General features: G+C 43.6%; 1 protein-coding gene across 1 annotated transcript; it reads right to left on the bottom strand.

Moving 5' to 3' along the window:
• Positions 1–43,481: 43,481 nt before the first annotated feature.
• On the bottom strand, positions 43,482–135,826 carry SFMBT2 (Scm like with four mbt domains 2). The gene is made up of 20 exons (XM_053978525.1): positions 135,721–135,826; positions 130,959–131,053; positions 128,023–128,263; positions 103,765–103,853; positions 100,384–100,630; positions 95,408–95,505; positions 83,746–83,847; positions 82,944–83,091; positions 78,280–78,362; positions 75,092–75,218; positions 70,830–70,943; positions 69,509–69,551; positions 68,829–68,899; positions 67,026–67,165; positions 62,575–62,684; positions 55,501–55,676; positions 53,896–54,068; positions 51,916–52,164; positions 51,635–51,763; positions 43,482–49,636 (listed from the first exon to the last, which is right to left on the bottom strand). Exons 1-20 carry the CDS (start codon positions 135,824–135,826, stop codon positions 49,496–49,498), a joined length of 2,682 nt encoding a protein of 893 aa, XP_053834500.1. The 3' UTR covers positions 43,482–49,495.
• Positions 135,827–144,179: the final 8,353 nt, after the last annotated feature.

The following is a 144,179-nucleotide window of genomic DNA, read 5'->3' as shown; positions in this document are numbered from 1 at the left end:
TTTGATCCTGCCCTCTGTCATTTTGAAGCCATTCCCTGTGTCCTGTCCCTCCATCCCTTGTCCCCAGTCCCTCTCCAGCTCTCCTGGAGCCCCTTCAGGCACTGGAAGCAGCTCTAGATTCTCCCTGGGGCCTTCCCTTCTCCAGGCTGGACACCCCCAGCTCTCTCACTCTGACTTCACAGTACAGATGCTCCACCTCTGAGCATCTCCATGACCCCCACCTGGACTCACCCCAACAGGGCCACAGATCCAGATTTGATCTGACAAATGCCAAGTAAAAAGAGAAGATTATTTCCCCATGAACCTCTGTCTCTATTTAAGCCACTATGAACCAGTATCCCAGTCACACTTTGGGCTGCTGAGGGGATCACCTACCCCAGCTTCTTTTCAGATTGTCATAGGTTTTTTTCAGCAGGGTTTCTAGGGCTGAACATGTGAGTACACAGCTCCTGGATTATTTTTTGTCCAGCATAATAAAAATATGACCCACCCTGTAAACACTTAAACCATCTGGAGAGAGCACAGCTTCCACCTAATGTCCCAGCTCAGGCTGCACCTCCTTGGCCACAGGAGGGGTGGGTTCCTCAAAAAGCCTCGGGCTGCTGGAGTTTGCTGGGCTGGAGACTGCCTTACCTGAATCTGTCACTGCTGCTTTTGTTCCCACCCTGTTTCTGTGATCACAGCACTGCACGGAGTAGCTGCTCTCTCCTCAGCAGACTTCCTGACAGGTGATTACTGTACAATAAAGATTTAGGATAAAACAAATGTTGAGTTGCTGGTGACACCCTCCTTTTCTCCCTCCAGCATTTCAAGTCTGGGTTCATTATCACCTCTTTAATTGGGTAATTATAATAGAGCTGACAATCACTCGGTGCCATCCAACAGCATTTTTGATCTCACCTTTTTTTTTTTAATGTGTATATATAGTTATATATTAAGAGAAGAACCATTAAACTTCTTATCCTTTGTCACACCCTTTCCAGGAACACCAGGGAGCCCAAAACCCCTGGATGTGTGCAGAGCTAGGAATGACCCAGTCCTCAGCCAGTTCTGAACCCAAGCAGCACCATGGCCACTTAGGCACAGATCATCAAAGAAAGACAGACAAGGGGGCTCAAGTTGAAGAATATTTAACAAAACAAGTGAAGGATGCTCAGCCTATCACCAAGACCAGCCCAGGATCAGCTCCAGCTCCTTCCAGCTTGGCTGTGTTTAAAGGGATGTGGTGGATCACTTCACCAGCCTCACCATGGGAGAAGGAAAAGCAGCAAGAAGCTCTTGCTAACAGACTCTTAGTCCCAGGAGTGAGTAATATTAATAGACTGCCTGCAATCTATTAGGAAAAGGAATTAATTAGTATCTTTAGATGAGTTTGTTGTGTGTTTGTTTAATTATGCACACAGGGAAAAAAAAATACCATCTGCCCTTCTGAAAAAGAATAAAAATGCAATCACACAGGAGCAGATGCCCAGAGAAGGCAAGTGGAACTGCAGCACACACAAAGCTGATGGCAACAGAATCCTTAAGCATCGCTCCATTTCCTGTAAGCACATTTTAAATGGCCAAAACTTTCTTCTGAGTCCCCAGAGAGATAATTTTATTGAAGAGAACTTTTCTATAATGCAGGAAAACCTATCAATGCTGGAAAATTATCTGTTTTGGTATTAGTGCAATCCATTTGGGATAAGCTCTGCAACCCTCATAATCACAGAACCATTGAGGCTGGAAGAGGACATCTATTCCAGCTGCCCTGTTCAGAGCATAGTCAGCTACCACAGGTTTGCCCCACACCAGGTCCAGTAGTTCTTTGAGTATCTCCAAAGATGGATATTCAACCTCTCTGGATAGCCTGTTTCAGTGTTTAATCACCCTGACAATAAAAAAAAAAACCAACAAACATTTCTTATGTTCAAACAACTTCATGTTTTCCAGTTTGTGCCCCTTGTCTCTTGTCCAGTCACTGGGCAGCTCTGAGGAAAACTGAGCTCCAACCTCTTCATTCCCCTCCTCCCATGTTTATACACACTGATGAGATCCCCCTGAGATTTCTCTCCTCCAGGCTTCTCTTTTTTTTTGACAGATGCTGCAAACTCTTAATCACCTGCATGTCTTAATCATCTGCCAGGCCCTTCAGTGGCTCTGTGGCTGTTTCCCCCCACATGCAGGACTCCACATTCACTTCTGTTGAATTTCACAGCTTGGCCCCTGGCCATTTTTCCAGCCTATCAAGATACTTTAGAAAGCAACACAACCAGTTTATGCATCAATCACTCCTTGAAGTTTTGCATCACCTTCAAACTTGCTGAAAGAGGTCCCTGTCCTATAAACCAGGTCATTGATAAGGATGTAACTTTGTTGGTTTCAGTACTGGGCTCTGCTGCTCACCCCTTGTGCCTGATCTCCAGCTGATCTTCACTCCACTGAGTCCAGCATTTCACTTAGTTTTCAATCCAACTCACTGTCCACTTGTCTAACCTGTATTTCACCAGCTTGAAAATTAAGATGTTGTGGCAAACAGTGTCAAAAGCCTTGTTAAATATGGAAATAATCCCTGCTCTTCTCTCACCCATTGACTAATTATTTCCTTATAGAAAGCTTTGATCAGAGAGAATTTCACCTTCATTAATCCATGCTGACTTCTCTCAAGTGCTTTATTGTCCTTATATATTTGGAAATGGCTTCTAGAAGGACTTGAAATCAGGATATTTTCTCCCAGCCCTTACAGACCTCTCTGGAGAACACAAAGTATTGAAAATTCCTGTGTCAAAAGAAAACTGAGCTCATGCTTTTCCCCAAACCACTGGTGCTTCAGCTGTTTTTTTCCCAGGGTGGCTCAGATCTCTGTCCCTCCATGGGCACCTTTATGGTTCATAGACAAAGTCTCAAACAGTTGTGTTCAACCTGAGAAGATGTAGGAATGGTGACACTCCAACACTGGAATTGTTTAAGGCCAGGTTGGATGGGGCTTGGAGCAACCTGGTTTAGTGGAAGGTGTCCCTGCCCATGGAAGGGACTAGAATTAAATAATCTTTAGAGTCCCTTGCAATCTCAATCATTTCATGATTCTGTGGCACTTGTCTTGTTTGAGTCTACAGTAGAAAGTCTACAGCAGAAAACCACTGGGTGCTGAGATCCCCATTTAATTTCACTGCTGTTTTAAATGGATTTTAGAATTATGATACACACCACAGAAATGGCTGCTATATATGTTTAATGTGCATAATTTATAAAGAGAAAATTCCTTCAGGCGATATGGAGACATACAGGGGCATGTATCAATATGTATGGGTTTAACAAAAAAAAAAGAGCTGGAAGGTCTGGACTCAAATAATCCATGCTCCAAAAATGTCTATTTTAAACAATGAAACAACAGTGGCAGCATTTGTCTTTGTTTTAGGATCATGCTGAGTGGCTTAACTGTGCCAGATGGTTTGTTCATGTCTTACGAGTGAAAAGAAATGTCTGTGAGCTCACCCAAACTTGAATTTCCCTCGCTGAGACACTTCTGACATGAAAATAATGAAGATGCTGAGATGAAAGTAACTTATAGGACGTTTATTCGATTTCATGCTAGATGTACAAAGAATAAACCAGACAGGGTGTCATGGGAGATAGCAGCAAGGAAGAGATGGAAAAGAAGGAATATATGGAATACATACAGCTGCTGCAGGAACATACAGGGTGGGAGCAGAGTTATTTACCTCTGCATCATGTGCCCAGAAGGGAAGGGTGCCCAGGAACAGTCCCTCAGGGTCACACTTGCTGCTTTATCCCCTGCTCTGTGCTGCAAGGCTCAGCTCAGTGCCAGTCCTCTGCAGTTATTGGAGAAAGGGGTATTTTATTTCAGCCTAAGCTTTCTTATGAAGAGCTAAGTGAAACTGAAAAATGTCCCTTCATGGCAAATCCCCTAAATATTTCTGGTCTGTGTTCTCCCCCACACCAGGACAAAAGAAATGTGTGTTTTTATTTTTTACAGAATGGACGAGGGAGCGACAAAGAAATTCAATTTGGAAAGGTCAAAACACAACAGATGTCAAATGCTCTTTTTGACATTTTCAGCTGAAGAGAAATGTTTCAACATGCCTGAAATCAAAACCTTTCCATTTGGGTTGCTGAAAGGTTTTGTTTTGAGTCATGTCAACATTCAACTTTGTTTTCTCACAGCAGCACGTGGTCTTGTGGTAACTGTAGTTAAAACAGAAACAGTCACATTTCCTTCACTCTCCTAGAGCAGGCTTCCTGCTCATAATAATTACATGCTAATTACTAGTTAATGTAATGTCCATGACAAACCACATTGCTTGGTTGGTGGGAAGTCAGCACAGTTCCTTAGTGGAAGCACAATCCTCTGAGGAGATTATTTTATTGGTGAAAATGGGACTAAAACTACCAGACTCATCAGGCTGTACAGCATCAGGAAAATTCAGTTTAATACTTTGCTAAGGTGTTTTCAAAAGAAGCACATTATGAGCAGCCCCAAAGGAAAATACAAGTATTTAACAAAACTCTCAAAATGTTTCCTTAAAAATGTATGTATATATAGAAAATTTTTTAGACTGGAAAGGTCTTGTTCATCTGTCATTAGAAATGCTGGGCCCCATCCTGGAGAGCCACAGCCCTCCCAACTGAAATGTAGAATAAAACTTAGTGTCTGCAGGAGAAAGAGTGTTTTAAGAGTGACAGAACACAAAAAAATAAAAAGAAAAAATATAAATTTTTAACTTTGCCGCATAATGGAATATATTATTTAACAGCCCTCCAACATATAATATAATAATAATAAAAAAATAATAAAAATATAATATTACCAAAAAACTCTAAACCATAAAGCACCACAGCTGATTCCAGTCTGAATGACAATGATTATAATGTACATTTGTGAGGGGTCAGTCATCCTCAAAAAATCCCAGGTGCTTCCTGAGCCACAAATACCTGATCCTTCACCAGGTATTGGGGTGAGAGGTAACAGCCAATCTGCATCAGCAAAGATGCTCACTGGATTTTTGGGGGATGATTTTATTTGCAAGTACAATTACTGCTCTAGCAGCAGGGACACAGATCAGGGATGAAATCCTTTAGTCAGGATCCAGGAATCCTGACTAGGGTCTAGAGTTAGCTCCATCTTTGACACTGACCTACTCCTGAGAACACTTGGCCCCATAACAGGACTCAGATGGCCAAAAAATGCCCCTTGATTTCCAAACAGCACTTGTAGATAGTGGAATGATCCAGAACCCCATGTCCCACCTTCTCCTAGGGACATTAATTCCCTGCTTTAAGGTCTTCTGGGTGGAAGATGATGAATGGATAATAGGAAATACAATTACCATCAGGATTTTAGGTCCCAATTTGGAAGCAATGGGAAAAACACAGTTCTGGCCACACTTCTGGCCCCAGCATGAGAGAAATGCTCCTTTCCTTTCCTTTCCTTTCCTTTCCTTTCCTTTCCTTTCCTTTCCTTTCCTTTCCTTTCCTTTCCTTTCCTTTCCTTTCCTTTCCTTTCCCTTTCCCTTTCCCTTTCCCTTTCCCTTTCCCTTTCCCTTTCCCTTTCCCTTTCCCTTTCCCTTTCCCTTTCCCTTTCCCTTTCCCTTTCCCTTTCCCTTTCCCTTTCCCTTTCCCTTTCCCTTTCCCTTTCCCTTTCCCTTTCCCTTCATGAGTTAGTGTGAGGTACACATAAAATAAATAAACAGGAATGTAAAATCACATCCAGAACACAGCTGCTGTTCAAGGAGAAAACAGACATCACTTTGTTTGTGTTGGTGCTCTCCAAAGGACAGATGAATATTTAGGTGAAGCATAGAAAAAGAAGCAGAAAAGGGAAAGAAATGTGTAAGAGTTGGGGAAAACACAAAGCATTAGACACACATAGAGTTTATTTATGGATTTATTCACAGAATATGTAGAATAAAGGGCTACAAGTAGCAACAGAAGATAACTGAGTGAGTGGATGTGACGATGCAATATCACACATCCTGGAAGGTTCACCTTATAATTTATAGTAAAATCCTTACAATGAGTAATTTTCTGCATTATGATCCTATAAATTACTCTTTTCTTGGAAAGAAAAGAACTGGAGTGAGGCAGACAAGAGAAGAAGCCCACTGAAAAGACAAATACAAATAAATTCCCTTTTCTTAGCAGCTTTTCTTTTTTTTTTTTGACAAGCAGAGGAATAAGGTGCTGCACAAATATCTGCAATTACATGACTATTACAGTGCATGTTCTGAGTGAGCCATGGAGTCTCACAAGACTCACTAATGCACTTGGTTGTCCAGATCCTGTCATGGAGAGGAAACTCCTTTTGGATGTCTTGACCCTTGGGTATTAGGGTTTGCTCTTCAAAATATGTTGCCAATGGTGTAAAATAAGGGAATTTTCACTAAACTACAGTAACTATGGTGATTTGCACCAAATTTGGGACAGGTTTATCAAAGCCACTTTTTCTCATCATACTGCCTATGGGCTGGAGTAATTCAGTGGCATATTTTCTTTTTAGGTTTTTGTATAAGGTGATTATAGTGTGGCCTCAAATTCCCATATTCACTCAACACATTATTATAATGTAACTAGCATTAACTTTGCTTTCAGATGGACTAAATGGGCTAATACACAAAACCCCCAGTATTTAATGCAGGCAAATACAACTTTTCCTCCTGTTCTTTCATTCTGTGGAGTTTTTCATGCCTTCAAGTATTTACTTACAAGAATAATATTGCCATTCTAGCAGGAATTACCTGCCCCTAATTTGTCAGTCAAGGTCTTTCCAGGTTAGCTATGATTTTCTAGAATCATAGACTAGTTTGGGTTGGAAGGGGCCTTAAAAATCCTCTCATTCCCACCCCTGCCATGGCAGGGACACCTTCCACTATCCCAGGTTGCTCCAAGCCCTGTCCAGCCTGGCCTTGGACACTTCCAGGGATCCAGGGGCAGCCACAGCTTCTCTGTGCCAGGGCCTCACCTCCCTCACAGGGAAGATTTTCTTTTGAATATCCAATATAAACCTACTCCCATGTCTCCATTTTGATACTCAGACAACTATTAATTATTGATTTGGAGCGCCTTGTCTTTCAGACAGCCTGAATTGTTCGTGTGCACTGAAAAACTGCTTAGAGCATAAGGTTGGAAATCTATATCTAGGGGAGGAAAGAGGAATTATCTTATGTATTACAGAAGCCTTTCTACTGGCTACATTCCTCTAATTTTCTAATAGACAAATTCCAGACAAAAACTCACGTGTCCCCAGACTGTTGTCTCCTCAGGATTTCTAGCACTGGTACTTCTTCCCAAACATGGAGATCCATGAAAAAAAAATCATACCAGTTTTTTGGTGGAATCAGGAGGCCTTCTTGAATATTGAGCTAAATCAAGGTATTGCTGAAGCCAGGAGAAGATTTTTTTCAAGGAGTTCAGGAAAGGCTTCTAGATGTGACAAATTTTTCTAAGCAATTTTGTGCAGCAGCTGGAACTGTCACCTTGTCATGCAGAAGAGTTGCAAGGACAAACCTGTTCAGAACAGCACAAGCATCTGCTGGAATGGTTTATGAGTGCACAGCCTTGAGCAGAGGTGAAGAAAAGTGATTTTATCCTTTCAGAGCTTTGGCTGTAACAATTTCAAGTGGACTGTTGCTTTTCTGAAACAAAAAAAAAAAAAACAAAAAACAATTCCCTTCCACTGCTTTTTAAGATGATTCAGTCTTTCTTCATTGTATTTCTCCTGTTAGGTATGAAAAGAGGTAAACTTCCAGCTCTTGTGCTCAGAGTTTTGTTATGTTTTCTTGTTATACAGAAATTAATCTTCTCTTGATGTTTTTGCTTGCTTTCAAAAACTTATTAAAAATAACAAGGAACAAATTGGGTGAAAAAATGAACAGCAGATAAATCATCCTTTTCTTTGTCAGTCTGAAAAGACTGAACCAAACTAACATTTTTAATTGAACTCTTTCACGCTTTTGGACTGCATGGACAGAGAACTTTGTCTTGACTGCAGCTTGAGGACATCTCCTTGCAAGGTATGCACTTTTAACATCTTAAAGACTGGTCCTCTGGAAGGAAAGCATAATGAGTGTTTGGAAAGTTCATGGACCTCCTAAAGAGAATGCAACTGCAGCTAACTGCAGCTTTACTGACACCAGAGACAAAACCTCAAATGGAAAATAATTCTACTGTTTTGCACATGTGGTGATAATGCCTTGAACTAAATATGATATTAATGGGGTTCATCAAACTCTAGGCAAGATTATGTAACCAAGTTATCACCATGACAAAACAAAACATATCTCCAAAGACATAATTAGACTGTTCACAGATTTGGCCAACAAACTATAAAAAGCAGAGTCAGTAAAAATTCTTGAAGGGAATATAGCTTGAATGAGATCATATGCCAGGGAAAGCAGCCACACCTTCCCTTTGCCTCCAGGAAGTCCTTTCTCCTTTCTAGAAAATTCTAGAGTAGATTTCCAACATGGGGGATTTTTTTCCTGGATATTTTAAGCACTGAAGCAGCTCCCATCAGAATTTCTATCATGTTTTTGTGAATACTCCTCAGGATAATTTCCCAGACTCTCTGCATACTTGTGCAGCTGAGGTCCAGCATTTTCCAAGTGCATCAAGTTATGTGGCCACTATCAGAGTAATGGAATGGGCTGAACAGTTTCAAAACTGTGAAAGGAAACCTCTGCACATGTTCAGTAATGAGCTAGAAGTTACTTAACTTCTTAAAGCTAAGTAGTAATTTAAATAATTTAAAATAATAATTAACTAATTAAGCCCCAAAGCTGTGAGGAGTATTTGACTTGGATTGCAGGGAAAGGCATAATTTGCCCAACAGTCAATTGGCTGTTCCATTATGTTCCTAATTCCAGCTGTTCCCTTTGCATAACTTCCTTTACATAACTTGCCTTTGTGATTATAGATGAAATTACTGAGATTTTTGTATAACTTAGAACTCCCCTCAAAATTTAATGTATGTAAACATACCTTTAGAGGAAGGCAATAAAACAACTGAAAAAATAAACCTATCAGTCACACCATCATAGGCTTCAATACCTCTTCTTGCAGAGCCCATTTGTACTAAGGAGGCAAAATCATGTAACAGAAACATGAAAATCCTAATCCAAAATAATTGTAATGGACTTCAAATGAGATTCAAAGGCTTTTTGTGGCACTTAATTCTCACATTCCTAGGAAAAGTTCAAGCCTGAAGTAATGCAAAACTTCAAAGAAAATAAATAGAAAATTTTGTGTGTTTTGCACTTGATTTTTAAGAAGATTAATTTATACCCCCATCTGACACTAGCCACCAGCTTCATCAATGAAGAATGTCTTCCTAATACCTGATCTAAATCTACCTTTCTTCACCTACAAGCCATTAATTAATGGTTTCAGCCATGTTTGGGCCCTCTTCCCCCCCAGCACCTGCCTGAGTAGGAGTAATCTGAAGTTAACCCCTGGTTCATTAAGAACCAAGCCAGACTCATCAGTGAAAGATCCATCTCAGAAAAGAAGCTTCACATCTCCAGTCCTGCCCACACTCTGAGTTGTCCACATCATATCAAAATCATGGCAGCAGCACTGCTCATCACAGATCCCGTGGGTTTTTCTCTGCTTCTTTTCCTCAGAAGAAGGCAAGTGTCATGATATGAGAGCACACAAGGAGAACAGAGTAATTTGGGAAGCGTTTGCTTTTTTGAGGCTTTACGACAACGTTCGCAAAACCGCTTCCAACGAGCTCCTGCTCTGCAAGCCTTGTACCCCGCTCCGTGAGCTGGCAGCGTGATGGAGAGCTCCCATTACCAGGTCCAGCATGGGGAGTGGATTGCTTTTCTCCACCCGGGCCCAGGAGCAGCTATTCCTTGGGATATATTGGCGGGAATGCTGACAACTGCAACACTGTCATCCTCCAATGGGGAAGAACGCCGCGCGCGCTGGGGCAAACGAACGGATGGGGCGAGTGTGCGTATTCAAACAATAAAATCTGTGTGAATAAATCATCTCTTATTGCTCCATACATCTTCTCCGGGGCTGCTTCCTGTTTCCTAACCAGTAGAGCCTCCCCGGTAATGCTGATTTTCTCTCTGCTGTTCCAGATGTGTTGATGTCATTCATACAGCTGGGGCTGAGACAAAATAATGCTGACTGTTCCCCCCTCCCCATGACACACCTCCGTCTCCTCCCTCTGTTTATTTCTTGAGATACTTTTTCAAACTAAGAATAGGACTATGGAAAGGAGTGAAGGAGAGAAATGGGAACTGGACAAAATGGCATCTCAGCTGTTCCCAGCCAATGGAATTTTTCAGCAGTTGTCATAATTTTTGTTCTGGCGTGATGCTTCACGGTGTGGAAGCTGTTTCTCTTCATCCATTTGGTCCATGTTGTCTTCCACCATGGAGGAGGTTGCCAGGTTTGGTGTCACATTTTGTGTTTAATAGAACTGGAAACATCAGGAAAATATTCTGTCCCCACCATCCACAGTTCATGGTTTCATGCGCTGCATGCTTACTGCATTATTCATAGCAACAGTAATAATAATAATAATAATAATAATAATAATAATAATAATAATAATAATACCTTTTATAGTTCTCCTTGCACTGTTCAAAGAGGCTTTCTGATCCTAATTTAATATATGACAAACCTGAGGTGGTAAACCACAATTTCTTGGTTGTACCATGGAAAAGCTACATTCCATACCTTTGCAGACTGGTCCAATTTATAATCCACCAATTCCTATTGTGTCTTCTGGGGAAACAGCTGTAACTGGATGGTTTTGGTAGTGCCTTTTGGATATAAACATCCATTCTCTAGGAAAGCTGGTAAAGCTTAGGCCATGGTGTTGATCTATACTGGCTTAGGATATAAAGGACAAGTTAAAAAGGACCAAAAATATGACTTTTCCTCTCCCTGGGACATAGTGTCCCATACATACAGGACAGTATATTGTGGTAAGGCGTGTGCACGTCCTGCTTTGGAGAGCATCTATGCACTGCTCTTTGTACTGGCTGATCCTGTTCTAATCCATGAATTTGATCATTGCCCTCGTTAAACCGGCAAAGTGTGTTGTTTGGAAAATTTCCCATTTAAAATTGTCTCCTTTCAGGTTTTTCAGATTGATTAAGTCTTGCTTGCTGTCGGTTACTCTATCTCACACTCCCCTGACAGCGTGAAACAGGATAATCATGTCCTGACATGCCTTACAGCCATAATAAGTCTTTCTCTACTTCCAATTTTTTTTCATATTATTTACCTGAATATTAAGGATCTTTGCCTGGGAGCTGACAGATGAAGAACCTTATCTGTGTCCCATTTGCTAAGGTGCTTAAATTTGCTGCTTCAAGTATTTAAAGCTACTTAAATAAATTCACCACAGTTTGTGATGAATGCAATGTAATCAGCAGAAGTTAATAGGAAACTTGAATTTAGTGTCCCCCTTTGTCCAGGTAGCAGGGAATGGACTGAATGGTCCCCAGAAACTCCTTTACTTGGAGTGCAGGGTGTAGTCAGAGGTTGCTTCAGGCTTCTCTAAGATTTGGACATGTAAAGTCAGATTATCTCAGACAGAAGCAGCTGTGGTTTGGGGAATCTTGCAGGTTAAAACTCAGCACAAGCCACAGACTCTGAAGATGCCTTTATTGATCTGGAAATCTGTTTTTGAAGCTTGGGCCAACCTCTGTGTTTGAACATTGGGAGGGCAGGTAAGAGGGGCTGTGGACTCCAAGGCTTCTTAGGAAAGAGCTCCCTATGACTTTGTTCCCAAACTAACACGGATCCCACTTTGCCTCCCCAGCTGGAGAAATATCTTCTTGGAAGTTCAGCCATGCCAAAGTGGGATACTGGTGGGGACAAAGGGACATATTTTATTGGGGAGCACTGGAGAATGGATTGGGAGGTGGATATTGAGGCAGGTGGGGATGAAGAATCAAGGAGCAGGGCTCAGCCAAGGCTGGAGCCCACAAATGTGATGATTAACAAAGAATTTAGGACATAAACTGATTACAGTGGTGAGAAATAAATGCTTATTTCCCAGTCTCATACAGGAAGGAGCCAAGTGTAAAAAAGTTCCTTTAGGTCTTGCCTGCCAGTTTCTGTTTCAACAAGTAATCCAGAGCTGTCCCTTCTCCAGTTCCCCATTCCTTTTCTTCTCTTTGGACAAATGACCTTTGTTTCCAGCCCTGTAAAAGCCACCAGTGTCTAAATTCCTTGCCTTTGGGCAACAAACACCCAAGTTTGGCCTCCCAAGTGCTGTGGCATCTCACTGCAAAGCTGGAATGAGCTCCTGAGGTTGTTCCTCCAGGTGTCTGCCAGAGCTGAGGCCCCTGGGGAAGAAGACACAGACAAAACTTCAGAGCTTGTTGCTTATGTACTGCAGGTAGAATGGATACAGCCCAGTGGATTTCACAGATTTCAGGAAGTGCAGGAACACTGAAGAATGCAGGGCTAGAGAGATCTCTCTGGAATTCCCCTGGAAGGCAACTTGCCTGAAGACAAATTCTTTTTTCTTTTTCAGCCACCGAGATCAGACAGATGCTTCTCTGCCTCTTTATCATGCCAGCCTGGTTTTACAACCTTCTATCTTAACTAAATATGGTCCTGTCCCTGGTAAGAGCCTTGCAGACTCTGGATTCATTGTATTACAATGATCAACAATAGCAACCAGTTTTGAAAAAAAATATTTTAAAAAGAATATTTAGTGAGTTTGTTGAGATCTATCATTCAGGACCAGCAACACACCTGAACATTGCATCAAAAGTGAAAAAGCAGCAAACTGTTTTCTTTTCAACTACCTGCACATCATCTAAGCAGTATTGCAGCATGCAAGAATCATGGGGAAGAAAAAACCCCATGCATGGCACAGATAATTAACAGGGTAGAGAAGGAAGCAAAAGGAATAAGGGGATAGAAGGAATAGTGGGGGGAAATAATGCCTTGGGTCTTAGCTTTTGTATTTTTCAGATTCTGTGCTGCTTTAGTGTGTAGGTCTGGGTTCATATTATGGGATGGTAAGCTCTCTTCACAGAGCAGGGAGACAAAACAATTCCTGCTCCAGCTGGGCACCAAGGACAAATGATCCAAATCTCAGCCCCAAGAGCACAAACAGCGTGGGCTGGAGAGAGAAAAACAAGCAGGATGGGAGTGCATGGGCTAAAGCTGGAATGGGACAATGAACTGCAAGGTGCAAATGGAGCAGAGCTGATCCCAGTGAGAGCCCCCGGGAGCGCTCGTGCATTTTGGGACCATTTTGGTTCCTCTTGGGTGCAGCCCTGGCTGGGCTCTGGTGCTGCCCAAGGTGAATCCATGGAGGAGATCCTTTGAATAAATCCCTGCTTTATTCTTTAGCTCTGTCCGGCCTCTGTTCTAGCTCAGCCTTCACAGGGCATCAAGAGAATGGGGAGAACAGGAGGTTTGTACAAGTCCTTTTGGTGCTTGAGTTTCTTCAGGCCTGTTCACTGTTACACAAGGGGCTCTTACCCATCTCCCTCTACCCCTCCTGGATGTCTCACCTGTCTGTCCCACCTTTGTTTTGGCACAACCAAACACCTGCCCCACCTCAGCTGCCCCGTTTCATGCATGGCCTCCAGCTTCTCATGAAGGTGAGCTTCTCTTGGAGTGCTGGGCTGTGAATGAGCATTTCTGGGACAGGAGCATGTGTTTGCTCCAGCTGCCTCTGCTGCAGGAGCAGGGCCTGTGCTGGGCAGGAGACAGCAAACACCTGGGAGGAGCTGGTGGTAGAGATATGAGTAGTTGTTATAAAGTTGTTTATAAAATGAATATATTAATTGAATATATTAGTTACATCCATCATATTGTATGTTGTTTATTGTATAAATATATTAGTTTTGAAGGTAAGGAGTTCAAGGTATTAAAGTTTTTGTTGAAGTATTAAAGTTAGTGTTAAAAGTTTTTTAGTATAGAGTCTTAAGCTTTTGTGTAAGAACAGTAGGAGTAGTAGAAATAGTTTTTTGGTATAGAGTTTGATGTTTTGAATAGTAGTAAGAACTACAGGTTTTTTTCTTTTTTTTATTTTCTTTTGTTATTCTTTTTTCTTTTTCTTTCTGTTATGATAGTTATTGTTTCTTATACTTCATTATAAAGGATTTTATTTATAAAACATTTAATTAGTTAAAAGTACAATTTTAAAACACTTTTAAACTAATTTAAACTTAATTTTAATATATAAAGATAGTTTTAGTTTTTACTTTAAAAGCAATGTATATAATATTATTTATTTACATAAATATCTGTTTATTTGTTTGTTTGTTTGTTTATTATCTGGCTTTTTGCTCAGGAGTCAAATATCCAAGGCAATCAATGGTGAGAAATTATAGGGCCCTAGTGATACCCATTGCTCTGCATTTGTACCTCACCATGACAGGTCAGTGTTTTGTCCTTCCCTTGGCAACCCAGCACTGGCTCTGCTCTCACAGAGTATTTCTAGGCACAGACTCACCTGAAAGTCATAGAGATCACAGATGTCTGAGGCTCCTGGGGCTGGTTCTGACACTAAAGGTATTGTCATTGCTTAAATAGGTTTGTTACTCCTCTTACTCACAACTTCTTTAAAATTTTTATTACCTACACTGTCATTTTTGCTGCTTCACGGGGATATTCCAGCTCTCTGGAGACAGACCTTGGTTAAACAGCTCAGAAAGCCTCAGTAGCATCAATTACTCAATCAGGCTGCAAACATTAATTGTTTCAGTTCTTTAGCTCCTTTCAGACCACATGGGCCATACCTGTCAGGAGCCTCATCTGCCCAAGTGACTCTGTACAGTGAGATATTTGATAGGCAATAATTTCACAGTTACTCAGAACTCATACTGTCACTGTCCAAAGACAAATTTCTCCCATCTCATCATAAAAACAATTCAGTTTAAATCTGACTGGATGGGTTTAGAGTAGATGGATTAGGTCCTGCAGTGAAACTGGACAGGAAGACAACCCAGTTACCAGATTAACTGCCTTTCTCTTCTAAATAGAACCAAATACACCCATACAAAGTAGGAGAGGCATTATTAGAAATCTTCTATTTTTTATGGATAGGAATGAATTTTTATGGAGCTGATAATGCAGATAGAACACACAATTGGTCTAGTCAAAATGAAAGATGAATACAAATTGCAAATCAGCTCCTGAGCTATAAAAATTGGTGTAACCTTCTCAGCAAAAACTGATTGTTTAGGAGGCTCAAATAGAGTCACAGTGATGTTTCTTCCAGCCTTATTAAGCATCACAGTTGTCATATTAAACCAATGATGTATGAGTATTTGCTTATTGTAATGAGTTCTGGAGACAGTAGCTGGAGCAGCGATACAAAAAACCTCAGGCTGAAGGTTTTGGATATCTTTTTCTCACTCCCTGAGGGAAATATTTCTCTCCTTTATTTCACTAACATCAAAGACTGCCTCAAACCCTGATACAGGCAGAACTCCTCCTGAAGCTAAATCTCTGGGATCTAATGCCCCTTCCCCCTCAATGGACTGTAAATATAACTCCAGATGTATCTGATGTTCTTCTGTATTTTCACTTCCCTGGGAGCAATGGGAAATTAATATTCCTTTGTATATGGTAGGCTAGAGGATCCCAGATTGCTATCCAAGCTTTAGCAAAACTCTCCTGGGAAATAAATTTGGAGGTGTTAGCAGCCATGCTGTTTGGAGGTCAGATTCTTTCAGCAGGGTGAGCTTTGGAGGAATTTAGAGCAAAGTGAAATGGGGCACTCCAGACTCACCTAAGGGACATTCAAAGGGAGAAAAAAAAAGACATGTGCTGTTGAAGAAAGATTGGAGAAGCCATTAGTGAGGAGAGGCAGTCAGGTGATGTGTGATTATCTGATATTCGTGTGTTTTGTCAGCGCTGGAGCAATTCCACTGGCAGGGTAGCTGCACACTAAGGAGATGCTTGATGTCCTCATGGTCAGATTCGTGGCTGTGGCAGGAGCCATCAATTTCTATATTCCAGTAGCTCTGTTAAAAGGAATCAGGATGGGAGGCACACTGAGCATCCCCCCTGCCCAGTGCTTGAACTAATGGTGGGAGAATCAAAAAGCCTGTTAATTTCTTTATGAAATTTAGGTCCATCATTTCTGGTTCTGCCACCCACAGGCACATGTAAAAAAACTCTCCTTCTTAAGAGCTTTGCTAAATCTTCCCCTTAAGTCTTTCTCCTCTGGCTAAAGAACTCCAGCTCTTTCTCTTGTTCTTGCAGACCATGCATGCACACCACACTGATGATCTCCACTGCCCCTGGGAACACTCCCATTGGCCCAACTATTTTCCTTGAAGGCTGATATCAAAACCAGACATGGGATTTCACTGGGGACAGACAGGAGAATGACTTCCATTGTCTTGCAGGCTATTGCCCAGCTGATAGAGGCAAGCTGTTGGAAAGAGCATGAGCACATATGTGCTCGACTTGTTCACCCTATATTGTGTAAATATTGGCTTGCTCTGCTCTGGAAAGGAAGTTGAAGTCAAACTGAATTATCAGCATTTCCTTGTTTCTCCCTTTTTTCTTTTTAGCAACCAGGCACTTTTTGTTCTTCCCTAATCTTCTGGATTCACATCATTACAGGAGTTATTTAAGTCCTATCTCATGCTCAAGATAAATCCCCTTTGCCTCAAAATGCATTCCACCTGCACAGGCAAAGACAAGGGGAGCTAATTCAAGTTGTAGACTCAAACATAATCTGGCCTTCCTTTTCCAGTGCTTGTCTTGGCAGCTAAAACCACTTTTACAGAGCTGTCATATGTCATTATTAGAAGAGTTGCAGCCAAGAGCTGAATTAAAGCTTTGCAAAGCTGGTACATTTATTCTGTATATTTTGCAGATGGGGTCTTTGTCCTCAGGGAGATAAGTGATTGCCAGGATTATATAGGCTTCATCTATACAGTGTTTGGGATTTGCCCAAGGAACAGGCCATGGTCCCCAGGCCATGTGGTGGAAGCTGCTTTATGTCTGCACTCTTCAGGTATCAGCAGTCTTTGGAGCTCAAGGTGTGTCATTGCAGGAGAGTTTCAGAGCTCTTCCTGCTGTTTTTCATGCCTGGAGAACATGCAGCTGCTCCCAACCCACTGAGAGAAACTTGAGGATTGCTGGAATAATCTCAGAAGACAAAAATGGCCCGAGGATGCAACATCTTGTGCAACTTGAGTGCATGCTGTATGTAAAATATGGATTTCAGCATTAGATATTTTCTAGTCTGTGTCATTCATTTCCAACCAGGAAAGGAATAATTTCACACTGGAGTCAAAATTGGGTTGAGCTAACACACACACAGTTACAGTTGTCATGCTAAATGAGGCAGTGTTCATGCTGCATTAAATAGGATAACAAACTTCCTTTGAGTGGAGAAGGGAGAGTGGGACACTCTTCCCTTCTCAAATACTTCCAGATCCACCAGGCATTTCAGAGCTATCTGGAGTAGTTGAACTTGTCACGGTGTAACAGCTGCTGCCAGATAAACACCAACACAGGCACTGCCAGGGTGTCAGGGGGCTGTTAATGGACATCAGGACCTGCCCTCTGAAGTCTTAATTAGTACTAATGGGGGTGGTCCTGAGCCAGGCCAGGAGCTGGACTCGATGATCCCTGTGGGTCCCTTCCAGCTCAGGATATTCTGTGACTCTGTGACCTGCAGGCTGAGGGAGGGGATTCTGCCCCTCTGCCCCACTCAGGTGAGACCTCACCTGCAGAGCTGCCTCCAGCCTTAGGGCCCTACAGCAGAAGGACCTGGAGCTGCTGGAGAAGATCCAGAGGAGTCCATGGATATGCTCCAAAGGCTGGAGCCCCTCTGCTCTGGAGCCAGGCGGGGAGAGCTGGGGTTCTCCAGCCTGGAGAAGAGAACACTCCAGGGAGAAGTTGGAGCAGTTTCCAGTACCTAAAAGGGCTCCAGGAGAGCTGGAGAGGGACTTGGGACAAAGGAATGTAATTATGGAATGAGTGGGAATGGCTTTAAACTGACAGAGGGCAGAGTTAGATAAGATATTGGGAAGAAATTCTTCCCTGTGAGGGTGGTGAGGCCCTGGCACAGGCTGCCCAGAGAAGCTGTGGCTGCCCCTGGATCCCTGGAAGTGTCCAAGGCCAGGCTGGATGGGGATCAGAGCAACCTGGGATAGTGGAAGGTGTCCATGGCAGGGTTTGGAACAAGATGATCTTTAAGATCCCTTCCAACCCAAACCACTCTGGATTCTATGATTTTGTGCACGTACGCCTTGCCCTGACAGCCCCCATACACTTAAACACACCTGGAGAAAAATGGGATTTGTTTTGTTTATGATCCATTTCAGCTTTGCTCAGTGAAGGCTTTTCAGGTCTCATAACAGACTTCATGAGCAGTCACTATGTACTCCTGGGTGAAAATGGGCAGCACATGGCAGAACCCTTCATTGTGTGTTTTACAAAGCTGGGTTTGTGGGATTTTACTGCTGCAGTGATTTTTCACAGAATAAGAAAGATATGATCCTGTTTGCCTACTTGTTGACCATCTAAAAATGCAGTATATCTTCCATGCAACAGGCCATAAACCAGGTTAAAGATAACATGAGCTTGCATTTGAGTTTCAGACCCCTCACCTGAGATTATCTCAGAGGGAATTTCCATGACCCATAGCACCAACAAGACTCGAAACATGAAAACCTCAGTCAGCTTCCTGAAATAAAATTTAGGCTTAAGAAATTATGTGATTTAAAAGCTATGAAACGCAAGGTTTTATTTCTGTATATTTGCAGCCAGGTGCTCTAGGTTCCTACTTTTCAGCTTTTTCCTGTAATGAGAAGGAACACAAGGAAGATGGAGAGAAGCAACTCTCTTATCATTTCCACACTTGGAGATTTGCCAAAAAAAAAAAAAAAAATCCCTCACCATATTCTGTGGTACTGCAATATACCCCTGGGACTTCCCAAGATCATGTCAGACAGGCAGAGCAGAGAGCTTTTGCTGTCACCCTCCCTGGCAAATATTGATTTTAAAAGTGAGCTGAACCTTTGTGAAGGCCCAGATACGTGCAGGTTGGATTATTTGGACAATTAACAGAGTTGCTACATTAAAACTGAGTCACCACCTGCTCCCCTAGAGTCACCAGAGGACAGGGGGCCCTCTGAAGAGCACAGTGTAACTCCCTGAAATCCAAATCAAGCCCAAGGGGCTGTATTTCTCTCTGGTGATTTCACAGTAGAGGTTCCAAGCCCTTCTTCGAGTGCCAGACCTTGTAGATATTTTACACTGGAGATGAAGACCCTGAGGAGCAAATTCCCATCTATTGACTGCGGGCTGGAGCAGCTGTGTGTTACTTTTCCTGGCCCTGGTTGGCTTCCGAGCGCCCGGCTTGGGCACTTCTCATCAGGGTCGGTGCTCGCCGCTACTCCCGGGTGCTTCTGTTGCTGCACCCCAGGGTGGGCTGGCCGCGCGTTGCCGTCGGTGTGTGGGAAGAAAGGAAAAGGCAGGGAATTCATCCAAATCCATCCGTGTGGCAGCTGGATGCTTTATTGGCTGCGAGAGCCATGATGGAGAAGTTGCAGCCCACTCCCAGCGTCGCGTGGATGAATATGCCCCCGGGATTGGGGGGAGCGGAATGATATAGGGGTGGGACAGGGAGAGCAGGAATCTTCTCACCCAATGAATAGAGATGCCGTGGCGGTGACGTGGCCACAGCGACCAACGGGAACACGACGGGGGCGGACACGGGGCTTCGGGACAGTGGGACCGCAGGAATGGGGTGACGGGCGCGGAACTCTCAGGACGGGATGGGGGAGTGGTCACAGGAGTGACAGGGGGAAACTCCAATGGCAGGCAGCCTGGAGCTAACCACGGTGGCACGGGGAGAACGTGGGGGACACACGAGGGTACACAGAACCGGCAAACTTAACAAAGATCAGAACCCCTAATCTGAACCCAAACCCAGGATGCAACAATTCCCCGCTTTAAAAAATATAAAAAAGACAGTTGCTTTGGGTTGGTCTCTTCTCCCAGCTTCTTCTGCTGCTGTGACTGCAGTGACTGCTTTGCAGATGGAGAGGGTCTGGAGATGATGCTGGAGCTGGTAACCATGGTTGGGGGGGAAAACCCGGGGGATGCACGAGGGTACACAGAACCAGCAAATTTAACAAAGATCAGAACCCCTAATCTGAATCCAAATCCAGGATGCAACAGGCTGGCTTTCCTTAGTTGTCTTTTTGGGTTCCCTGGGATGGCTAAAAGGTGGCCAGCTTCTCCCTGACAGGGAGCCCCGGATATTTAGCTGTGCCTCTGTGCATTGTGCAGGATTATATGGGATGGATCCCAAGCTGATTGCTTCCAAAAGGATGCTCACTCTGACAACTTCCCAGAGAGGCTTTATATGGGAAAAGTTACACATTTTTGGATGCTCTTCAATGACAAAGCTTCTTTCCAGACTCTATAGAGCCAGGAAGCCTGGAGCCAAGGAGAGGTTTCCAGACTGGATTGTGAATGTTTAAGATGATTTTGACTTTGACTGAGAGGTGTAGATGAGTTATGACAAAGGGATGCTCATGTGTCAGTGGTGAGAGGAGAGATCCATCAGCAGTAGCTGTCTTGGAAGTCATCTAGGAGACAAAGTGAGGGTGCATAAGGACAGAAGGCTTTCCTTGGTTGGGGTGAAAGAGGCCAGATTATAGCTAAAATTGGGAAAATCACTTTTTTCCTACTTGTGTTTGGAGGAGATAAACCAGCAGGGCTTTCCTCTTTGTATGATGACAGAAGAGAGAAGGGAAGGGAAGGGAAGGGAAGGGAAGGGAAGGGAAGGGAAGGGAAGGGAAGGGAAGGGAAGGGAAGGGAAGGGAAGGGAAGGGAAGGGAAGGGAAGGGAAGGGAAGGGAAGGGAAGGGAAGGGAAGGGAAGGGAAGGGAAGGGAAGGGAAGGGAAGGGAAGGGAAGGGAAGGGAAGGGAAGGGAAGGGAAGGGAAGGGAAGGGAAGGGAAGGGAAGGGAAGGGAAGGGAAGGGAAGGGAAGGGAAGGGAAGGGAAGGGAAGGGAAGGGAAGGGAAGGGAAGGGAAGGGAAGGGAAGGGAAGGGAAGGGAAGGGAAGGGAAGGGAAGGGAAGGGAAGGGAAGGGAAGGGAAGGGAAGGGAAGGGAAGGGAAGGGAAGGGAAGAGAAGAGAAGAGAAGAGAAGAGAAGAGAAGAGAAGAGAAGAGAAGAGAAGAGAAGAGAAGAGAAGAGAAGAGAAGAGAAGAGAAGAGAAGAGAAGAGAAGAGAAGAGAAGAGAGAGAAGAGAAGAGTTCTATTGATAGACATGGTAAAAATCTTGATACCTTTGACCCCTAAGAGTCTGGCTTTGAAAGAGATGGAATCTCTTCAGTGTTGGTGAGATGTTTCCCGTGCAATGCCTGGGAACTGTTACTTCAGTGGCAGCTGAAGTGCTCCTGCAATAATTTGGGTTTATTTTTCAGGTTGTATCTGCAAACCTTTTGTTGTTGTGCAAACCTTGTGGTAAGAATCAGATTTCTCTATTGACTTTGATACTGGCTGTTGGGTTGATATTTATATATTGGCTTGGGTGTGTAAGAACAGGCTTATCTTCAGCAGTGCCATTTGTTTTGGTTTTTTAGTGGAAGATGTTCTTTGCCAAGATGAGAAAAAAATCAGTTAGGTGGACATGAGAAGTTTTCTAGACTGGAAAAGTAAATATTTTGACACGCACGCTCACTTTTGAGAAATACACATCTCTAGCTGGAGCAGCTGTGGCAGCCTCTTTGGATGGCACCCCCTCCCAGTTTTCAGCCTGTTCAATTACTCTCAGACTTTAGAGTGTAGAGATTAAATCAGGAGTTTGGCAGATGTGGCTCAGTAAAGCAAAACCACTGCAACCAGCCCCATTGCTCCTCCTCCGGGGCACACAGGGGATGGAAAGTAGAGGAAAGCCATCTGACTCTGCAGCCCAGGCAAGGGGGAATTAAACTGTTTCACTTTTAGACTGCCAAAATATTCATTTTTTCCCCCCATCTATTTCCCAGAAGCACAAAGCATGGTAGATGAGAGAAAAGCACTTTTATAGCTAGTTTAATCCAAGCATGACACCTGGAAACTTCTGTGAACAGCTGATGTTACACCACGATTCCTACTGAAGGTTGATTCTGAAATCTTTTGCTTTCCATTTTCGTGTCCCGTCAACAACAGCACAATTTGCTTTTTTATCATTTCCAAGGCTCTGCAGTGCGAGGGTACATTCATCCATGAGATCAGCACAGTCCAGCAAGATTATAGAGTCTGTCCAATCTCTTTTGCCGCAACTTGCATTTGAGGAGAGGCAGGTGGAGGTTGTGTTTTGATTTACCAACTCTTGGATGCAGCAATTGATTTAATAGTTTAATAATTAATCAGGGAGCGAAGACTGAAGGCATTTTAAAGGGCTGGTGGGAAATCAATGGCAAGGAGAGCATGTTGCTGCTCAGAAATCAGGACTGGGCTGGGAAAAGTAATCCTGTGAATGTTTAGAGAGGCTGGAAATACTCAGTCTCACTCATAAAAGGGCTTTTTACCTTTGCAAGCAGAAGTGGCTGAAAAAACCTCTGGCTCTGTGAGGTGAAAAGGGGAGGACATTTGGCTCTGCAGTGCCCTGCTGCTGGTGATGGAGGCATGGCAAGGCTGATCCTCTCCCATGATTTTCTTTCCCTCCTTTCTGTGCTTGGTACCCTGAGAGACCGTTCTTTCCCAGGCATCCCATAAAGCAGGTTTTGTTAGAAGAGAAAGAAGACATTCTGTAGCTTCAGGAAAAGGACTCTGCACTGCCTTTTTGGGTAGAAATCACAATCAAATATCTCTAAACTAAACTTTTGCTGCCTAATCCATTGTGATTTGGGGAAGAGATTATTAATGAATTTAATTTTAAAAAACCCCAATGCCAAATAAGAAACACAAAGGAAATGGTTTTATAATGTGCTCTGATTTTTCTTCTGCCCAGAGAAAATGTGTTTATCTGACTCATCTGAGCAACTTCAGCTGCCTCTTGGCAACTGAACTTGACTACAGTCAAATAATTTTATTTCTTTATTTTGCAGGTTTGCTTCCAGTTGCACTTTTTGGGGTTAAACACCAGCCAATGAATAGAACATGAGAAGCAGTTCCCTGGATTCATTGTCATTTGAATAAGACACCCAGCAGTCCTTACACTAAAAAAATGCACCAAACTGTTAATTGATTTTTAAAGGAGAATTATGGTGCTTTTAACAAGCCACTTATCTTGCTAAGCATTGCTGGGGTAGTGTATCTTCCCCCGAAATGGCTGTTCCACAATGTGAGTCCCTAATTGCTTATAAAGCACACTGTTTATTGAGTATTAGCTCTGGCATAGTTGTTTATTACAGGAGTGCATTGCTTAATGCTTGTAAAAAGCCATCCAACTTAAACATGCCCTGCCTTGTCTCTTACCCTCCGATGAACACACGCTCTCCATCCCTAAGTTTGCAGTGGGAAGGGAGGGAAAAGTATTAGCAGAGCTGTGGAGAGCTGGAGGAGGTTGCCTGGTAACTGTGAGGAAAGGATCTGACTCGGGAGCGTATCGACTATTTATTATCTCCTGCGCTCTGCCTACAATTAACGGGTCAGTGACCCGGGGAAACATTTCAGATGAAGTCAAACCATCAGCTGGACAAATGTGCCTCGAGTGCTGCTGTGTGCTGGACCCCTGCAGGAAGGATGAATCAGCGGCACACTGGTCCTGCAGCCTCCTGGTCCAGGGCCACGTGCTGTGTTATCATCGTGAGACATGAAGCCTTCAGCTCGTGTGATCTACAGGCAGCAGGGATGCATTTGCCTTCCTATTCCCTGGGGATTTGTCACTCCTTTTCCTGGGATGGGTGGTATTTTCAGCTGTAGGGAGGAAAATGCCAGCAGAGAGAGAACACAAGGGCAAAGATATACAGGCATCATTTAGTTATAGCTCATTTTTCAGACCAGGAATGACTTCTCCGATTTGCTGCTCCTGTGATGAGTGAGGAGGTGGATTTATCATCCCCTAGTATCCCCTGTAAAACTGAAGCAGGCAGGTAGGAGGATGGCCGAGTTTGACACTCAGCTTCTGATTTCTTCTTCCCCATAAAGTTAGAAAACCTCTTTTCCTGTCAACAGAACTGCCTGAGCTGTAGGAGTAGCTGAAGTGTTTTCTGGGTTTGACTGAGATTGGTGAGCAGTGGGGTGGGATTTGCTGAGTGAACAACTCTAGTAATCATGTTTTATTGCCCTCTTCTGTTGGTTTTCTTGATCTCAGGATTCAACTTGCACTGGTTTTGTGGTGTTTTTGTCAGTGTCCATGTCCCAAGACTCTTCACAAAGGAATGTAACAAGGTGGGGGTTGGCTTCTTCTCACTTCTCACAGCTAGAGACAGAACAAGGGGAAATGTCCTCAAGTTGTTCCAGGGGAAGTTCAAGTTGGATATTAGATAAAATTTCTTCACTGGGAAAATGGTTAAGCATTGGAACAGACTCCACAGGAAAATGGTGAAATCACCATCCGTGGGAGTGTTCAGAAAACAAATGTATGTGGCACTTTGTGGTATGGTTTAGTGGGCCTGGAGGAATTTGTTCAAAAGCTGGACTTGATCTTGGAGGACTTTTCAAGCTTTAATGGTTCTGTGATTCCCAGAGATCAATCCCTGGTTGTATCTCCAGACAAAGAGGGTCTTGGGGGACTTGGCACTGGAGTATAATTTTGCATCTTAGCGTCTGTGTGCTTCTTGCAAATACAATTTCTCCATTCCTCTGTCCAGTGAAGCCATTACACCATTGTGTTGGGAAAAGGAGACTTATATGAGACTGGTGTGTCAGATTCAGGTTTAAAGGCATCCAAGTGAGGTTTGCATAGAGTTTTCTGCTTTTTGAGATCTAGTCAGATCTTTGTTGATGAGCTGGATGAATTCTTAATGTTTCATCTGTCTTGTCAACCTATTCTAATGCAAGATTTCCCCCGACTTAATCTCTCAGACACTTTATTTCGTTAGCAGCAGAACACAGTATCGTGTTCCTTTGCAGTATTCTCAAGGGCTTTATGAATCCTCCAAAAGACCTTTAAAATTAGAAATTATCAGCCATCTTTGTACCACCAAAGCTGTGTAACAGTCAATTTCTCAACTGTTTGAAATCAAATACTGTTGCCCCACTTAACGCCATGATTTGGATAAGTTGATTTCTAAGGGAGCTCAGGAAGCTGCAGCAACTTTCTTTTAAGTGAAAGTCGCTTTGAAGGAGACCATTTGGGATTTCAAATGGCCTTAAATGGAAAAATCCAAATCCACAGTAAAACTAAACAGGAAGGTCTCTGGAGATGATGTGCTTCAGTGAGCTTCACTCACTAAGCTTATTAAGAAAAATGTCAGCAAATACAACACTGAAAAATCCACAGTGCATTTCTGCTACCATCAGAAATGTTACAGTCTGAGACTACACTGCTCTATATTTGTATTGACTGGTTAATTAAATTACACAGTGTTAGTTTAACTCACTGGGAAAAGATTTTCCTTTGGTACAAATATCTGAGTTAAATGCTGTGACTGCACCACAGAAAAGACAAGATTACACAATTTATAAATATAGAGAGATACCTAGATAGCTATTTTATTTCAGGTATATATATTTTTTACAGTTATCACTGCTCCAGATCAACAAGCTGTGCTAAACCACATCTCATGTTGCAGACAGATACCAATTCTTGATGTTGGAGTATTGTCAACATCAAGTTGACATCAAGTTATTAAAGTGAAAAAAACCAAGTATTTGACTGTGTACTCTCAAGACCCCACATTTGTAAATATTCTAGTATTTATTCACAACTTTTTAACATTTTAAAAATTAATTAAATTGTTGATCTGGAAAGGATTGCAGGTTAGGTTGACTATGAAATCAGCCTGGAGTGGTCACACCTGTCTTGATCAAGATGCTTCCAGTACCTACAACCAAACTACTTGTCCAGACTAGTTTTACAGATAGTGGGGCACTGCACTTTCAGGAAGATCATTCATCTCATTGTAAAATAATTGTCTACAATCAGTCACATGGATTCTGAAAATGAATATTTGTGTCCATCGGCCCTGCTGGGAGCTGGGGGTTAACAGCTCAAACGTTGTGCTGCGCCTTGCATAGGTGGAATTAATCTAACACACATGGGTTGCATATATGATCAGCTGAATTCTAACCTGTGCCATCTGCAGCCACTGGAAAACAAAGGGCTCTTCACAGAAAATCAAGTCACCATCTGCTGATGCAACCACAGCTTGTTGCCTTGGAGGTTTAGGCCTGGTAGAAGAAAAGTAGCAGAAGAAAGTTGGTGAGTTATCTTTGTCCTTGTCTCCTTTGCACACTCTGGCCCTTAAGCAACTGATTCCTACACCAGTTCTGACAGAATCACCAAAGACTTTTGAAGCAGAACTCTGAAAACTTCAAGAATCTGGGTGGCTGAAAACACACAGAATAATTTATCCTTATTGCTTCTTCCATCCACACCTCGTCTCCAGCTCTTCTCTATTGATGCTGTGTTGCTTGGGCCCTGGTGTCGTGCTTCCTTCTGAAGACATAAATGGCTCCTGACTAAAATCTTCAACAAGATCATCAGACAGGTAGGGAAGGACCTTTTATATCAGTTTGGTTGCATTCCAAATTGATTGAATTGATCTATCACCTCCACTTGTGTAAAGGTGAAGTGAGTAAAAGAGGTTGAGAAATACAATTTGTGGGTTATCTATCTGATTAGGCTTGTATAACTTGGATAACATTAGTGCAATTACTCTGATCTGCACAATCACAGTTGGATGAGCTGATAATTACCAGCAAAAAAAAAAAAAATAATTACATGGATTTATTTGAGCTGTGGTCATAATAAACACTACCATGTGATGAGATATTAAAGAAAATCCCATAAGCTCAGCAAGATGAGTTGGGATGGGCTGCAGGTGCCTGCAGATGAAATAGGTTGGAATTCTCTTCTTCCTAGATGTCACTTGGCAGAGTACCTGTGGCTCTACTGAGGAGCTCTTACAGCCACTCTAAATATCATGAGCCCATGAAGTTTTGGTAAGCAGAGGAATATCTTTGAGTGGCATGGCAGTAGAGGTTGGGTTATGATATATTTGCCTATGTCCTACCCTGGGTGATCTTTAAGGACCCTTCCAACCCAAACCATCCTGTGCAACCTATGATTCTACTTTTACCAGAAGAGCATGGGATTTAAACCACAGATTTGGGGTTTTGTCTTACTATTCCTCCTTGAAAATGGCCACCTCCAGGCATCCCTGAAATCCTGTCTGGATTCATTTTCACTGAGGGAACAATAATGGAGGTTTCTTCATCTGAACTGGTCACCTATCCTCTTTTCTGAGTGGAGGCAAGGAGATTTTGTGCACACCTCATTTCCTCCTAAACTGACCATCCAAAACAGTTCATGCCTGAGGAGTATTTGATTCCTTCCATGATCTGTAAGAGCAGGGACCGTTTCATCTCTACATTCATGTTCTATTTCAGTGCATGGCAGCACTGCAGTACAATCCTTTTGGTAAAATCCTTTCAGTAGAATCCTTTTCTAGCACAATCAGGTGAACAGAGCAGATTTACCAGCTCCAAACAACCTTTTCACAAACCAATCCCTCCCTTCTGCAAGGCCTTGCTCACACACTCCTTCAAAATTCTCCTTCTTTTGCTTCCTAAGGAGTTGCTGAAGTAACTTGTTTAGCGAGTCTGCTGTCAAAATCATGCTTTGATCTGCCTGTGCTTTCCTCCACAGTGTTTGCATGGATGTAATCAATTTGTAAGAAGGTAATCATGCTGCTTTGCTTCTTTTCCTAAGCCTGCAGTAGATAAATGCATTAACACTGCGATAACAATCTTGGAGCCACTTCTAAGCCAGTATTAACTTTCCCACTGACCTGTCAGCTGTATTATTCATCGTTTTCAAAGGAGGATATTGAAGCACAAATTACCATTACTTTGCCTAAATCTGGACACACATCACTGAGAAAACCATGAGATGGGTATGGGAAGTTGGTCACAGGATGAGAAGGAATGGTGGGATGAACACCAAGGAAGAAATCCTCACACACAGGGACAGAAAACAACCAACCCAATAAACCCAACCCCAAGCGCACCCAACAGAGTTCCATTTTTAAATGACCTCAGAAGTGGTAAAAAGGAAAAACTGGTAGAGCCATCCTGAACCCAGCTTACCCCATCTGAAATGTTGTCCCTCTGCATTCATTCAGTTGTAAAGCCAGAAAAAAAAAATAACCTTTCTATTTACAAAGAGTAGCTTTTGTAAACACACTTTTCTAGTGATGGCTATTTTATTGTCTGACTGATGCACTGTGGGGAGCACAATTCTAAGTTTTCCTGTAGGCTACATTTTTTATTTTACAGCCAGATGTCACAATAAAATTGTATAAGAAGAAACGATACAAATAAGATGCCAAATTGAGAAAAAATAATCAGCTCAGGGAGGAGAAAAACACATTTCAGTCTTCAAAACATCAGCAGAAACTCTTATAGTTCCATTATAAAAATAGATTACATTCTTAATGTAAAGGTCTGATATGCTCTGTAATATTATATTGTCCTGCACAGAGTTGTTTTGTGAAAAAGCTCTATTATAAATATTCTCTTGCTAAATCTTTTCCACTGTACCTTATAAATACATAAAATCTATTTGCAACTCAGTTTTGGTTACCATTTTGATGCATTTTGAGGAAAAGCACCGTAAGGGTTGATCATTCTCCATCATATTTGAGGGGTGACTTTTATGTGTTTACCACATATTTTGATAAAGGGGGCCCCAGAGGCAGCTGAATTACTGAAATTCTACTGAAGTCAGAGCATTAAGAAGGTGCAGTGTTTTAGGCTTAGTATGTGATATTTATATCGCTTAAGATATTTAAATCACTTAAGGTGGGTTTTTTTGTAATCCAGCTGTGAGGGGGAAGACCAGGATTCAATTTCCTTGACCTGCAGGAATTTGTAATCACATTCATAATTTTTAATGGAAAGCCTGAGGTGTAACACAAGGAGGAGTGTTGCTCTCTCTTCTTGGAGACATACAATGCATCTTGAAATCTGTTCAAGGGAAGCAAAAATAAAAATCATGTAGGTTGCTAAGTTGAGGATTTCTTTTCTGGAGCCCTAGGCCACCATGAAAAGCAGGTTTGATGCTTTTTTGTGCAATATTTATATACCTGATTGTAGAAAAACCTGTGAGAGGGAACTACTGGAGGAGGGAGAGTCCCTTGTGCTCAGGAGTCCCTGCCCCCTAGGTCACACCTCCAGCCCCTCTCCAGTGCATGTTTGAACATATTGTACAAAGCAGAAAGAATCAGACCACAGAATTATAGAATTGTTTGGGTTGGAAGGGACCTTTAAGGCACGATTCAGAACATCACCAATCATTTATGGTGCTGGGTTAATGGTTGGATTCAATGTCCTCAGAGGTCTTTTCCAAACCTAATGACTCTATGATTTACATGCTCCCAGGCAGAGAGAGGTAGTGAGCAACACCTGAGACTCTGGAGTCTCCAAAACCTGAGCTGTTCCCTTCCCTAGGTGATAAAAATCACCTTAGTCTACTCTCCTGTTGTCACAAATTATCAAAATATAAATGAACTACTTTGAATGAAACCTTTCTGAAAAATTCATAGGAATGTTGAGTTAGGTGCCCCCCCAACCCTCTTTTTATTTTTTTTTTAATTAATACGAAAAAGAAGTTTATTATTTCTATCTTCAGTCAAGTTGAACTGGATGTTTGCATTATCTTTAATTTTGAGGGTGGACAAGATTTCAGCCTCCAGACAGTTTTTCATTTTGCACAGCCAACAGGATCAGGCACATGGTGTGAGTTTATAAACCAAAGCAGTGCCACGGCGAGTTCTGCATGAAAACCTGTTCTGAGAGAGCAAGAACACATTCCACTCAATAAAAGAATAATAAAGTGTCAGGTAGAAAATAAATATTGAAACGCATTTCCCACCAGGGAAATCTCTTTGCAGTAACTAATTTAGATGGAGAATAAAACAAAAAGGCCCCATATCTCAACCTTGGCAATAACCTGTCACCAAGCACCACTCACCTCTTGTCTCTGCTCAGACCTGACGCCTGCATGGGAAGAAGAGGTGATAACTGCTTTGCTGTCTCCCTTTATAAATCAAATCAAATCATATAAATCATGAATGAGAGGAGTTCTTGCAAAATAATAACAGTGCATTAGGGTCCCTTGGACATTCTTGAGCAGCAAGGACAAGGTTTTTCCTCTCAGTGCTGTCAGCAATTATGTGAGATGCCACAGGTGAAGGGATTGCTTTGGAATTCCATCAAGAAATTAAACTGCTTCCATGGTGAAGGCAAAGCCTTTCGTTTGCTGGTGGTGATTTTCTTGTTTAAACTTCTCTGGAGATTAAAACTGAGGCTGGGTGAACTTGTTAACCTGCTGGGTTCCCGTGGTGGCGTGGGCTGGAGACCATGACAAGATGAGTGATGTTTGACTTCCCTGGAAGCAGCAGCAATGAAGTGACGGCCAGGACCCACACAGACTGTCCCTGCCTGCTGTCTTCTGTGTCCTTGCCCATCTTGGCTTCACCTTGTGCTCCCTTTCAGGGACCAAGTCCCCACAGTGTCCCTGCCTCTTCCCTGCACCACCCCTCTCGTGGACCAGACCCCTCTTTGTGGGTCTCCTGGCACGTCTGTAGGGTTACACATATCCTGGGGGTGCATTCCCCACCTGGGATTGAAACCATTCCCTGGAAAACCAGATGTTGCCCCTCTGTGATCACAGGGAAGGTCATAGGTCTCTTTTTTTTGTCTCCATTCCCCTGGAAGGAAAAATGGGGTGAGCAGCACAGTCCCTTCACAGCAAATGGAAGGAAAACACTAACAGAAAAAAGAAAAAGTACAAGGAAGAAAAAGCCACCAAGGATCGCTGTTCCTGCCTGCAAAAAGCCCATGTCTGATTGTCCCCACTCTGGAACATTACTCCTGACTACCTGGAGTAAAGACCTTGTCACAATCCTTCCCTGATGTCACCTGCCAATGTGCAGAATCCAGAAGATTAGAGCGACCCTTTCCTAAAGTCTGGAAAGGGAATTTCCCTTTAAACACCAATATCTACCCTCCCAGATGCTTTGTACCCTCTGGATAGGCTCTTCCTCCATCAGGTCTCTTGGATAACCTCTCCCAGCCCCTTCAGTGCCTGTTTCTCTTTGCTGTGCTCCACAACTCAGTCCAAGCACAAGGCTGTTGCTCTCACAGAGACCTCTAGGATTTGGTTGTGCCCTCCTGGGATGCCTGATATGACCCCCATGGGGCTGATGGAGGACAGAAAGGAGAGGTTCATTTTTGGGGCAGCACTGGTAGTGATTGGCACATGCTTGCACACTTGAATATTGTTTTTCTGTATTTTCCTTAAAATATTAATAGAGATGCTCATATACCCATAAATATTAATATATTCCTACCTTAATAAAAATATCAATATGCTTATAAAATAGCTTCTTGCTGATGATGCATGCCTGAGTTTCTACAAAGAGCAAAGTTCATCCATCCAACATGAGATAACATATATTTATTTCTACAGTCTGAAAAACAACCTCAAATAATTAGGGTGCTCTGGAAATGAAGGAAAACAATTTTACTGCACAGGTAACATCAGTCCAGAAATGTCCATGACTGCAGGTGGAAACACCTACACAGGAAGCTGTTACAGATATGCTCTTGGCTACCATGGGAAATAGGGAATTGTAAAAGTAGCATTATTGATCTCACTGATTTTAAACATCTGAACCAGTGCAGGACAAATCATTCTATTGGAAATGTTACACCTCTCCAGTAAAAAGTCCAAATATCTCCATCAAGAAAGAAATGTCCTGTCCATTCCTGAATTCCCAGTGGCAATGCATAGCAAGAACTTCTCTCACCACCCTCACCTACACCTGGAGTGAGAGATTTCTTCATCTCATGTTCATTTTGCTCTGGCATCTCATCAATATTTCCTTATAAGTCCCAGGGATAAGGACACTTGTCTTCCTGCTACACCTGGAAGCATGATGTAATTCTATGTGAATGATGCATTAAAATAAACAACTGTGTGTTCCTGTGTCTAAGGGTCTCAAGCCCAGAAAATAAATTGCCCATCTCACTTTACAGCTTTACCATTGGCACCTTGAAGAAGTGGCTCATTAACAAGTGAAGGAGGATGCAGAAGGGGGGGAAATCCAATTTCTAGCTTGCAGTATTTTGCTAAAAACGTTGATAACAATTTCTACTATTAGTCTCTGTCAGAAATGCCAGAGTCATTACTGAGCTGGTGTGGCCAGAGGGCACCCTGCATCACAGCTCACTGTGGAGTCTGAATAAACATTACCAAGCACTGAAAACCGTCTGTGCTTGGAAGTTTTCAAGTCATTAGAGGAGCACTCCTCTCTGTTGGTAGCAGGCAGTTAAGCTGAAAGGAAATCTCACCTTCTGCTTTCCATTTCTGAGCTAAATCAGTGTAGTTTTGTTGTTGTTGTCCCAGCCTGCCTCTGTGCAGGTGGGGCTGACTGAGACACACCTAGGTGTCTGATCCAGGCAGCAAATTCCATCCACACAGGGTCCCCTCTGAGCTCATCTACTTTGGGGTGGGACTTTAACAAGCTTTCTCCATCAGGAGGTCAGGACTTGGATGTGAAGACAGAAGAGTGCTTGGCTGGCATGCACTGAGCTGTCAATCCGCATCAAAAGTCTTGCCGCCCCAAAGCACAGTAATTGTTAGTTGTGAGTGGCTGCCTGTGCCTCCATCAGGACCACGTACCTGAGAGGAGCAGGAAAACATCTTTGAACATCTTTGAAAGTTCCCAGTATTTCAGACAAATCATAGAATATCCTGAGTTGGAAGGGACCCACAAGGATCATCAAGCCCAACTCCTGGCCCTGCACAGGCACCCCAACAATCCCACCATGTGCCTTTTTCTTCCTTTTGTGTGGTTTAAAATCCTAGAGCTCACATTGCCCAGGGATTTCCATAGGAGCTGGGTACTGAAGGGGCATTGTGAATATGGGTTTATATGTTCCTGAGCACAAAAGTACCCATCAGCTGCAGCATCCAAGAGGCTTGAGATCTACTGTCTTTACTGCTGACTCTCCTCTGTGTAAGTGAAGCAATGATTCACCTTTTGGACATACTGCAAGGATTAGTTAATGTTTGGGGAAGCATTTTAATGATATGAAGTGTGGTAAAAATGCTAAGTATTATTATTGTTCCACTTTGTCTTCCACTTAAATATAAAGAGGGATTGTACAGCTACTTCCCAAGTGTCTCCCAAGGGTGTTTCTAAAGCAATTATGTTGGCTGACACTTTCAAGCCTCAGAAAATGGAAACGATTCAGAGGCTGACCAATCAGCCCCTTTACCAGCAGATGAATCTAACGACTTCAAAGCTATTCATTAAGCAGTCCTATGAATTGATTACATAAATTAGCATGCTGCTGACAAGGCAGGGAAGGGAGGAGAAGACGGCAGAGGAGGCCGACATAACACATCCCTCATTTGGCAAAGACAGTGGTTATTAGGAGCCCAGAGCTAATGAAAGAGACAGATCCATTAGGCACGTGTCGCTGGAGGGGATTGATTGCTCCCCCTGAAAAAGGGCTGCTCCTCTTGCTACTGGAGGATTATATTTGTTCTGGCTTGTTGATCCAGGGACAACCATCACATTTAGCAAAAAAAAAAACCTGTAGTTTGTAAAGAGAGGGAAGGGAGATGATAAACTTGCATCAAAACCATTATTGAAATCTTCTAAGCCCAAGCACTGCAAGGCAGCTTGGTTTAGTTGTCAAAAGGGAAGACGTGTGAGGAGGATTTCCTGTCTGAAGCACCTGCATTTGGGAGAATTACAGTCAGAACTGCTGGAAACAGGAAGTTTTTCAGTGGAAACTGAATGACAAAATCTGACTGGTGCAGAACCCTGCCTTCAAAGAAAACCACTCGTCCAGGTCTAGCACAATGCAAAGTCCACTGTATGGTGCCCTAAGTTCAGTAAGTCTGGACCTAAGGTGGGTCAACCATGAACTGTCAACATCATCTCTCCAGGCAAAGCAAGCATCACTTCAGAGAGCGACTGCCTCCCATGAAAACTGTGGAGGGATTGAATAAAACAAACTGATTTCCTCGGTTTATCCAATTTCTACATTCAGGACTCTCTGGACAGTCCTGCCAGTATCTCCCTGTTCAGTTTAGCCCAGAACATGCCTGTGTAACTCTAACTATAGGCATATCCTTGTATTGGTTTTTTTTTGGTTTTTTTTTTTTTTTGTTTTTTTTTTTTTTTTTTTTTGTGAGAAGTAGGTTTTTTCATCCATTGGAGCTGCTTCTGGCTCTGCTTTAGGGGAAGATGAGTTGAGTCATGATTTGAGTAATCTCTAATTAGAAGGGCACAAGTGTGTTGTTCAGCCCTTCAGACCCTCAAGTATATGCTTAAATTAAGCACACGTTGAAGAGCTCTTCTGAATCAGGAGCCTGAGCGAGCTCAGGCTGAATTTTCTGAAATGTATCTGAAAATTGCTGTAATCCATTATTCCAAATGCAGCTCAGGCAATGAAACCAAACAAAAGCTCCTGGAAAAAGAAACTCTTAAGCAAAACTCACGTTCGGCAGACTCTGCTTGGTGAGTTTGATGCTGCTGCTTGTCTGCAGGAACCAACACCTTGTCATTTGGTGACTGATATTTGTTGAAATATTTTGTTCTCTTTAAAGAAGGAATTGATGTTTAAAGAAGGAATTACTCCACAGTGTCATTACCAAAGAGGCAGGAATCCTGGATGTGACATCCATTCAGATTTCTTCCAAACTTGCAGGAAAATGTTGTGATTTAGAAAGGAAACCAGTTGCAAGCTGGAGAGCAAACCTCCCCACAGTTCTGGATGGCTTGTTGGTTTCTGCTGGAGGAAAACCTGGGTTTGATGGATCACCAAGAAAATCCATTATGGCATCTGAATGCTGATGGCAGCTGCACCAATTTAGAACAACTGACTTCTCATGTTGCAGTAAAGAATTCAGCAAGATCAGGAACTACCAGAGCATCATTAAATCTGGATATTTAATGGAGCAGCTTTGTGCAACAATTGAACTTCAGAGAGGATTTTTCTGTCCTTCACCATTGAAATAATTTGGCGGATTTGTTATTAACCAAGGAAAAAAAAAACAACTGGGATAGAGTATTTTGCTAAGTCAAGCTACCTCGGGGTTACACAGAGCCTGCTGCATTATGCAGTTGTTCCTTTGCATATTTCATTGACTCTGGGGAAATATTAAAATTTGTAATTTCCATATTGCCAGATTATTGTACACTCTCCAGTGATTGTTCTCTCTATTTTTCTATAATCTGTCAATTTTCACACTATTTAAAAAGACAATTTGACTGCCTTAATGCCAGAAAAAATCTCACAGGGTATTTTCTTTCTTTTCCTTTCCTCAGCCAAGGAAAGGCTATTTTTAGGACTAGAAACCTTTCATTACCATTCATTGAGCACCTTGCCTTGCCATTGCAGATAAACACTGAGCTTAACAGTTTTTAGCCCTGAAAAAAAAAAAAAAATTAAAATTTTGAATCTGCTTCCAGGAAGTTTTTGGTAAATATCATGTCACTGTGGAGTGCCACATTAATAGAGAGTGTGAAATACAAGTGTGAAGTCTACGATATATCTATACCCTGTGCTTTTATATGTCATAATATTTAGTTATCCACAGCTAAGGAACTCACAAGATTCTTGAAGTGCAGTAAGCAACACTTTGCACATTTTACAGACAAGGAGATGGAAAAAATACGTGAGATAGATGCAGTGGCTGGCAGGAGGTGAGGCAGCTCCTCAAGAGCAGCCCCTGGTATTGATTTGCCATCTTTTGTCCCATGAGCAGCCCAGTGCCTCCAGATTTCACTAAAATATGAAAGAAATAATAAGGCTGGATGAGATAAAAGGATTGATAAGGGGAGATGCAAAGCTTGTCAACAGACAGACACTTTTTGCACAATAATTAATTGTGGGAATGAAAAGTGAATTTTTCAGCTGCTCTTTGAATCTCAGTGTCAATATTTTCTCCAGGTGAATTGCCCTTAAATTTATTTGCACAAGAACCTGCTGTTGGGAGGAAGAACAGCAGAAGTGGGTGTCCTGAAGACCTGTTTTGGTGGGTTCTGCCCCATCCCTGGAAGCATTCAAGGCCAGGTTGGATGGGCCTTGGAGCAACCTGGGGAAGTGGAAGGTGTCCCTGCTCGTGGCAGGGGGCTGGAATGAGGGGATCTTTAATGTCTCTTCCAACCCAAACCATTCAGTGATTCTATGAAAGTAATAGCAAAATACTCATCATATTGTGAAAGAAATGGAACTCTTCCCAGTGATGTGCCCCTCTGGCATGGCTGAAAACACATTACAGGGTCAGAAGCTCTGAGCATCCTTCTAAACAGAGCTCAGTGGAAAACTCACCCCGTTCCTGCTATGGAGGAAAAAGGTTGTAGGGACAGAGAGTAATACACCCACCCAAGCTCTTTCAAGGTTTCATTAGTTCCTAATGGAAACTTTGCAGATGGAGTAGGCAGCAATTAACAATTAACAGCAATTAACAATTATTCCTCCAACTTGCTTCCTGCTGGAAAAGGGAGACAATTAAAGTCTCTTATGCTGTCCTTGTTCTTGTCCCTGTCTACCTTGGGAATTGCATTATCAGGGAATCATCTTATTTAGCAAAGTACCTGTCTTGGCTTGTGGCAAATAGTTGCTCCCTTAGGAACAGTTTTTTAGAAGTGCCTGAAGATACAGCTGAGTACTCCCTTTTCAGGTTTTTGGGAGAGGAAGAGGGAAATCTCATTTCAAAATCATAAAGATTTTTTATTTTAATGGAGCAAAAATATAGTGAGCCAGGTTTCTATCGAAGTGAAAAGTGTGGATAACTGAGCTGTGTAAGAAACAATTCTCCTGCTCTGCATGTGGTGTGAAGAAGTGTCTGCCCTTGTCCTTAGGACTGTGGCAACTCCTGTTCCTGATTCCAGTGTAAATCCACGTGCAACTGAAAAAGATGACATTTTCCTTCTTTCCTTCCCAAGTGCTTCTTCCTTCCCACACCAAAACACTGATTAGAAAGCTTGTAGATAGATTGGGAAAATGAGCCAGCTGAGAGCTTTTCAATTAATGGGTTAATCTTTAAACCAGACAAATTTCCCAACTGCCAAAATATTGATGTGAGCATGAGGGAGAAAGGAGGGGATGGGACCACTCAGTGAAGCAGGAATTGCTCCCTCCTAAAGCCACAGAGTAACCCTGGCTTGTGGGTTAAGAGAATTAAATTCCTCCTTGTTTACTTTCAGCCACAAACGTATATTCAGGTAGTTGTGACAAGTAGAAAAAGCACAGAAGCCCATCCTAACTCCTTCTCCTCCTGTAACTTCTTCACATCTCTCTGCCCAGAAGCTACCAACCTGTTTCCATCCAGGGCAGGCTGACTGAGGAAGAGATATTGTGGGATAATACTGCGTGACTCACTAATACTAATCTGGGAATGCAAGAAATCCCCTGTAATTAATCATTTAGAAACAGGCCATTAATACTCCAAAGTCTGTAATTTATACAACTTCTGTCAGATTTGTTATCCAGATCAGAGGATAAAAGATAGGGGTTGCAAGGATCTGAGGAGGAAGCAGCCCACAAATCTTCACTGCAAGCTCAGCAGTGAGAAAAGCAGCATTAAACTGCTCATCCATCTTAGAGGAGCTGCCTGGACCAGGGTGGTTATCACCCCACGTATCCCTTCAGGGACAGAAACAACAAAAGGAGTGTGGATCTTGCTTCTCCCAGAAAGGATAATGGAAGTCTCCATGTCTGGAAGTATTTCAGCGTCTATGAATGCACCTGGTACGGCCAGGGAAGCTGCACAGGCAGAAATCCAGGCAGGACATGAATGAGTTGACACAAAATAACTATTTACCACTACCTGAGAGACCTCAAAATGCCATTTCTGCTGCTCTAAGAGGGTGTGACTGTTCCTTGGTTTTGCCATCCCATTCATGTCTTGGATGCCCTGGGGTATCACAGTCTCCAGCCTTGGCTGGAGTCAGGTGAGAAACTCTCTGCCCAGGCACCTGAAAATTAAATAACGCTTATAATTATTGCCCTGCTCTGCATTAGTGGCTGCAACCCTCAGCCCTCAGGTATCCTTATCAGCCCAGAATTCCCTGTTTTCAGCTCATAAAAGACAAACCTGTTCTGACTCCTCTCTGGAGTCAGAAGGGGTGAGATTTCTCCAGAAAATGCACAATGCTGAGTCCTCAAACCTTTTTCTTGACAGTCCCATCAGCCAGGCTTGCCTGCTCTTTTCTGCTCCTGGCCACATCTTAAAACCAGGGTGGTCACAGAATGACAGAATGTTTTGGGTTGGAAGGGACCTTAAAGATCATCCAGTTCCAACCCTCCTGCCATGGGCAGGGACACCTTCCACAGGTGTCATCACTTGGTGAAATATCTGAAAGAGGCACTACTGAGCTGCAGGCTGAGATGTCCACTCTCTAAATTAAGATTTCCACCAGTATTTAATCTGCATTGTAAGGTGGTGCCTAGGAAACATCTTATGACCATTTCTTTCCAGCTTTGTAGATTTTCTGAAATGTCACCAAATTTTATCATTATTCCAAAATTTAAAGGCTCTTTCTGTCCACTTCTAAAAATTACCCAAATATCCACCCGAACCTGTCCAACCACATGCCTGTCAATAATACTAATAAAAAAATAATCTAATTTTTTTTTGCTTCGTGTCCCTAATGTCCTATCAGTAAAAAAATTAAAGATAGATTTGTCTGAAATAAGTTATAATTGAGAATGTCTTTTCCTATTCTACATGAAGGAGCTTATCTTCAAAGCAATCTGCACAAATCCCATTAACAGCAATAACAGAATTTGTGCAAGTAACTCCCCAAACAGCACTTTGAACATTAAGCCCTTTACTTAATTCAATATCAGATAAAAACCACGATCTAAGGCAATGCAAAGACTTGATATTCTGGTTTGTGTTTCACAATGGACTGGAGACTCTCACACACAGAGACACATCCAGGCACATTGATGCCACAGCTTAACAGCTTTAAATGAAAACAGAAAAGCTGCTTCTTATTAAAGGAAGTAAATTGGGAAAAAAAAAAAAAAAAAAAAGAAGAAAGCAAAAAAAGAGAAAAAGGCCCCCAGCATCAACCTCAAATAGCAACTTCATTCCCAGAAGAGAAATAAGAGAGAGAAAAGAGAGAGAACCTTCTTTGACTGGTTTTCTTTTCCTCCTCCACCTCCTCCACAATCTTCTCCTTCCTCACCTCATTCTTAACAAATACTTGGGCTTGGTCTGGTTCTTTTCTACCCTGCCCTCCCACACACAGATGCAGTGTACTCCCATAAAAATTCAGATTTCACCGAGAAATGCCATGACCAAGGCACCACCCAGCCATCTTCTTAGGGACACTGTGTTCTTAAGAACCTGAAGGAGAGGGAAGGTTAAACATTGACTTTTTAAGTGTGCTAGAGACCCTGGATCAGGGAGAAGGAGGAAAGAGATTCCAAATTTTTCACTGCAATACTGCATGATGTGCAGGATCATCCTGGCCTGCCTTAGTGGTTCATGTGATAAGAGAAGACAGCAGGACTTCCCCAGTGAAAAAGGATGTATGAATTTATTCCAAGTTCTTGGTTGAAGATATTCTCATTAATGTATTTATCACTTGTACTAATAGAGGTTAAAAATGAAGTCAAGCTCCAAGGCACCAGCAGTTGTAGATACTGAGCAAGCACAGAACTAAATGAGGTTTTTTTCCCCCTCAATGAGATGACATTCCAGGGCTTTAATCCAGGCTTAAGTAGATCCTTAGAGGCAGAGAAGTCCTCAGATGGTCCAGGTTCCTGTTCTTCTCTACTTTTGTGCTTCTCTCTATTGTCTTCATGACAGAGCACAAAAACAAGGTGTCAAAGCCTGGCACTGAGTGGCTGTGGCTGGGGACCCACTGTGCTCGATCCCTCCTTGGCTAGGGAAAGTCCTGCTGTGGAGGCTCTGAATAGAAAACTGCACTAAAATCAATTTAGGTCAATCATACATCCAGGAGCTCAGCAGAGCTTGCAGCTTTCCTGTGCAAACCTAAAGTTTCACAGTTTGGATGTCCGAGGTCCTTCCAGCTACGAACAACAGTGAATTTCAGAGGAATGCTTGCATTTAAATGTGATGATCTCCCTCAGGATACCCTTCCCTTAGAGACAAGTGTGATCTCACCTTAAACCAGTGGGAACACGGTCCCTGATTTCTGCAAGGTCCCCAGGTCGAAGTGACAAGTCCATGAAAGTGATAACAACACTTTCTTCCCCTGAACAGGTCCCTTCCTTTTGCTGGCTGTCACCACAGGGCGCTGTTGATTCCCTTGTCAAGGAACCCTTCCTTCCTTCCTTCCTTCCTTCCTTCCTTCCTTCCTTCCTTCCTTCCTTCCTTCCTTCCTTCCTTCCTTCCTTCCTTCCTTCCTTCCTTCCTTCCTTCCTTCCTTCCTTCCTTCCTTCCTTCCTTCCTTCCTTCCTTCCTTCCTTCCTTCCTTCCTTCCTTCCTTCCTTCCTTCCTTCCTTCCTTCCTTCCTTCCTTCCTTCCTTCCTTCCTTCCTTCCTTCCTTCCTTCCTTCCTTCCTTCCTTCCTTCCTTCCTTCCTTCCTTCCTTCCTTCCTTCCTTCCTTCCTTCCTTCCTTCCTTCCTTCCTTCCTTCCTTCCTTCCTTCCTTCCTTCCCTCCCTCCCTCCCTCCCTCCCTCCTTCCCTCCTTCCCTCCTTCCCTCCTTCCCTCCTTCCCTCCTTCCCTCCCTCCCTCCCTCCCTCCTTCCCTCCCTCCTTCCCTCCCTCCTTCCCTCCCTCCTTCCTTCCCTCCTTCCTCCCCCCATTCCTCCTTAATTTCCTTGAAATCTAATCCATTTTAACCACAATTTTTCTGCTTTTACTTTTATTAATTGCTACATTAATCACCAGCCAGACTGAGCTTTTCAAAATGAAATGACCATTCCATGGCAACATCATCTCTGTGGTTTTGCCTGGGAATATCACGCTTCATCATCCAAATGCCATCACTTTTTTTTTGTTTTACATGCTGTGGAAAGTGCTGGGGAAAGGCTTGTTGCTGGAGGTCTTTGACACCCATCTGAAGGTCAGGTTAAACAAATGCCAAATACGAACAAGATTTGTCTAATTGGTCCTGCCTTGCAGAGGGAAAGAGTCAACCTGACACCTCAAGGTGTCCTGCAGCACTGTTTTTTCTCTGGTTTTAAGATTTTATGACATATTAGAGAAGACAGCATAATTACAACTTCAGCTGAGATGTAGTTATAAAATCAACTTACTGTAATTGAGTACAGACACTACAGCAAAAGGTGTATCAGTCTTAAGTAAATATTGTAGCAGTAGAGGGACTTGGAGAATCATTAAATTTCACAGAAAGGCATGAATCTTGAAATTAAAAAAGCAATAAAACTGCTATCAACAGCAGCAGTAACAGCAACAACATGGATATTAAAAACAATAATTATTTGCCTTGAAAGTCTGTCTAGAAAGCTTGGGAGTGAAATATAACTACCTGCTTGTTTTGTTCATTCTGTATGCAGGAAAGAAAATGGTGTTTCCTCAGAGACCTGAAAATATAATTTTGTTTTGTAGGTGTTTTTGTTGTAGGGATGGTTGACTACATGTTGGTGTCTTACATGACTGCTTGATTGTGTCAACAAATCAGATCAAGTATCTAGAAATCTTTCACAAATTAATTGCACATGAAAAACACTAAAAATGGATGTGTTTTCAAAACCTTGGTCTGTGATACCAGAAGCAAGACTGGTTGGTAGGTATTTTCCCCCTCAGGAAATGATATATGGCAACCACATTTCATGTGTTGATCATTAATTTTGAGGAACTCAGTTGGAGTATCTTGCCAGGGTTTGACTAAAATCACTTCATATTCTTCAAAAATTAGCTCTTTGCAGAGCTCTGAGTCTTGCCTGAATTGGGGCAGAAATAAAAAAAAAAAAAAAAAAAAAAACCAAAACAGTGTCTGACCTTTGCATTACTTTTAAATGACTATGTAATGAGTTAGGGGGAGATACATGGATTTATTTTCACCTCTGGATCCTGAAGAATACCATAAACCATTCAAGTTTTTGCTCTTTTGGTTTTATGTCACCATCAGATTCACCTCAGAATTATCTCCTTCAACAAATCCTTCCCATTCTCTACTTCACCTTTCAGTGAGCTCTTCTGTGGTCCAGCAGGACATTTGTCAACACCCAGCAGAACCCACTGCTCTGATGCTTTATTCCCAAGGCTGTCTGGACAGGTCACGTCACTGACCACCTGCACTTTTGTCCCTCCCAAATCCTGAGCCTTAGTACAGTGTCATAAGGAGTCAGAACACAGGATTATCATCCCAAGACATTGTAAAATAACTATTTTTCCATGGTTTGATTCTTTTTTAAGTCACTCTACCCCCATCTGCTTGCCCATGGTTGTGGTTTTGCCTTATAGACAATAGCCAGTCTTGATGAAATTGGAGAAACGATGGAACATAGGAGAAATTTTGTTTTTGCTGTATCCACAAGAGGCATTTAAATAGGATTGATGGAGCAAAACCAAAGAGAGTCATCCAAGCTCGTTAGCCAGTTCTGTGGACTCCTTGCTCACTTTCTCCCATGCACACATCAATGGAAGCTGTCAGGGTGCACACCACCCTGCTTTCACTGAGGCAGAGGGGACAGGTGATGACCCCAGTGGCAAATGCTTGGTAGCCAAGCCAGGCCAACAAACAGAGACCTTTAAAGCAGGACTCAGGATGTCATCGAGAGGTCTGAAAGGTGCCAGGACTTGCAAAGCTGGAATTTAAGCTCAGCACAGCCTGTAAGTGCAGGGAAAACATCACACGAGGCACGTAAGACACACAAGGTTTTGTCTGGCAAAGCAGGTATGTCTGAAGCCCCCCCTTTGGAATTCACAAACAGCTATTTTTTCCCCACTGCAGAACGGCCTCCCCCATCTTCAATGGCTGCTGTGAACCTGGGGAAATTTTATTTTCTGACTCCCTACTCCATGTGCTGCTGTAACTCTCGTCCTGCCACCATCAGCACCGCTGTCACTAAACCCTCCTTTGCCTGTTGCTGAGTTATTTTCATTCCTGTCCTTCACCCTGCTCCATCACTTTCTTAAAATGTCCTTGGATGCTGTTGTGTCTCCTCACCACCCACCACCTCTCTTGTTTCATGTCCTGCTTCTGGGAAGAACTTCAAGATGCATAAACCCAAACTATTCAGCTTGGCATCTACAGAGAGGGCTGATCCAGGGAGGCCGTGTTGTACCTCTGGAAGTTTGGGGGCTCAGTGAAGGCAAAACTGATCCCAGGCAGCTTGGACACACAGATACATCAAAGCCCTGTCAAATAAAAAAAACCAAAAACCAAAAACAAACAAAACAAAAACAAAAACAAAAACAAAAACAAACCAGCCTGGAGAGATCTATGACTTATTGTTACTTTATTAACAACGTGGCTTACAACTGTTTCAAGTAAAAAGGGATTTCATTCTGAATAAAAATTAAAATATAACTCTGAATATAGATTTTCACTTATTTACATGGAAACATATATACAGAATAGAATCTTACAGCAAACTGACAACATGCCCTTCGCCCTGGGAACTTTAAAAAGTAAAAACAACAGCATTGATTGATTTATATGTATATATATATACACATACATATACACACACATATATATACATATATATATACACACATATGTATCAACACACCAAAGGGATTATGTACACAAACTTGGAGTCAAAACCTTCAGTACAAACTGGAATGCAGAACAATTCAAAGTTTTCCAACATGCACCACCACGAACGGAGCGTTAACTGCTGGCTGTGGAGCCAATTCCTGCTGCTCCAGGAGAGGCAGGAGCATTTAAGTGCTTGCCTTGTCCTACACAAGGCACATGAAAAGACTCAACTCCCTTCCAAGGCTGCATTTGAGACTTTCACCTCCCTTGGAACACACAGGACACCCCTGCCTGTGCACGTGAAAGTGCACATTCCCCAGGTGAGTGTTTTCCAGAAAGCAGGTCCCTGAAGGTGAAGGCTGCTGGAACAACTTGGCACATCCTGACCAGGTTTGGCAGAACAGGGATTGGGAAATGGAATGCACACATTTACAATGTATAAATTACGGACATTTGTATGTCCATGATCTCCAGTGAGGCTGGAGCAACGAGAAGCTGATGGGGTGCCCTGGGAATGAGCATTTTCATCCTGTCACATCATAACACAGAGCAGAGGGTTCTGCATATCCACAACCTGAACTCAGGGCAGTGTCACCTTTTCCTGTGGGAGAGAGCTCAAGTTTTAACCTGGTATTTCCTGTGGAGGTCTGGAAGGTGCAAGAGGAGAGTATTCAGCCCCCAAACTCCAGATGACACACAGGAGTTGGGTACAATGAAGAAAGACTGATTTTCCCTCCTATCCAGCCAATAAGTCAGACTTCTCTATCTCCACTGGGAAAACAAAATTAGAACCTTTCAGCATTGTAGCTCTTGAGTCTACTGCCAGCTTCTTTCCCTTCTCTCACCTGGCCCCTGCTGGGACTCAAAAACCATCTCTGCTGTGAAAAAGAAAAGCTTTCAGGGATGATGCTCACAGACCCCAGCTGTGCTTCTGTTCTGAGAGGTCCCTCTCCACAGACAACTCAAGTCCAGAACTCCAGGCTCTCTCCTCTTGAAGCCCTCTCTCCCCTCTCCCACATCCTTGGCAGTGATCAAGACTTACCTTTTTCACTGTAAAAATTAACATGATAGTCTAAAAAAAGAGAAAGGCCACGAGTATTTGTAACTATGACCCAGATTTGTGCTTCTCCAAGAGAATTCCTGTCCATGGCACCAAATCACTGCAAAACCACTCTTATTCTGCAGGACAGCTGACATTTAAAGCACTGCTGGGCTATAAAATTCTCATCTTTGATGACTGGCTCATATTCTGTATGCAGCCATTAACACCATTTACACTTCTTGCTGGAGTATTGTACCAAAGAATAAATGAGACCATTAAAGGCTTCTGCTCCTTTATAGGGAGTTCATGAGCACCTAAGGACACAAGCCCTCTCTTGTGAAGTCTGACAGACTGCAGCTGCACTGCTGCCTGCTAGGAGAAGGAGGCATTTAAATTTTCTGTTAATTAAGTGCAGACTTTTTGACTTCTACGTGAGAGAAAATGGTGAAGAATTGGTCCCACAGCCCACACGTCACGAGGGCCCTAACACTAACCTCAGTTATTTCTGGATCAAATCCTGAGTAACAGATTCCTTTAGTTCTGCGTCAGCTGATGTGATAAAGAATATTATTGAGGGGAAAATATACATGCATCCACATTTTCAAAGAATTCTTACACAAATATACTGTATAAAACATCTTCAAAACACCCAGGATTGTGGGTGAAGGAGTATTTGTTGAGTGTATCCAAATTAAAAAGTGTACAGTCACAAGAAAAAAAAAATCTAATATTCAAGATGTTGCAGATTACAGAAAGTATTTCCTGGAGTTAAGGAATCAGCTTTGCAATCCCAAGCAGTGGAAAATACAGCGTGACGTATCTTAGCACCAAAATGGAGCCCTTGGGACTGTATTTATCCATGCATAATAAAGCTGGTTTTAATGGTGCTCAGTTGCAGCATGTTGTTCTCTTTTGGCACTTGAATTTGGAAACGAGAGGAACACTCCGAGTTCATCGTTCTCCAGATGCACTGCACCAGAAAAGCACAAAGTATTTGAAGTGCCCTGATTGTACAGAGCTTCTGAACCATTGAGATGGCACAGCAGCTCTGCCAAATTTGATTTTGTGTCCTGAAAAGACCAAGGCAGGCTTTAAGGTGACTACATGTTGATGATGGCAGCCCAACATTGCTTGGTTTGCCTTCAAAAGGCTGAGATGGGGACACCACACAACTGGGACTGCAACAGGCTGAAGGTTAAAGCCAAGGAATAGTGACTTTCCAGTTTAAGGCAAATTAGCTGTTTGCCCAGAGTAAAATAAAGGAGTTTAGGTGTCCCACTGAGAAACTTTTTAAATCCCAGCAGGCATCCAAATACATCTGTCAGGGTGGGTCAGGCCATCTCAGCTAGGACATGCATCTACAGAGTACTTCACTAAGGACTGGGTGTGCCTGGATTTTGGTGTTTTCTGAGGGCACAGAGCATTTTTAGGAGGTTTCTGCACCCTGCAGGACCAAACTATCAAGGGTTATGGAAATATGGGTAACACAAGAGAGCTGTAAACCCTGAAATCCTCTTGGAGCTGAAAAGCCTTTGTGCTCTGAGAGGTAGGAAAAGCCAGGGTTTGGTCATCCTGGCAGCTGTGTTTGTGAGCTGAAAAAGGAAGAAAAGCCCTGAAATCAAAGATCAATTTTTCTTGAAGAGCATCCATGACAGTAGGAGGAAGGCAGGACAACCAACCAGGAAATCACGGACATTCCTTAAGTTAATGACTTAATCCAATTTCAGAGATGGATGCTTAGGGTCTGAAAAGTGGGAATTGGCTGATTCTGCCAAGATAAGGGTTGTGAAGGGAGTGGGGACCTGCCCATGGATTTGTTCAGCCTGACTGAGTGCAAGCTCCAAAGAAGCCGGTGCAGATAAAGATGAGCAGGCACCACACACTCTTCAGCCCCCTATTTTTGTTCCAAGAATGCCCATCTTGGGTTCTGTGCCTGAAGAGAGCCCAGTAACACCAGCACAGCCTTCCTGTGGGAGGGAAGTGTCTGTGTCAGTATGCTGAAGGTCAGCACCCAACAGCCCAGAAAGAACAGCAGGGCTGCTCCCCAGCCCTTGGCAGTGGCCTGGGATAACCATGAGTTCAGCACTTCACAGCAGTGGCCTTTTGCAGCTGGTAACACAACGAACCTCAGGCCTGGATACCAAATTCAGAACGGGGCTTCACCACTGTCATTAATGCATCTGTGAAACTGCAGCAGCTCTGAATTTAACTTAGTATCAGTCAGGTCTGGAACAAAAAATCCCACAAACTTACAGTGGTTTACACTTCTACACTGCAAAGTTAAGTGGCATTTTACTCCAGCAAGATTGGATTTCCATCATCTCCTTTGAAGTACATTACTCCAAAGCTTGACTGATGTTCCAGAATTGAAATGAAGTCCAGGCAAGAGTTATTAGTTCCTTCTGATCTCTGTTCAATCTGAGCATATTGTCCATTCTCCACTTGTGTAAGAAATGGCCCACGAAGTTCAGCTCCAGCTTTTCTGGAAAGCAACCAATGCAAGAGACAACAATACCCCAATCCTGTATCTCTTCCCAACCTGCACACTAAAAAGAAATAGCAAAGCATTTACCACCCAAGGTAATTTTAGCATAAAGATTTCAGGTTATCAACTTCTCTGAGAGGACAGAAAGTGATAAATGAGGCAACACTGAAGAACAATAAAGTGAAAGACAAATAGTGAGGAAAGAGAAATCTGCAGAAATAAAAGAGCTGGCGCAAGATAAAATTAGAACTTTTTTTTTGTTGTTTAATAGTTCGAGTTTTGAATACGATTTAACTTCCCTGAACAGCCAGTAAAGATTCCCATGTTTTTAGCTCAATGGTTCATCCATTCCTTGACTGGCCAGCACTAGAGCTGGTTGCTCTCGAGTCTGTGTGTGTCTGCTCCCCAGTCATGCCTCCACGAGGAATTAGCTGCCATAGGAATATCTACAATTACAAGGCTGATGGAGACAAGAAATGACATTTTTGCAGTGTATCCCAGAAGGCATGAAATGTCTCTGACAAATCCCAGAGGCCAGAAACTCCAAGAACATCAGAGCAGCAGAAGAAGCTGGATTTGATGAGTGAAGGATCAGTGCTGGGATGCTGTTTAGCAAACAGCCTTTCTGCTTCTCTTGCTTGGAATGTCCTCATGTGCCAGTTCTCCTGACAGAATCCTCCCAGGAGCTGTCTCCTGCTGACAGATGCAACACCAGGACTGGGCTGAAGTGAGGAGGAGCTGGGAGAAGCAGCCTCCTTGATTTTCTCAGCTGTTCTCTCACTTTGCTGGGTGCAATCCTTCTGTCTTCAGAGACAAAACACTGAGCAACACTTTCAGGGGACCCTGAGAGGGATCCAAAGTAGTTATCAAATCAGTTGCTGACACATTTCACTGCCACTGTCAGCAGGAAATCCAGTCTAAACCCCAGTTTTTAAAATATCTGCGCCACTACAGAACCCTGTTTCTGGATTTCTAAGAACAAAACTCCAGCATTTGATGCAGAGGCAACTGATACTGCCTTGAACTGATTAAAACTTGAAGAAGATCTTCAGAACAAATCAACAGCTAAGAACAGATGCAGTCCTGCTCATCTCCCATGTAAGAACATTTCTGATGAAGTCTCAGCATCTGGTCCAGCCTGCAGCAGTTGCACCAATCCCATGTGACAAATCAGGAAACTTGCTGAAAGGCAAGCTAGGAATTCCCAAGTGATGCATGGCAGAGTCAATGTATTCCAGAGTATTTGTATGTGAAGTTCCCCCTTCTTCTCCAAAGAATTTAAGAAGGAAACCAATGAAGGAGAATGCAGCAGCTGCAGCCTGGTGTTGGTCAGTAAGTTCTGAGCATAGGGGTCAGCAGGAGTCTCTGGTCCCAGTCTGCTGTCACCATATGGCTCAAAGACAGGCCTTTAAATTGACTTGAATTTAAGAGTTAAGATTTTGACTATGAAAGCCTTCACATTCCTGTAAAGAATGGAGCATTGTACAGATCCCACCACTGAGATATTCAGCTGATTGTGCAGAGCCAGCGTGGCTCAGGATGTGCTGCTGCCCCACCAGGTCTTGTGTCACCCCTGTCAATCCACTGCAATTTTGTCTGGTATCACAGAGACAATGGGTTGAGTCCCCTTTCAAAATTCAGTCAGGAATAACCATCATATGCCTGGTGTAACACCTTTTCCTTTTGTAAAACCAGAGAGGCAGAAGGAAAAAAAAAAAAAAAATTGATCACCAAGATCAAACTTGCAGTTAAACCCCAGGTAATGCTACAAATGATGACTTACATTTCAATATGAAAGAAGAGTGTCAGAGCTGTCTAAAAGAAATGTTCATGTCCAGAAATTGTCCTAGACAAACCATGATCACCTGGAAACATCTGACCCTTCTCCTTGGGAATGTGTCTGCCACTGGTGGGTTTGGTTTGGTGACAAACCACCTGATCCGTGCTGGCCTTGCACCACTGGGCAATGGGTTGGAGAGGCTCGTGAGGAGAGATGCCAGCAGTCTTTCCATGTGCTTTACAAGTACAGAAAAGTTAGTTCCATTTGTAGCTGGTTTCTTTTTGTGTTTGTTTTTCTTCTCCCTACAGATTGCTCCCAGTACTTCCAATTCCAATTGTTCTCAGAAAAGAAAAAGGATATGGGGGAAAAAAACCCCTTGAACAAGCTGTAGTGGTAAAAAAGACAGGGAACGAGGAAGGGGACAGGAAGGAATGCAGAAGTGCAGTCAGTTGGCGTATTGTGCATAGAAAGCAACTTTTACTCTCTCAATCTGGTGGCACAGTTTGATGGCTGGACCCAGCTTCAGCTCCATGCACTCCTGCACCGTGGGCAGTGTCAGCAACAAGAGGGCCTGGCCATCGATGTCCTGGGGAAAGAAACACAGGGAAAGCAGTTTTGTTTCTGGACTCTGGAGAGCAGAATGCATAAGCAAGTTTGGAGGAACAAGAAGGGCAGTTTGTCCTAAAATTTAAGTTCTTTTATCCTCTACTTTTTTTTCTCCCACTTTGACACTGCCCATACCTCCTTTCCCTGAGATACAACATGATTTTTCAGAAGTTGTCTAGTGTCTCTTCATAGGTTCTCACCTTAACCCCCAGCTTGGAAAAAGCCTCCCAGCTGCTGAAATGAAGGATCACCTAAAGAATCTCTGCAGAGTCCACAGGCATCTGATCAGTCCATTTCATGCCTGAGGAACTGAAACAAGGGGCAGGCTGCAGAGAGACACCAGGAGACACAGCCAGCTGAATGGAGAAACTGATGCTGGTCCCACTGCCAAGTCAGACCCTTTCCCTATCTACTCTGACCCACGATTTGCTCAGCACAGGTTTATGTCTACCTTACTCCATGCCCTGTACCAGGTACACTCAGGACCTGTCTTGTTCCACTGCTGAATGATCAACAGAGGGGCCTGGACCACCAAAAGCTCTTGCAATCTCTAATATCCCACAATCCCAGAATGGTGTAGGCTGGAAAGGTCCTCTGCAGGTCGTATCTTTCCCTCAAGCATAACTATGCACCAAACTCCATGAACCAGCACCTTGGGTGAGCAATTTCATCGGGAACCTCTGTTGGCTTTATGATCCTCTTCTTGGTAAAGAGCTCAAGTTCTCTTTATTCTTTAATGGACTGAAATGATCAGGCCACAAAACTGCTTTTTACCCTTTAGGGAGCATCAGAGTCTATGCACAACAACTCACAGCCAACATGAACTCCCCAGGACAGCCCTGATTAGGCAGCATTGAACACAAGGAGGATTTAGACACCTGAAGTGCTGCTTTGATCAGACTGTCCACAGCTCAGGTCCATCCTCCACTGAAAGCTGACAGCACGGACCACTGCACCTGGGCTTCACAAGGAAAAGCTCCAGTCATCAGTGTTTGATTCAAGCCACTGTAAAACTCTCTGGCAAAGGAGAGACAGGGTTGGCTTCCAAGCCCTGGCATGGCTCCAGGCTGGTTAACAAATGGTTGGAGCTCACTGTGACACAGCAGCTGCAGCATCCTGCTCTGAGGAGTTTCACTCGCTCCAGACTCACCCTCCACCTTCTCCCAGCCACAGCAGCTGGAGTCATGGTGAAGAATCAAGAGACAGTTCAATGAGCAGCTGGCCACACCACTGACCAATTAACCACACTTGCTTCTTCCTAACTACGGCTTGTTAATGCTGCCCTTTACCCTCAGCAGTGGCTGTGACTCATTTGCCAAGTAATGGCTCTTTCCACATAAATTGTACACATTCACACAGGCTTGAGATGAAGAACACTGGCTTCTACTCCTGCAAACCTATCTGCTTAATGGGGAGAAGGCTGGCACCTCCTAAATTTAAGTCATCCAAGGCCTGACTGGCAGATCTTCAGAGGAATGTAGTTAGGAATCAGGTGTCTACACACTTTGGACATCTAGGTGTTAATGGCAAAATTTAGACAGCCAGTTTGGGCTTCAAGCAGCACTTTTCTGCTTCCCAGGCCAGTATTTTAGAACAGGATGGAACCCGTGTGGCCTGGAGAAAGCCTGGTATGTACCAGATAACCACAATCTGTTTATACACTGACATTCCTACCTATGGGACATCAGTATGGCACCATGGACCTTGGCATGAAAGGACTAAACCTCCTGCTTTCCACAAAGGTTTTTCACAAGGCTGTTGAGTTTCTGGATTCTCTGAGGATCTGGCAAGGCTCTGACTCAAGTTTCTAAGGGTTTTCATGCCTTGCCAAAACTGGTGTTATAACTTGGCCTGATGGACCTGAAGTCTGGTCATAGTCTCTGTACCAAAGCCCCAAGCCCAGCCAGCAAGGTGGGATGTCCTGTAACATGAACAGGCACCACAGACACAAAGGGACAAGTGACAAAAGGACTTCTACCTGCTCCTGAAATATTTTGGCAAGGGGTGCACAGTCGGTGAGTTTAATAAACCTCACGACATCAGTCACAGTCCACTCCAGTGGGTTACTGTCCAGGACGAGCTTCTCTTCCTCTTCTTGCTTAATTTCCTGTGAGGAAAAAAAAATAACAAAGAAAGGTTTTCATAAAGCAAACCACCTCCTGTGGAGAGTAAGGGCAGGGATGCCCTCCTCAAACCAGCAAAGTTTGGCACTGAAGGTTGATTGAGGAGGAACCGTGCTATGAAATGGGACACACTCACCTCCTTGGCTGGTGTGCCCTTCTCTGCCTCGCTGCAGGAGTGGGGCTGGGGCCTGCGGCTCCGGCGGGCTCTCTCCGTGGGAGGAGGCCTGTCCAGCTCGGTGCTGCTCCGCAGGGTGACGGCTCTCCGGGGCCGGGCAGAGGGCACCTCGGCCGAGGACGTGTCCGTCTGGTCATCGCGCAGCTCCGAGCTCGTCTCCTCGCTGCCCGTCTCATCCTCCATCGCGTCCGGCTCGTCCTCCTCGCTCTCCTGCACGCACAAACAGCATCCAGGAGGTGGACACAGCAGCAAATCCAAAGGCACGGGGTCAGACTGCATTCCCGTGGCTGTGCTGGTCCGGGGTAGCATTTATTTTAACTGAATTACCTCGTTTTCATTACAGCGCTAAGTGAATTAGCCCTCGATTTAGGTTTGTTACGAAATGCAGAAGGAAAAAAAAAAAAAAAGTACGTGGCAGGAAATTCTTTTTCTCCTCCCAACTAAAGGTCAGCAGCAATAACTCATCTGGCACGAAATGTTCCTCTTCTCTTGGGCTGGTATCTCAAAACTTGTGGCGCTGCGGATGCGCAGGAGGAGAAATGGAAAATACTAATAGGAAAAAATGAAATTCAAGTGGACTGAGATGAAATAAAATCGGAAACAGGCTTGACTTTAAACTTTCACATTGCTTCAAACTGGTTTGGGTGTTATTGCTCCTGAAAAAAGGGAAATTTCGGTGCCTTTTGAAAATGTCTAGATGTCAAAGATTTCACTCTTTTAGTGGCATTATTGTAAAAGGACAGAGGATTTCACCCAACTTCCCTGCTTTCAGCCCAACACTGAACTGCTGGAGGTGAAGCCCAAAGCTCCACCAGATCCTTGTTATTTCTGTCACACAGGGCTTAAAGGCACTCACCAACTGATGGAAACTGTGCATTTTGAACTTTATATATGTATAAACTTGCCCAAATGGCTTTAATAGCTTATCTCTGATCCAAGTGTGAGCAGGCACCCAAAGCCATATGGTCAGGTCTTGAGTGAAAGAGCAATTTAGACAAAGATAGTTGTATTGGCTGAAAGGTTGAAAAACTTGGCTAATGGTTGATTTAGGTTTAACAGAAGTTTAAGTTTCTTTGAAGCAGGTATAATCTAAGGAAATGAAGCAGAACTACACCTAAATGAGGACCAAGCCATGAAGATGCAGGCAATCAACTGAAAGCTGAATAAAATAACCTACTCTAGCTGAAGTAGAGGGAATTTAAGTAAACTAATTTTATTTCACATTGCACAAAGCAGAAATCACTGGCACTCAGCTGAGGAAGTGAAACCACACATGAGCTCTCTTATTGCCACCATGGGAAAAGGCCCCAGAAAACAGCCCACACAGAACTAAGTCTATTCCAGGTTTAATTTGGACATGAATCTTTGCTGAGGCTCAGACCCTGTTGTATCACACAGCAGACTGGAAAGACTGAGCCCTCAAATTCCATGTATTTGGGACACAAACCATTTGCTTGCATGCTAAGGCTTGATGCTGTGAGCCAAAAATATTAGGAATACTTAATGAAAAAAATAAAATTCCTTGAAACCACAATGGCTATGAGCTATTATTATTTATTACAATACCTGGAGATCTTAGACATGGATCACAGAGCTCCTTCACTCTGCTAAATGCTGTGCAAAGCATCCAACAGGTTTATCTGCCTGATTTCAAGGCAGGAAATAAAATAAAGAGATATTAGGCAGCATGTCAGCCAGTGAGCATTGGGAAGGTGGGAAAAAAAACCTGCTTGCTACCTCTGAAATCGACAAAGTAAAAATCCCCAAAGTGCCCCAATAAAACCAGTCTGATCTTAGAAGAACAGAGCAGCAAGGAAGGATCCAAAATAGAAACTGGAAGTGTTCAGGTGTGCTGAGAAGGCACTCAAATGAAAATGCAGAATGAGGGGCAAGAAGAAGGCACCAAGGGTTTTTTGCTGATTTATCCAGTGTGACACAAACCTCTGCAGAGCCTGCAGCATTCGAATCCACAGCTGATGATCTCCTTTTCTTCTGCACAAAGATGGATTTCCGCCTCTTTCTGCGTCTGGCTGGCTTGACATGGCCACTTTTCATGTTGTTATTTTCCCCAATTGGTGGCTTAATGATTTTTTTCCTCTTCCCATAATAATAAGCTGGAGAAATGAAGCACAATGCCCATTAAAAACTTTAACCACCCAAAGAAGGGAACCTTGGCTTGCTCCTTGCTACAGGCTCAGGACTATACTCTAAGTGCAATTTAAACTTTAAAATACATTGATTTAGAAAAAAAAAAAGTACAGCATAAATAGGTCATGTTGGACTAGCACAGAGTGTTACAGCTCTTATGTATCCAGATTTATTGATGATGAATGAAGACTTCAGAATTTAACAATGTGTTTAGGCAGAGCTGAGCAGTGATTTGGAGGGAAAGAGGTCAACAAGTTCCAGTGCAGTTCTGTGTGAGGTAAAGTTGCTCAAGTTTTCAGCAGAGAGAGGAGAGGGCCAGCTAGCCTCTCCTCTGCAAGGTGATGTACAAAGGAATGGGTTATTATTACTTTTAACTATTTTGTGGTCCAGGTTGAAATTGAGGACGTGAGAATTCTCTGACCTTACATTAAATGTTTGAATTAAATGCCTTTTGACACACTCTGGGGATGAAAGACACCGTCCTTGACCAGCAAGGGTATCCCAGGACAACTAAAACAGCCCTTGGTACCCATGGCAAAGTTCATAACTGAACTGAGCCTTTCAGCAAATCATTCAATGGAGTTCTGAGAAAAAATTCATCCAGTCATATAAACCATCAACTTTGAAATGGGACCACCTCAGCTGGAGCTTCCCCAGCTCTCCATTTGCTACCAGTGGGAGCCAGGACTCCAGCTCAGCAGTAGATTTCTACAGAAACCTATCCCCAAGGGTCTCAGTATCCCCCTGAGTGCATTCCTCCTTATACTGGCACCAAACTCAAGAGACTTGCTTTAGATCAATTACACTGCTTTTTGCAACCTTTGTGGAAGAAGGACAACACCCACTTCCACATTCCTGACCTGTTTAAAAGCCAATAATACCAGTAATATTGACAACAAAAAGCACTGAACACTAACAACAGCCTTCCTGAACAGGCATGGTCATGTTTAAATATTAAACACTGTGAGTAGAGAGTCAGTGTTCAAACCTTCCAGCACCTCAGCACTGTGGTTCTGGCCTGTATGCCAGAAACTCTTTACCAAGAGGATTCATCCCACCTAACAAAGCTGTCTCAGATGTAGCAAGTTAAAATCTCAGCTTCCCACTGCAGGTTCCTTTTACATGCTCCTTGTGTTAACTTTAGATATGAAGAAAATTCAAGACTTCCAAAAAGTGATGACGTTCAAACAAGATGCATTAGGATGGAGTGAGGGGGACAGTTTTCCGGTACCAGATTCTAAGGGAACCTGTGGTGGTCTCAGGATTAAATAACTGCTCCTAGATGAGATGAATCCTCATCAGGATTAACATATCACACAACTCCTCTTCTTCACCACACACCATCTCCCACTTCTCTGCTTCCCAGCCAGCACCAAGAGGCATTTTTCCAATACTCACTGTACTTGGTTTTGGTGTGGATGGAGCAGTTCTCGGGGCAGACTTCAGCCACCAGCACAGGGCTGAAGAGGTTGGGGCAGCACTCGAGCTTGGCACAGACCCTCCTGCAGAAATCTGCCACCTGGTCTGACGTCCGCACGATCTTCACGGTCGCCCTGTACGTCTTCCCCCTGTACCTAGGGAGGAGTACAGCACCCCACGTCACCCATCCGGGAAAATCCTGCAGTGCTGCAGACCAGACGCTCCTCTGCCAGGGAGAGATCCTCCCCAGGGACTTCTGGGAGAGTGTCTCTGAGAATGCAGGCGGAACAAGTCTAATGTTTTTACTGGCTCCATTTCAGATGGGCTCAAGGAAGGAAAGGGTGAAATAAATTGAAGGTGTGGACATGATTTGGGAAGGAACCTATGTGCACACTGGATATATCGGTAGATACGGCAAGGGAAGGAAAAGAATCTCAGTGGGCTGAGGATACTACACAGGACAGCAAGCCCTTATTGTGAACTGATGCAAAGGTTTTGGGAGAGGGATGCTGTCTCTCTTCATATATTGACCCATGATCAGATGCTTATACACCTTGCAGAGCTTTCTGGTCACCACCCTGTGTCTGGACTGAACTCTCTAAGCCCCAGTGCACTTCTGGTTTTCTCCAGTGCCGTCTTTCCTGCTCCCATATCATGTTCCAGCTGCCAACAATCCCCAAGACTCATGGTGCCAGCTGTGGCTATCAGGACACAGTCATTGTGAAGAAGTATCTGGATGAAACAACTATCTCTGCCACCCCAGGACCAGATGACTTCACCACTCTGAGACATGGGCACTACAAAACCTGAGGAACTCATCAGGAGTCTCTGGAGTTACTTAACAGGGGCTGCAGCAACAGGCCCTAAAACCTGATTCCTACAGGGAATGCTTGGAGCAGAAACCTGCAATGAAAGGTTTGTCTTAAATTTGCTACGCCACTAAAACATTTATTTTGGTGTTTCATATGAAGTGTTTCCGAGTGATAAATGGCTGAGAAAGATACAGTTACATCCCTGCTGTACTACACCGTAGATGTGAACCCTGGAAAACCAATTATCCCCGTAATTTATTAAACAGCAGCAGTAAGCTGTTGTAAACAGTGAGATAAGGCTTTTAAAACATCTCTTACGCATCCTGAGGAATGCAACATGAGAAACAACTGCGCCAGAGCCCGGTGCTGGCATTACAAATGTGTTCAGAGGAGGGAAAAGTAACACATAACGAAAGAAAAAGAGGGAACAACAGTGGAAGAAAGATTACTGGATGGGAGGAAAGGAAAGACAAAGATACAGTCACCAGGAAAAATGAAACAAAGCAATTCTCAGTGTATTAAGATCTGCAGTTTCCTAGCAGCTGCTGATAGATATGGGAAAGGAAGAGGAGGTGGTGAAATAAAGATGTGACCAGAGAGTTAAAACATTCAGACAGCTCTTTCTGAAACAAAGGGGTGTGGGAAAAGGTTTGAAACTGTGGCACATGAAGTGTTGTAAAGGGGAAACCCAAATGGAACTTGGGTCTGAGAACAGCTCAGTCCAACCATCCTCAGGTTGCAATCCAAATTATCACCTCAGCACAAAACCTGAATGAGCATTCCTGCAAGGTGCCAGGCTCTGATACCCCTTTTGGTGCCAAGACAATCCTGGATTCATTCACCTGAATGCATGAATGACTTAATGAGCCAATTTTTCACACACCCTTAAAGACCTGGACAGATGAAGTAAAAGGGAAAAGTGTTCCTTTCAGGTACAGAGCACTGTTATGGTCCCAGCTTCCCTGTGAAACAGCTGCAAAGGCAGGCTGGCTGAGCAGGGTTTGGCAATACCTAATACCAAAACCACTAAATGCCACAGGCATTTAAATGCATCTACTTATAAAAGTTTTGTATTTCTTTTCAACATGTTTGAAAAGACTCCTGCACTTATTACTTCTCCAGGAGCCATTAAGTTTAACGACAGCCTGGATGGTTTGGTCAGTGAGTCTGCTCTCAGAGACAGGCTGCAGAATTTCACTGTGCTGCTTTCACCTGGACCCAAATAACTCTGCTTGGACTAAACCAGCAGTTCCAGACAAGCACCAGCCTCGAGGGTCTCCACACTGGAAGAATCATGGCACAGGGAGCACCTCTACCTACACCTCATTTTATGTCTGGATGCATCCAAATTTAACTCACATTTATTTGTCCTCGTTCTGACTTTGACCACTAGGATGAAAAGACTGCATCTGGTTTTGTTTCCCTGAAAAAGCACTCTAATCAAATTGCCTCTTGATCTTCTTTCTTACAAGCTAAGAAAGCTGCCTGATGGGTATTATTCAAGGATGGCTGACTTTTTCTAACTGCGTGCTTCCTATTGTGTTTGGCTGCCCAGGAAGGACCCATTGTACTACAGCGCCTGCTGAAAGGAAAAGATGAATCTAGGAAAATGAACAACTGACTGATTTCATCGTCTGCTTTGAATGCAACACACACTTTAATTAACAGAGAGGATGGCAAAATGGAGATCTCCATGACTGCAGCAATCAGTCTCAATAACCCAAGGTGTTAGTACTGGCCACAGCAATATTTTTTACATCATTTTGGTCTTGGCAGCACCTCTTTCAACAATAAACCAAGCTCTACTAATATTTTCCATATTCCTCACACACTAAAGATTTTTAACACAGGCACCACCAAATGTAATCTGAGCTGCTTCTAGGACAGCCACGTGGAAGGAGCTCCTTTGTCAGAAAACCATTTCAATTAGCATCTCTCAAAAATTTACCAACTACTGATGCTCCTATTTATGTTTTTATACCAGGGCTCCTATCTTCTCAATCACTTGCAAGCAGCAAGTATCTGCATGCACATCATGGCAGAACTGGAGACTTGGAAAATTGCTATGTCAAGGATAATATTTTTTGTTTTCTTAGAATTCACTGTTCTTAAAAAAAAAAAAACAACCCAGATTTTTCAGCTAAAACCAAAAGAATTTTTCTCTCCTCTTCCCCCTTCTTTGCCCTCAGATCTCAAACTCAGAGAAAACCTTAAGGCTAGAACTATTTCCATGAAAATAACTTGCTGATCCATGAGCAAAAATATTAAATGAACAGCACTTTGCAATAAAATTCTTCTGTTGAAGCTCCTTAAAATAGATTAGAGGTTCATGAGAACATAGTGCCTTCCAGAAGCTCCAGTTAGGGACTGCTGTGTGATGACACAGAAAGTCTTGTGCTGAAAAACTTCTAACAGCAAGAACATTGAGAACTTCATTTTCAAAAGTCCCATTCTAAGACGTTCCAACAATTCTTGAGACTAATTTGAACAACTCAGTAGATAAAAGTCTCAATATCCTTTTGGGGGACTGAAAACTCCTTTTGTCTGTCTACCTTTATGTCTGCCAAACATAAGTAGTTAACTTCCTTCAAAGCTATATAATCAGTGGCATTTTGTACTCTTGAACACAGGATTCAGAAAAGGCACTGGAATGCTCTGGTTGTAAGGCCTTGTCTCATTAATTCTCCCGATTACAGAAATAAAAGGTTTAAGTCATTCCACTGATCCTGGTTTGGAAAGCCTTGCTCAAAATGAACACAAATTAATTCCCACTGTTTCTTCCTAAACCCCAAACCAGTTACCTCATCACATCAGGCACAACTCACCCTTTGCTTCTTGCCAGTCCCCTACTGGTCCTGCATGTTCTCAGAAATGCCTTCCAAGCAGATCTGGCTAATAACCTTTCCAGGAAAGTTAAGCTGACAGCCTGTAGTTACTTGGCTCCTCCTTCTTGCCCTTCCTAAGGAGGGGTGTGATAATTGCCTTTTTCCAAAAATTAGGATTCTTCCCTCATCCTCATCAACTTCCAAACATGCCAGCGAGTGGCCTTGCAAGGACATTGGCCGGTTCTCCAGGCAGAGCTGGCTGCATCCCAACTGCTCTCATGCACTCATGCACATCCACTGTTTTTAGATTCCTTTCCACCTACTCTGGGTAACACTTCACTCCCTCAAACAGGATCAGGGCCCTGGGAAGCCTGAGAGCAAACCCTCACTAGCAAAGGCTGAGGCAAAGAAGATTTCAAACACCTCACCCTCACTTATCACAAGTTAAAGGCAGTCTTCTATAAAGCAGCTGCAGTGAAAAGGCTTTCTTTGAAATGCAGCCTCATAAATAAGCAATGATGTCTGGCATAGGGGTAAATATTCCTGGAGTTTAGCTACTGGATTTGAGCAGCTCTCAGGATTTCATTTAATGAAGGCGTCCAGGAATACTCATCTTTATTATTTTGATCAACTGGGCTTCATACAAGACCCAGGAGACAACCTTCTGCACCCACTGCTTTTGTTTATGTCCAAAGTCCTGCAAAAATGGGTAAATCCAAACAGCCCCATTATCAGAAATGAAAACCCTTGAAAAGCATGAAGTCCCTTAAGCGTTTTATGTAAAACTGGGAAGGCAAATCAAGATGTAGGCACTGCACTTAAAAGCATCAAAACTATACGGGTTGAATGCCGACAGCTTCAACTGGCCCTTGTGGGAACCCAGGAGGATCAAGCCTGACATTTCTAACTCATCATCACCAATAAATCAGGTTTGACTCTTCTCACACAGAGCCAGCAGAGCTGATGGGAAACAGCTGCCATCACACACTGCAAACACATCTCTCTGGACAATCTAAATTGTTTTATCTTCTTTGCAAGGTGAGCGTAATTGATTCCACAGTGGCCACTCATGACAGCAGAGTGAACTAAACGCAGGCCACCCCAGGACTGAGATAATGCATTCCTGGCAGTGCCAAACCTTACATCTGGGACAGTGGGAAAAGCAGCTTTCTCTTCACCAATCCCTACTGCAGGCACTGCAAACAAACAGCACTGCCAAGATCCAAGGAGGTGCCAGTCCACATCACAAAGAAGGTGACACGATGTGTCCCATCACAGCTGGCTCTGGAGCTGTCACCCTTGGCAACAGGCACCATCCAGAGCCCATGGAGCTGGAAATTGCTCATTGCAGGTCTCTGTTGCTCATCACACAGCCCTGTTTAAGATTCTGGAGCACTGTCACACCTGGTGGAAGGTGTCACGTGCTGTTTGTATGTTCCACAGTATCTGGTTTCATGACTGTGTTTTCTTTTTTGCTCCTGAACAACCAAATGCAATTAAAACTTCTGAGTGGAGCAACTCAAGCAAACTAAAAAGGAAAAAAAGAAGTCCTAGGGTAGCCAGACAGACTTGGGGCATGTCAACCCTCTGCCATGCACTCTTAAAAGTCCTCAAATTACCCACAGAGAAGCTGGCACCACCACCAAGCACTGCTCAGTCACAGAAGCCAGGGAGCTGCAGGAACCAGGCGCTGTCCAGCCCCATGAGCTTGGTCTCCTCAGGAGCCAGAGGGCAATGCCACACTGGAGGAGAGAGAAGTGCTGCTCTCAGAAGGCATTTCAAAACTTGCTGTCAGGGCTCTGAGCCTGAGATGATCCATTCTGTGGCTTAACAAAGTTGAAAGATGCTGCCTGACACCCTGGATGAGGTGGATCCCTGCTGGGGCAGCCAGCACACAGGAACTCAAACATGGATGGTGACTGGGGGGGCAACATAAAATACTATCATGGATGGTCAGTTAAACATTTTCCAGGCTGTCTCCCATTAGAAATATGGATTGCAGCAGCTTTAAGAAATAGATATTTCTGCTTTTGCACAAGGCAGACCCCCACACTCAAAGGGGAAACCCCAACAAAATCCTACTCACAGTACTGCTAATAGGAAAATTGCCTGTAAGCTCAGTTCTTTGCAGGAGAGGGTGTTAAGTAATAGAGGGCCTTACAACTTGATTTCACAACTGCTAAGTACCTGTAGGAGTGAATTATCTGATATTTGTAGCACAAGATGTGGGATCCTGGAATCAATGAAAACCAGGTCATGGACAAAGACCTGTTTTAAATGAAAATCTGCATGCACAAGGTTGACTTTTAGACTTCCATCCACAGCAAACACAAAAGCCTGACATTCTATATGGGTGAAAGCAGCAAATTAAAAATAGGATGTTTCTAGTAGATTTTCATTTCAGTTTGCAATCCTCTTTCAGGAAAGCAGATTAAGTATACACAGAGTGAAAGTTTTTCAACTCCCTCCCTCAACCATGAACTCTCTGCAATATCTGCATGGGCAAAGATCAAATACAGTAGCCATCAACAGTGCTGTGTTTGGCAGCTATTCATATCAAACAACCAAGAGAAAATTGCTTTTCTTTGAAAAGGAGTTACAGAGTTCAGTACAAAGGGTGAGATTCAGTGCATTTAACTGCAGTACTTAAAAAGTCAAGGTGACCATTAGTCAACAAAGAAAGCTTTCTTCAAAGAAATATTTATTGAGATCCATCTTCAAGTGGGAAGAATTATTCTTCAGGACTCTGGAGAGAGCTTAGGTGAGACTCCCCTCTTTCAGAGAGGCAACAATTGTTGAAATACATCCTAGGTATAGTGGCCATTACATAAAGAAGACAAAACCAGGTAGATTTTAATGCTGGAAGGAGGAATTCAGTGTTCTTTGGTGCTGTTTAGAAGAGAATTGAAGAACATATTCTAGAAAGGCATCAAATCTTGACCTGAATTTCTGATCTGTTACTACGTTGCCCTAATCACACTCCTGCTAAAAAATATGTCCCTGTTAATTTGTTTGAACTTTTTTTGGTACCATTCATTCTCACCATTTTTTTCTGCATTAGCCTGACAGGCACTAATTTAAAAGCAGCCATACTCCTCCATTTAGAAAGTCAGGAATTGAGTTCATTCAGTAATAGCCAAGCTTATAAGAACAGCTTATCATAAAACTCAGGTCTTGACTTCATCAAGAACTGGATGGCTGCTTGGAGAAAGACAATAAAAATGAACCGTTCAGGTGAATATTTCATTTCTGAAGTTGCTATGGAATGAGTCAAATAATTCAATGAAGCAAAACGATAATTAGAAAAGTCAAACCCTCACAATAGAAAAAAACCCTTTTCTTATCTTTTTTTCCCCCCACTAGTCAGTTCCCTTTCTGAAACCTCCCAAATAGAAGAACACACATTGAAGACTTACTTTGCTTTAAGTGTTTCCTCCTGGAAATTCCACTGAGGGTCTTCCACAAGCTGCAGTTCTCGTAAAACACTCCCTGGCTTGTAAGCTGCATTGATCACCATGCTGAGAACCTATGGGGAGATAAAACCAACAACAATCAGGGTCTAAAAATAGTCCTTGACCACACTGAATATGGTGCCAGGTGCTGCACAGGCAGGAGCAGCTTGCAGGTGCTTGTTTCTGTCCTGGTTGCACAGATTAAGTGCTGGATGCAAGGAGGAAGTGTCCCAGAATGGATCACAGTTGCCATATTATAGAGAATACCTGAGTCTGAAAAGGAAACTGCATTAAATGCTGCTGTTTAACCCCAAAAATCTGATAACCAGTGATTTTGTCTTCGTGACAGACCCTCTCACCCAAAGCAGATTCCATTGCACCCATCCATCATGGCCACTTTAATAAAAAAATGAAAAGAGAAATAGTTCTGAAGGCACAACCAGGTACAGGTCACGTGCATCACCACACTGTGAACACTGAAGGGGAAATTCACACATTTGAGGTCAGCAATGTGCTTAAGAGCCTGAGAGCTGTGTGCCTTGACTGTATCAACAGAATAGTAATGAAGTCTCCACAAAAAGAGTTTGCAGGAGGTGTGCCTGGAACCCAGTGTGCGTCCACTCCGTACAAGAGAACACATGTGCCAATCCTTTTAATCCAAAGTCACTGAGAATAAAAATGATTCCTGCTATTGGCTCAGGAAATCCAAGCTTTAATAGCCTACACTTGGCGTAGGGAGATAAACACAAGGAAAACAAATCTCTTAACAGCACCAGACCGTGTGTTTGAACACTCTGCATTGTATGCACATGAATGATCCCACAGTGAATCTGGATTGGTTTTCATCTAATTTAGCTCGTTACCTAACGCCTGCTCTTAATTCCTTGGGGGCCTGCAAATGATTTCAGTATGATGAATGTAAAGTTTATCCAGCAACCATGAACAGAGTTCATCAGAAATGAAATAATAACTAGGTCATACTGCAGTGACCAATGTGTTTATGTTTGTTTGGTTGTTTTTTTCTGGGTTGGTCTTTTTTCCCCCCTCTAAATCCAGCAACCTGAGGATTTGCTAGCATTTTAAAAAACCTACAGGATTAATCATTTTCAGGCAAGAGCCTCACTTAATGCTGCAGAGTACTCTGTAAAATGGCACTGGCTGGAGTTGCTTGGATAGGTTATTTACTAGAAGCAAAATTTAATTTATTGTTGGGCCCTTGGAAACATAACTCAAACCACTCTTCAAAAAAGTCCACTTAGAGACACCAACACTATCAGAGGGTAGATTTAGACCAGATATGAGGAAGAATTTCTTCCCTGTGAGGGTGGTGAGGCCCTGGCACAGGGTGCCCAGAGAAGCTGTGGCTGCCCCTGCATCCCTGGAAGTGTCCAAGGCCAGGCTGGACAAGGCTTGGAGCAACCTGGGATAGTGGAAGGTGTCCCTGCCCATGGCAGGGGATCTTTATGGTCCCATAGAACCCAAACCATTTTAAATTGCTATGAAAAGACAGTTTCTGAGTGAGACCTTCCAACTGCTCACCCACATCTTCTCTTGCTGGTCTCTCCCCACACAAACTGAGGGGCACTGGCCTCTGACAGCTGATGTCAGGAAGCCAGAAGTAGGTTTTCAAAAACATCAAGTGTCTGGGGAGCTGCCATACACATTCACAGCTCATCAGGTGCCTTGATCAGCAAATCCAGGGAGTTATTGAACCCCTCTGCAGGAGTTTGCTGGGAAAGCTCTCCTTAAGCACACTTCTACACCCACCCTGCTGGCTGGTGGGACATTTGGGGCAGAAAGCATCTTGCTGACCAATTTCCACCAACAGTGCTGTCCTGCCCCCTCACCAGTGTAATGGTGCTTGTATGAGCTGTCAGAATAGCTGGGAAATGAGCAAGAAAAGAAAACCCAACCCTGCAATACCAGTGTGGCCCTGTCTGGGCATTCTCCCAGACACCTAATCAACTCCAGCCCTGCACAGGCACCCACAGTGCCAGGACTTTTCTCAAAGCTGGCTTGTCACCAGCAGGACTCTGTAAACTTCTAAACTCAGTTCAAAAAATGAGTGTTTTGTAAGAACAATTATTTCCTTTTCAGGAAAGGAAAAAAATAAAATTAAAACCTCTGGCTTTTACTCTTCTTGTATCTCAAGTGAGTCACTGGGTTTGGCATTTTACCCTACAGCAAAGGTCCCTCATCACAGTAAAGGTGGTACCTTCTAGCAACAGTATCACTTCATATTGCACTCTATTAAATGCAAACAAACAGAATTTTGGGAAAAAAAATAACTGTGATTTAAACAAAACCAGTAAAGAAACCTAGACCAGTTTCCAACTTTCTCTGGAGATGGAAAATTACATCAACCATCTCAGACCGGTCAAATTTCCTTTGGCTGGAGCATGACCAGTTGGAAATTTTGGTGGTTTAATTTCATCCCTCTGCATCAGGAATGGTTTGGGTGCAGCCACCTGTGCCTTGGATTAGGCAAAGGGGGGGATTAGGCAAGCTCAGCCTTTGCTGCTATCCGTCAGTGAGGTTTTCTTTTGGTGCTGCTGACTTTTGGATTTTCAGAGCTGAGTGAGCTGGAGTCACACCAGTGAAGACCATCACAAGCCTCTGCCCCACCTCACAAGCACCTGATATTCATAAAGTTCTCCATGTCATGTATTCTCATGTGCACAGGGGCTCTCTTTTGAGTATATCTGGTGTGCCTGGTGCCACTGGGCAGTTCAGCACTTTTCTTCCCATCACAGCTCTTTGGTGTTCACACATTTCCCATCTCCATCCCCCTTGAAACAGTCTCAAGTTTTGAGATGGTTGAAGTTTTCTTAGGAAAACTCCTAACTTCCTTCCTAACTTTTAGCTGTCAAGGTACAGCTAAAAATATGATAACAACTCTTTTCTCCTGTTTAAGACCTCAATGATCAGCATTCTTATGAGGAAAAACTCAATTTCCCTCCTCTGAGATATAATCCCACACTCCTACCTAACAAGAGATGCTAAATCCCAGGGTGGCTTCAAAGCAGGGCAGTAAACTTTTTTTTTTTTTTTTTTTTTAACTTGGAATACTGATGTGTCTGTGGGACAGAGAGAGGAGAGCAAAAGAGTTATCTGGGATTCTTTTGTTAAATGATCAAGGATCTAAAAGGCATCTTTTGTCATAGTCCCTTTTTAAATAGAGAAAGAGCAAAGTGTCTTAAAAATAGGAAGAGCAGTAAGCAATGAAGCTAATTAATCTTTACAGCACATTTCTCTAATATATGGGGGGTTATAGATCATCTGGGGTCTTAAGAAGACACCTTGTTTTATTTTACAACGATGCTGAGGAGTTCTTGGCATATATGAAGAACTGTTTGTGCTTCTTAGATATACTGACCCCAAAACTAAAACTAAAGCTGACAAAGTATTTATTTTAATTTAACTTCAAGTCAGCTTTTATTATACAGAACAGCTACCTTACAGTCACCACTTTTCAGCCCAGGTGCAATGGCTGGATGACAGGAGCTGATGTCTCCATTGTATTTGGCTCCAGGTTTCAACTTGTTTTCCAAGAAAATACCTCAGAAATGAGAAAAACTTTGCAGCTGATGTCAAACAACAGGCACTGCCACCGCACTTGCCTCTTCCAGTGAAAGAAACCACAATAAACCAGTGGTCCCAGCAGAAAACTTGTGCTGGCACTGGGAATAATGAACAGCGAGGCTGTAAAAATAAGTTTGGTACTAAACTACACAAGAGTTACTTGCAACTCACCTAAGACTTTGGGATTCAAGGGTACACACACAGGATGATGCTTCACTGCACCAGGGGTGGAGGTAAGGACAAGACCTTGGGTGGAAAGGGCTGAGGAACATTAGGAACTTCAATTGTGCTGCAATTTTTTACCTCCATCCTGGCCATGGCTCTCTGTGCTGCTGGCACCTCTCTCATCTCAGCAACAGCTACCAGGAATCAGGTACAGCAACACCCTGAAATGTTTTCTCTTCACCCTTTCCATAATTTGGAACTGGTTCCTGTGGCCAGAATGAGCTTCAGTTTATGGCCATAATAAGCTTGAATTTTTTCTGCAAAGTATCACAGACCAATGCTGGGCCACTGCCATTGTCCTGCTCCTTGGGAAGTTGTTTATGTCTCCAAAACGAGATGCCCATGTCTCCATGACACTGCTGTTTGCTCCTGTGTTGATGGCAACCCACACTGAAGTCACCTCCAACCAAGAGAACTCCCCATGTTCCAAAAACATCACCTCTCCCATCAAAACCCACAATACAAAACCTGCCCCTTCTTCCGGCTGGCAGTTTGCCTCATGGAAACCACTCCAGGACAACTTTAGGTGCATTGTTTGCAAATTCTGGGTCTGGCAAGCCACGACTCATACTTTCCTGTGAAATCCCCCCAAAAGATTTGGGCCATACCTCCTTGAGGACCAGCACACACTTGCCAGGCCCCACAGACTGAGGTAGCTCTGCGATCCTGCCTTTGTTTAAGTATGGACCTGAGAAGCAGCGGTGGTTGATGTAGAGCTGGGGGCAGCAGTATCTCCCATTGATGGTGCCTGCAAGGAGAAAGCAGCAGTGAGGTGCCTGCAGCACTTTTACACCATAAATCGAGGGCCTTTCTTTATTATTATCATTGTTTTAATGGAAGGGATGGAACTACAGTTGGGTTAAAAATTATTTGTTGTTTAAATAAAGATTAGTTTTAGAGGCTGTGAGACTTAAGAGAGTAAGTAGTCAGCTATAGCTCAGAATGGTCACAAGTTTTTCATTACAAGATAATATATAACTTTCTAATCTAATGGATAGTTGCCACAAAGTTTATTTTGTTTTTCTAACTTATCACCTTTACTTACTTCTCTTGTAATGTGTATACTTTTATCTAATGGGTTACTATCACATGTACACACATATGCTTTTATCATAACTTCTAAAGTATTAGCTTATTCTATACAATTACACCCTTATATTATAAACCCTTCAGTATCTTATCAATACAGTTTCTCACTTAAAACATATTCTTACTTATAATTATAGAAACATAAGTTTATGGTTTTTCTGTTTAATGTCTGTGTACTTTTTTTTTTACATTAATACAAGTATTTCCAAGGCTGCAAATTAAACCCTCCTGTGTCTGTGGAAGTTTTTTTCTATTTTCCACATTTCTTCCTCCTAGATGTGGGAGGAAGGGGAGGAGAATAAAGGAGGCACAAAATTCCACCCTGGGATAGAGGGTAGGGAAGCCTCTGCTATTCAAATCTGTCCAGCATGGGAAAAGGAAGTGTTTTTAACAGTGACTGACTTGGCTGCACACCCTGCTGAAAGGAGGACTGGGAAAGGAGTTAATCCATGACATGAGCCAGGGCTCTCCCAGAACTCCCACTGCAGGGGGACACGAGCGACTCACTGCAACCTGCCAGGAGGGGATGTGTGAGCTGAGCCTCAAAGACAGGGACTCAGCTCACGGAGAACATTCTCTCAGTGAAGAGCCTTAGGAACTCCTCTTCAGCTCCTTCCAAACCCACAAGTCCTGCAGTGCCATTCCCTGACCCAGCACAGGTCTACAGAGCAGTTTTTTTGTCTGGGTTAATTACCCTGGGCTCCTTTGCAGACCATGGAGAGAAATGGGAACTTCTAGATGTGATTCACATGCCTTCCAACTGGCTATCCACTTTTTCTGGTTATCATACCCTAAAAGACCCTGATTCTCCCCATTTGACTGTAATGGGGTGTTGACTGCAATGCCAGCATGTGTCCCACAGCCTGCTGAAATAAATGAGTTAAATCCTGTCCCTGCTGCTGGGTTTACACCATTAATTGGATGGATATTGCACTCAGAGCCTCCTGCCACTGCTAAAGGGGAGAGGAATTTGCCTTTAGCAGAAGCAGCAGCCAACACCACACAGTCCTAACATAACACAGGGGATCCATCAGGTCCTGCTGTACCCAATTTCTTTACTGTCAATTAACAACCTGCACCCATCTCCACCAGAGAGATTCATCAGCCTTGTCTTAATATCATCATCTGAAATGGGCAAGCTCCAGGGGAACTCTGATAGCCCCAGCAAGACACGTGGAGAACCAGACCCTCATCTGCTGTTCACTCCACCTTACACCCTCTAAGGATGGCGTTCCACCTCCCCACCCCTATGACAACTCACTGCCTTTTTGGGGTCCTCCCCTTCCATACAGGACATGGGTCTTTGAAATAAGGATCCTTACCTGTTGTGTCTAGCTGAGGAACCGGGCAGAGGTCATGAGGTATTTTCTCAACAGGCACTGTGGATGGTAACCTGTTAAAAGAGAAATTGGGTGTATTTAATAGAGTTTTTGGTGTATTTAATAGCATCAGACAGGACAAAGGCCAGCACCAGTCCCCAGGCTGGACCAAAAGCTACACCAGCAACAGCCTGGTTTGAGGAATGGAGATGCCTCCAACACAATTCCACTTCCACATGGCTGATCACAGACCAGGGCACTGCAGATGAAGGAGCCAGATCCACCCCTTCTCTAAAAATACACTCTGATGTGTCAGCTTTAGACCTCCAGGCTTCAAATATCCTCCCTTAAACCCCTTAAATTCAAGTCTCTACAAACTGCAAGAGCTAGACAGGGAAATGCCCTCCTGGTATATATATGTCCATCTTCCCTAAGTATCCCTTGCTGGCCATCAGACAGGGGCTGTACAGCCCCAGCCAGCAAAAAAACTGCTGTTACAGAGACTTTCTAATATGCTAACAAATATTTCAGGCTTAAAAGAATCCTCTTGTTGGCTGTGCTGCAGTATCTGAGCAGTAGTTACCGAGCCACATAGCTGCTGTGTATTATCCCCCCTGGAAGACCCGATGCATTCCTGTGAAAACACCACTTTAAATAACAAAAAAAACCCCAAAACAACTTACTGTTTTTCTGGCTGCACAACTGCAATTCTCCTCTTCCTTCGCACTGCAAAAATGAAGCAAGAAAGAAAAAAAATAGTTTTGTACCCTTCTGTCCTGTTAAGTACACCCAGAATGCATAAAAAGCTGTGTAAATGCACTGACTATAAAACGACTTTGAACACAATGAAATGGTACTTAATTACTATCACCATCTTTTCTTGGTATTTTTTAAGTAAGTCACTACATCATTAAAACCTACTTTAAGGATGTAATAATACACTTAATCTTTCCTCTGGAATGCTAATATTGTGTTTTATGGGATCAGCATAAAAGAAAAAAAATTAAAATAAAAACACAAATATTTTTCCATACAGGAACACATATGGATAAGATTACATTTTACAAGCATGATTACCTCCCGTGTAATTTATCCCCAGCAATAACTTGTGATAAGGCTGTATAATGTTGCCATAGCACTATTCTCCTAAATTAGGCTCTGGCTGCCTAATTTTTAACTTAAGCACATTTAATTCTTCGAAAGGGTTGATACATTTTAAAATTTGCCTTTTGGATTTTAATTAATATAAACAGTGAGGCCAATTTTTCACCTGGTGGCTTGAGATTGGATATGCTGGAACAGGAGAACAACACCAAGCCACTGGGTTCTGATGAACTGTCTTCAAATGCAAATAGAAAGAATTTGTCTTAATATGCACTGGAGGGAGGACAAAACACTGTGGGCTTAATTGTGCTGTGGGGGGATTTAAACTGAACACTCGGAAAATCTCTGAGCTGGCAAGGGCAGTGAAGTAAGGGACAGATACCCTGGGGAAGGGCAGAAATTCCATCACAGAATGGCAGCAATTATTTCTCCATTTAGATGGAGCAGATCCTGTTTTTGAAAGGGGCACCTGGATGGCCTCTGTATGTCCATTCCACCTGACATTTTATGTTTGTTTTTTTTTTTTTCCAATTTGAGGTCTTTGTCCCTAATCCACTCAGCTGCCTGAGTGAAGCTGGCTCAGCACAACAAAACCTGGTTTCCCTCAGACAACCCCACTGAGCAACAACCCCTCTGCAAACCCACAACCCACTGTGCAATCCCAAACCATGGAACAGCCTTCCCTAGCACACACAACACCATTTTGGGAGGGGCTGATCACAGAGCAAAATACAAATTGCTTCATTTTGGTCACTAATTAGATTTATTATGATTTATTGCAGTACACTTGCAGCCTGGTTATTGGTCTGCTGGGTAGGCTGATAGTGTCAAAAATGGGATTATAGACCTTAGGAAAAATCCCTGATATCATCTGCAATGCTCAAGTCTCTATGTACTTACAAACAGCTTTGTGTGGTGGGGTGAGGTTATAAGCATTTGCTTCACACCAGCCAACAGGGAAAATGTCCATAGACTCCACATCAACAATGTACTCCGGAGAGGGCATCTGTGAACCTATAAACACAAATTTATCATGGGATTTAGGCATGGGAACACCAAGCTCAGAGCCACCCAAGCATCCATCACGAGCCCAGGGAAGCGAATGATGGAACGTGTGAAAATGAATCTGCTTCCCTGCACCAAAATCAGGCACCATTTCACCTTCAGCTTTGCACAGACAGCAAGGATGGGGCTGCTTCATTTACAGTGCAATGTGGTTCAGAGGAAAACCCCATTAAGATCACTTTGAGGGTGTGCAGTGAAGCAGTCAAAAGCCAGGGAGGTTAAACATATATAACTTCCCTCGACAAGACAGCCTGGCTGACCCCTAGATATTTTGTGAAGTTCCATAACTGAGAAGGACTTGTTGAATGCTTGCTCTTAATAGTAAGAGAGTGTTATCCAGGCTTTCCCAGGCTCGTAGCTAATGTGAGAGAGAGGCTTTTATGTTCCAGTGCTTCCCTGAAGCTTTTTTGTGCAACTCTGCCCTTGAGTCCCATTTTTTTAGGGGTGAGAGGTGGCCACTCTTCTGTCCAGAAGTGCCACGAATTCTCCTAGGGTTCCTCACATGAAACAAGAGCTGATCACCCAAAAGGAGAGAAGCAGTATGAAAATCCCAAGTGGGAGACATGCACCAAGGTCTCTGGCACGATGCTGACTCCAAAACTTCACCTGCAGTCTCTAGTTAAAGCAATTATCTTCCAGTTTGGTTATTACAACTGCTTTAGAAGATAATCTCCTGTCTTCATTTATGTGGGTCCCACTCATAGAACCAAAGAATTATTTAGGCTGGGAAAGACTTCCAAAATCAAGCCTAACCACTAACGCATCACTGCCAGGCCCACATCTACATAACTTTTAAACATTTCCAGAGACAGTTATTCCACCACTACCCTGGGAAACCCGTTCCAATGCTTGACCACTTCTTCAGTGAAGGAAATTTTTCCTGCTTTTCCCCACTAATTTATCTGATTTCCAAAATCCAATGAAGATATTCCTGCTGGCTTTGAGTTCTTTCAAAAACAACTCTTGTGTCCTGAGTCAAGGCACTATTTAACTACTCCAATTCAAGTTCAACTGTGCTGGCACAGCTGGGCCAGCAACTTCACCTCCTCCCTCTGCCAATTCCACCCCAGGACAGACAGCTCCAGCACCAGCATGGGGTGATCTCCTAATAAAAGGGACCAAAGGATCAGCAGCTTCCCCAGCATCACCCTTGCCTTGGCATCTGTTAAAACAGCTTTGCCTCCTGCTTAAGGCAGCAAGTGTTTGACTGTGCACAGCCAGATGACTACAGGGAGCTTCTCACTAATGTATGTTCATCAAGGGCTTGTGGTGTAATTGAAACAGTAATTGAACTTTGTGATGGGAACAGCGCTGAGGCTGAGGTGCAGCATTTGGATCAGTAGTAAACCTGCTGCTCTGAGAGTGTTTGGCTGCATGAAAAACCCCAAGGAGGCAGGGAAATAGGTGCTGGTGATCACACTGCTGGAGGAAATAATGAAAAAAATGCAATCATGACGTCTGTGTAGATCCATGGATGTCTTCATGGTGTTTCTCTGAGCCCTGCATTGTGTTCATGCACTATCCTTTGAAAATATATACTGGAATATGGGGAAGAGAATGAGATGAAGGCATAGGGGAGGGACACAACTTGCTGAAGACAAGATTTCAGCAGCTGAAATTCCCTGAAAAACCATTTCCCTCCAGGAGATAATACCATGTGGTCACTGCTCAGTTTGAACCTGATGAAAGCTCCAGTGGGGAGCTCCATTTTCACCTGACACCACAAATCCAGGCAAGGAGCCCACGTGACAACAGTGAGTCAGTGGCAAGACATGCACACAGTGAGCAAGCCATGGATCAAGCCCCAAACAGGGCAAGAAATCAACACAGACCCCACTGAAATGTCACCAGATCTGGGAAAACCAATTACTTCATTATTGCAATGGTGTTATTCTGACAAAACAGACTCAATTATTTTAGAGGTCCTTTCTAATCTTAATTATTCTACAATTCTAAATTATTATAAAGTAACCAGATGAAATGTACTTTCCTGCATAGAAGCAGGGTAAATGAGACATGAAGGGTCTTTTCCAACCAAAATGGCTCTATGAACATTCTGCTTCTGAAGTTTACAGCTGCAGCCACCCTGAGGAGCAAGAAAGCAGCACAATGCCCATTCTCCTGCAACACCTTGTTCCTCTTGTAAGACCTATTCACAGCTACTCTGTCCTCCCTGGCACTGCTTCTGCCCTCAGGCAATTGATAACCCTGCTTTCCACTGCCAACATCTTACTGCTTCCTTTGGCCTCACTCACAGGAGTGGAAAACAGCTTTTTTGAGACTCATTAGTTTCATCTGTTGCGTTTTATGCCGCTCCCTTCTCAGAGCAAGAAATGTCCATGGGAATTGGGAGGTTAAAGGGCAAACAAGGAGATTAGAAACAGGGTGAGGAAAATGTCTACCATGAATTTTACAGGATGGGTAGAACAAAGCAGCAACTCTAGAAAACTGTAAAAGGGGAAATTACAGGAAACCTCCCTGGAGAAGTGATTAACCAAAGGGTTTTCCTCAAATTCCTGGGCTGTGCAGGAAGCGTGCATTATTACTTGTATAAATTCACACCAGAAAGCTTCAAGCTCTAAAATCTAAAATGAACCAGTAAAAATTAACAATGCAGATGATGAGTAATAAAGTAGCAGAGAGCAAAGAGCATCCCATCAGTCCTGAGCTTCTCCTCCACCACGGGGGAACCGCACTGCTGCTCATTAAACGCTCGCCCTCGAGTTTAGGGTTTTGCTACTGTACAAAGTGTGATTTATCACACAATGTTCCCTCACGTCTAACTCAGCCCTGCTTAACTCCTGTGTTCCTGGTTTATGGCTGCAGCCTGGGCTGTCAAACTGGGAAACTGGGAGGGCAACAATGAAAGCTTCACAGGCGCCTGTGATAAATGGTGGGACCTGAGGTCTTTGGAGAGGGGCTCCCGTGGAAGCTGGGGAGCCTTGCTGCTTCCAGAATATAAATAATCAGTTAGAAACAACACTATATTAATGGAGTAAAAAAAAAAAATAAATAAATGCCACACTTCAAGCCACATTTATTTTACAACTCTGCAAGCAGGGTTTTTTTTTGGTTGTGCTTTTTTTTTTAATGCCTGCTTTTTGCATAACACTGTGCATACTGTAGTGATGTATTCCTACAGCAGCAAAGATTTCTTTCTATTTTCTGCAGTCTTTTGCATCTTTTCTGTTTATGACAGATCATTCAATTCCTGGTATTGAGATATAAACCAAGCTTAAAGCATCTATATATCGGAGCTCAAAAGAAAGTAGATGCACACAAGGTTTTTTTATGGTAAGTTGTAAAAAAACATCCTTTAAGAAATTAAAAGAGTAAAAGGCAGGAAGAAAGAGGTGAGGGAAGGAAGCAATATAGGAGTGTGTTGCCCTCTTCCTGCATCTACCCACATCTTTGGCATATACAAGTGAAGGCACCTGGTCATTTAAGAAAAGAAGTTGCCAAAATGGGTCAAATTCCTTGATCAGGTGGGTGTAAATTCAACAACAGCCTTAGAGAGAATGAAATTTCAAACAATTGTTGATTCCAGCAATTAAAAAAAAAAAATTTGCCCTGTGTCCAGACCAGGCTCCAGATAAGCTTTTGCTACCTTGGGCTAGAAGGCAAACAATCATCTTAGAGTTAAAAACCAAAACCTGTCATTGCACACAGCTCTACCAAAAGCAAACACACGGGAGGAACTATAATACTTTGGGTTATCTGGCAACATTTTTAGCAACTTTAAGGGCTTTGATTAGAGACCTCTCTTCCTGTACAAACTGTCAGGTTGGGAATTGCTGTAGAAGTCTCAGCTGCACAAGTGAGGCAAACTTCTGTTCCTAGGATGAAGGTGTATGATGGTGGCAGGGAGGAGGTTGTTATGATGGTGATAAAGACCACGTGGATGGAAAGGTGAAGGAACTTGCAGCTCCTCCAGAGAAAGAGCACGTAAATGTAATTCCCCTGGTCAATGTGTATAAAACTGAAAAGCTGGAGAGAGCAATTTTGTGCAGAGAATGAAGGACAAAATTGAGTGAGTGAGTGAGTGAGTGAGTGAGTGAGTGAAGCAGACAAACACAAGCAGCTTTTAGAGCATGTACCTTCCAGGTGCAGCCACATCAACCGTCCTTTCACCGAGGTGATGGAAGCCACACAAATCTCTGCAGGGTTCCTGGGGTTCACTGCCTCCAGCTTCATGTTCTTGGTGAAGCCACGGCTGAAGGATGTCTGAAAGAGGCAAGAGACAATGCTGAAACACAGCACTGCAGCACTGCACAACTTCAACCAGACTGTCTGCTGGGAAGCATAAATTTAGCATGGTTTGCTTTCTGCTGGAAGGGCAGAATACCCTGAAGAATAAAAAGGCATCCAGAGCCAAATCAGAGCTGTGCTGGTGCAGACCATGGTGAGGCAGCTGTGCCCCTGCAGCACATGGGGGTCTGCAGGGGAGCAGAGACTGCTGCCCCTGGAGGATCCCTGTCAGAGGAGATGGACACCCACAGGAGGCTGTGACCCTGGAGAGAGGAGCCTATGCAGGAGCAGGTTTGCACCAACACCCAGATGAAAACTCAATGATGAAATGCATGTCATGTTCTCCTCCTATCCACATCAGCTCCAAGGATGTTTGAATGTTTGCCAGTGATGCATTTTCTGTTAATGTGATACTACCCAGAGGCTTCCCAGAACTCCTGTGCTTAAGCATCTCTCACCTTACTAGGAGAAATCTTATAAAGCAAAAAAACCATCTTGCTCTGAGACCAGACCTCCTCATACATTCAGTCACCCAAGCTGACTGAAGCTGAAGATACCTGAATAACATTTTCAAGTATGCTTTTCTTCATGGAATTTTCATGGATGGGCCCTGAGCAACCCAATCTAGTGAGTGGCAGCAGTGCCCATGGGATGAGGGGATTGGAATTAGACAGTCTTTAATGACCCTTCCAACCCAAACCATCCTGTGATTCTATTTTAAACTCAATGAACAAGGCTTTCAGGTACATTGGCTGGAGTGCAGATGGATCCAGTTGTGTTCACTGCCACTGTTCCTTCCAATGTCCCCTCATGTCAGTCCCTTCCCAGTATCTCCCCCACCACTCTCCCTGAAAACACACTAATGCAATACCTGTGTGCATACCAGGGCTTCCTCTCCTTGGATTTCCCTCCCCTCTGTTCCACCTGCTCTGCATCTCTCTGCACACAGAAAGGGTTCCCTCTCTGAGATGAGATTTTTTGCTAATAATAACTGGGATGGGTAACAACTACCACTGACTCCAAATGACACCAAACCCTCATCCTATGTGAGAAACTGGAAGCCAGGCTCAAATTCAACCCTTCTCCTACTGGTACAACACCAAGGACCATGGGCACTTCGCCTTGAACAACCACTGAGAGCTCTTTGAGAGATTAAAACCTCATGGCTTTGGTCTCTTTTCCATCCAAGAACACGCTGCTACTCTCGAACACACCTTGGACTGCCTCAAGCCTTGCTCAGCACACAGATCAGCTTCACCCTGCAAAAGCTGCTAATGGCCAGGGCTGCAGGAATGCAGGCTGAGTTTGTTTAAATGCCTTTTATGTTGCCTTACAAGGAAATGCCATTTATCATCACCCCCGGCTCCTTTCATTGCAGTTCAGTGCTGGAGGCTCATTTATACAAAATCAATGGCAAAACAGTTAGGTGGAGTTTATTTTACTAAGCATTTGGGCACGTCAATCCATTTCATAACTTCCTCTCCTTGTTAAAAATCCCTCCTGGGGAAACAGCTACAGCACCTCCACTGCCAGCACCACGTCTGGCTGCACGAGGTGGGAGATGCAGAAAAAGCTTCCATCAAAGAGCCCCTCACAGCCACAATTCATGGGGACCAGCCAGCCAGGACGCTGCACAAGTGACAACAGAGCAGCTCCCTCTGAAAATAATTGTGTTATTAAGAGTGGAAGAATAAGAGACACATGTTCCATCTGGTGAATGCTTCCTTAAAAAAAAAAAAGAAAAAGGACCAAAAAATGCCCAAACCTGACTTAATCTTAGAGGATATTATACAGAGGCTTTTCTCAAGGCTGCCACCGCTGAGAGAAAAGATCCACTACTTGGCAAAATGAAAAGAGATATAAAGAAAAGGTGGGGATGATTGCAGAAGAGAAATGCAAAAATAGCCCCACTGTATTGCTGTGATGCAGCTTCCCTCAGGACTGCTGGAAAGCTTTGCTTTAAGTCCCTTCAGGAAGAGGGACTTTATGGAGCAAAGAAATCCTCACTCTGGTTTGACTCCCAAGTCAGACTCTGCTCATGGTACAGTTCCTCTGAGTTCATCAATAAAAAATTCACTAATTCACCATCACAGCTTCCAAGCCACGCTGCCCCTTGGCCACCACAGATGAGGAAGGCCATGGAAAACCACAGCTGGTGCCTGTCTCCATTCTGCTTTCCATAAGCACCCCATCCCTCAGTCCTGTGACTTCTGAGCCCAGTGAAAAGCTCTGCAATTCCTACAGAAACCTGTCTGTCCATCATTCACGACACCACTTTATTTTGCAAAGCCTTCTGTGCACATTTTAGGTGCACCACTAACATTTAGGTACACCATCAGGAGTATTTTCAGTTATTGATGGGATCTCAACCTCCATCAGTTGATGGGCACACAAAGGAGAGCACCAGGCTGCTGGAAAAGGCAGAAGGCTACATCTGCCTTTTCCCAAGCAATGAATACCTGTCAGATCAAGCCACACAGGGCTGTCATTGCCATAAAACAGCCTGCAAAAGATTATTTCAAAAGCTGTGAATCTTAATGGCATCCATCACTCTCACATCACTGTTGCTGGAAGGAAGGACATGAACTGTCCCAAGGCCCAGAGCATCCATGAGGGTTAATCATCCTCTCATACATTTTCAACATTTAGCATTTTAATCCATGTGGTTTAGTTTCTCTGTATCCCTGGGATACAGATAAAACACCTAAAATGTAAAAAGAGGAAAATGATACCATGCAATTTCTTTACCTAAATTATTTTTAGTAGCACTTGAATTAATAGCAATAACCAGTTGAGATCCTTTTAGTGCTGTAGAGAACCAGAGAGGGGATGAAGAGCAGGATAATTACAGATAAAGACAAGACTAAAATAAGGGTTTTTTCTCTTTCAGGGATGGAGACTTGGAACACTTCTCCCAGTTTCCTTCCTAAGGCAGCCTCATGGTGCTCTGGAGGAACTTTTCAAAGCCTTGCAGCACCTTTTCTGTGCAAGCTGCTTTGTTTCACGTGGATGGACAGGAGCAAAAGGAAGAACTTACATTTCTAAAGCACAGGTGAGGTGCTGCCTCAGCTCCACACTGCTTCTGGTAGTCTGCCCAGTCAAAGTCCTGGCCAGAGTAACCTGCAGGAGAACAAAACAAAAAGAGCCATCAGCAACCAGTCCACACCACAGACAGAGGACAAAACTCACACACCTCTTGCATTTCACTGCCAAGTCTCTATTAAAAAGTAGTAAGACATAATTATTTTCCCTATTTTCCCTTTCCTGTGAGCATCTCCCAACTTTTAACAAACCCATAACTAATCCAAAGTGCCACTGTGCCAAATGTCCACATGGGGCTAGTTATGGACTTCTTTCTCCTGCTTTTAGCTGTCTAAAAGGTGGACAAGGTTATGGAGCTGGACATGGGTTATTTGCTGCTCCCTCAGGAGTGGACAGGGAGGGGATCAGCACAATCAGGAGCTGATCCATCCTCCCTTTCAAAGCAGGAGATAAATTCTCCTCTCTTCATTCATGTACCCTTCCTGACTGGCTCCCCAGCAGCTCAGGGTATGTGAGCTGAATCCCATCACAGTAAAAATGTTACAGAAATCTGGAGCAGAGCAGGAAAATGAATGCAGATGTCCCTCAAACAGCCTCAGCAAACAGATCATCCCTTCAGCCTCTGCTTCCAGGTAAAACAAAAGGATTTCTTTATATGAGCATCTCTCAAGGAGTCTCATCACAGCCAGACCTCTGCTCATCCACTATTCCTACTTGGCAATTTAGGCAATAAATTCTTGGGACAGATTTTTTTTTTTTTAATTTGCTTTTGGAGGCCTTTTTTTTTTTTTTTGCCTGCCTGCCTCTTAAGTCTCTATTTTTGCAGTGCTTGAAACCAGTGAGTGCTAATCCTGTCCAGGGGCCTGTGGATACTCTAATGACATTAGTGCAGAACTACTCTTACTGGAAGGTTTCAGGAGTCACCCAAAGGCCAAATTCTCCCCTCAATCTCCCTAGAAATCTCATCCTGACATCATTTCAGAGAACATCCCTAAATGCCTTTTGCATTGATAGTCAAAAAGGGACACTCAAGATCAAATGTGAATGAATCATTTATGACAATGAAAATTGTGACTTTTTTTTACAGGCAAGGACTGGAATACTGAGTGCAATCCCCTATCAGTCTGCCAGAACCCAAAAAAAAGGAGGTAAAATTTTTGAAAACGTGTCAAGCATCCTGCTAAGATCCAAGTATCTTGGATAAGATGATTTCTAGTCCAAGTAATTGCATTCATGACAAACAAATTACCAAGATAAAGCCTTGAGCTACAATGCCTGTCTCTGTGGGGCATTAAAGTGCATAATAATTAAAAAACTAAACATGCACAGGGAAGGAAAAAAAGGGCAGTTACTTATAAAGAATGTTCTTTTTTCATAAAAAAAAATCCTTGCAGCATTTTTTAACAATTTCTGCAACAGTATTTTCTTCACACGTCTTCTCCATCTCTTATCTCAATTTAAACCCCTCACGGAAGGGTTTTGCATCTCGGTTTTAAACTACACAGATCTTGTCAGAGCAGATGGAAAAGGCCCATTAGAGGTGCTTTAGTGAGCTACAAAAACGTGACTGTGCTGTCACCACGCCACCGCCCCGCTTGGCCCCAGGGAACCACTGGAAGCCCTTTTCCTTTAGCCTTCAGCAGGAATGGAACCCGGGAGGGCAGCTGGGGAGTTCAAAATAACTCACTGCAGCACCACAAGGAGGATTCCAAGAGGGGAACACCCAAGAATTGACTTCAAATTAACCCTGACTCGTCTGTGGCCTTTTCATGGTGAGGCTGCACCTCAAGGGCTGTGGCCAGTTCTGGGCCTTCATGGCCAGAGAGCCCTGGAGGGGCTGGAGCCGTCCAGGGAAGGGAACAGAGCTGGGAAGGGTCTGGAGTCCCAGGAGAAGCTGAAGGAGATGGGAAGGGGCTCAGCCTGGAGCAAAGGAGGCTCAGGGGGGACCCTGTGGCTCTGCAGAAGTCCTTGACAGGAGGGGACAGCCGGGGGGTTCAGGCTCTGCTCCCAGGGAACACTAAGCTGCACTAGGGGAAGGTCAGGCTGGATATTAGGAAGAATTTCTTCACTGAAAGGGTTGTCACAGGCATTTGGGAATGGGCCTGGGAAGTGGTGGAGTGCCCACCCCTGGAAGTGGTGAAGAAACAACTGGACACCCAGTGCTGTGGTCTGGTTGACGAGGTGGCGATCAAAGGTTGGACTCCATGACCCAGCTTGCCTGGAGGCCTTTTCCAACCTCACAGACTCCCTGATCCTGCTCTCAGCTGCCTCCCTCGGCACACAGGGAGGTACCAGGTGCCCAGTGCCTCCCCCAGCACACGGCACTCACACCCTGCCATCCTGGAAGGCTCAGCCCAAGGGACAACACTGAGAGCTGTGTTTGCACAACTCAGCTGCTGCTCCTCAAACATGCAACACCTTCACCATGTTTGCCATCTGGGCATGGAAGAGCCCAGTATTAGAAGCTAATTCAAAGCAAATATAACAATACAAATGCACTGGAGGTTTTGGAATTGGCTTTTCCTAAGTAAGCCTTACAACGAGGAGCCTTATCAAAATGTTTTTCCCCCCACTTAATAATAGCTCATAAAACAATGATTGTTACTCTAAAGGGAAGTAGTCTATAAATCCTACTCTAATAAATATAAACAGAGCTTGTTCAATGTTTATACAGCAGCAGTTAATGGGTATTCATTTTTGGCACTGTACAGGAAAATACTGCTCTCTATTTTGAGTAGCAAATATTTGCACCTCCTGTTCATGACCCATTTACTCTTTGTTTGTCTTCAATAAAGCCCTGATAAGCAAAAAGGAAAGAGAATGGATATCAGGCAAATAAAGGACTCCAAACTCCAATAACCCAACCCGGCATATTGTTCTGATGAAAAAAAATCAGTTGATTTTGAGATCAGAAAATCTCCTTGTCAAACCTAAATTAACCAGGGGTTTGGATGCTTTTCACTTTCCATCTGCTTTCTTTTTCTGTGAGTTATGGGTTTTTGTTGTATTTAGTTTGTGTTTATTTTCAAATAACTCATTCTAATATCTGATTACATTTTAGTAACTCAAAGAACGTGTCTGCCTAAGGTGCTAAAATTCAGTTTGGACATGCAGCCCTTATACACAGTATAAAAAACACAGCAATACATAGAATGCATCTATCTGCCACTGGCTTTATGTCTTTTTAAGAGCTTCCCCCCAGGACTTCTGATCTCACAGCAGAAAGCCAATTTGATTTTCTCCAGGCTTTACCAGAGACTTTCTGCGCTTCCTCACGTGCCCAGGTGGATCCCAACAACCAGGTGTCACAGGAGATGACAGAACCATAGAATCACAGAATGGTTTGGGTTGGAAGGGGCCCCAGTTCCACCCTTCTGCCATGGGCAGGGACACCTCCCACTAGATCTGGCCAAGTTGAAAAATATTCACATGACAGATACTTTAGATATGTCTTAAAATGTTGGCATCTAAAATAGAGTTCACTATTCACACCATCTCAAGACAGGTTTTGTGTCAGCATGGATTGGAAATTTTTAAGCCTATGGTCCTTTCAGTTAGTTATTCTGCCTGGGCAAGCTGCATGTGAACTTGGGTGGAAAAACCCCCAAAATATTCCATTTACTTTGATTTCTAGCAAATTTTCTGGCCAGTATCAGTGAGTGCTTACACAGGCATTATCATTACACCTGGGTTTCAGCAGGAGAAAGCTAAAGCCCCAGACAGCAGATTTATTTCATCAGAAGCAGCAGAGCAATCATGGATGCAGCTGCAGGCACAGGGCTCCAGGACTTTGGTGGGAATTTCAAATTACATGTGCTGAAGAAGCACTCTGGATATATATAAGAAGATTCTGAATCTGGCAGGGAATAACCCTTCCCTTCCCTGGGTTTGGCAGCATCATGCTTTTTCCAAAATGAAGGCAAAAGTTCATACATAAAACTTAACTTGATTTTTTTTGTGGCATTTTTTTACTACCAAGCAACATTAATTTTTGGCAACAGACCAACAACCTAGCCAGCTTCAAAAACCTGAAATTCCAGGGAACCAACACATTTTTGCAAGCAAAGAAATACTGCTAGGGCACCACAGGTGGTTGTCTGAAGTTGGGAGTAATTAACTGCACTGCTACAAAGTTGAGGAACAGCAGGGCTGGAGGCTGCTTCTCCTGGCTCTGACCTGAACACTGCTTGCAGTGTGCCCTGGGATTTGTTGAGACAGCCAAGGAAAATCCCTCCACACTCCCGGGCAGGCAGCTGATTTTAGCTCAGACATTCAGATTTAGGAGCTTTGCTTGGCCTCAGTATTGTACCAAAGTGGATGAAACAGGGTTTGCCTCTACAGCAATTGGACTTTTAATGCTCCTTTTGCTCTCTAAACACACAAAGAACTGCTAGGATTCATCCCACAGGAATTCACGAGGATTTCACAAGCCTTAATCAGACTTCAAAGCCCAGGGACATCAATCCACCAGCTAGAAACATTTCTTGAGATGTTCATAGGCTGGTAGGAGCCAGAGCAGCCCCAATCACTCCAGAAAACTACTCTGGCTTGAGATACTTCAGCTGCTGCTCTACAGCAACCACCACAATTTAAAGGCAATAATAACAAAACAAATGTCCTTCAGAGTAAACCCAAAAATCACTGAGAAGGAATACAAACCCTTGGGAGGTGTGAGATTGACTCCGTTTTTAAGGCACCACTGTATTGGCAAGATCCCCAAGGAATCTGCATGGCAAAGCATTGAGATTTTGCTGGATTCAGGTCTCAAGTCATCAATGGTCACTTGTAAATAATGACTGTTAAAAACCTAAGGGGTGAAAAAGAAGAGACCAAAATCAGAGGTTAGATTTGCTGCAACATTAGGTAACGTGCAAAGCTGAAACAGCCAAACCTGGGGATCAAACTACTGAAAATAATTTGCTCTCACCTAAACCTTTGCATCAAAGTGTTTCTACCCAAGAGATCAAAGCCTGAGTTTTAGAGATGGGTGAATAGAAACAATGGAAAGCGCTGAGGTTCAGGGTCCTACAGCTGAGCAGTGACTGGAGATGATCCTGAAGATCCCTGAGCCTTCATCCCTCTTGCATTTGAGTGTGTGGATTAAATATCCAGCTACCACCTCCATTCAGCTGATTTATTTCCAAAGGTTTCTCAGATGTGCAGGGAAAATACATATGGATGGAGGGGAGACAAAGACAAAAGAGGGATCCTTTTTTTTTTTTGCATGCAAGTGGTAGATTAACGTGCTCATCCCCATTGGTTTTAAGTGCATGGAATCAGCTGGTAATGTATGTGGGAAAGAAAGAATTAATTAGGAACATCTTTGGATTTTAAACCTGGTTCTTAATGTGTTCTCCGGCCACTTAAGTACCACTCTTGTTTTTTTTTTTCCTAAATGTAGTGAAAATCAGGAAGGGTTTCCCAGACAGGCTCTTTCCATCCCTCCTTTCTGAGCACTCACCTTGGTCACTGATGCAGGACAGATATGAAATGGCTCCCTCATATTCACTGCCTCCAGCTTCATCCCCACAGTGAAGAAGTGGTTTCTCAAATCAGCGTGGTCCTGTGGAAAGAGGAACACGTGGTGACATCAAGAAGCAACCAATACATCTGAGAATCTATGTGAAAGACATCCATGTGTGGGTTTTGTCAACTTAGCTGGTCCTACGTTCTTTTCATGCCAACCCAGCCACAGAAAGAGAGGGGACAACCTCAGCCCTAGAGGACACATCTACAGCAACCAAGCCCATCATACCTAAAGCACAGGGTATGTCCATCTCAGCATCCAACCAGAATTTGGTCCACAAGGAGACTGTGCTCACCAAAACGAGCACTTGGCTGAGAAACTGCTGCTTGAAAATCTCCTGTGGGCAGAGCCTCTCCACCTCTGACAGCCACCACCCTCAGGGAGAAACTGAGAGTCCAGAGGTGCCAAGACTCAAACTGAAGGCCCCCAGGGTAATGCACAAGATGGATGCGAACAGCTCAGCACGGCCCTGATTTACCCTGATGGATGTCCAGCACCTGCAGGGCACCAAAACAAGCACTGGGATGGTCTCCAAGATGGCAAGATGGAAAGGTATGTTTTTCCAGCCAGGAGACTGGAAATGGATTAGAGCTTGGACGGTGGACTCAGACCCAAAATGTGGGCAACCAGAGAATATGATGGTGGGAAAACAGGCAGCTGTGTTCAAGCACATCCCCAACTTCCACTTCCACAGGGGATAAAACCTGGCTGCATCCACAGGCAGAGGGCTCCACAGCAGCTCTGGGGGTGCAGAATGCAGTCCTGAAATTCAGAAGCAACCCAGATTCAACACCCTGGTTTGCCATCAGTTTAGTTTAAAACCTGATTACTCCATCCCTTGTGACCCCTATCTAGCAGTCACACAAGCTGCCACCCTAATTCCAGGGTAATGACTGCATTTTGTGTTCGTTCAATGAAAATGTCCCACAGTATTTCTAAACCACTGGTGCATTAGCCAATACAAGCATAAAGGGAGATGATGCTGTATTTAGCACACACTCACAGACTACTCCAAAATACATGCAGAAAGCTTGCTATCTAAGAAGTGGTTAGCAACAACAATCCCATCTATATTCATTGCTACACAAGGTATTCTTGCTCTAAAATGATTTTCTATTGATCCGAAGTTGTGTTTCATTGTGCTTTCTTTTCCCAAGAACTGTCTGCACTTCTAAGGGCTTAACAACTTCTATTTTGGGATCGTACATTCCAACTGCTGCTAGAGATAAGGATTTTTACAAGCTCCAACCACAGCTAAATGAATGGTTGTTTTCATCTTACCAACCTGCAGTGTTACAGAGCCCTTCTCGGTGAGAACCAAAAAGCAGAAAAAAACCACCAATGGAAATATAATGAATTTTGTCTCAAAGCAGAAGAAAATACTGATGAGGAAACTGAGGAATATTTAAGAATAATGGCCCAGAGCCCAAGGAACTAATGGCTGAGGATGGAGCAGACATCCAGGAGTTTGAGCATCCTTTTCATAAGGGCATGCAAGGATAGGATGAGGGAGAATGGTTTTAAGCTGAAAAAGATATTAGGAACAAATTCTTTACTGTGAGGGAACTGAGTCACTAGGACAGGTTTCCCTGAGAAGCTGTGGATGTCCATCCCTAGAAGTGTTCAAGGCCAGCAACCTGGGATAGTGGAAGGTGTCCCTGCCTGTGGCAGGGAAGTGGAAGGAGATGAGCTTTAAGGTCCTATGGAAAACTTCCACCTTTAATACTGAAAAGGCTTCAGAGGGAAAAGATCATGGCTGCAAAACTCCAATCTCACCCGCACTGAATTTTAAACCCCTGAAGGAAAAACAGCATTTGGGCTGGAGGGCTGCCTCCTCCTGCCTGAGAACACACACTCCGATTCTCTTAATCCTTGGGGCAAGGTTGCAAAGAAAAGGCAACTTTGCAAAATGTGCATCTGGAATCAGCATCTCCCCACAAATGTTCCATGATTCACCTCACGCTCGGATCCAGCCTCAATACGTAATAAGCCAAGATCCACCAAAGTACTTAATCATGTTTATCTTTAAACACGCAAGTAGTTTAATCAACTTTTAAAGTGATTTGTTGATTGAGACCAAAATATACTGACACCAAACCACACTGCTTCTCATTTTATCTGAACCATTTTCTTCGGTGTTTCTCGTTTTATTTGTTTTGGCTTTTTTTTTTTTAATAATCAGGGGAAAAAAAAGCACTAATAATATTTAAAAGTATTTTACTTCAAAAGCACTGTGTACCTTGGGAGCAAATTTCCCTTGTCTTTCAGCATAGCAAGTAAATATTTTCCCCATTAAATTAGTAGCAAGAGTGAACTCACAAGGGGAGTTTACAGGATCTCAAGTATGTCTCCCTTTTGAGGGTCAAAATCCTCTTTGAAGCAGAAACATGCATTTCTTTGGAGAAATGCTGTGGAAGTAAAAACCCTTTCTGTGTTAAATGTCATTTTTCAGATGGAAAAGCTTTCATGGAGAAAAAGCCTTTGTATTGCACCTCTCTGGAAAATGGTCAGGGTCTGGATATTTGATCTGTCTCATATACTGGCTAAAGAGAATCATCAGAATTTACCAGAGCAGCTGTCTATTTTTGCAGCCACAAAAGCAAAGAAGAAAGATTCCTGATGCCATTCTCCGGTTCCAGTGCTGGAGCTGCCTCAGCCAGCAGGGAATTACTTAGGATTTGGCATATGCTCCTCTTCAAAACTCCAATTAATTTACATAATTTCTAAGAATAGGTTCCAGAGAAGTGATGGCAAAGCTTTTAATTAGTATTAGACTCAAAGTGATACACTGGATAATGAACTGCTCTCTCTTCCCTTTATTCACATTGACAGGAACGACGCCTGTTTAATAAAAGCAGCTACAAGGAGAGGACTGGAGGGGTGAGACTTTCTCCTGGTCCCCGCCAGGCTCTGCAGCTGAACAAAAGAAATGCCTGACATGATAATGGGTGGCAGAATTCGACCCTTTGCTGCTATTTCACACAGCGAGGATGTCAGCAGCCATTATTTTCTAGCAGCTTCTTCGAGTGACTCAATCTCCTTTGAAATGGAGATCAACAGGCAGAATAGTTTTGACCAGCTGGAGCATTTTAAAGCCTCAAGCATGGTGGGCCTTTACTCCTACGGGCAGTCAGTGCTTCCCAGGAGCAGCCTCGCTGACCACACAGAAGTTTGCTCTGTGTATTAGGAAAAATTTCTACACTGAATGGGCTGCCAAGCATTGGCACAGGCTGCCCAGGGAAGCATTGGAGTCACCAGGCCTGGAGGGATTTAAAAGTTGTGTAGGTGTGGCAACTGGGGACACGGTTTAGTGGTGGGCTTGGCAGTGTTGGATTAATGGTTGGACTTGATCTTGGAGGTGTTTTCTGAACTAAAGGAGGCAATGATTCTGTGATTCTGTAATTTATACCAGTGGATAGCCTGTCCTGGGGTTCACAAGCCCTGAGAGGGCAATGGAAACACCCTCTGGCTGCTGAGGAGCAGACAAGTGACCTGGACTGACAACTGACGAGGATGCAGGAGAGTCCCTTAGAGCAAAGTGAAAAATCATGCCACAAAGCATTCAACAAATTAACGTGGCACGGGCACCACAGCTGCTCACTCCAAGGGTCACAGTCTCTAACATGATGGATTACAGCTCACGGGTAATGAGTGGAGCACTGCAAAAGCCCTCAATGAACGTCTGTCACTCACAGTCCAAACCCACTGGCAACAGCCAGAGCTGTCACAGCTCTCACTATAATCCCCAAAAAAGCAATTAAACTCAGCCCCACACTCACAGCTTTAGAGCAGGGGGTGCATTTGCAAATGCACAGGCTGTGACCCTCTAGGCCACCTGAAAGTCAGCCCGCTTTGATACACATCTGCACAATGATTTCCATCCTTACATGGCTTGTGTTTCTGTAATTATTCTGCAAAAATTACTGATGGGCTTTGTAACAGCTCACTGCACCCAGCATTGCACACAGGGCTGGGAACTGCAACATCTAGAGGTCAACTAACAAGTCAGCCTCAGTGCTGGGAGCAGAAACAGGCTCCAAATTCTCAGATTAGGGAATTAATTCCCTTCCCAAATTCCATTCTTTCTTTAGGGTCTGAGATAGCCACATAATTTTCTCCCTCACAGCTAACAAGCCACCAGCAGTGTGGATTTCAGAAATGCCAGATGACATGGCAGCGTAAATGTCACTCCAAAAGAGATCCACCAATAGATTTAGAAAAGCATTGATACTCTTAAGGATGTGAGTAAGCCTTAGGGAGGTACCTGTGTGGGTGACATGCTGAAGTCCTGATAATTAAGTCGGGAAGTATGAGTTTTAGGTGATGGACTCAGAAATTTCAACATCATCACTGCCATTTGCCCAACCTGGTAGCTAAATACCAGGTCAACAAATGTAATTTCTGCTAAAAAATGCCATCTGGGTGTAAATAAACTCAATTTTGTCCATGTCACAAGAGTGGAGCTCAGGTAATTTTACAGTGCACTGGGTAAAGCTGATAGAGCAAGGGGACCTGGCTAAGCTGCTTTTGTCTGTGACACTCAGGAAACTGCACTCTGGGCTGGTTGCTCTGTGTCCCCAAACCCAAGGAAGGGCATCGCTTTCAGATTGTGAAATGTCCATTCTGCTCAAGACCACTGTAGTAATATAATTTTAAATGCAGCAGCTTACACAGTGTATAGAAAAGAGCAAAAGGCTCTCATTTGCGTCTAATTTTCAAATTTCAGGCTAATTTTCAAATATTCTTGAAAGTCAGGGCTCTTTTGGTCCATGACAGTCAGATGCACACAAATTACAAAACTGCATCTTCATGCAAAATTCAGAACTAAGTTTGAATGCTGAAAAGCTGCAAGGCTGAGTCTGATTAGAAACACTGACCACTTAATAAATTATTGACCTGAGCCTCCTTTAACTGTAGCAGTGTGAAATACTCTTGCCTTCAGTCCCATCTCTCCTGGTTTACCCTAATAAAGGACACAGAGGAGCAGGTCCCATCTGGTATAACTGGGAACGGATTAGTTGATTTGGTTTTTATTTTCGAAGAAATCACTTCCCCTCTGTGTTTTCTCTCTAATTTCTCCAAGAAACTGGCTGTTTCTAATAGCCTAATTTTAATCACAAAGCTCACGTGTGGGAACCAGTCACAAACACAGTAATAGCAGTGGTTAAACTGCCTCCACAGGAATCTGGCATTTGTTTCTTTAATTGAGGGAGAAAAAAAAAAAAAAGAGGAAATAAAGAAAGACATGCTACCCAATGCAACCCTCTGCATTATTTGCAGATGAATCAGTCTTGTTTGTGATTCACCAACTTGCTTTGCTAAACACGGAGCCATTTTCCCTGAAGGCGCACTCTCTGCAGGGAGACAGAAATCCCTGTAAGGCACAACACGTGCAAACTGACCCCTTGTTGAGGCAAGAGCCATCAGAGGAAGACCAAAATGTAGAGATGTGAGGTGGGATGACGAGGAAAGGGTGCTGGGAGGGAGGTTTTAGAGGCACCACAACCCTGAAGCAACGAGAGCCAGCTACAAACTGCACCCTACTGAAGAAGCCCTTGAAAAACTGCAGATGCTTCTGCCGAGGATTGGATTTAGCCCTACAGATTTTAAGCTCCTCTTGTTGAATAAAAAATAGTTACCATAGAAACAGCAACATTGCAGAATAGCCGGTCGAAATCCAAGCACACCTTCTCCATATGGCTCGGGCCGCCGCAGATGGCATTGGGGCAAAGATCCCCTCCCACACAGCGCCTGCTTGGCTCTGCCTGGCCACTGGAAGCATGGGCAGAGGTAAAAGAGATGGATATTCATCCATGTGGGGCTTTTTTTGATGTGTTTGGTTTGGGTTTTTTAGCATCTCAGAGCCACAGCGCTTCACAAGCGTTGGTGAGACCCGGTTGTGTTACACGCCCACGTCCCATTTCACGGAGGGTAAAGTCACACAGAAAGGGTGGCACAGGTGGGAACAGCTACTTGAGCGCTCAGAGTGAAACCAGCAGTGTCTCTGCTCGCACCCCCTCAACACACAGCCCCTCGACTGTGAGGAGGGACTGAGGCTGCCCGCGGTAACATCATGGCAGGAATTGTTACTGAGAAATCAACAGGAATTTGTGAGAGCAGAGAGGATCAGGAGCCCATTCAATGCACATCGTGAGCTGCAACCACCCTGAGAAACAGTTATGGACCACAGCTGCTTTTGCTTTCTTTGAAGACATTAATTCACCTTTGGATCATACAATAGTACTCATGGAATGGTTTGGGTTGAAGAGGCATCAATGATCATCTCATTGCAGAGCTTCTGCCATGAACAGGGACACCTTCCATTATCCCAGGATGCTCCAAGCCCCATCCAACCCGGCCTTGGACACTTCCAGGGATGGGGCAGCCACAACTTCTGGGCAACCTGTGCCAAGGCCTCACCAACCCCACAGGAACTAATTTCTTGCTAATATCTGACCTAAACCTTCCCTTTTCCAGTTTTAAGTCCTATCACTACATACTCTTGCAAAATGCCCTAAAATGGGTGACTTTTGGGTATCACCACCCTGTACACGGGAGCAGATGCTGCTGTAGGTGCACAACAACCCCTCTCAGTGGAAAACACTGCCCAGGGATGTGGAAGGCAAGAGCTCAGGATGTCACAAACTCCTTCACACCACGGCTGGATGCAGTGATTCAACTAAACCAGGCTCTTTTGTTGACCTCTCCCCATCCTGAGAGACCCCAGCACGCAATGAAGAAAACTACACGGGCCAGAGGGGTGAGGAAGGCTGAGGGACCTGGTTCTCACTCATCCCATCTGCTTGGCTTGAACTGCCTCTAGCATTTCTCTCCCAACCCTGACTTTCATACGGTGCTGCCAGACAGACCCTGGGGGCACCTCAGACAGGGCTTGGCTTCACCCACCTCCTTGGATTGCTCTCCCAGGCCAAACCCTTGCACAGCCTTGCAGAGTCAGGAGGGAGCTGGAGAGGGTCAGAGCTGTTCACTGCTCACAGAGGTACCACTAGGCTCCATCTCACCCTTTGCTATCAGAGACATCCTTACTCCTTCTGTGGTGTCCCTTGGTTCTTACAAAAGATAAAGGGTTTTAACGGAGCTGAGGCAGGTAGTGGATCAAAAGGCAGAACAACAGAGGGATTGGGAAGCCATGCATGTCTCCCAGCCAGGCCAACAGCAGCCATGGAAAAGGGCTGGCGAGCCCACGGACGGGGAAGAACAGATGGAGTATAAATAATCTGGCAGCCCGCAGACAACACAGCAACTCGCGGGTTATTAAAGCGCGGCGCGCGGAGCCAGGGCCAGCCAAGCCATCGGGGCATGAAGGAGCTCGGGACTGCGGCTTGGCTTCCAAGGGGAACCAAAGGCACGCTCGTTTCAAGCTGCTGCATCAGCACGTGGCCATCCACTGAGGGGGGATGAAGACACAAAAACCCTGTTGGACTTCAAGGCTACTCATGCAGCCAAGTCAGGGTTGTCTATGAGTTGAAAGGATCCTGTGGGTTCCTCTAATTTAAACTCTTCCAGTATAGAAAAAGCACTCTGAAACACCCACAATGTTTACTAAATTCTGAGAGATGTTGTCTTCCTTTAAAAATAAAAAAAAAATCAACATCTTGGAGAAAGTGTTGCTCTTCCTCTCACTACTAAAATGCATAGCTCATCCAATGGAAAAAAAAACTTTTTTTTCGTAGGAAGGAGTCCTGTTCAATATTTGTGCTCAGGCTTGTGAGTGCAGAACTAGAAGCACCACTCTGTCCTGAATTTCAGGGGCAGTTCTTGCCTGGGTGGTGGATGGTCCCTCCATCTGGTAGATGAATGGGCCCAAAGGCTATAAATCAGTAACTTCCACCTGTCTTAGATACCTAACACTTCTCTCTCCTAGGTGCTCTCCAAGCAGTTTATCAGGATTTGGTTTAGGGATGTGGCTGGTAACAGCTCCATCCAAGCCAGTCATCAGGATTCATTTCATAGGAATTGGGAACAGGATGCCAATATGCTAAATCCATGGAAAGATGATGAGCACCCCAAATCCTGGGGAGCATTCAGTTGCCTAAACAGAGATGTCTGAGGTGAGGATCCACAACACCTGCATGGGACTCACAGATCTGGCACAGGAGACTAGAGAAAGCAGAATGGGAGGTCAGAGAGGATATCCAGGATCTCCTGCCTGCCTCTCTCCAGGAAACTAAACCCATTCATCTTACACAAGCTGCTGGGCTGTAACTCTAAAATATGCACTGGTTTGTAGTATTAGGGCTGTGTTTGGAGCATGGCTCCCTCTTAGAGAGCACCAGCAAGGCCACCACTGAAGCAAACCACTGAAATTGCTCCACTTAACTTGAAATCAGACCCCAGTAACATTCTGACCATATTTATTCACAACAAGCCCTGACCATTTTATCAGGTGTCACCTGAAGCCCAAGCCATCATTTATATCCAGGACCAAACCAAGTGTGGGAGCATCCCAACAGCAGCTTGAAATCAGAGCAGATACAGCAAAGGACACATGTCCTTGGGTTGTGGCCTTTTGGAAGGATTTGTGCTCCTAAGCCATTCAAACATCCTTGAAAACCCTGTCTGTATTTATTTTTCTTCAAGGATCAACATGTTTTCTGAAAAGCAGGGAACGACAAAATAGCAGGTGCATTGCAAAAAGCTTTTGTGAGGAGGAAAATTTATTCCAGGATGTGCAGTTTCCAAAACACTATGTTTAGTAGCTGCATAATAGCAGCATTTTGTGACAGTTAAACATCATGTTCCTTTCTCAAAGGATCCTAAAGCATTTTACAAACACTTCCAACATATGGCCAAGTGTAAAACAGCACCAGGAAAAAAAATAAATAAAAAAGAAAATCCTTTCTGCAGCCTTCTCTCCTGATTTTTGCAACCAGCTTCTGTGGTCTGGTGTCCTCTCCCTGGATGCCAAGAGGGGATCAGGGCTGTGCTTCTGCAAGAGGTTTTTGGAGCTGCTGCTGAAGACCACCACGTGCCAAGCTCAGCTCTGCCACACTTCTGAGCATTGATAATTAAGGCTCAAACCCACGGTTTTTGAGTCCTCAGGCAGAACCCAACCCTGTGGCACCAAAACTGAGGAGTGTCACTGCTGACAGCAGCAATGGGCTGACAGACCCCTGAGGGCAGCTGCTTCTCACCCTACAAACGTGGCTCTGCTCTGCCAGTGCCACCTCCTGGGGACAGCTTGATGGCACCACAGTGACACTTCCCTCAGCCATGGAGAGCTTTAAGGACAACATGGATTTAAGTCATAATCCAGCCCAGGGGACGTGCTCATGAAGAGCAAGCACGCACCCACACCCTGCTCAGCCACGGAATTCTGCAGGGAAATGTGGAAAAGGCAGAATGTAACTGCTCAGTGTGCAGTTACCATGCCTGCCAAAGTAGACATTTTCAGCTTTCCAGAAGATCTCTAAGAGTTGCCAGCTGTCAACCTTGTGTTTTTTATCTCACCTAACACACAACAGCTACAACAGCAAGGAGCCCCAGGCACCGTGTAGAGACACTACTTCTGTGCTGGGTTTGTAAATAAAATTTTAAAAACTATAATTGAAAGGAACTTATAAAAAACACCTTTGGATATGACACTCTTTGCAGGGACCTGGGATTCTACTTGATGGTCCCACACATAATCCTTGGCTTTCTTTGCAAGATCAGTTGAGTTTACTCCCAGATAGTCTCCTAAAGCCTTAACTCATGTTTAGGTCATTACTAGAGGAAGACCTGCTGACAGGCACAGATGACAGCTTGTCTTTTTCTCCTTAATTAAGATGTACTAAATGGGGTTGATTCACCCTAAATGGGCAGAATAAAGTGATGCCCACACACAGAAAATTTATTCAGTCTCCTGCCTTCTCAGCACCAGAACCAGGGCTCAGACAGAACCAAAATCTGAATTCTGCTCATCTTGTGCTCACCTTACACATTATGATAAATAGAGAAGTCCTACTGACCTAAACATTGACATTTTTGCCACATTTGGTCCCAAAGTAACTCTACTCTTGGGCCATTCAAGCACTCCAAGGTTTTGCATTGTCCCCTAAGAGGAACACCTTTGCAAGATCTAAGCACACAGCACAGCAACTGGGATTTGCTGAATTCAAATTTATGACCTGCATGTAATAATTAAAATAAATAGGTATAAGTCTGGCACACTGGGAAGAGCCAGCAACACAGCTGTTAGCTATAAGCTTTTTTTTTTAAAAAGGATGTTTCATGAGCCTCATTAGAAACATTCTTCACTCTTTCACACAGACAGGAATAAAATTTACACATTAGAAATTCCCTTCTGTGATTTAATCCCTGCCCCACACAAAGCATTTTTGATCTTGAAGCTGCCAATGCAAACTTTTAATAGAGCTGGCAGATGGAAGCCTTGGATGAGATGAATGGCAGAGACCCAGAACTCTCCACACGCCACTTCCATCCCAACACAGAGCTCCTCAAGCCCACATCCGTGCCCAAGGCCAACACCAATCTTCCCTCTTCTCCCAGCACAGCAGAGCTCCCACACTGCCAATGAGCCTGGGCTATTAGCAAAGTGTCCCCAAATTAACGTTGCTAATTTGAGTGCATCCCAGCTGGGCGAGGAGCCTGGATTCCTCACGGGAAGCTGCTGCCACGTCCCTGCAGGGAGGGTGAAGGTGGCACCAGGGTTTTTTGGCAGCCAGAATGGGACATGGTAAGAGCCTCCTTCCAGTTACAGAACCACCAAATTGTTTCAGTTAGAAAAGCCCTCTAAGATCAAAGTCCAGCCATTAACCCAGCACTGCCAAGGCAACCACCAAGTGCCACATCAACAAATGAACTGCACCAATTCCAGGGATGTTCTGGAATATCCCAGTGCAGTGCTGCTGAAGGGCTGGGTAGGAACCCAGAGGGTCCTCAGGCTGGTGGTGGGGAGGGCAGCCTGCTCCACCAGGTCCTCAAGCAAGAGGTGACACCAGAGCACAGCAGTGCCCCACACACCTCCCTGAACATCCTCTCACTGCCCATCCCACCCCAGCCAGCATGGAACTGCTGGAAACCAGACAGGCACACTGTAAATCAGGATTATCTGGAGCCACCATGGTTAACAGCAGTGCAGATTTACATGGGAAATTAAAGGCAGTGCCTTGGGGCTGAAGCACCAGAGTGAGAGTAAAAAAAAATGTATAAAAAAGTAAGTTGGAACAAAATCATCTCTCACTTCCACTACAGGTCCCTGAAGGAGGTTTCTCTACCTTGTGGCTTGTGATCAGGTGAAAACTTTGGTGCAAGGCTCACAGAAATCTGTCCAGTTTGTGTCAACTTTTATAATCACAGCCGTGCTATTTCAGTTATGTATGATGTCTTTGTACAGATCTAACAGAAAAATAACTGGAGAAATCTCTGCTGGTCACCCCCAGCCCCCAGAAAACACCGACCAAGAAATAAGTCCACACATAAAATGTGTTTTATACAAACATCCAACTTGTGATCTTCCATGGTTACGTATTATAGCAAAGGCCTTTCCAGAAAAAGTTTAAGATGAGCTGCTAAACATGGCATGATGTTAATTCATCACAGGTTCCACAAGCAAAGGAAAAGTAATTTTTACCTTGAACACTTCCATTGGGAGAGGAAAATTTGCTGCATCATTTAGGGATTTTTCCAGAGCGCATTTCCACTCAGTTATAGTCTTCAGAGAATAGATATCTAAAGGGATGACAATAACAAAAAGAAAAAAAAAAAAAGAAAAACACAACAAAACCAAGAGGTGACTGTTTGGAGATCAAAGATTTTTGGAAGACTAAAAGTTCTTAAGTCACATGAATGGACAGAGCAAGTGAAATGAACAGTGTCTATATTCCAAGCTGTGCAGCATGGATAAATTCACAGAAGCACCTAGCAGGGGCACGCCGGAGGAAGACTGTGTTTTATAGCTTGGAGTAAAACCCAGAAAAATTCACATCCTTCAAATACTGCTGAAGGAATGAGAATCGTATTATCTCATTACTTGAAAATAGTGAAAAAAACTCTCCTTTGATTTTCATTTCTCAAAATACCTGATGTTACCCAGCTTGAGGAGCCTCAGGTCTTCAGGCAATATTAGTCATATTTGAACAAAACAAAAATTATCATTATTAAGGCACCTGTTCATCAGAAAGTGTTTGGATTTTGTTGGGGTTTTTTTTAATTGCAGGGTTGGGGTGGGTGCGGGAAGAAACACTTCAGCTGAATCTCTACCCAGACACAGTTTTTGGTATCACACTCAAACCAGAGCATCACACCACAGCAAGGACTTACACTTATGAATTTTCATCATTACACTTTTAGGCAACATCATTGTGCAGCTTCACATTGCTTCCAGTAAGTTTCTTTACACAGGTTTGATATTATTAAATCATGATATTAACAAGCCCTTTATGGTTCAGTTCAGTGAAATGCCTATGAATCATCAAAGGGAACAATGTAGGAAACAATACTGTGATGAGGAACATTATATTGGATTTACTCCTGCCCTAGAAAACACATTGTTATCTTGCACCTAACAAGTTATTGCAGAACATTCATATCAAGGCCTCAAAGAGAGAAGATAGGTAGATAGATTGCAACAATTATTAAAATGGAAATGAACATTTGCTCAGTAATAAACTCGAACCTTGATACAGAGTGAAGAGTGTGGAGCTTTTCTTTGGCCAGCCTGGCTTCCCACATTCACATCAGGGTTCAATTTGGCCCAATTTGCATTTAAATCCTGTACATCTAATAACCATATATATTTACTAGCTAGCAGCAGATTTACTGCTCTATCTTACAATTCTGAAGGAGGGAATAAAAAATATGTGTTAAAAAAAAAAAAGGGAATTAGCAAGCACTGTTTCCACCTAGCACTGATGGTACAAGAGAATTTTATGCTCTGAACTCAACAGCTTCAAGATTTAAGACCTTATCAAAACAGGATTTGCAGAATCACTCACTGAAGTGGATGTATTTATACTTCCACTATATCAAATCTCACTACTTCAGAACAGACATCAAGGATATGCATATGAATTTAAACACACTTGAAGGGGAATGTTAACCTTTCAGGGCAGTGTTTTTAATTCCTCAGCTGTCTGGTTATTAAGGGGAATACAGATTTCAAGTCTTTGTTTACAGCGTGTGCAGCGGGCACAAGTGTTAAGAAGTGCACTCTTTATCTAATTGTTCGTTGTTTTATGGTTTTGTTGCCCCACTTCTCCCTTGCTTGCAGGAATTCTGATCAGCATGAAGGGCAGGGAGGGGGACGACTCACCTTGTTTCTTTCTTTTTTGGTTTAATTTACAGGGAAATACTCAACACAACGTGATTTTGCCCCATGCTGCAGCCAGCCTGTTGTTTAAAGTCTGAGTTCACAAAAACTGTGCTTGATGCTTCCCTGCTGGAAACAGACCCTCATTTTCTATTGTGATGCCAGTGAAGCACAGGAAAGATGAAGATTTTGGGCAACTCTGGCCAGGTTTTGGGCAACTCTGGCCAAAATCAGTGAAAACAAGCAGCAACTCCTCTAGGAACTGTCAACAAAATTCAAGATACAGAGGCAACTCCGGCAGTTTCAAGGGCCAGCAAGGAATATCACATGCACAGTTAATTAGTGGCATCTCACTTATTCTGGCAAGTGTATGGACACTAAATTGCATGGTTAAAAGAGCATAAAGCATTTTATTTAAGTGCCAGGGCTCCAGGTAATTGAACAAAGTGTACTGTGTCAATTTGTATTAGGGTTCACAAGTAGTGAGCAATTAAAATGACTGGCAATTTGTCTTTAAATAGAAAGTAGCATAAAACGGGATGATCTCGTCCTGCATAAACAGCTGAGCTCAGGCCATCAGTGGCTCTGTGTCAAACAGCCTGTGCCAATTTGCACTAGCAAGAAGGCTTATTTCAGACTCAGATAGACATCTGAAGGGAAAAATAAGCTATAACCCCTTTGCTTCAGTCAAGTGTGCCTGTGACATATACAGAGTCTGTTTGAAGAGGACAGCTGAGATGCTGTCTGATAGAATCACTGAATGGTTTGGGTTGGAAGGGACCTTAAAACTCATCCAGTTCCAAGCCCCAGAGGACCCTCTTTCACATTAAGTTGGTGTTAGGATGTGGATGGCTTCAGGAAAGAGACCCCTCCATCCCAAATATTGTTTGGGTCCATGGGATCTCCTTTATCTGAGATGCTGTGCATCCTGAAAGACTGACCTGGAAGTGAAACCTGGCAGGTGCCAGAGGTGGGTCAACAGGGAAAAGTCACACCCCAGACACAGAGGGAAATAAAGCTCATGGTGGATATGTAGCATCCAAGTTGAGGGCAGGCAAAGCACTGTCACAAGCTGCAGAAGTGATGTATAAAAAACACCCTCGTTTGATAGCAAGGGGACACACAGCCTGATTTGGGAGCAGCTGCATGTCCTCAGCATCTCTTCAGAGGGGATTCATAACAGCTTTGATAGACAGTCTAAGGCTGCTCCCTTTACCAATCAAGGAGTCGCCTTAACTGGCTTCAGATGTTCAAAGTTTAGGACAACCAGGTGTGTGTTCATTGGTTTCAACTCCCGTGAGTGAAAAAAAAATAGGCTTAAAAATATGTCTTGTCATCTTACCTACGTTAGGTGTGTCTTAGCACCCTCTTTTCCCTACCAAATATAAAGAGAAAGGAACTTCTCACACAGAACTGTCTTTTGATGCCTGCACCATGGCAGGTGAATCTAATCCCCGATGTGCAAAAAAAAAAGGTACTGCCCACAGAATCTCTGCTTTCTAAGAAGGTCCACACTAGGTCTTTCACACAACAGACATTCTCCTAGTCCAAATGCTCTTCCCTAAAGAAGTCACATGGGGATGTACCCCTGACACAGTCTCCAGGCCTCAGGTCCTTAGGAAACTTCATTTTTTGAGTTTGTGGTTTAAAAGCCTCACCCCTGAGTTTCTTTAGAGCTCTCTGCTGCCAGCATCTCATCCTCACAACTCACTACTGCTTCCCTGACTGCTCCAAGATTCCTTTTGCAGAGCTTTAATTTGAAGCAGATCCCATAAGACCAGCCACTTGGGGTTTTTTCTGTCTTCTTACTCTCAGTTAGTATCTCATACACTTCACTAATTCATTATGCCTCCTGGACACGTTGGATGCTGGGACGAGAAGATCTTAAAGGTTTTTTCCCAACCTTGACGATTCTGTGACTCCATGTTAGGTGGACATCAAACGACCAGGAGTGAACAACCAGCATTCCTGCCTCCAGAAACTCCTCAGATTTCCACTCCTGACTGGCTACTCCCTGCAGTGCTGAGCCTGACAGCTGGGTCAGAAGGGGGAATCAATGGAAGACCCCAGGAGCAGTGATCAGGAGAGGATTTGGGCAAAAACAGAGGAGTGCAGACCTGAAGGGTGTTTTCTCAGTAAACTCCTACAAGGCTCAACTTTAAGAGATATAAAATAATGAAGTCAAAATAATTTAAGTCAAAATAAGTCAGGAAGAAGATCTGGGCATTGAGTCCACTAATAACAATGTTGACTAAAAAGTGAATGGCCAGAGAAATGAAAGGCAAGGAAACAGCAATCAGATGAAAACAGGTAAGAACAAGAGACAGAAATTTTAAAAGTTAAATCAAGGAGAGGGGAGAAGAAAAGTAAACAACTCCAGCAAATAAAGAGTCCAGTAACAAGTTCAGAGAAAGACAACTGAAAAAAATGAAAAGAAAGGCATGAGGGGAGGGGAATCCACAGAGGAGGATGTACAACTGGATAAAAGGAGAAAAGAGTAGAAAGCAAATGGGATGAACAAAGAGGAAGCACAAATCTCCTCTGGGCCATTTCTATAATCACCAAACCTATACAGGCCAAGAGGGTTGAGAGATGGTCAATGAAAAAGTTGTTTCTCTGTAACACAAAGACTCTGTAAAATAACAGTGGGTGATATTCATGCTCTCCAGCATTCACATCTAATTTAAAAGTGATGGGGAACATTGATTCCTACCTACCAGTGAAGAAAAACACACACTTCCAAAAAGCACTCAAGGCCCAAGTCTCAGACAAACTTGTGAACACGAGAATTGAACATATTGGGGTTAACTCTCCTCATTGGGTGTGAGGGACAGAAGCCACATCAGAAACACCTTCCCAGAGAAGGGGAACTTAATACTCATGGAAAAACTTACACCCACAGCACAAAGAAAATGAGGCACAGAGCCGGACACGTTGTTAACCTACACAGGAGAAGGTGGATCAAGCTGTGATCCCAGACAGGCTTAACTGCAGTCTCAATCCCTTTCCATCCGAGCTGGTTTGAACACTGAACTCAACCCTAAAGAGCTTCCTGTCCAAGCTGTAATCTCTTGTTTCATACAGTCTGACAGACTTGCAAAGACTTCAACTGAATTTATTTAATAAACAACACAGTTCAGCTGACCCACTCTGACCCAAATTAGGTGGATTTCACCTTCCATCTGTGCCACAGCCAGAAACTACTGACAAAGCAATGTGAATGCTAGAAAAGAACAAAGTATCTCAAAACATCAGTGAACATCCACAAAGGGAGACAATATTTCAAGGAGGCTCTTTACCTGCAGGTGGGTCCATTCTGTATTTATTCTCTTGACACCAACCGACTGGTCGAAGTCTGCAATCCAAGTAAAACAACCACTGGTCATAGGATTCAGTCTCCTCCAATCCCACATAGCGAAGGCGTAATCTTCCTCCAACATTTTCAACCACACTAACTATCCAGTACTGAAAGGGATTCTGGGAATCCTGCAGCTCTATTAAGGAATCAACTGTAATGAGGTCTACAGGGTTTTTTCCTCGCAGAGGCTGTTTGAATAGAAGCAAAACTCCTTATTTTAAACTTTATTTGAAGACTTCTCAAGGAAACAGATGACAGCAGAAGATTATTTTTGTTTTTCACACCATCATCCAAGCGATCAGCAAACAGTCTGTTCTTCTTCTATTTTACCCAATGTCTTCCAAGTGCAAATTCAGAAGTAAAACAGAAAACAACAGTTGTGCTAATTTCTCAACCGACATCATCAACAACAACAACAAAAAAAGAATAATAAAAGGTGGAACAGCTTGTAAGGCACATCCATTTAGGATGCTCCTGAACTACTCAAAGCCCAGTTGTATTGAAGGATTTTAAACAAATTCTCATTGATTGCAGCTGATAAGAACCAACCACAGGACTGGACCCTAATATTTACCTAAAAGGTGACTACTTTGTGTATGACCCAGAAATTTCACTCTGTGTACTGATCTCTTTCACCAAAGATAGCTTTATCTTATTCCTACTGGCATGGAGAGCAAATTATCCCCCCCAGCCATGGATGCAGGAGTCTCTGGGGGTTATTCCAAAGCTCAAAGCGCACAGCAGGTTTGGATCCAAGCCCAAGGCACACAGGATTTGTTGGGTCAAGCCACCATGCCCAAGAAATCCCAGTGACTGGGGTTATTTGCTTCCACACGGTTATTTTCTGGGATCCCAGTTTTGAAGCCATTTACATGTGTGTAACTTTCCACCTGCAAGCACAGGCATTAAAAAACCACGAGATGCTCTGCAGAACAACCCTTTTGGGGCTCAGTGTTTTTGTTTTGTGAGTGTGAGCATCTCTGTGTTCTCAAGCTTTAACATAACGGTTAGATTTCTTATTTGTTATTAAATACAAGTTTGAATTCTTATGCAATGTCTCCATTCAGGGGTTTTAAGAGCAGTATTAAAATGACCCCAAGACTTGGAAGGATTGGTCCCCAAAGGAGATGCTAAGCAAAAGCAAAATACATTAAAAACAAAGACTTTTCTTTTTCCTGTGTGTTTGTCCCACTTTTACTTAATTAAACCATATAAACATCTCACATTACTTTTTAAAATATTAATTCTGTAAATCAAGAGTCAGTCCAGGATGGTTCTTTCTAACAGTGGCTACAAAACAAAACAAGGAGAAAGCCTTGTTTTTCAAAAAGTTATTTTTCCTACTGAATATTGAAAATATTGAAATTTTGAGATGCAATCGATTTTCATACATCTCTCTTAATCCAAAAAAACAGGCAATAGCATGAGAATATAGTAAAAAAAAGCAATTAAAATTAACAAAAAGCTTATCACATGTACAATTTTAAACAAATTTATGATTAATAGATATTTCTCAGAACAATATATTTGCCAAAATAAGCTACTTTTCTACAGTGCAAGCTGCAAGCATCTGTATAATCTCTTCAAATATTATTTCATGGCAAAATGCAGTGTCAGAATTTAATAATACAACAGAAATCCACTTTAAGGTGGATTTTTTCCCCTCTCATACAACTGCTTGCAACAAAATAGTCTTTAATATGAAACGATGGTGTAATGATTTAACTTATTATAATAAATCCCTGGCTGTATCAAAGTGAATATTGCTTCCCTGATTTGTGTGCTGAATTTTAAGCCAATGGGCTGTCACTTACCCCATGAGAACTGAATGGCTAGGATTAATAATCGGCTTGCATGAAACATTAACATTTACCGTAATGCAAGAACCCTTCACACGTAAAAAAACACGATTTAAAAAGCAGCACTACATATTGATTGAACAGTCTAACAACAATCTGCAGCACTCATGAACAGCAAATCTGTCAACAGGGGCCAACATACATTGCACGACACAGACAGCCCTGAGCACATGAAACACCAGGAAAGGGTCAAAAACTGTTTCAAGCCAACACAGTGTTTTCTCTCTCTGCTTTTCTGCCTCTCTTCCCTGCCTGCACAAAGGGGAGGTTTGGCACACACCAGAGATGGGGGTTGGACACCACCAGAATTCTGCATATGCCACCTGGGAGTAGTCCAGGAATGGGGATGCAGCAGGCCTGAGGATGTGGATTATCTGGGGGCTGCAAGGCTGTTCTTCCCTTACACTGGGCCGGGGGGGGAAACCCTAATGGTACAATATTAATTCTCCCTGCCAGGTCTGTTCATACTGCTTGGGCATGTGGAAAAAGGATGCAGCTGCGGATGGTGGAAGTGACCAGGGACAAAATGATCAAAAACAGTGCTTGGATGCACACAGGCTTCCCACGAGCCAACATGAGCACTTTCACTAATTCCTCTATGCCCCTGCTCTCAGGCTAAACACAGAGGGACAAAGAATGAGGGGCTCCTGCAGGATCATCTGTCTCCTCTCCAAATGCTCCCACATGAGAGCAGGGCAGGCCCTGATGCAAAAGCTGCCTGTGGTTTCAAGGTGAGGCTGTGGGCTTTTTGTCCAGGATGTCAAGGCACACTGAGGCTGTCCCAGGTACAAGCCACCCCATGGACTTGCTGCACAGACTGAGCTCTTGGCCAAATGGGTGCATCTAAAAAATTAATCCTTCTGCTCTTCTGAGGCCACCTCACCCAACAACCTCCCCGCTAAATGTGACTGCTGGACTTAGGTGGAGGGAATGTCCTTGAGGGAGCACTTCCCATGTAAAGATAAACCTAACACTGCTCCCCACAACCTACTAAACCCCATCTCCAACCTGTGCCACAGAGTCACAGAATGGTTTGGGTTGAAAGGGACCTTAAAGATCATCTAGTTCCAACCCCCTGCCATGGGCAGGGGAACCTTCCACTAGACCAGACTGCTCCAAGCCCCATCCAACCTGGCTTTGAACACTTCCAGGGATGGGGCAGAGATGGACTGGCAGCTCAGGTCACCAGTTTGATGGATCTAATGGGGCACTGAAGCGCTGAGCTCTCCGTTCTGCAGATCCCCTCCACGCTCTCCTTCCCCCACCAGGCCTTTTTTGAGCACCCAGGTTTCTAAAGAACTAAAAGGCAAAACAAACTCCCCGTGACTGGGTGAGAAGCAGAGCCAGCAGAGTCCAGGCACTGCTGCCATGGATTTTGGGGCAGGGCTGGGTCAGGTCCCAGGGCTGGCACACAGACACTGCAAGCACACAGCGAGGAGGAGGAACTGCAATCTAATACATACACCTTCCAGCAAATTCGCTGGGGCCGTCCTGGCGCCGGTCAGATCCTGGATGAGAAACTCTGTCCAGTCCATGTATTTCTCCTTGATTGCTGGGGAAGGGAAGAGAAGAAATGCTTAGCACAGCAGGCTGCAGAGACTTGCCACGTGTGTGTCACACAGTGGACCTGGTGTATTTATTAAGAAGGAATTCTTCATTATTAGAGGCATGAGGCACTGGCACAGGTTGCCCAGAGAAGCCGTGGCTGCACCATCCTTGGAAGTGCCCAAGGCCAGGTTGGATGGGGCTTGGAGAAACCTGGGATAGTGGAAGGTGTCCCTACCCCTGAGATGATCTTTCATGTTCCTTCCAACCCAAACCATCCTGTGACTGAGTCATTTTAGAAACATCTCCTCGGGATTTACCAGCTCTAAAGTTTTGGATGCAACTGCAACTCAGACAAGGAAAAAAGCTGGTTTGTTGTCCAGTTCTTTGGGCAACCTGTGCACACAGTTAAATCCCAAAAAAAGGGAAGGTGTTGCTCCACTGTAGCCACTGACAGTGATTTACAACATCGTGGCTTATCATCCCCATCTCTCCCACTCAGAATTGGCCACTGCTTGTGTAACCACTCGTTTCCTGCTTATCACCTGGGCTCAGATGTGATTTATAAAGTCTCTCTGTATGTTCACTAATGACCTCTGGGAAAAAAAGAAGCTGTGCAAACTTTCAATTCCTTGACAGGAGACCAGAAACTCCAGGTGCTTTTCCAATGAAGTAGAAAAATCAACCCTGAGAACATCATGTATCAGCTGCTGAGTCAATACACTAGCAAGAAGAAAGACTTAAAGCCTTTCCCTTATCAGGAACTTCTGTTTCATTTAGGAAAAAAAATTAATAATTTCTGAGGTAAACACTGTGAACCAGTGTTAATTTAGGACATGTATGCAGTTTTATAAGATTTGAACTGAAATATATAAATTTTGCCTCTAGGATTCACATTCCAGGTCAGTTCTTGTTTAAATCAGTGGACACATGAAGGCAATAATTCAGCATATCTCAGCTTGACAGACAGAGATGCCTCTTCAAATGCACTGTGCAGCTGTAATCAAAAATCCAGAAATTCGACTTTAATCCTACCTGCCTGTAAATGAGAATTAATTTACATCTGAAACTTTGTTTTCTCTCCAAACTTATCTTACTTATGTGTGAGAAAATCATCAGGAATGCAGTTATGTTGCTAACTTAGAAACACCTATAGAAGGGAAAAATCACAAGCATTTGAAAATGTAAACATTCCTCCGAATAAACAACTAGATATGCCGTTTAAAGACCATCACCCCATGGTAATCCACAGGACTGGGCATGGATAAAGACACAAGCCATAGTGCACCTTACCTCAACCTTATTTCTGAGCTGTGCTCCTTCCCCAGAAGCCAGTCCTCCCAGCTTGAGCTATATATTCCATTTAGATATCTAAATTACTTTAAATGTGCATTTAAATGTACTTAAAATTATCAAACCTTGCACTGCTGGACTTGAACCTCCATAAAGTAGTGTCTGAACTTGCCTGGAACCATTCTAAGTCTTTTGCAGCACCGATTTTGCATGATTTCCAGAAGATTTATGACCTTTGCATTATTTAAGATGAAAGAACAGCCTGAGAAGAAATGGTTTAGATATGGACACTTTCTCTCTCAAACGCTCCTGCTGTGTACACCTCATCAGTTCCTGTCCACCTGCCTCAGGATAAAGAAAACAAGCTGAATTTTGGCATCAGGGAGAGGACAGTAATTGTAGTAATGAATGAGGCTGGAGTCCCTCTAGCTCAGACTTCTGCCTCTCCCTGAGAACAGCACTGGGTGCAGCACAGAAAGGTGCAAGTTGAACTCAATTCTGGCTCGTTCCCACAAAGTTGTCAGCCAAATTTCTGAATGCCAGAGCTTCACTACCAAGGAATGACAAATGTGATAAAAAGCACACACTTTGAACTTTCAAAGCTGGCAGGAGTGGGGGGGGAGAGAGATGGGGGGAGAATAGGATTTTCAAAGTTGACAACAGATTAACAGATTTCAGGGGCTTCCACTTCCAGATGCCCAACTGGAGATGTCATAACGATGCCTGATTCACAGATCTGGCTGTCTATCAGTCAGTCTCCCAGCGCCTTTCAGAGAAAAAAAAAAAAAAAAAGATCCCCTGTCCCTTTTGAAAGACTTGCACCTCACAGTTTGACATCTAAATAAGCTCCTCTCCTCATTCAGATCTGGATTAGAGGCTTCCCAAGTCCAAAAGTCACAAGGTGACCTCTGTTTTCAGACTAAACAGGCTCAGCTGAAAAAAAAAAAACAAAAACCTGAGCTATTCTCAGTTTCTAGGTGGTTTCAGAACCATCCTTCCCATACAAATCTAATTTCTAGGGTTTTCCTTTACTATGCTTTTGTGGCATAGATGAAACGACTCTGGAAACCTCTGAGAGACAAGAAATGGCACTGGAAGTTGTAGGAACAGGGATTTGTACCTTCCTCTGTGCCTACAGAGCACAATCAGCCTTCTCAGTATTACAGTTCAAGTCACCACAGTGCAAATATTAATTTTTAGTAGTAATGAAGTGAATCTGAATGATCACGATATCTGCAAAAGCCTTTGAGGACCAAGCAAAATGTTAAACAAATATATTCAAACCAAGGAAAATCTGCTGGGTAAATGAGAATAGCTGTCAGTGCAATGCATGGGTGCCCAACCTGAGCATCCCTCTCAGAAATGCTGGTCCTCTCTGGCGTATCAGACTCCTTCAGCACCTGGGGACTGAAGCAGTGAACTTTCCATCACTGTTTCCCATTTTCCCTCATTAGCTACAGGAAAAGGCTCTACTGAACCTCTCCTACTGCTGGGTGGGCTTGGAGAACTCTGTTTTTTGTTTTTTGTTTTTTTTTTTAGCTGGCTGGCCAGCTGGTGGGAAGGGAAGGTGGCCAGGCTAAAGAATCCTGCTCCATGGTGACCTAAACTCCAGTAGTATTCCTGTTTTCAACACATTTTCCCTGCCTTAAATTAATTCAGTGAGTCAGGAGTGGTCCATGGGCTTCATACACCTGAAAAAGATCCCACATTTCCCTCCCAAAATCCTGAGGAGCAGCTGTAGGGATATACCAGTTCCCAGACTCAGTGATGGGCTGGTGAAGGGTGAGCCACTCCCAACAGACCTCAGTGAAATTATCCACACTTGCAAAAGTAAAAACAAACAGGTCCCTGCAGCTCACTGCCTCCTTCTATGAAAATATGATTATTTCAGAGATCACCTTCTAGTTTGGCAAAAATTCTTGAATGAGAAAGAAAAAGGACCTTTCTAACATGAAGACTCAGGTTATAAAATTGAGTGCCCCTTCCAGAGACCTGAACTCCACCAAAAAATGGATCATATCCAATATCCCTCAAATTCTTCCCACTTTTCTCTATTCAATTCACCCTGCCCACAACACCTCTGGCTCCCATTCCTCCCTCCCCTTCTGACCCACTGCCATTTCCTCACTTTTACTCCTTGGTCTCATTTTCCTAAGCTGCATCTTGAGACTCCGGGCTGCAGCTGGACCTGGCATCACCTGAGGAGCAGGGGCTGCTGCCAGCTGGTCACTGGCTGATGTGCAAAGCCCCATTAGTATTTATCATCAGGTTTTCCCCATCAGCTGCTCAAGCCCAGCCCTTTCCCCTTGCTCTGTGCATGCTGACCATGAAAACCATTCCAAGAGCAGCTGGAAATGCTGGAGCAATGCACACCCCATCCCCTCCAATCCCCCTGAACATGTGCCCCAGAGCCAGGACAGCAGCTTCTTTCCCTGCAACCCTGTAAATCTCTGTGCCCTGCCTCAGCCTCAGCACATAATGGGTTCAGATTTATCTGCCTCTCTAGAGAAATAAGAGATTAAAAGCACATTCGCAGTCCCATGACAGCACTGAGGCACAGGCACTCCATTCAATGAATATGAGATACTATTATCGCATTAGCAACTCTTGGGATTTTATCTCGTTTTCTAGAAGTTGCTGTTTTGCTCAGAGACACTCCTCTCAGGTTTACATGGAAATTCTCATTTTCCTTTTTTTTTTTTTTTTCCCCTCAAGAACAGGACACTGCAAAGTGCAGGAAAAACCTTGAAATCTGAAAGACCATCAAGACAATGGGAAGAACGTGGTTAGTTTTTTATTTTTCTTGACTGCTTTTTTCCCCCCAAGGCACCCACTTGACTGGCAAGAACAAAATTCAGGGATCTGAACTGCTGCATTTGGTAAAATAAAGGAATGGTAGCATAAATAACTTACAGGCATACAGCACCTAAAAATAAGCTACTCCTTGGAAACACCTCAGCATGCCCCATGGATACATGTGCCCAACAGGCAGTAATATCAAATTATGCTCATTTTTGTCCATACCTAAAAAAAAACAACAACCAAAACCCAAAAAAATGCTCTTCACGTTGGGTTTATTTTTTGTTTTTTTAATAACCCAGGATCACCAGCAACCTGTCGACACCTCTACTGGAAAACCCCCCCTGGAACCCATCAACCTCTAAACAGCAGAGTTTTAATTTTCTCATATGTGAAGAACAGCATCTTAAACAGCTTTATAAAACGGTTTAAGATCTTTCAGATTAATCTGCTAAGTGACAACACTCTCAGTGTGGAAACTATTTTTATCATTAAAAATTTAACTCTTTCCTAGGACTGGAACGAACAAAAATAGTTAACAAGGGGAATTATAGCTGGGCAGGACTCAGGCAATTCTTCTCCCTCTACTGTGAAATAAACTAAAATACCAGAATCTCATTAAAAGATTAATTTTCAGGATGTTCAAAATTTAATACAGATATACAAATTAGATATACATACATATATATATATATATATATATATATATATATATATACTAGATACAAAAATAAGATATACATTTAAAATACATTAAAGTGAAGTTGCTGGTGCCAGAAACAAATGCCCAGAGCCTGGAGAGAAGATCCCAGATCAGCAGGAGAACACCTGAAGGGCAACACAAGGGAATTCCAGCCACTCCATCCAGCAGGGATGGGTTACATTATAGTGGAGATCTGCTACAGGTCACCCAGCCAGCAAAACTAAGGCTGGAGCATCCAAAGTCTACTGGAAGTGCCTCTATCCATGGCAGGGAGGTGGAAAAAGATGATCTTTAAGGTCCCTTCCAACCCAAACCATTCTGTAACTCTGTGACAAGATATGCAGTTTTTTAAAAGCTAAACAGCACATTGCAAAACTATAGAAAGCTTACAATATTGACATTTTCTTTTAATTTTTAAGTTGTCACACATTCAATGCAATATTTATAAGTTACAAAAATATTAACACATAAATGTTGTAACTATGTTATAGAGGTCTAAATGATGGAGTTGAAATGAGATGTCTTTATATCAAAATAACATAGAATGCTGAAACAATTTGTTTAGACTTCACTCATCAAAACAATTTGTCAAAACTGACATGTTCTCACAAAATATTTCCATTTTGATAAAACAGCATTTTGACAGGAAACGGTTGAATCCCCACATTTTCATTCGTCTTGCTGAACTATTTACATCCCAGTGAACCAGACTGGATGTGAAAACAGGATGGGGGTTGAGTGCTGTCCCCAAGTAAAGGCTCAGGCTGTTTCTGAACCCTCCCCAAGACCTTCAGGGCTGGGAACATGCTCCACTGCACACCCTACAAAGCCAGATCCCCTATTAAGAATTTCCAAATTAAATTAAGTAAAACCTACATTTAAGAAAATATTACTTAGTTAATGACATTTTTAATAAAAATGACTATTTGCTTTGAATTCTTTTGTGGGCTCCCTGAAAAAAAGCCAAATGGGGCTAAAGACATCTTCAAACAGTTTCTTACTTAAAACTTCAAACAGTCTTCTGTTCTCACAGCAACAGAGTTCTGTGGTTTGAACTGGATCACAAAATAATGCAAATTCAGTCCAGAAAAGAAAAGAAAGTGCATCAAAAGCTGTTGATCTGATTTCCTTGTGGTGCAGCCACCAATATCATGAGACCCCAATTTCAGAGCTCAGGCACTGCTTTCTACACACCTGTCTTATATAAAGTATTCAAGGAAAATATTATATAGAGAGGATTTTCATGGAAACCAGAAACCATAAGCAGCTGTCCATCAAAGAATGCAGGTGCTCAAAAGACACTTCTGGACCAGCAGTACTCTGTGGTCCCATTCATGTGAATTTACCACAGGCTCATGAAGAGATGCTGGAAGCAAGTGTGAAGTCTGTAGGAGAGTGTGTAACTCTTGTATTCTGTGAGTAGATGATCCTTTAAGCTGTTGACTGATCTGCTTGCTGTTAATTATCCCACTTTTGAAAAAATAAAACGGAGTAAGTGCAAACTTCAAATTATTGTTTAGCCCATGTGAGTTACTTAATTTAATTACAATATTCTGCATGTTTTTAATATTTTCTTCAAGATATTTGGTGCCCTCTGATTTTTCAGGCTACCCAAACCCACCTTGATCTCATTTCTAAGAGAATATTGCATTGTAGTTTCTGTGGTCTTGACCCAAGAAAGGGCCAACACACAGACTTTAATCCTTGCACGCCCAACTCTGCATGAAAAAGCACTCTTTGATTAGAAAAAGTAGAGAGGAAAAAAAAACCAGATAAAGGCATGAACACATGCTTTAGGTTCTCACCTGAACAGCTCCTTTACAGTTTTTTCTATTAAACTACACTGAATTTCAGGACAATGCGACTTTTATCCTTCCTGCTGCCATTCAGGGTTTCCAGAAATTAGCAGCTTATATCCTCTGGGTCAAAACAAGCAAGTTCATGAGCAAAAAGCTGCCTCAGTGTCCACAGGACACTTTGCTTGCCAACATCCTTTGAGCCCTTCACAGACGTGCACACCATTCCCCTCGGGTTTCTCTAGTCTTTAATTAACTGCTATCCTTTTAACAATAAAAAAGCAGCAGGTGGCTTGGGAGTTGCTTTTTCATTTTTTGAAGCTTGCACTGGCTACAAACTCCAGCCCAGCTGCAGGAACTGTGGGTGGAAGAGGTGGATGTGGGATGCTGTGGGAGAAAACCATCAGTGTATGCAGACAGGGCGACTGGATGCTACTATACTGATTTTTTTAAATTATGCAAAATCTTGTAAAAATCCCCTCCATTAACTCACTGCAGCTCAGGAAGCTGAGCAAGACACTTTGTCCTGAAGTGGTCACCACCAAATACTGAGGCACTCCCATGCAGTAGGATCAGCTGTCTTCACCCCAAACACAACATTATGGGTACAGACACACTCTTCTGACATCCCACTGCTGTGGCTTTCTGCTCCCAAGTCCAACTGCCCAAGATCAGAAGAGAAATTTGCCTCCTAGATCCCAACAGCACGGTGTGCCACAAAGCCAGACCAGCCTGCCCTGACTCCCTGAGCACAACAGCCTCAGGGACCCACCCAGCAGAAAATTATCTACTCATAAGTAAATAATTTTCGTAAGTACTGTGATTAATTACCTCCCTTCACTCAAAGTCAACACTCGGCTTGCACTGAAGCATTTAAAATAAATTTTTAGAAAAGGGGTAAAAAAGAGAGGGGTGCTGATAATGGGAAGGGTCTCTGCTCTGTCTTGGTGGCATTAATTATCAATTGCAATCAAATTACATAGATAAGGAACAGCAGCAAATCCAACAGCTCCACCTGCACTTGTCACATCCCTTTGTTTCAATGCTTAAACCAAGAGTGATCAGCACCAGCCAGACTGGAATCACCCAGACACAGCACTGCTCTCCCTCATCTGGGAATGGGGAATGAGGGAAGAGAGATGCAGGTGGGACACGGCAAGAGGAAAGGGGAATTAATCTCTTCCCACCCTTCACTTTGCAGGGATGCAACCAATTCATTCTCCTGGTCCTTCAGCATAACAAAAAGTCACCTGTGGCCATCCAGCCTCAACAGGATGGAATTTAATGATGAAGCATTCAACTGTTTAAAGCATTTTCCACGTATTTATAGCCAGGTTAATGGCTGGGCTCAGTGATCTTTTCCAACCCAAATGATTCTATGATTTTTTTATTTATTTTTGAAGCGTTTTTACACTGATTTCACCTGAAACACAATTCTGCAACGTTGTCACCTAGACTAGGTACCAAAATCCACCTTCATAAACACCCTCAAAAACTGGGAAGGGAATGCAAAAATATCTGCTGGACACAACCATTTTTAAGTGGGTGTCCTGGTTTAGGGCAAATTTTGGGAAGAAACTTCTGAAGTGGTCTTTTCTAGAAAGCAAATTCAAGCAGCCCCTTTCCCAACCAGTTCTGGAAGTAAACCTCCTTCAAGAAAAGTGGAAAAAAAACTGTTTATGTAACAAGCAAAGTACTCACAAGCATTAAAAATGAATAGTATTAAACAATGGAACCTCTCATTGTTCTGAAGAGATGGCAAATTCAGAGAGTCCTTGTCATGGGGCGTAGCTCAGCTCACTCAGTCAATTATCAGTCTCTCCTGTGCTGGAACATGCCAAGTCCTGGGCCCCCAGTGGGTCACAGGTGTGAGCTCCTGATGTTTTTCTGGGTTTTCAGTCCAGAGCAGGCAGATCAGTTCCAAGAAGAAGAAAAAGCCACAGTCTGGGGAACTTCTCTGTCTCAACTAGCTAAAAACTAACTAAAAACACAGGAGAGCTCTCTCCTGCTGTCCATGCTGCAGACAACACAGTCTGTGAGAAGGAGAGCTGACATTTTTTAATACAGCCACCTCTGACATTCCACTGCTTCTCCTTCTCCCCACCTTGGCTCCCAGATGTAGTTTTAAAAGCACAGAACTCAATATCCAGCATAAGCAGAACAGACAACTGGGGATACAAGCAGCATAAAGTCACCCTAGGACAGTGGGTCACTTATCTGCAGGCATGAATGCAGGCTGATTATTCTGATTTTGTCACAGAATCCAACGTGGCAAAAATGGGCTGATTTTAGTCTCAGTTACCTCTGTGATGAATTAGGAAAAAACCTGAGGTGTAACTCCAGAATCTGAGTGTTTCACTCAGAGTTAGTGGTTTGTGCTCTTCCAAAATTTCTTACCTAAACAGAAACTGCACGCTCTTTAAACAACAGCACTAACACTGCTCTCTGCCCCACTCAGTTCTAGAAACAAGGTAACTAAATTTCATTGTTGCCAACAACAGTCTTAGAAACAAATCAGGACTGGCTAACTTAAATGATCTTGGATGCGTACACCGAGTTCCTGAAAGGCATTTCTGAGAGCCAGGCAATGCCTGGATTTTGAAAGCTCTGCACACACCACATAACCATAGGGGTTCTCCCGTCATTAGTATCAATGACCATTAGGGTGATGGCTCACTGTGAAAATGAGCATCCAAACTCTGCAGCTCCTGGCACTTAACCCCAAGCCTCCACGCACATTCCCTGATTATTTTTTCCTTCCGTGTGCATTAAGCACCGTGCCCAGGGCTCAGAAGAGATGGATCACGAGCACTGAGAGCTCCAGCTCCCAATCTCCAGACCCAGGAGCCTTAATGAAGGCCTTGTGAAATCAGCAGTTTGGGAGCTTTCAGGGAAAAGAGGGGGGAACCTGGTATTGTGACTGTAATTTCTACATTAGTTTTTATCCCATAGAGATAAAAGAATAATAGCAATAACATTGTGAGAGCGCTGTTATTCTTAGGAAAATCAGCATCTTAACCAACGTGCTCAGAAGCAAAACCAGATCACAGAGCTCAGAGTGACTGCATGAGAAGATTATGAATTCACCTGTGTGAGAAACAAATACATACACCAGATTCCTTGTACTTAGCAAGCATTTGTATGGTTATTTCCTTCCAAATTGTAGCCCCTCTGGGTGAAAACCAAAAGATACTCAGTCATCTTTGCAGGCAGACATTTACTGTGGCAGGCAGACTGAAACAGCCAGACAAATGTAACAGAAATTGCAAAATCCCAATTTAAAAGTTTTGAAAGCCATGGGGGAGGATCTTTGTGCTGCTTTCCCAGCCATCAACTCTGATAAGGTCTTCCTGTAGCAGTCCACAGCTCCTTGTGTACTAATTCCACATCAGAAACGCAAAAAGAGGAAAAAAAACTGTGTCTACAAAGCAAAATGCTAAATTCCTAGATAAATCCCCATGCAAGTCAGAATTCCTAGCCACAGCCAGAACTATTGCAAGCCAGCCACCAGCTTGGTTCAGAGCTGAATCAGTATTTCTGGGCAGCACTGGGCACACACTGGCTCATGCCAACAGCGGGTACGAACTGGGGTCTTTCACAGAAAATGACATTGCCCCGGGTGTCACTGATGCCACACATTGAAAGGAAGAAAACCTGGAGGTTTCCTGAACACCAAACAACCTCCCCTTGGCTTGCCTTGGCAATGGACACAACAGGCAGCTCCATGCCCTGCGCCTTTGGGATCTCACAGACCAGCCCCAAATAGATTTTGTGCCATAACACCTCCTAAAATTTATTGGCCATTCCATCCGGGGATGTCACTGCAGTATAAATATCCTGCCCAGGGCTCTGACCTCACACCTCCAAACTCCATCCAATTATCCCCCATACTAAGTGACTCTTCTCACTCCCAAACCCCACGGTCACTTTCTGAAGGATATTCTTTGTAAACAGCTCTGCAAAACCCAACAAATTTACAGCAGCACAATGTTCTTACATAAAGCATAAACCAGTTCACGGCACAATTGTGTTGTTTTTCCCTGGTAGTGCCAACAGTCTACAGCAAATATCCACTACAAATAAAAGCGTCAAAACATAGGAGACAAATAGAGGGATGTGATGTCCAAGAAATCCTTTCTGATTTGTGGTTGGGATTTTGGGTTTTTCTTTTCTTTTTTTTTTTTTATTTTCTGTATTCTACAGAAAGAGGAGAATGAGTGAGAATGATGCTTGCAGTTTATTGGATGCATTATACTGTTTAATACAGAACAGAAGAAACACCAATTGGAAAAAAATAAAAGAAAAAGGACTGAAGTTTGAGTTAATGCTTAAAATTACGGGAGTTTTTTTTTTTAGAATGCTTTGGATTGGAAGAAACCTTAAAGATCCTCTTGTTCCAACCCCCTACTGTGGAAAGGGGCACCTTCCACTAGACAAGGTAGCTCAAAGCCCCATCCAGCCTGGTCCTGAACACTTCCAGGGATGAAGCAACCACAACTTCCCTGGGCAGTATGTTCCAAATTTTTTCCTATGTTTTTTTTTTTTTTTTTCCCAGCAGTGATTTCAAAGTGAAAAGCAAGCCATTACCAGTTTCAGCCTGACACCCCCAGCACAAAGATGCACCCCAGAGGCAAAAGGGATTTTTTGTTGAAAAACTGTCAGAACTCAAGGGGAGGCTGGTGCCACTGTGCTTGAGTTAGTGAGGAACTTATGTTTAAAGAGGCTGACCTGAAGGAATAAAGTAAGGTATTTATTAGAAGGCCTTCAAAGGATACACCTTGGGCAGTACAAGAGCCTGGCTGTGGGCTTCAAGATGGACTTGTAAAGTCTGATTTAAGGATTTGCCTGTGACTCTCCCCAAATCTCTCTGCTTACCCCCAGAGCTTGGGACAACAATGGAAATCTAACCATTCCCATGACCCAGCACACTCCCAAATTATCATGGAAATAGCAAACAAGCCTCATTCACCACGACTCCAACTTCTGACACCCCATGAAGCAGAAACATATGTTTTCAAAAAAAAACCCATCAAACTCATTTCACAATTTACAGTGCGTTCTGTAATTAATCACATTTGTATTGCCAGCTCCTAATGACTGATTCCCGTTTAATCACTCCGGAGCCTTTCGGCTGTGTGATGTGAGCACCACAAATCAGAACCTGCAGGGCCTGATGAACATTCATCGTGCATCCTTCCCGAAATTAATGGTACAGTCAAAGCACAGCCAGGCCCCATGAGGTGCTCAACATCCTATGCACAAAATGTAAATTCATAACCATCATCACAACACCATCAAAGAAATGCTCCATCAAGGCTCATTTTGTGCTTGCTAAACATGTGTTTTCTTCACTTGGAAACAGAAAAGGGGCTTGAACTATAAATCCCAGGATCAAAAACATCCCCTGAAACTTTGAAGAGTTTAAACCTGATTCAGAGATCAACGTGGAACATTATGCAAGACAATGTGTGAAGTGAGAATAACAATGTGCTACAGGACCTGAAACAGCAGCAGCTTTTCCACAGTGCTCTAAATTTCCTTTGAATTATAAAACTTCAGCTTCTCCATCAACCTGGGATATTCTGACTGAAGATGATGATGCTCCAGTGAACCCAAATGCCTTCACTGCTAAATCAAATATTAGTGCAGAGCCATGGTTCATTCAACTGGTTTGTGAGCCCTTAATCTCATTTTCATCATACAATGCTTCCTCTTAAGTTTTTCTGGCTTCTTTCTAAATAAATTTAGATGTTCTACATGAAGAGACCTTCCCAACTGATTCACCTGCTGAAAAGGTCAAGGTCAACAGCAGAACTGCTCAAAGCAAAGCAGGAATCTATGGAAAAGGTAATTTCAGCAGTCAAAACATTCAGGGTGTAGATGCTTCACATGGGCAGGGACTCCTCAGTGACCTTCCCAGAGCTGTTTGGCACTGGAGAATTGCAGGATTTCCCCCTCTCTAGGTTCTGTACTCATCATGGCAGAGCCTCTTCAGTAAAACTGGTACAACACATAGCAGGATGACTTCCTGAGTCTGGAAAGGTTTCCCCTGGATATAATTAATCTTCTACATCAACTCCAGCACTTTAGGAAGTAGCTACATTTTTACACTTAAAAACGCTGACTTTCCCCTTGTTTCTTCATTCCCAAGTGACAGCGTGGGGAAAAAAAAAGCTTTTTTTAGCTACAAATGCAGGAGGTGGATGCTCTGCCTCACAACACAAAATAAACCATCAATCAGAATGGGTTTCAGCATGTCCTTAAGCTCATTTGTGGGTCTGGGTTTTATTCCTTCTGCGTCCAAATGGAAGCGAGAGCACTCACACAGAGACACAGAAACAGATTATTTGGGAATTCAGACCAAAAGTTCTCCAATGTCATGCAGAAGGGCCAGAACTAACCCAGAATTTGGTATCTGGGTTAGAAGAATTGATTTTCAGTAGTCATCAGGAAAATGCTTTATAGGAGCATCCCTTAAACCTCCGCGCTGTGTTATCAGCCACCTCCACGGGCTCCAGGAGCATATGGTCTGCTTCAGGAATCCAGCCCTTTCCACGGTGACTGGGAGCCCACATTATCATGCATAATGAAGGAAAAATCAAGTGCAAGTCACAGCTGGCTCGGGATCATGCTGATGCTCGCATCTGCCACTAGCAGCTTCCCAAATTCACTCCGCGCCTGTTCCTCACAAATCCGAGGTGCACCTGAAGGAAAGCTCTGCTGAAGACATGGCACTGGACATGTTGGTTTGTCCTTGGCCTAAAAGAGCTCAGAAAATCCTCCCTCAGCTCAGGACTGAAAGGCATAATTTAGTATTCAAACTGATCAAAAAAGGTACACTGCAGAAAAGTGCACTTCAATTTTGGCATGCTCTGGATCAAATCCCTTGTGCTACTCACCCTCCCTAGTTCCTATCCAATGCACCAAAAATATCACCTCCTTCTCTGATCTGAACACCCCAAAACTGTGTCTAACTTAGAATATCAAAGACATGGGGGTTTTTTACATCTCCACAGATGTCTCCACTAGAGATTAATTAACTTTGACCATGCTTTACCTATTATATCATTAACTACTGAAGTCTAGTCTTACAGTTGAGGTGGCATTTCCATTCCAGAACTCCTCTGGGGAAAATTACAGGAGACTGGAGAAGGGAAATTAAATTCAATTATCAAGAATGACTATTTAAAAATCTCTCAAACTAATAACTTTTTAACAGTATTTTATTAAAAATGCATTTAGCCAGACATTAATTAACTTGACAATTACAAAAATGAGTGGTCTGCACCCACTGTTATGCTTTCAGGGTCAATCATCCCGTTTTTCTGTGGTTTCTGGGGTTTTTTAGCTCCACAGCAGATGTCCCAGGACGTGGTGTGAGTGTGGAAGAACAACTCTGGATATTCACTGCTGGATATTCAAGGTGTGGGGATCTGCAGAGTCATGAGCAAGGTGCACATGTCAGTGGTGTTTGCTTGAATAATGACACTGTAGTCTCCTCAGTGACAACACACCAAGCCTATAAATGGGGCTGTAATTCTTCTGTTCAATACTGAACAGATTCTCAATTTTCTGCATTTTGTTTCATATTCACATGGTCTGAACCAAGGAGCTGGATGATGTCAAACACTGGTTAAACTCAAAGCAACAGGGCCAGTAGTTCTTAAACTTTTTTTTTTTTTTATTTTAAGGAGCCTCAGAGAGGCTGATTATTAAATAATTTCCATCTTGGCACTTGAACATATTGGGATGAGGATTCTGCTTTTTCATTCAGTGGATGAAAGAAGCTTTTTGCAAGAATTGTCAAAGGGAATTTTTTTTCTGAAATGGTCTCAAAGGTACCATCCAAAAACCCACCCTGTTCCACTCGCTGCTAAAGAAGGATGAAATCTCAGGAAATCTCTACTTGCAGAAAAGTCTGGTGTCTGCTCACAGCCTTTTCCTGCAGTATTTCCTTAGAAATGCAGCCCCTCATTCACAGTCTCTGCCTCAAGCTGCAATTACTCCTTTCCTGCCCTATCTCTGTTCTTCCAGCACAACCTGCAAACATCAGGCTCAAAACCAATGGTTTGGTCACGGTGGAGGCTGCAGACTGTGATCAGAATCATGAGCAACAGAAGGCACAGCCATGGGGTCTCAGCTGCTCACCTCAAGTGCTCCAAGCATGCTGAACAGAGCCTGAGTCCCACTGAAATGAGCTTTCCTTGCAGGGGATCAGAGGCTGCCGCAGAAATTGGTTCTGCCAACATTTTCGGCTGGATAAATCAGCTGCTCCAGCTCAGCATCACTTGCAAGGAGTTTTGTTGCATCAGTATTTGCTGAAGTTTAATGTTTTTGCTGTGCAATGGGCTTGAGCCTTGATCTAGAGAGACAGAATCTCACACAATGCCTAATAACACTACCGAAAAAAAATGGAACTCAGATCTGTGTGGGTTTGGAGAAGCAAAACTCCCTCAGTTTCTAACACAACCTCTCTTCTAATACAAAGCCCTGCTCATATGTAGGAGAAACCTCACGGGGCCATACTCCATCCACCCAAGAGGGATAAATTTCACTTCCCAAAGCTGCCCACTACCAAATCAACTGGTTGCACAGAAGCAAAAAAAATTAAAGAAAAAAGAAAAAAAAAGCACTTTTGCACCTTCTCATGGCAAAAGCAGCTAAGAAATGCCTCATTCCACACAACACCAGCCTCATCATTCCATACAAAGTGTGGGGTTGAGAGGATCCCAAACTCATGCTGATGCCTTCCCAAAGTTAGTGCTACTCCTCCAATCACCCTTGCTTTTATCTCCCTACTTGCCTCATTTGCTTTTCACTTGCTGGTCCAGCTGTGAAAACATCAACTGGCTTCAGTCCTGCTGTTCCCAAGGAGAAATCACATCCTCAAGGATTTTTTAGAAATTATTGTAAAAGACATGGAACACAGAGCTAATATACCCTGATTTCCTAATCACATACCCTGATTTCCTCCTGGCCATTTGTCATGACTGCCAACCATAAAGAAACTTCACCAGCACACTCATCAAGCCTTGCCAAGAGCCTGAGCTTGAAGAGAATTTCCATCTCCCTGCATAAATCTCTGATATCTAGTGCAGAAGTGTCCAAGCCTTGCTGGCCATATGGGGCCAGATTCCAGAGCACTTTGGGCTAGTTCTAGTCCTTCAAGCAGCAGCAAAGTAGGTGCTGAAGGCTCCCAAAACCCAAAAAAATCCTACTTGCTTACAATCAGAAATGACCAGCATGCTCAAGTGATTTTCCTGCTGGATAATGACCTCAGCTGGAGCCCTGAAACACCTCCAGCTGTGATGGTACATGATGGATGGCTCCTCAGGTTTTAGGGAAAAGTCAGGAGTTCTCTGCCTTGAAAACCCAGATGCACCATAAGGACAGGATGAAATGAATCATTCTCTGGTATTCAAGCATCTTCCAAAGAGCGGAACAGGTATCAGGAGAAAACAAACAGAACCGAGTACAGTGCTGTGTACAGAAATGAACTAATATCAAGCTTGACTGAAAAAGTTGATTAAATTAGTTTAATTTAAAAGCCCAAACAAACCCTGAAGGAGGTTCTTTGTTTATTGCTTTTTACCAACAGCACACTTTACAGAAGAAGCACCATGTGGGCATGAAATATTCATTCATTAAATCTTTCATAAAGCTCCACACTATTGGTTTCACTCAGGATATATTTATAACTTGTCAAAGTCCCCGAAAAATCACTGCTTTTCCTTCTCCCCCCTCCAGACTGTTTATAAAAGGATTAGGCTTTCAGTTTTCATTGCAATATCCCTGATCCTCAGCTCTACTGTTGCTTGTACACAAGGTGCTGCTTCCTTAATCATAACAGGATTCATTGCTCAGCCTTCCCTGCACCACCCAAAAGGGACCCACACAAAGCTGCCAACCATCCAGCTGCTGTGGGAATGGCAGCACCACTCCTTTATGGAGGAAGGCAGCAGCATGTGGAGATAAAAGTCACAACAGAGAGTCCACCCAAGCGAGGGAAAAGCAGGCAGAGAGTGGATTCATTTCAGTAGGGCCATGTCTGAGTCCCTGGCTTTCAAACCTCATCCACTGGAAAACCACTTCTTGAACCCTTCCTTGGCTGCCAGCCAACCTCCAGATTAAACCCGTGCTCCGAGCTGGGTTAATAACACACTAGAGTAAACAGTGCTGCATTATCCTCAGTGTTAGCTGTAAAACTAAGTAATATTTTTTACAAGGTTTGCTGGCTACATGGCTCAGTCCAGTACGGGAACAAGGACAGGCTACAGCTACAGATTAAAAGTATTTCCACCCAGAAATCTGCAAAAATCCAGGGTTTGCATTAGGGGACAACTGCATCAGTGAAACTGTCAACCCTCTAAGGCCTTGCACTGATATCTAATCTAGGTGTAGGCAAAATCCTGATTTTTCCAAATTAACCTTAGTAATACTCTGCTCTGTAGAAGCCTGTGGCAGGGGTTGGAATGAGACCAGGAAGATCCCTTCCAACCCAAACCATTCTTGGGTTGTATGATAAAAAAAGCACCCAAATACAGGTGCAGAACAGGCACCTGAAGTGCACTGCAGGTTCCTGAGCAGTTCTGGTGCCCACAGACACTGCACACATCCCTGCCTCGCTGGACCACAGGCTGTCTGGCCAGGCCTGCCTCCTTCTTCCCTTCCTCCATTTGTTTGTGAGCATAAATAAATATAAATCCAGTATAAGCAGATGTTGTTGTCCCTGGAAACTAGGCTTGCTGGGCATGTTTCTGCTGAAACGGCTTCTTACTGGAAAATTAGGTTTTGATAAAAGTGTGTTTCTTTTCTTGCTTTTAATAAACAGAGCCTACTTCGTGTGCGAGCTCTGGGCTTTCTTTTTTCCACTGGAAAAGTAAACAATCTTGCATGGTTTCAGTTCTTCTAATGCCTGATCCTCAGCAAGGGCTGGGTTCCCCAGGCACAAGAGCATCTCATGGGGCATGGAGGAGAAGAATCTCAAGATGAATGCACAAAGAGAGGCCAAAACCTCCCGAGACAAAATCTAACCCAACCAAAGGGACAAGGAGAGACCAGCACCCACTTTTGGGGTGCTGAGTCTGCTGCAACTCAACTCAAGACAGTTTTTGGGTGTTTAAACCAAAGACAGCCACCCTAAGGTTCTGAGTGGAAAAACGCTGACTTTTTCCTGAAGGAAAATACTGGCGAGTACAAAGCAGAGGCTTTGAATTTATGGTTTCAAGAAGGGGAAAAAGGAACTTTTCTAAGCCAGTTCCACCAGACACTCAAGAGAAGCAAGAAGAGTGACCCCAGCTGATGAGACTTGGCCTCAGGGTAAACTTTCCCCTTAGCAGAGAGCTGAGAGTGCCCCAAGGCCACGTACCTGACCCACAGGGTCCCTGCAGCACCTGGCAGTCTTGTCCACATTCCTAAGACCACTTCTACTGCACTCCCAAAACACTTTAAACAAAAAGACCTCTGTTGAACCAAACATTGTTTTTTTCCCCTCAATTTTCTCCATCTCTCACAGAGCCACAGCAGTGCACATCTCGCACTTCCCACTCAGGATGTGTTTCTTTTTTTTGTCTGAGTTTCACAACTGAAATACCAGGATAAATCATCTACTCCCCACTCCACCTAATAAACCTGCCAGCATCTCATCCCTGCAAGGCTCTCTGCAGTTACGCCTCTGGACCTGAAAAATTATATTAAAAGGAAAATCAAACCAGAAAATGTTGACCTCAAGCCCAGCAGACCTGGAGATGACCAAAACCCTCTGCATTTGATAAAGTCTACAACTCAAACTTCTTGCAAAGCCTGACCCACTGGGCAGGCTGTGCCACATTTACACAGTAGCTCAACAATTAATTACATTCCCAAAAGACACGTGGGGGGCTGTTATGCTCAGTTTACCCCAAAAGGGCCTCACTTGGCAGTACTAAGTCTTTTGAAAGTAACTAAAGCCAGTAGCACATGAAAAAGATTTGCAGTTTCACACCACAGTGAAAAGAGCATTTTCCCTATCAAGACAACATTATCCTGATGCCACTCAAGCCACGAGCAGACTCTTGAATTTTCACATCCCAGGCTGAGGGATCTGAGTCATGCCAAGGAAGGGAAGGAAAAACTACTGAGGGTGCTGGAATGAAAATGTTTTTCTCAAGAGCAAGTTTGCAAGGGGCTACGAGGGGCTGTGAGGAAATGCCAAGCCATGACATGCTCCAATGAATTCCAGCTCCTGGAAACTCCTAAGATACACCAGAATCAACTGACTTGACTCCTACTACAGCAAATTTCAGCCAAACCCAGCATTTTTACCTCCTCTCCTTTGCTGTTGTCAGGAGAGCTAAGGAAAAAAAAAAATCTATTTTTTTATGTGCTCATTAAGTATGATCTGCTAAATGTTCTATGCCAATGCATAAAGCTGCCTACTATGCTAATAGAATATTTAATTGACATTTATTTGCTGACTAGTTATTTATGCTAACGTCATCCCTGCATAATTAATAGGCTGCTGAAGTCGACTTGAAAAGCACACATAAAACACTGTACTAAGAGTCATTTGCAGCACTTAAAATAAAGAAATCCTGCCATCTATTTACATTAGGTTAGTCTAAACTCAGTTTTGATGGAATAACAGGATAAATATCAGGCAGAGATTTTAAGAAACAGCCCTGTATACTGCTTTAGAAACACCCACAGGCTTTGACAGTGCAACCTGCCAAAGAAGATTTCCGAGTTTCATTTTACTTGGCTCGAGGGCCCAGTTTTTAGCTGATGTAAAACAGCATAAGCTCAGTGAATGCCTACTTATTTTCTCCAGCCTCAAGCTCTTTGGAAGTAATATTTCAGGTGAAAGAGCTAAACTGGGGCCAGATCTGCTCTCCATACCAGTAAAAAAGCAAAAGGAGAAGTCTACCCTGCCCATCTAATCCCTCTACCTGCAAGTACAATTTAATTTTTACTTCTTCTGGGATGAGATCACCAGAGGGAAGATGACTCCATTAAAAAAAAAAAAAAAACCAAAAAACACCACCCAACTATATCCATAACTGTATTTTCTGAAAGGGAATCTCTGAACACCCACATCCATTGTCAAAAACATTGTCTCTGATCTCTGTGTCCCTCTTTTAAGAGCCCGTGGACAAGCTTTGCATTCAGCAAGGGAGCTCCAATAATGATGCTGAAAGCCAAGGGTATGGGCCACATCAGCACCACCCTGATCTGTGACCCCAAAAAAAGCCTTCTGTGTGCCTTGGAGAGACATCAAATCCACACCTGCAAGACAGCAGACCATCTTCTGGCCATTCAGAATCATCCTGCTGTAAATTTCACCAAGGCCAACCAGATTTATTTCTCCCCTCCTTTACACTGCTGACCTCAAAGAGCAGGATTTTGCTCTGTGATAGATTCACATGATAATATATACAGCCAACCAAACAAAAAAAAAGCAGTAAGTTGTCATTTGAAGGCAACCCAATATGCCGTGACACAAGTTTTAGCTCCCTTTTTCAACCATATCCTGCCCAGAATCTGACCCAGCACTTGGAACCACAGTGAAATTTCCTTCCTTTGGCCTACATCTGGGATAGGAGTTAATCTCACCTGAGAGCCACATGAAAACCTGTCTCAAATACTAACCAAATGATGGTGTTTGCCTTCACAGAAAACCTGGGCAGGCAAAAGTCTACCCCTCTTAATTGGATAATTGATGACTAAACTTTATCAAGTTCAGCACCATGAAAGAGAAGATTATTTCAAGCCAGGATCAGACTTCTGAACTTTAATCCTCATTGTATTGATGCAACAGGGAACTAAAAGCTGCTTTCCTACACAGAATCACAGTGTGATTGATCTTCTTGGTCACCAAGCCCAGGTACAGCCAGTGTTCAGAGGTTTCCCCATCCGCTCCAGCCCACCACAAAATCAAAATATGGACCTGGTTCTCTCCCTGCTGTGTTTCTTTCCATCTCCACAGCCTCCAGCTCACAAATCTGCACACAGAAATGCCCTGCTTGAATTTCCACCTGTCAATAACATCAAAGCAGAGCCACTGCTGCAATTCCAAGTGTGCAAAACAATCCCGTCATCCGGTGTCTTTAGCTCATTCCAGGATGCATCACAACAGTGCCAGGAGAGCCTGGGCTCTGTCAGCTCAGCTGGAAATCTGCAATCTGTACAGAAACCCCCGAGTGTCAATCACAGGACGTCCCTGCTCTTTCACAATGCATAATTTAGCTACTACACTTGTCAGGTTCTCCACGCCGCTCCTGCGCCCGATGGCGGATGCATCCATGAACTCAACTGTCACCAACAGAGGAAAAACAGCACATGGAAATGAACAGAACACCTCTTTTCCTTTCACTAGTCAGGAAAGTTTAGTTAGGCTTAAATTTTTAATGTTCAGTGGGTAAAAGGGATGAAGGATGCTCAGTCCAAGGCACAAAGGATGGCGATAAACAGCTGCACTTTGAGGAGGAAGGGAGTTTTTGGGTAAGACACAGGAGGGGATAAATGCTCTCTGTGTTTCAATGCAGGCTGATGCAATGGGGAAATTTTAACTAACTGATGGAAAATCCACCTCACATCCCATTCCTTGTCTAGGAAACAAAGCCTCCCACACCACCACAGCGCTGCCACTGCCAGTGAACTTGGAAGCAGGCTGCTCTACCTCGTGTGAATTACAATTGCTGAAGGGCCTTGTCAGGAGGGATGAAAATTTCACACTCAGCTACATCAGGCTGTAGTTACCCACTGCTTACACCACAGTTAATATGCAATAAAGAAGAAATCTCTGTCCCAGGACGTGACATTAGAGCTGATCAGTGCCAAAGCTACAGACCATAAGGACAGCTTCACACTTGCCTCAGCTAGTTCATGAATAAACATCCAATTCATTCAAATGAGTTCTATATTAACTAATTTAAATAATTTTCATTTTGCTTTGAATGGTAAACAGATCTATTCTGCCAGGATAGTTGAGTTTGCAATTCAAATTACACACCGATTTGTAATGAGAAAAATATAATTAATGGCAAAGCTTGAAGTAACTACAATTTTACTCCTTTGATTTCCTGTGAAGGAGGGGGTTGGAGCGTGAAGCTCACAGGCACACGTGCACTCACAGCATCCTGCCATAAACCAAGACATTTTATTGCCACCTCAGGTATTCCTGATGTGGTGACTGCACCATCACGTCACAGGAGGACAGAACATGACTTGACATTTTACTCACAGGCCACAGGCACCATGATGCAACTAACGTCACCCCATAAATAACGGAGCAGCCGTCTGCAAATTAATCAACTTCCTTTGATTTGGATCATAAACTACAATTATTTGGCAGCCTCCTCTTAAAAGCTCTGTGTCTGCTGGACTTTAAATCAAGTTCTATTGACCTGCTGAACTGAACCAGCCCATTTTGTTGCATCTCTCTCCCATCTAATGAAATTCTTTGTCCCATCACTCTACCATTCTTGTCTGGCATCACATTTACGAGATGAGCACCCGTCAGTCCAGCCTGACTCGTGAGCAGAAAGAAAGCACTGTCCCAGTGTTGTCATTCTGGCTGTTAAACTTAAGTCCATTTTGGCAACTCTGCTTTTTAACCAAAGCCTTCAGCCCCTGATTAAAATCACAGCCTAATGACAAACAACCAGCCCCAGCCATGCTGTTTGTTTGCATGGTCTAGCCAACAGATACAGTCAGTGTAATCAAGATGTGCAGAACTGATGCCTTCAGAACTGGGTCTGTGCAATTTAAAGCTGGTTTTTGTTTCTCCCAAAAGTCTGACAACAAAATAAAGAGGTTTTAAAAAATATCCACAGAGTTCATAGAGAACATCAGTTTCTCGTTTACCAGTGCACCGGTCCTATGTTTTTTAAGTCCCGAAGGCTCAGATCCCCTTGGGCATTTTAGATGCCTCATTCCAAAGTATGAGCCAAGCTCTCAAATGCTTAAATCTCTTTTGAAATAACAACCCATGTATTTAATTTATTCTTTTTGAAAATTATACTGTGACATATTCAACAAAGTTTATTCACTGGAAATGGGAGTGGGAAAATAAACAAAAAAAAAAACCCCTCTGAACTAACAGGGAAGTTGCCCACACTGAGCACCCTGGTGTTCAGTTACATCACCCACCAGTGAAGAAGGCATGTAGGACACACTGCACACTTGCAGTCACTCAAGCAAGGCAATTCACACAGAGTGGTCACGACCCAAAGGGCAAATTCCAACAGATCCCTGAAAAGCAGTTGCCTCAGGTTACAAGGGAATTGTTATTTTCTATTATGACATTCAGTAAATTCTCTTACCCCACTGACCCTCACATTTGAGATTTAGTCTGCAGCACTGTACACCTTTCTGGTATTGCTGATTGTAATCCACATAATAAAATGTAGTTTAAGAGGCCAATAAAATAAAATACCTCAACCCCTCTCACATCAGCTTGATTTACTGGTACTAAGCCAAGAGATTTCTCAGCCCTATTTATCTTCAAGACTTTTTTTTTTTTTTTTTTTTTAAAGCAATCAATCTTGTGTTTATTCAAAACACACAGACCAGAACAAAAAGACAAGTTTAGCTCACAGTTGGGCACATGCAAGGCAGGAAATGTCAGCCTTGATTCAAAGACTGTGTCTACAGCTCACTTCAGGAGGAAGTCAGGGAACACTTACTCCAGGAGAACTCTCACATGGCACACAACTGGCACATGCACTATTTCCAATGGCCACACGTAGCAGAAAGGGAAAGAGTAACTTCAGCAGCAGAGCCCTTAAATGAGACTTTCCTTAAATGTATGCACAAGCTGGAGGCTGAACACTCATCTCTTCTTCCCTTGATCCAGAATAAATGGGATATGTGGCAGGAATACTTAGGAGCAACACTGACAATATGCCTCTGCTTGGAGCAATGTAGTAGCAAGGATACACCACAGATGCTCTGTTGATGCACATAGTCTGTATATACAGATATATATATATATATATTTATATTTTTATACACTGGGGATCAAATTGTATTATTAACAAACTGCTACACATGGGCCACTCGGGAACCTATAACACTTCCATTCAGCTTTTGTGCACCTAAGAGCTGCCAATCAGGACATGCCCTAATGAATAATGATCAAATTCTGCTATCTTTAATCACACTGATCTACCACTGGAATTAAGAGCTGCAAGAGTCTGGTGATGGAAGGTTTTGAACTTTCAGGGCAAAGCACTTTGGAGTGCAAAGTCAGCTTCTGATTTTGGTTACAGTCAAGCTGATCTTGCTTATTTTAGTTTGTTCTCACTCTTGAATTTCACCCCTCCTTTCTACAAGAACAGGACAGTTTTCTCCCCAAAGTGAAAATCACAGCATTACAGTTCAGCAGTAAAAAGACATCTCCCTATGGAAGTGCCTTCTGTTGTTACCAACTAGGGCAAAAATGCCTTTGGCTGGAGGCTGACTGGCCCTGTGGGGACACGACCCTGCCCACATCACCCAACACCAGCCGAGGACCCGGAGTACCCATCCCAGACCAGCCAGAAACCTGGAGGTGAGCCCACAGCCCAATACCAGAGCACGACCCCAACAAAGCAGGCAGGACTCACCGTCTGGTGGCATCAGGACCTTGTTGTTCTGCGTGCACCAGCCCACGGGGTGCAGGTCTGCTGTCATCACGTCGCACCAGAAGTCTGCCCTGCGGTCGTCCCCGTAGCCACAGTAACGCAGCAGCAGGAGCTGCCCGCACGTGGTGATGATGGTGGCCACCCAGTACGTGTCTGGGTTGCTCTTGTTGGCCACTTCTAGTTTCATCCCTGGCTGGAAACTGCTCTGAAGGCTGATTTCAACCTTGCAAAATGAGAAAGGAATGATGGTGTTACTTTTTCTGCAGGGAGATCCCCTCCCCTCCCCTCCCCTGGAAATGCTGCCCTTAAAGAGCAGCCCTGGGATAGGACATGAGCTGATTGTGCTTCTCAATCCAACCAGCTCCTTCTTCACCTGTCTGGGCAGTTCTACTCCTACTTCACTGGCTCATATCCCATCATGCAAGTCCCACAGGCTCTAAAGTGCAGGAGTGGCACCTTCAGGTGTACTACATCCAAGAGAGGACTGACAATCATCTTCACTCCCTAAATGTCCCTAATGCCTTGGATACAGTCAGCATAACTCAAATGAAATTTCATTTCCCACTGCACAGCTCCACCAGGCAAATCACAGGACACTGAAAGGCAGGTACAAAGCACCTCTAGGAGTTAAGCCCAACTACAATATTTAGCCACATAACAACACTGAAGCACCTCTAGAGGCTTGACAAGCATCAAGGGCTGAATGCTGCACCAGGAGAGTATTTCCACTGCACCCATCCTCAGCAGCTCAAGCCTCACCCAATTCCCCCTCCCAGCACCAGGGAAAACGAGGTATGACCTGCCACTGAAAGAAGCAAATAGTCTGGGTCATTGTCCTGCCATCTGATGGAGATGTCACTTCCACTTATCTCAGCAGTGAGAGGTCACCTGTAACTTGCCTCAGGACACTGGAGATGTTAGTGCATCTCTTTTGGGACACTGCTGATGAACACCAGGGCCTGCTGTAGCACAACCTGTGTTCCAAGGAGCAGTGGGATGCCTCTAGCTGCTGCTGATAAAGAAGAGGTGGATGCCAGTACATTGGTCAGGTGCCAGCCTTGTCTTCACAAAACCATCCAAAATGTAACCTGCCACTCCTCAGGAGATATTTAAGGACAGGTTGTCACAGGTTTCTTAGAACCTTATCAGCTACTGAATCCAGAGGAATTATAACTCTAAGTAAGCTTGTCTCTGATTGCTTTCCAACAGAAATGGCAGTTTTAAATGACTCTTTTATTTACAAAGACAAATATAACATGGTCAGGATTTCACAGATGTGGGGATGCTGAGCTGCTGAGAAAACTCCTGTGGCCCACCAGCAGTAATCCCTCACTCATGCAACTCCAGCTTCTGACCCCAAGGGCTGCCCAGCCAAACCATTTATCATTTGCACTCCACGTGCCTTTCCTTGTGTGGGCACTTCCAGCAGAATGAATGCCCAGAGTCACAGAACAACTGAGAGGGACCTCTGGACATGCTCTAACACTGAGGGTGGCCTGTGACATGCACTGCTTTACTCAGTGCTAAAACAGGATCTCAGCAATGCTCATAAATAATCCAGGCTACAGAATAGCCCATGTCCCAGTACAAACTGGATCTCCTGGCCTCCTCCCAGTACACACTGGCAGCTGCAGCTCAAAGCACCTGAGCCTGATGCCTGCAGAGATTGATTCATTTGTTGGTTCTCTCCCTGTGCTCACCAGAACACCAACAAGATACTCTGGCACAAGAGACTTGTGACTGGAAATCACATCAAGAGGAGAATCACACAGACAGATAATACAATCTTCTCCAACAGCTTTCAGGTTTTTGGCCAGATTTTTGAGGATGAAGTTTCAGATTGTGAAGCAGTCACCAAGGGCTGTTCCCAGCACCAATTTGTTCCACAGTGACACTCCCAGGACTGAGGTGCTGTGAGACACTGCAGTCAGCAGGATCAGCAAGGCATCTCTACACAACTGAAGACATTCTTAAGGGCTTCATGAAGCACAAAACTTTCTACTTTGAGCCTGGAGCAGAAATCTGCGACAAGATGCTCTCTCCAAGCAGCTGCTGGACCAAGAATGAACTCCACAATAAGCTTTGCCCTGCAAATCTCCAATATAGAGAATTATGGTCCTTCATCCTGCAATACTCTGGGTTAACTGTTGTTAAAATGAAAGCAAAATAGGGAATGGAGGACTGTACTGGTTTTTCAGACTAGATAAAAGAGAGGCTTTTCACCCCTGCAGCTCCTTTAGCACTACAAAACAAGCCACAAAATTACCTGGACACAAAGGTGGTTTGACCAGGTGATCTCCAGAGGTGCCTTCACATGCTGCTGGTGCAGACACAGAGCAGAGCACAGACCTGTCACTACCACAGCTGCCTGCACGCTCCATGTTCACCCAGGAAAAGCAGCACCTGCCCAGGTCCCTGCTCCCCACACTGCTGAGACAGCACCTCCAGCCAGGAGAGATGGTTTCCTACGAGCCACACTGAACTCTGGTGCTGAGTGACTCTGCCAGTCAGTAAATCAGGCATTAAAAGGAGCTTTGGGCAACCACGACACTCTTGTGAGATTCATCTCTGCAGGCTGGCACGGACAACAACGAATGCAGAGGGGAAAACAGGTGAAGGGAAAAAAATGAGTGCATTACAAGCAAAAGGAGAGCAACACAACCCCTCAAAAATGGAAAACTTGATGCAAAGGCAGAGGATAAGGGAGTGGCACAGACACAGAACTCCAATCTGTGACTGCAAACACACCAAGGTCACCTAACACCTGCTGGGGGGCTATTCCCACTCAGGCTGTCACATGTGTGGAGGGACAATTTCTCCCCAAAATGGGAAAACTCCACTACAGCTCTCCAGGGAACCCCTGAAAAGCAGAAGAGGGAAGGTGTACAACACCCACAAGGCTCAGAGGGAGCACGTACGTGTTTGAAGGAGGTGTGGGGAGCAGCACTGGCTCCTGTTTCCTCCAGGAACTCATCCCAGTTGAAGTCTGTGTCCTCAATGCTGGAGCCCTCATCTGTTGAAAAGAAAAAAAAAAATTAAAAATGAGAGAAAGAAAAGCAGTCTAAAACACAGCCAAAGAAGGCAAAAGTTGTGTCAAAGAGTTCAGGGTGAGAATAGCAACCAGTATAAACATCAACAGAAGGGAAAACAGAAAGCTTGCTTTAAATATCTGTGTTTTGACCAGCTCTTACTATGAATTCAGCAGACTCTGGGGTTTTAGCAGCCAACACTGAGACCAGAAATGACTCTGCTTCCATGGCAGTGGGGGCACAAAACTGTCATAGACTGCAAGAGGCACTTGTGCTCTTCTATTTTGCATTTGATGACTCCCTGGCTGCGAGGGAGGTGGCTGCCTGCCCACCATCACCGAGGTGCAATGTCCTTGTGCCCTCAAAGTGGCTCCCCCAGCACTGGTAATTACAGCAGTGTCCCAGTGATAAATTAGAAGATGCTTCTGTTGGCTGAGCCAAGTGTAGACCAAACACCCCAGGCCCTGGAATGAGTGAAACCCATTTTCACTCCTGCCACCCCTTATCCTTCCTCAGCATCACTGCACCCATAAATTTCAGATAAACCCTTTTCCCCCAAGGCTACAGTTGCTTTCTCCAAACCTCACTAGATCCCCACTGCCTTCTTACTCCCTGCTCCCCTTCAGATTTGGGGCTCTGTGTCCTCTCTCCCCCATCCACACAATCCCTCCCCACAGCAAGGGCTGGACATGACCACTCTTCCTTTTCTTCCTTTGTAACCACACTGAAGCAGAGCCAAGGCCCCAAACCATCTCTGAAAGGCACCCAGCAATAATTAAAAATAAATCTTTCACTTACAGAAAATCAGCCAAATCTGATTGTTTTCATTTCGTTCCCAAGCAATCTTGCAAGCCCAGTTTCATCCCCAGAGCAAAAATATTTACAGTCTAGCAATGAGCTCTTTGCAATAAGCATTTATCAGGCAAACTCTGTGAGACCTTTTACCTGCCCGAACATTCATCAGTGTGGTCATGATGTAATTAAAGTGACTCACGACAAACTGAATTAAGAACCCTCCCCAGACAGTTTTATGAAGAAAAAGGCTAGGTTAATTTATTGCAATTATTGCTACAGGTCTCCAGTTTCCAGGGCCAGAGAAAATCATGTTGTGCAAAGGGAATCTCTCATTATTAAAAGGGGAAGACACAGTTTTTATTTGCTGCCTGTGGCAGCAAGACCCACGTAGGTGAGGGTGAAAAAAGGGGATCAGAAGAGGGTTTTTGAGACAGAGCTGGTAGAGAGGGTAAAGATCTGTCTAGGAGTTCAAAGCTGAGCTGTCAACACTGTTAAACACTTGCATGTTGCTGCATTAAGTCTGACTCCTTGCCCTAAACTCAAATCATCTTCTTAAATATGGAGATGCAAATCAACATTTACTCCAGTGATAAAGAGGCTACCAGATGACTCTTCAACTCAGCAAGAAACAACCCAATTCCATGATTACAATCCAAAAATAGACAAATTCATGGCAGAATAAAGAATGGGCTTTGTTTTGATTTTTGCAATCACTGCAAAAACCTCCAGGCTCAGAAGCTGGCTCTGCTTGAGATATCTGACCCAGAATGAGGGGTTTGTTCAACCTTGACTGAATGATAAGCTACAACTTAACCACAAGGTAGGAACTTGGTGTAAAAATTCTGTATCATGCAGGCAGGCCATTTAGATGAACAGGGATATTTTTCAGCCTTCATGCCTGCAACCCTGCAGAGTTAATGTTATAGAGAAGAGCTGTGTGCAGAGCTTCCAAAGGCTGAGCCTCTAAAACCAAGTTATGTTAGTCCATCAGTAGATGGGCAGATATGATTATCCATTCCAGGCTTAAAATTGCTTAAGCAACTTTTTACCCTGAGCACAACCAATCTCCATCTCACCAAAGGTCAGAAGCACCTGACATGAAAAGCTTGAAGTGCATCATTCCCCCTGCCTCATCTCCCCCTGTCCCTGCATCCACCTGTGTCTGTGGGGTTGGGATGGGCTGTTCCAACAATCCCAAGGGCATCTCCACCTCAGGACATGGACAGGACATTTGGAACAGGCTGCCCAGGGCAGTGGTGGAGTCACCATCCCTGGGGGGGGGATTTAAAAGGCACAGAGATGTGGCACGTGGGGACATGGCTTAGTGTGTGCTCTTGGCAGTGCTGGGGGAATGGTTGGACCCAAAGTTCTTAGAGGTCTCTTCCAACCTTAATAATTCTGTGATTCTATGGCTTTCAAGTCAGCCCTGGGCTATCTTCTCTCCTGGTCAGGCACTTTCATTTGAAATCAATCACATTGATTTCATTTCAGCATTTCCCTTTCCTTCTGCCCAGGATGCTCTCTGTGTACTCAGTTTTTATTCCTGTTTTTGCTCTAATCTCCTGTGTGAGTCTCTCCTTCAGCACGTGTCTCCTTTTCTCCAGCTTTCCTCAGCATTCTTACAGGTAAGATTCATTCCACAGAGGTTTTCAGTCATTTTAGGGCATAATCCCCAGCCCTTGCAAGGAGTAATGTCTCCATGGGGGTCAGAGTCTTCTCCAAAATTTGGAAAAAGCTTTTTAACAAATACAACTAGATGCTAGTTGTGGATGCATCAAGTCCTTCACAACCTTATTCACCCTGACCTACTCTGCCACAGGCCAGCACAGAGACTCGCACTGGCAGGTTCTTTCACATCCCCAGCAAAACTCATACCACCACCTGTTGAATAAAATGCCACCCAGATTTCTCCTTTCTAAACCCAAATAAAGAGGTTTCAAGGCCCAGAGGCAAGGCAGAGTGAGAGCTGCAGCCTTCCCTCGCTGTCAGCTCATTCCTCTCTGACACATCACCAGCCTGGCTCCTCTACCATGTTTTATCTGCAGACTTTATCAGGAAATTACTTTTACAAGGTCTGTAAAAATAATGTCAGAGTACTCATTTATCACAGCATCAGTGGTTTATTTTGCTTCATTTCACCACAACGGATTCTGAAGGGACTGTATGTTTTCAAAATGGTTTTTTAATGGACTTTATTCCCTGCTGGAATTCTGGCAGGGGGGCATCCAGAGCAGACACAGAGCGGCACAGGGATGAGACCAGCCCGAAGGACCCAACACCCCCCAAACATGCAACAGGGCTGCACACAAATCTCCTCATCCATCACAAAAACCCAACTGCTGAGGAGCACAGGACACCCTGAAAGGTGATAAATCTGGCATTAAACCTATTTTACATACCAGCTCCCTTTCCAATTATTGCTACTTAGGTCCAGAGCTTTTTCTTAATGAAAGAGTCAAGGCTGGCTGGTTTACAATACGGTGATGTATAAACAAGCCCAGGATGACAAATAAAATCAACAAGTCATTATCTGCGAGCCTCTCAATGGCTTTAAAGTGCTCATACATTGACACTATAAAAATGCAACTGTTCCACCTGTTAACAGCCCCCTGGAATGTTCAGCTATGGAAAAAAAAAAAGGGATAAAAGACCCAAACCCTGTGGCTCCGGAAACACAGTTTTTTTTTTTCCCCAGGCTTCACCATAGGAGAAAGTATTTAAGGCAAATTGCTTAGACATCTTATTTATTGCACTTAGATATACATACATGACTTTTTGAGTGAACAGAGCACTGAAATGCTCCCACAACAGGTGTGGGGAGAGGGAGACACACAGACACCTGATCAACCACAGACCTCTGGCACAGCCTTGGCAGACCCATGAAAATCCTTATCCCCACCAAAATTTAGGCATTGCAGGGCACTTCTACTCATTCCCAAAAAAAAAAAAAATGTCTATGGTTGGCCAACTGAATCTCATCTTAGAGATTCCTATCTCTCTACCACAGATAGATCCAGTGGTGACTAGACCAGCCCAGACATGTCCAATCTGGAAATCCAAGGATCTGGTGACCAAGGAAACAGGAAAATCACTGAGCTGCTACAAGAAGTGAGGAAACTGAAGGCTGAGTGACCGAATTTCTGACGTGCTGAGGGAGAAGCAGGGAAAAGCTTGGCTTCAGAAAGAAAGTAGGTTAGGACTAGCCATAATGTACTTTTCCATCATATGACACAGTCTCCTCCTGCTAAGGCTGCATATGGGAAGTTAAAGCATCTGATTCCATCAAAAATCACCAGAATGTAGTATTTACTTTTCTGCATCTACCATAGAACACCCAAGTTTAGCACAGCAGATCCTCACAGCTTCAGGAGCCCATCCCAGAGCATTACAAAGCATCCAGTCATGAGCACAAGGACAATGTGTGACCAGCTCTCCTCTCCTCAGTGCTTGTGAAGCCCCCTCAACTGAAGCACTCCAAAAAATAGTGAAGGAAATGAGGGGGAAGGTCAAAACAAAGCAGAAATGCTGTAAATTTCTGAATGTTTGTTCTGTCTCTCTTAACTACAAAACTTCAACAGAATAAAAAATGCTGGGGAAGCTGGGAGAACACAATATGATGCCTTGGGAAAGGTTTTCCAAGGCTGTTTAAATTTTGAATAGCTGATACATACTGCAGATGAGATCCAGAAGAAGAAAAGCTCCTATTTCCCATCAGTCACAGAACACAGTCCAATCCCTAAGACCCAAAAAGAGGCTTGGAGCTGTACAACCATTCCCAATGCCTCCCTGACTCCCAGCTCTACCTGTGAGGAGCTGCAGCAGTGACAAGGACTCGTGGGGGTGAAGGGGAGCTCACCTGAATCAAACTGTTCCCCATCACCATTGGCTGGGCTGGGATCCTTCTCTGGGGAGAGCTGCTGGGTCTCTCTCATGCTGGCAATGAAAGATGCCCTCGTCTCCATGGCTCAGAGGAAGAAGCTTTGCCTTCCTAATTCATCCTGCAGCAAGGAGGACAAGCTACAGTGAAAATTAAAAAAAAAAAAAAAAAAAAAAAAGCAGTGAGTGATTTATTGTACACCAACCCATTCCATCCCCTCAGCCTTTCCCAATGGTTTTCATGTCACCCCATCTTGATACAGTTGGAATGAAAGATCTTAGAGGTCTTTCACAACCTAAATAATTCTATGACCCTCTGATGGTGACCCTTCCATCCTGCTCTTGTCTCCAGCCTGAAGCTGGAGCTGGATGAAAACCACAACAAAGGACCTTAGTGGCAATAATATCATAAGAGCAACAGCAAAAATAATTACAACAGAGAAGATAATAAGGCAATAAACAGCATCCAGAGACTTCACATCTCAAAGTTCCCTCCAGCTCCCAATGCTACCAACAGAGAGAGAAGAATGAACCCACAAGGCAGCACAACCCATGCTAAAAAACCATCTCCACCATCTTCCAGCCACTTCAGCCCCTGATTTCCAGGGGTTTTCTTGATGACTAACGCTGTGTGAGATGTATTTCACTCCATAAATATTCAAATTTCCAAAGGGGGAGATCTGTGATAATGAAACAGAGGAAACACTGAAGCAAAGATACTCATAAGAAAGAGACTGGAGTAACTCTAGAAAATAAAACTGAGCATGCAAAATGCAGATACCTTCATGAAATAGTGCTGGCTGCAACTGTTTATGAGGACTGACCTAAGGTAACTGTACCAGTTTTAATATGCAGGGCAGGAAATACTAGCTGATTTTAAATTGGGTTGTGTTAGCAGAGGAGTTTCTTCTAGTAGCAGTGACCACAGTAAATTCAAATGCACAGAAATGAAAAACAGTATGAGGAAGGGCACCCAGGCTGATCAGATCTTGCATCAGACACCAGACTAAATGAGAACTGTATTTCTAGCCACACTAGGCCACCAGACAAGCAACACCCCAAGATACACCTTTAGGAATAGATTAAAAACAACTCCAAAGTGAGCTTTTCAGTAAAACTCTGAGATGCTGATGAATTACGAGGTGTCAAAGGACGACTGAAAAAGAGAAACCAAGAGCTGGGGTTATGGGCACAGAGGGAACCAGCTATTCACACAAGATATGCTGAAGCAAAGCCAGGCAGTAGGGAAGGTGTGTGTCCAGAATATCTGATGGGGAGGACTAGTCCTGTTTATTAGTGGAGCCTTCAAATCCTGCACGACAGAGAGGACTGTGCTGGCAGCACCAGAGCCAACTGCTCTGCAAAACGTGTGACTAAAAGTAGGAAAGAAGTTTACTGCCAGAGGCCAGGCAAAGCAGGATGTAATAAGATTGTAAAAATATATGGGATTTTTTCAACTTTTACTACTCTGGAGGCATATTCTAGAAGACTAGATATGATGGTTATAAAATAGAAAGGAGGAGAGCGTTCTGCTGTGGATTTCTCACTCCCAGTTTTTAAGGCTGCTCCTATGGCAATTTGAAAGAAGAAATGGATGTGTGTGAGCAGTTATATCAGAACTGAACAAGATGAGGAGCATGTCAAGTGTCTCATATCCATTAGTAGGACTGTCTGCTGGAGCAATCACAGCTGCAATTAAAACCTGCAAAAGCCATGGGTGTTTCACAGAAAAATCACTGGTGGAAGCAAATTACCAAGGCAGGTGATTCGACCTCCATCAAAAGTTGTTCAGGTAAAGTTAGAAATTTTTGTTCCCCTCCCCAAAGGAATCTGCTCATGAAAGAAAAAAGAAGTATTTTAAAACATGAACATCATAACCCAGCTCAGGGCAATATGGTTGTTGGTCTCTTCACAGAGTGCTCAGCATACATTAAGTACTCCACAAATATGACCCTTTTCCCACTGCCATGGCCACTACAGCACTACATCTTTATTCTTTGTTGACATGAGACTTGCTAATGAATTAAGTGTATTATAGACTCCGAGTATTCTGAGTGCAGCTAACCTCAGAACATACGCATCACTCATCCCCAGTGTATATTAAGTTTCAATTAACCACGAAACTAGAAGCAGTCAGTTTACTGAAAGTCAAAAAAAGAACCCACTTCTCCTTTGATAGAGACACTTCTGTAAATATCATTAATAATAAATTAGCTAAGTATCAGGACTTTACATCAAGCTTGTTAAATGTGAGAGGAGGGGAGATGCCAGCTGAAGCTAAACCTTGGGGGGATATGGCTGTTTTAATTTTTGCCAGGGACTAGACAAGGATGGAAGATAACCTGGGTCTACCAAAAAAATTCAAAGAACAGAGAGAAACAGAGGTATCAATTTAAACACAACAAATCCATCATCTTAAAGAGAGCTCAGGGGTAACAATATAAATACCAAGAAGAAACATAATCCTCTTGGTATTGTAGTTAAATCTTGTGATGCTTCTATGATGCTGATAAAACAGAGTTATGAGCTGACAAAAAGCTGAAGGTGCCCAATCAGACAACAACACTATTTGTTTTTTGCTTTTTTTTTTTTATACAGCCAAGCCCCAAATCTTTCACCAGACCCGTGAGAGGGACTCAAACTCCTGGATTATGGAATTTCCCATGAGAAATGGAAAGTGGATGGGCAAATCAGCAGGAACCTGCCCAAGGTATCAGCAACACAACTGGGAGCCATTCTCAGTGGCCCCATCTGGGACTGGGTTTGAGCCCACTTCAATTAAAAGGAGGAACTGGAGAATCTCTGAGGCACATTCAGCAGCATCATCAACATTTTTGGGGTTTCAAACTCTATTTTAATGTAGTTTTTGCTTAAGCTATGGACAACTTAACTGATTTTGAAACGTCATGTTGAGAGCATTCACGTCCCAAGGAAACTGGATCTATCAGAGGCCATTACTTGGCTTATTTTGGGAATAACAAGTTTACCAGTTATGATAGGAGAGCACTTCAGTATTTTCCCAACAGCATGTGACAACAAGACCAAACTCTTATGCAAACACCAGCCTCAAAATAGCGCTGAGCTTTAGTGTTGATATAACTAACTAGCAAAGAAAGCTGACACAGGGTATTAATTTTTCACTTCTTATTAATTGCTGCTAATTAACACTTCAAACAGAGTCCCCAGCCATACTGTTAACAGTAGCACACTGGCTGGCCTGCAATCATCAACATTACACAAGCAGCACACACCACTGTACTCTAATTCCTCTGCCAGTGTGAAATCCACTGGAAACCAAATCAAGGACCACAAGCCAGCCTGGGAACAAGGTGATGGGAAACAGCACCAGAAGAGGCTCAAGGTGACATTACACCAGGCAGAAGCACAAAGGAAAATCCTATGAAATGCATTTGAAAGAGCAGGGAGGGGGGGAATTCCCTGGTTTCATATCCCTTGCCCATTGTTTCTGCACAGTGGTGGCTCAGACTGATCCGATTCTTCCCCCCACGCAGCTCTCATTCCCTTGGTATTTAATTCAGATCCAGGCTCTTAACTCACAGGCAGGAAAAGCCAGGCAATGTAATAAAGAATTTCTTTTATTTCCTTCTTCCCACGGCTGTCAGTCTCAGCCCTGCCTTTATCTCCAACGTGCTGCCTTGTCATCTGTATCAATATTGGCTCTTTGTACAAGCACAGCATTGGCTTCCTCACACCACTTTGCACTTCTCATCTCCTGTCACCTCCATCCTGGTTTTTCTTCCTTTGGAGTGATCCTCTGTAGGGAGAGGTCCCTCACCCACACACAAATCCAGCACCCCTAGGGCTCTTCCTTAAAGCTACTCCTGAAAAACTTACTTTCTAACTCCAATGCATGCTTGGTTCATCAGGATTGACACAAAATAAATCCTGCATCCTTGAAACCTCCAGCCTGAATAGTGAACCACGTGTGCCAATGTAATGCTGAGTCCTGAATGGTACAGAGATAAATTCCACTGCTTTCCCAGTGATCTGGGATTGATTTTGGCCCCTCCAAAATCCAGCAACAGACACTGACTGGAGATGGTGCCACCTCTCAGCACAGTGACGCTTGAGAGTGGCAGCAGGGCTGCAGGGTCAGAGAATCACAGAATGTCCTGAGTTGGAAAGGACCCACCAGAATCATCAAAGTCCAGCTCCTGGCCCTACACAAGACAACCCCAACAATCCTACTACGTGCCTGAGTGTTGTCCAAACACGTTATGGTCTCTGCCAGGCTGGGTGCTGTGACCAATTCCCTGAGGAGCCTGTTGCAGTGCCCAGCCACCCTCTGGGAGAACCTTTTCCAAATATCCAGCCAAGAAAAGTCACATCCAAAGGATGACTGACTTAAGTGGTCCAAGTCAGACACCTGAAATTCAGACTGAAATTCAGATGAACAACCCTCAGGGGGTTCCTGCTCTTGCACAGCACCTGCTAATGTTTTAAATACCAAATTTCCCAGCAGACAAGCTGAATCAGAGAATGGTTTGCGTTGGAAGAGGCTGTAAAGACCATCTGGTTCCAACCCTGCTGCCACGGGCAGGGACACCTTCCACTAGACCAGTGAAGGGAGATGCTCAGATGCCATGTGGTCCTGGTCCTGCTCATGGAGCAGGAGGAAGGGCATCTCATCCCTGTGGGACATGATCCAGGATGCACTGCTAGTGACAGCCCCCCACAACACTCACATCCCTGAGCATCTGCACAATGCAGTGGAAGCTCATTCAAAAGGGCTACTGAATACATCAAGTAACAGTTTCACCTCCTAGAAAAAGGGCCTGTCTCTCCTCTCAGACAAAGCACCAGTTGGAAACCTTTAAAGGACCTTTTCTTCCAAATTCCTGTGAGGGCTTTTTTATTATTTATTTGAGAGCTTCCCTCGCCAAATGTTTTTACTTATATCAACTGACAATTTCTCTTTCATATTGAAGACACCAAAGGATTTTAATAAGGGAAATTTACTGCTTTGAACAGCTCTGTGTTGCACTCTGGGGTGGAAGAAACAAATCCCATGTACTCTGGAGAACCAGGAATGTTCACAATATTCAAATACATAAAAAACAGCTGAATGGGGAAAGAATATAATCTGTTTTCCATGTTCTTGGTGGACTGAAGAAGGCAGCTTGGTTGAAACTGCAGGGAGGGGACACGATTTGGGCAGGAGAAGAAATCACTTATAATGAATCTGGTGAAGAAGCAGGATATACTGTGGGAAGGGCACAGAGCTCTGCTTTTTGGAGGAGTTAGGATGCTGATGTGTCCAGAAACTGATCTTGGTAGAGTTAATCCCACCCTGGGGTAAGGGATGGTCAGTCCAAGTCCCCTTCCAATCCCCCTGCTCCAGCCACTCAACCAGGCTCATCTTTCTGCTCCTGAAGGCAGCATTTGTCCAGCAGCAGAAAAGGAATGAGTAAGCCTGGAGGGAAAACTTGTAAAAACAGGAAATTAGGGAACCACCAGAGTAGGGATAGTCTGGATTGTCTATCTCAAAGTCAGAGAAGGAAAGGAACCAAACTTCTCTGAAGACACATGGTGGGGAAGGGATTGTGCAAGGTGGTGGCAGCCCCTGTAACTCAGCCGGTCCTTGCTCTACTCTCTTCTTGCACTGGGGCCAAAATCTTCACATTTTTGATGCCAACAAGGCAAAACTGTTCCACAAAGCAATTTTCTCACCCTCCCTACCTGGCACACTCCTGAGTCCAGGATACACACAGAGATAAATGGTAGAAAGATAAGATAACAGAAAGTAAAATAAACCTAATTAGAGACTCTTAACTTGTTTACTGCAAAAAGCCCTGCAGTATTAAGATTAAAAAAAAAAAAAAAAAAGAGAGAGATGACAGGCAGGCACCCAGGCTTGGGTACACATCACCCTCTCAGCTGTCCTGTGTGTAAATAAAACCTAAGGACCTTGAGATGGACTTCAAGCCAAAACCTGCCACAAATTTCTCCAAGGACTAGATCAAATCTCAAAAATTAAAGCACTTTTTCACTCAATTTTCCTTCTCCTGAGGGAGATCAACGTTTTATAAGCAGGGGGAAGGGGGCATTGCTGCCCCACCTGTACTCCTGCCACTGCCCCTGTGAACCCTGGACATCCCCACCTTCAGCACCTCACAAAGCACGTCTCCCAGGGAGAGGGAGGTCACCACATACTAATCTTGCCTGTTCCCAGCTGTTCTGTCACCTAACAGGTGTCTGCACCTCCTTCATGACCCAACAGGCAATTTCCATGATGTTGCCCCCCACTTTGGTAAAGAACTTCTACCCATGCTAAGCACCCAACATACACCAACTACTTGGAAATATGGCATATTTAAATTTAGGCATCTTCTAAAGCTCTCAGCTGAACCAGGGCCATGAAGAAGATTGGGACAATGTCCTTGATGCCCTTTATAACAGGAAAAAGAACTTCAAGGAAGAAGCAGAGCAACAACCATGTGCAACACTCTGTCTTCTCCCACCTCTGTGTTTGAAACGGAGCTGAAACCAAGAAGCCTTTGAGATGGGTAACTTGTAGACACAGAGCTGCTTTATCATCCTGAGACACCTCATCTTGTTAGGCAAAATCACAGAACACTGTGGAATGGGCTGGAAAGGACCTTAAAGATCACTGAGTTCCAACCCCCACCATGTGATGCTTACCACGTCGAAAGAGCAGCCACATGCACCAAATTAATCAGTCAGACCCCCTGAGTGGGACCAATCAGCCCAGAGACAGAAGTCACCCAGCAGGAAACACAAAACACTGTTTTCACAGACTTAATTTAGAGCCCAATTCAGAAGTCCCTCATCAACCAAACTCCCATTGTCCAGGGCAATCAGTTCTGCCTTCTACGTCTTTGCAGCAGTCAGAGCCGTTCTCAAAAAAAGAAAAAAAAACATACAAGATGCAAGCCAGAATCCAGGAAACATCTGCCATCTGACTCCAACACTTTTTAGGAAAAAAATGACATTTTAGATCTTGGCACTGTTTGGCTCATTTAAACAGCACAGCTGATCAGCACTTGGGCTTAGTCCTACACGCACTTACACCCCTGTCAGTGCTCTACATCCAGAAGCAGCTTCACTGACTGGCAGGATCTGCCAAAAAAAGAAAAATTTAAAAAAGATCCAGCCCTCAAAACCATCTCCAGCCACCTCACAGCACAACAGCAGGAAGAGGAGGACCCTTCCCTTCGCCAAGCACATGTGAGGGCAGCCAGCAGAGCCCTGCCAAGGTCTATCCAGAACCAAATTGCACAAGACATTTTTAACTCATAGAGTCCTACAAGTCACATTTACAGGGTTAATTCCACCCCATTTCTCCAAGGTAAAACAAATTGGATTCCCTTTCCTGTGAACATGAGAGCTGCTGCAAAACATCCAGGTTTAATGCCTCACCACCATCCCAACAAATATCTTGGAGCTTGATCTTACACTTGCACTGAGCTCCCACACTCAAAACACCTTCCAAGAACCAGTGAATTTTTGCTTTTTCCTGAACTTTCTTTAAAGATGTATCTTTGATGCACGTAGGAGAGCTATGGCTTTCTACCCAAAAGTCTCCACAAAGGACTTATGACCCTTTAGACTTTAAATATCCTCAGCCTGTGGCTGTCTTGCCTGATCTCCTACACAGCAGAGGCAGGCATAATGTCACCTCCTGGATTTTAGGAGGGAATTCCACTTCCTTGCCAAGCAAATAAATGCAAGACTTTCTAATTAACTTTTATTCAAATTGGGTCTCAGAACTTTACCCAAGAAAAGAAGGCTCTTTTGCACAAGCCACCCAGTGATGCTAAGAGTATTAGTCATGAAAGCAGGAATTGGGAGTAAAAATAGCAAGGATTCTGCACATACTTTTTTTAAGCCTCACACCTACTCAGAATTGATCCCTGGGTCAGCTGTCAAGAGCTGCTTGGTTTTAGGCTTTTTTTTCTTTCTTTTTATTACTATTTTATTTTAGATCAACACTTCTGATTCATAGAAATGGGAGTAACTGTGAACACATTTTCCAAATCAGCCTTCACAAGAATGCTTTGTTGAGGTCTTACAAAAGGCCAATCTCAAAATAAACTTTTTCAGGAGTTTTTTAAATGTCAGTGGAGAAGTCTTCGCTCTTATTTCTGCATTTCCTTATTTTGCAACTCCAACATTTTTAACCTCTGTAGGAGTCATACCCCAAGAAACAGAAAATAAAGGAAAGAGAAATCTTTTGCCAAAAAAAACCGCCATAGGATGGATTTGACAGGTTTCATCAGGGTCTGTCATGCAAAGATCAACAGTTTCAAATGATGAGTTTTAAATATTGGCAAGGTACCATCAGCTACTCTAATCCTAAAAAAAAAACCCTTGCTCCTAGGGGCCAGATGTTACAGTGACAGAACAAACCCACATTTGCAGGTGGCATCACTACTATCAACAGTATTTCATTTTCAG

Source organism: Vidua macroura, chromosome 5 (assembly GCF_024509145.1).
Source record: "Vidua macroura isolate BioBank_ID:100142 chromosome 5, ASM2450914v1, whole genome shotgun sequence".
Classification (NCBI taxonomy): Eukaryota; Metazoa; Chordata; class Aves; order Passeriformes; family Viduidae; genus Vidua; species Vidua macroura.
The sequence above is the reverse complement of the archived record's forward strand: the minus strand, read 5'-3'. Positions and strand labels throughout refer to the sequence as shown.

Excerpts from the sequence above, each read along its gene's own strand:
- SFMBT2 (XM_053978525.1), bottom strand. The coding sequence starts at position 135,826 with ATGGAGACGAGGGCATCTTTCATTGCCAGCATGAGAGAGACCCAGCAG. Across the intron at positions 128,264-130,958 it reads CCCACACCTCCTTCAAACAC|GTTGAAATCAGCCTTCAGAG; the intron begins GTACGTGCTCCC and ends TCATTTTGCAAG. Across the intron at positions 100,631-103,764 it reads CAGCGAATTTGCTGGAAGGT|CCTCTGCGAGGAAAAAACCC; the intron begins GTATGTATTAGA and ends CTATTCAAACAG.